The following is a 142,945-nucleotide window of genomic DNA, read 5'->3' as shown; positions in this document are numbered from 1 at the left end:
TTGAGACCCCCTGTTATAGTCAATGTAAGATTGTATTATAGAGCTCTACAGCAATAAAATTCACAGCATAGATTCAACACCCAATGAAGGCCTCAATTTAATAAGTAATAAATTATTCAATACTGGAAGCACTTTCCAAATAATTTAATTGCAAAAATTCCAATAGGTGTTAGGGGTGACTTCTGTAGATAAATAATTTTGAATTTTTTGCTAATAATATTGAATCATTTGCAAAGCTTATTAAATCAAGGGCTATGCATCAAACCATGCTGAGATTCTTTGATAGATTGTGCTAGCATGTCATTAGGTCGTTATTAGCACTCTTATCACTATAGCAGTCTGTTGTGGTTTTAGTGTTTGCAGTGTTCCTTTAAATAGTAACATCAGTGGAATTGGGGGGGAATCCATTTGCCAGATAATTTGGGCACAATTTAATAAAATAATAGCTATCCACAAGCTATCTGCTTCTGTTCCCACCTTATCAGTCACAAATACCTTGTGCAATATTTATTTGCTTATATCTGTATTTCTTTCCATATGCTTAGTTTACTTTAGGCCTCTTGAACTTGCGTAACTTTGCTTGCTGTGTGGGACTCATCCATTGTAATGGAGGTATTGTGAGAACTAATCAGTCTCCTGTTCACTTTTCTGTAAATCTGTTCTGTGGTGGAATCTCGGTAAAAATAAATTTAGTAGGCCGAGATTACCACGTGGCATGTGTACGTGCATATGCTGACGTATCGATCAGTTGGTTGCACGAGGCAAGATACGATCAGTAGTGTACGGAGCATGTGCAAGAATACAGGATGTAGTATTCCCCCTCCTCCATTGTGCTGGACAAGCCATGCGGTCAAACAGGAAGTTAATTCTTATTTGTGTTGATTGGTTAAGAGAATGTGCGGGTGGAGCTTAATATGGGAGGAGTTATGTGCCTATATAAGGAGCCTGCACTATTGTCGGGGCTCAGAACTTGCTGTATTTTGGTGACGTTAGTCCCTCTGAGTCCCGATCGGTGATCCAATAAAGAATCTCTTCCTTCCTGAAGAAACCTGTGTCCATCTCTCTGTGCTTGGCTTCCGTCAGTTTCTCCGGTATCATTTGGTGCATTGGCCGGGAAGCTCATCGTTCAACGGTAGCTGAGAGGCAGAGGCGTGAGACGGTCTATCTTTGCCCACGTTCTCTACGGCTGCACCCCTGAACTTCTGCGTGGACCTCCCTTCGTCTCGGCGCCACTGGTCTGTTGTCCAGGAGATCATCGGCCTCTACGTGAGAAGTGCTGGGGTGTCCCCGTCGATGAGTGTGAACTCAGGTTCAGGAACGAGGAGGTAAGACAACTGCTGTTTTAGACGGCAGGACCCACTAGGGGTATACCGATTGTGCGGTAGGCCCAAAGGGGTTTTGAATCTGTGTATCTGCCCCCTCTGTCAGAGGGAAGGAGCGAAGGCGCACCGCTCGATCGAACGCTCTTTAGTCAGACCGTTTGATTTTGTTAGTCAGGCGGGGTCCTGGTGTAAATAGCCCTAGCCGGACACCGGTGTCTTGTCTAGACTAGCGTTCTAGGGTGTATATTACGTTCGCTAGGTTGGAGGGACCGGGAGACTAAGCGGCGCCTGTGTAAATTCGGTTCGCTAGCTCTCAACCTATCTGGGCTAAGTGGGAAGGCGTGTAAATTTGGAACCCACTAGACTTTTGATAGTGCGACTAAGAGGCGCCTGTGTAAATTCGGTTCTCTAGCTCGCTATATATGTGGTGATTGGGCAGTGTGGCTAACCAAAACGGGTGTATATAGTTTTAGGTAGTCCATCAAGGTACTGGCCAATAGTTTAGTTGGGAATTGTAAATGTGTTAACGATTGTTTAGTAAAGTGTATATCTTGTTAGATAGCGCAAGCTCAGCCGTCTAGCGAGAGTGTTAATAGTGTGTTGCTGTATTATAGTGCACGGTACCATAACCCTGTATATTTACTGACACTGTATATAAGTACTAATCATTGTCGTCCATTGCATGTTTAACACCATAACCACTAATAATTGTATTGTGACCTTAACTTGTGCTTTGACCTATGCTAACCGTACTGTAACCGCTATTTGTAAAAGACGATGTTACTGGGGTGTGTTATAGACGGGTAATTCGTATATAGAGAATTATAGCGTGGGTGACTGTATAGTTACGCCAAAGGGCATAATATTGATTATATAGTGACTGGTGTAACAGCTGTGTGTGTACGGGAATTCCCTGAGTGTTCATTGTGTTATTGTGTACGTTTCACTTGGTAACCGTACCACGTGGTGCTGTTGCCAGAGGAAACGGGTGTGACTGTTGAATAGTACGCGTGTATAGTATTCGTTGTCGACGACGTTCCATTGTTAAGTATGGGTGCGTCGCAGTCAACGATCCCGGATCCCTTAGGTTGTATGGTGAAGAATTTTAAAAAGGGATTTAAAACTTGTGATTTTGGGGTTAAAATGTCTCCTGTACGTTTGGTCACTTTGTGTACTAGGGAGTGGCCTACTTTGGTTGCGGCATGGCCGCCACGTGGCAGTTTGGATCCAACTCTGGTACAGCGCTTACACGTGGCTGTATCAGGTAGGCCTGAACTTTACGGCCAGTTTCCTTATGTTGATTGTTGGAGACAGGCCGTAAATGACTCGCCAAAATGGCTCCGGACGTGCCACGAGGAGCAATGTCGCCTCATGGTAGCTAGGACTTGTTCGTCCACTAGTGTTAGGCCCATTTTGGACACGCCCCCTGAGTCCGAGATCCCTTTGCCGCCCCCTTACTTTCCGTTAAGAGGAAGTGGCGCAAACGCAGGAAGTCCTGCAACCCTCCCCTCATTACCCCCATCCACTTCCGCTTCCTCCTCCAGTACAGGATCCACCCCCCCTCGTACTAAATCTCCCCTTCCGGAATCAGAACCAACCCCCATTAAAAACGAATATCCTGATTTGGCGCCACTTCAGACTTCCGGTCAAGCTTCATCTAGCTCGACTCGAAGTGTTTTATTTACAACCTTTTCCCAAAACCAAGCTCCCACATCCCCATACCCTATTTCTCCCCGACTGGAACCTATGACTGACGCCCCTCCACGTAGCCCCATACAGACCCGACAGTTGACCGGTGCCCAACAATTAAGACACTATCAGATGCCTCTTCGTCTGAATCCTGGGCCAGCCTATATCGATGCCGCAGGCCAAATGGCACATGCTGACCCAGTCTTTGTATACGTCCCATTCACGACAACCGATCTTTTAAACTGGAAGACCCACAATTCCTCGTATACTGAGAAACCACAAGCTATGACTGATCTGTTCACCTCAATAGTACAGACACATAACCCGACATGGGCTGATTGCCAGCAGTTATTAATGACTTTATTTAACAATGAGGAAAGGACAAGAATAAATCAAGCAGCCATTAAAGCACTAGAGGATAAAGCCCGTACTTTAAACCAAGCCAATCCATCAGCATGGGCCGCAACACATTATCCCAACACCGATCCCGATTGGAACGTAAATGGTGCTGATATGGCTCACTCAGAGCCTATAGAGACGCTATAATTGCTGGCATGAAAGCCGGAGGAAAGAAAGCCATTAACATGTCGAAGACAGTTGAGGTGATTCAGAAAAGCGATGAAGCGCCCAGTGTCTTTTATGACCGATTATTGGAGGCATACCGCTTGTATACCCCCTTTAATCCGGAAGACGCAGATAATTCCCGAATGGTGAACTCCGCCTTTGTCAGCCAAGCTTACGGAGATATTAAGCGCAAGCTACAAAAATTAGAAGGGTTTGCAGGTATGTCAATCACCCAACTAATGGAGGTAGCGAATAAGGTTTATATGAATAGGGAAACAGAAAGCAAGAAGGAGGAAGAGCGCAAGATGCGTAAAAAGGCTGATATGCTAGCGGTAGCGATCGCAGGCGTAGATAGACGGGGCCCAGATAGAGGCGATAGTAGATGGAGTAGGGAGCCTTTGAGTAGGAATCAGTGCGCGTATTGCAAGGAAGAAGGGCATTGGAGGAACGAATGTCCGCAAAGAGAGCAGTACGAGAGAGACCTACCCAGGGCAGGCTACGGAAACTTTAGAGGCAGAGCGAGAGGTAGAGGAGGCCCCGGAGGGAGTAATGGTTATAGAGGGAGTAATGGGAACAGAGGAAGTGTTAGGGAAGACAGGTATATTCCAGCAGCGCAAAGGTCCCGCGATAGAGAAGGCAGGGACTTCGTAGGATTGGCTGACACGGTCATGGAGGACTATTGATACCGACCGGGCTCCATCCCCCTTGGTCGAGCGGAGCCTATGGTCGATGTATCAATAGGGGGGGAAAGGAGTGCGTTCATGATCGACACTGGTGCTGAACATTCAGTGGTGACTAATCTAGTTGCTCCTCCATCTGGAAGGACTATTACTGTGATAGGAGCAACTGGAAGAAGTGCTGAAAAACCGGTTCTTAAAAATCGACTCTGTACATTGGGAGGCCACGTAGTAAAACATCAATTCCTTTATATGCCTGAATGTCCAGTCCAATTGCTGGGACGTGATATGCTATCAAAATTACAAGCGCAGATTACGTTCCTACCAAATGGAACAACATCTTTAAAGTTTAATGGACCTTCAGGTATCATGACATTATCCGTATCAAAGGAAGAAGAGTGGCGACTTTATACAGCGTTGACTAGCCAAAACCCTAGGAGTGATGAGACATTATTTAATATACCAGGAGTTTGGGCAGAGAACAACCCACCAGGACTGGCCCGCAATATTCCACCTATAAAAATTGAACTAAAACTTGGGGTTTATCCAGTGAGCCTAAGACAATACCACATCCCGCAGAAGGCTAAGAAGAACATCCAATCCTATCTGGATAAGTTCATACGGTATGGTATCCTAAAATTCTGTACTTCCCCCTGGAACACCCCATTGCTGCCTGTTCAAAAGCCCGGTACAGATGAGTATCGACCTGTGCAGGACTTGAGAGCAGTCAATGATGCGGTTGTTAGTATACATCCAGTTGTACCCAATCCATATAACCTGCTTGCTTTAATTCCGGGCGGGGCTACCTACTTTACAGTCTTAGACCTCAAAGATGCCTTCTTTTGCCTCCGAATTGCCGCAGAAAGTCAATGTATTTTCGCTTTCCAATGGAAGAACGCTGTAACGGGCTCAAAACGCCAGATGACTTGGACAAGACTGCCCCAAGGGTTTAAAAATTCACCTACCCTATTTGGTTCAGCCCTAAGTCAAGATCTACTGGATTTCGAGTCCATCCCAGGAGAGTGTGTATTGTTACAATATGTAGATGACTTGTTGATAGCAGCAGTTACAAAAGAAATCTGTCAGCAAGCAACGCACGATCTACTACACATTCTCTGGAAGGCAGGATACAAGGTGTCTAGAAAGAAGGCTCAGTTGTGTTTGCCAACTGTCAAATATCTGGGATTCCATATCTCTGAAGGTCAAAGAATTATGGGGCCAGAGAGAAAAGAAGCTGTCTGCCAAATACCAATACCCAAGAATAGAAGACAAGTGCGAGAATTCTTGGGGGCAGCAGGCTTCTGTAGGATATGGATTCCCAGCTATGCGATACTGGCAAAACCTCTGTACGCAGCTATCAAAGGTACAGAGCACGACCCCTTCTTATGGACCCAAGAACAGCAAACGGCATTTGAAGATGTGAAGAAGGCTTTGATGAGTGCCCCAGCATTAGGTCTACCTGATCACACACGACCATTCTACCTGTATGTACACGAGCAAAGAAGAATGGCTGTGGGAGTATTGACACAGTACTTGGGATCATGGCAAAGACCTGTTGCCTACATGTCTAAGCAATTGGATGCAGTGGCCAGCGGACTTCCACCTTGTCTAAGAGCCGTAGCTGCAGCCGCCCTGCTAGTAGCTGAAGCCGATAAACTCACTCTGGGTCAAGAACTCTATGTACGAGTCCCACATGCAGTACAGACGTTGTTGGGTTACAAAGGAAATCATTGGTTTAGTAACAGCCGTATGACCAAGTATCAAGCAATGTTGTGTAAAAACCCAAGAGTGCATTTAGAGACTGTAAACACCTTAAATCCAGCTACCCTTTTGCCACAACCTACTGAAAGTCAACATGATTGTTTGGAAGTAATGGATGAAGTATTCTCAAGTAGACCAGATCTTCGTGATTTTCCCATCCAGAACCCCGATGTTCAATATTATACCGACGGCAGTAGTTACGTGAAAGAAGGGATCCGCTATGCAGGATATGCAGTAACAACAATAGACAAGGTGATAGAAGCTCGGCCACTGGCGAAAGGAACATCAGCACAAAAGGCCGAATTAATAGCACTAACACGAGCGTTACAATTGGCTGAAGGTTTAAGAGTGAATATCTATACGGACTCTAAGTATGCGTTTTTAACCACTCATGCCCACGGAGCTTTGTATAAAGAAAGAGGACTACTGAATTCAGAAGGCAAAGAAATCAAATACGCAGCTGAAATCCTACAACTATTGGAAGCAGTGTGGGAGCCGAAAGAAGTCGGTATCATACATTGTCGAGCGCATCTGAGAGGAGATGGTGATGTAACCAAGGGAAACCGGATGGCAGATAGTGCAGCTAAGCGTGCTGCTGAATCAGGAAGACGGGAGTATGTGGGGCATATAGCTGCTCTTATACCAACTCCACTGTCCCAATGGACTCCAGTTTATACAGCTCAAGAAGAGGAGTGGTTAAAGACTGAACCAGGAAAGTATTTGGAGAACAAGTGGTATCAGCTAGAAGATGGAAGAATAGTCATACCAGCATCACTAGCGGTAGATATTGTCCAAAATTATCACAACGGGACACATTCTGGGAGAGACAGTACTGAAGAATCTCTCAGAAAACATTTCTACATACCAAGATTGTCCAACTTGACTCAGGCCATTGTACGAAGATGTGTAACGTGTGCTAAAAATAATGCAAGACAAGGACCAGTAAAGCCACCAGGAGTCCAGTTTATGGGGGGACTCCCCATGTCCGATCTACAAATAGACTTTACAGTGATGCCTAAATCGGGTGGACATCGTTACCTGTTGGTAATTGTGTGCACCTATTCAGGCTGGGTAGAAGCATGTCCTACTCGTACAGAGAAATCAGGAGAAGTTGTAAGATTCCTGCTACGAGAAATAATACCCCGATATGGACTACCCTGTTCTATAGGATCGGACAATGGTCCAGCTTTTGTTCATCAGTGCCTACAACAACTGACTCATATGCTTGGTATAAAGTGGAGGCTTCATACTGCATATAGACCCCAGAGTTCTGGTAAGGTAGAGAGAATGAATAGAACTATAAAGAACCAGTTGGCTAAAATGTGTCAGGAAACCCAACTTAAGTGGAACGTTCTCTTACCCATAGCTCTATTGCGAATCCGCAGTACCCCTACCAGAAGGATGGGCCTCTCTCCTTTTGAAATTATGTATGGGCGACCACCTCCCGTACTTGGTAACTTAAGGGGGGATTTGAGTCAGTTGGGAGAAGGAATTACCCGGCAGCAGGTTGTAGAGTTGGGTAAGACTATGGAGGAGGTACAGAAATGGGTACAAGATAGATTACCTGTGAATATTTATCCCCCTGTTCATAGTTATCATCCAGGAGATCAAGTGTGGATTAAAGAGTGGAATAATGTACCGTTAGGGCCCAAGTGGAGAGGTCCTTATGTTGTTCTTTTGTCTACCCCTACAGCGATAAAAGTAGCCGAAGTGACTCCGTGGATACATCACTCCAGGGTTAAGCCAGCAGCAGTCGATTCTTGGCAAGTTACAGCAGATTCAGAGAATCCCTGCAAGATCCGGTTAAAACGCACTACTCAGTCGGAGTAACGAGGAATCGTGTGGATTACAAATTTTATTGTTACAGGGATTTGGTGCGTGAGTGAGAAGGCCATAATAAAGCCTGTCCGCTTACCAACACATAGTATATAAGCCAGGAAAGTCTCGAAGGGACACCTGTGAAGACGAGCAGAACTCCATTCCCTGCAGCCCTCACATCCTGGAAGCTGAGGCGCCTTCGCACGGACGAAGACTGAGGATGACGGCGAAAGATGTGCTTTTGATAGTGTTTATTTATATGTGTTTTTATATTCAGGAAGGTAGAGGTACCGACACTCCTAGCTGTGAGGTATGCATTAAGACTACGAGAACAGGTAACCATATTTCCCAAACCCTAATTTGGCATTCACAATACGAGTGTAAAGGAGATGTATCGAGATGTAGATACCTAAATATAGACTATAGTGTGTGCCATTTAGGAGTAGGAGAACCTAAGTGCTTCAGTCCAGAGTATCAACCTCGTACAATTTGGTTGACTCTCAGGAATGGAGATCCTCAGGGGACCCTAATTAATAAGACGGTGTTAGAATCCGTACATTCTTCGGGTGTCCTACTATTTGATGCGTGTAAAGCGATATCGAGTGGTAGAAAGCCGTGGAATGTATGTGGGGATCTTAGATGGGAGAGGACGTATGGGTCTAATGATAAATATATTTGTCCCAGTAGTAAAAATAAATATGTGAGTCCTAGATGCCCAAATAAAGACTATAACTTTTGTCCATATTGGTCTTGTGTGGGGTGGGCGACTTGGGGACAGACAGTAGATAAAGACATGATAGTGACTAAGTTGCCGACTAGCCCATATTGTAAGTCTATGGAATGTAATCCCATCCATATACTTATAAATAACCCCGATAAGTTCTTAGACAAATATGGCAATTTATTTGGGTTTCAAATATACGGGACGGGTTTAGATCCTGGGACATTATTGTTTATAGGGATAGAGACTGATACGGTATCCTCCCAAACTCATCAAGTATACCATTCCTTTTATGAAGAGATGAGTATAGATAATAAGATCCCCCATAATGCTAAAAATCTGTTCATCGATTTAGCCGAAAGTATTGCCGGTAGTCTTAATGTTACCAACTGCTATGTGTGTGGAGGTACTAACATGGGAGACCAATGGCCTTGGGAAGCAAAGGAGGTAATGTCCGGTTCTGAGGCAGTTGACCAATTAATATCTACACAAGCCGATTATCATATGAGTGTTAGAGGTAAATCTGAGTGGAGATTAAAGACCTCCATCATAGGTTATGTTTGCATAGCAAGGAAAGGAATAATGTATAATACTTCTGTAGGAGAATTAACTTGTCTAGGGCAAAAAGCTTATGATGATGATACAAAGAATACAACTTGGTGGTCGGCTTCAAATGTCTCAGAACCATCAAACCCGTTTGCTAGATACGCCAATTTAAAGGATGTGTGGTTTGATTTATCCATCACATCTACCTGGAGAGCCCCAGCAAATTTGTACTGGATCTGTGGTAAGAAAGCCTATTCGGAGTTGCCACAGGACTGGGAAGGGGCATGTATGTTGGGTATGCTCAAACCATCCTTCTTCTTGTTACCGATTGAAACAGGTGAGACTTTAGGTGTTAAAGTGTATGATGTGAATCATAGGAAGAAAAGGGGACCCATAGAGATAGGCACCTGGGAAGATAATGAATGGCCTCCCCAGCGTATCATAGATTATTATGGGCCAGCCACGTGGGCTGAGGATGGTACCTTTGGTTACAGAACCCCTATTTATATGCTCAACCGTATTATAAGATTACAGGCGGTGGTTGAGATTATCACTAACGAAACATCACAAGCGCTCAATCTTCTAGCGAAGCATAACACCAGGATGAGGACAGCAGTCTACCAAAATAGATTAGCCTTGGATTACCTTTTGGCAGTAGAGGGAGGTGTATGTGGGAAGTTTAACCTGAGCAATTGCTGTCTTCAAATAGATGACGAAGGGCAAGCAATAGCTGAGCTTACTAGCCATATGGTTAAACTAGCGCATGTGCCTACTCAGGTATGGAAAGGGTATAATCCAAGTAGTTGGTTTGGTAGCTGGTATGAGTGGTTTGGAGGGCTTAAGGCAGTGGTAGGTGGAGTCCTACTGATTTTAATGTTGTGTCTAGTCCTGCCGTGTCTTATACCCCTAGTAGTTAGGTCTGTGCAAAGCCTGATAGGAAATATAGCAGAGAGGAAGGCTGCTGCACAGATAATGGCGATTTATAAGTATAAGGCTTTAGATCAGGGAGAACCAATGCAGGAAGATGAGTGTTAAAAGATTCACATCATAAGATAAGTCTGGTCTGGTTCAAGGTAACTTGCGGTGTATGCAAACCAAGGTTAAGTGATGCCTCAAGTAATTGTAAAATATCAAGAGGCATCAAAGGGGGGAATGTGGTGGAATCTCGGTAAAAATAAATTTAGTAGGCCGAGATTACCACGTGGCATGTGTACGTGCATATGCTGACGTATCGATCAGTTGGTTGCACGAGGCAAGATACGATCAGTAGTGTACGGAGCATGTGCAAGAATACAGGATGTAGTATTCCCCCTCCTCCATTGTGCTGGACAAGCCATGCGGTCAAACAGGAAGTTAATTCTTATTTGTGTTGATTGGTTAAGAGAATGTGCGGGTGGAGCTTAATATGGGAGGAGTTATGTGCCTATATAAGGAGCCTGCACTATTGTCCGGGGCTCAGAACTTGCTGTATTTTGGTGACGTTAGTCCCTCTGAGTCCCGATCGGTGATCCAATAAAGAATCTCTTCCTTCCTGAAGAAACCTGTGTCCATCTCTCTGTGCTTGGCTTCCGTCAGTTTCTCCGGTATCAGTTCCATTTTGTCACAAAATGCAGCAGGGCCCTTACAAGGGATGTGCTTTTGTATGCCATCGTTTAAATTCCACTTCCATGCCTCACAAGATATTTACAGCAAATCATTACAGGAGAAAACAGAGAGAGGAAGTAAAACATTTTTAACTTTACCCACTCCCTTGCTAAACATGAGGGAGGCAGGGAACCACAGTGTCCTAAAAATGAATTAGTGAATGTGCATATACTTCCTGATTCGGTGCCGGCGAACCGCCTAATTCACCAGACAGCTTCTACTTCATAACACTTGTATTATTTGGATACTACCCACTCAAATGGCGCATCCTTATATAAGTTAAATACATGTTCGCCCTTGAAGTGAGGTCACTTCAAGTGCATACAGTAAGTTTCTCTTGACATTTTGATATTGACCTTGGCTTGTATTGACTTTGTGTATTTCTGGAATCCTGACCCAGGCTTGTTTATTCATATATCTGTATTTCTCTTTACCTGACTTTTGCCTTTACTGATAGTGTTGTCGCGAACCCGAAATTTTTGGTTCGCGAACGGCGAACGCGAACTTCCGCAAATGTTCGCGAACCGGCGAACCGCGCGAACCGCCATTGACTTCAATGGGCAGGCGAATTTTAAAAACAACAGGGACTCTTTCTGGCCACAATAGTGATGGAAAAGTTGTTTCAAGGGGACTAACAGCTGGACTGTGGCATGCCAGAGGGGGATCCATGGCAAAACTCCCATGGAAAATTGCACAGTTGATGCAGAGTCTGCTTTTAATCCATAAAGGGCAGAAATCACCTAACATTGACACCTGTCCTCAAAGCCCAGCCCTGATACACATTGACACAGAGCAGAATAGAGACTGTTCCCCCTACATCGGGTCACTTGGCAGATATGGATTGACACCTGTCCTCAAAACCCCTGATACACACTGACACAGAGCAGAATAGGGACTGTTCCCCCTACATAGGGTCACTTGGCAGATATGGATTGACACCTGTCCTCAAAACCCCTGATACACACTGACACAGAGCAGAATAGGGACTGTTCCCCCTACATAGGGTCACTTGGCAGATATGGATTGACACCTGTCCTCAAAACCCCTGATACACACTGACACAGAGCAGAATAGGGACTGTTCCCCCTACATAGGGTCACTTGGCAGATATGGATTGACACCTGTCCTCAAAACCCCTGATACACACTGACACAGAGCAGAATAGGGACTGTTCCCCCTACATAGGGTCACTTGGCAGATATGGATTGACACCTGTCCTCAAAACCCCTGATACACACTGACACAGAGCAGAATAGGGACTGTTCCCCCTACATAGGGTCACTTGGCAGATATGGATTGACACCTATCCTAATGATCCCTAATACACACTGACACAGAGCAGAATAGAGACTGTTCCCCCTACATAGGGTCACTTGGCAGATATGGATTGACACCTGTCCTCAAAACCCCTGATACACACTGACACAGAGCAGAATAGGGACTGTTCCCCCTACATAGGGTCACTTGGCAGATATGGATTGACACCTATCCTAATGATCCCTGATACACACTGACACAGAGCAGAATAGGGACTGTTCCCCCTACATAGGGTCACTTGGCAGATATGGATTGACACCTATCCTAATGATCCCTGATACACACTGACACAGAGCAGAATAGAGACTGTTCCCCCTACATAGGGTCACTTGGCAGATATGGATTGACACCTGTCCTCAAAACCCCTGATACACACTGACACAGAGCAGAATAGAGACTGTTCCCCCTACATAGGGTCACTTGGCAGATATGGATTGACACCTGTCCTCAAAACCCCTGATACACACTGACACAGAGCAGAATAGGGACTGTTCCCCCTACATAGGGTCACTTGGCAGATATGGATTGACACCTATCCTAATGATCCCTGATACACACTGACACAGAGCAGAATAGGGACTGTTCCCCCTACATAGGGTCACTTGGCAGATATGGATTGACACCTGTCCTCAAAACCCCTGATACACACTGACACAGAGCAGAATAGGGACTGTTCCCCCTACATAGGGTCACTTGGCAGATATGGATTGACACCTATCCTAATGATCCCTGATACACACTGACACAGAGCAGAATAGAGACTGTTCCCCCTACATAGGGTCACTTGGCAGATATGGATTGACACCTATCCTAATGATCCCTGATACACACTGACACAGAGCAGAATAGGGACTGTTCCCCCTACATAGGGTCACTTGGCAGATATGGATTGACACCTATCCTAATGATCCCTGATACACACTGACACAGAGCAGAATAGAGACTGTTCCCCCTACATAGGGTCACTTGGCAGATATGGATTGACACCTGTCCTCAAAACCCCTGATACACACTGACACAGAGCAAAATAGAGACTGTTCCCTGTCCACAGAGACCATGATACACACTGACACAGAGCAGAATAGAGACTGTTCCCCCTACATAGGGTCACTTGGCAGATATGGATTGACACCTGTCCTCAAAACCCCTGATACACACTGACACAGAGCAGAATAGAGACTGTTCCCTGTCCACAGAGACCATGATACACACTGACACAGAGCAGAATAGAGACTGTTCACCGTCCACAGAGACCATGATACACACTGACACAGAGCAGAATAGAGACTGTTCCCCCTACATAGGGTCACTTGGCAGGTATGGATTGACACCTGTCCTCAAAGCCCCTGATACACACTGGGGGGAGCTACTGTCCTCCCCAACCTCTGCGCGGTGGGTGGGGGCCATAAATCACAATGGGGTGACCTACTGTCCTCCCCCCTTCGGCCCCCACCCCTGCGCGGTGGGTGGGGGGCATAAATCACAATGGGGGGGCCTACTTTCCTCCCCCCCAACCCCCATCCCTGCGCGGTGGGTGGGGGGCATAAATCACAATGGGACGGACCTACTGATAGGAGTGGAGTATTGTTCATATCAGTTTAATACCTTCCGCGTCTCCTATCAGTGGACGTGTAAATGGCAGAGATTTTTAATTGTTGAATCACCTCCCCTTTTTAGGCCAAGGTGGGAAGATGCTTAGACCACTGGTATATTGGTGCCATCTTGGAGGATTTTAATTTTTGGTTTGGTTTTTGAAGCCACAGTGCTGCACCAGTGGGCCTAAAAATTAGGCATGTACACATGCCTGAAAAATTTGGTATTGTTGCAGCCGCTGCTGTAGCAGCGGCCAGAAAAATTGATGTTTGTTTCACAGGCAGAAAGTGCCCTAAAACATGGCGGCTTGAACCCTAGTTGGTGGCGGATAAGTCACGCAAGTCAAACGTCATTCAGAGCTAAAATACAGCAGCGTGTGGACCATTTTTAGCCCAAGGCAGCTCATGGTGGATCCCGAAGGGCTGTGGCGATGCATAGGACTTAAAAAGGTCCGCATGTCCTCCATCAACAACACGTCTTTAAAGCGTCCTGTCCTTGCCGGCGTGGTCGTGGGAGGAGGAGGAGGAGGATGACTTCCACCTCTCCCCTTGTTAGATTCCCGTTGTGCTGTGACATCACCCTTATACGCTGTGTAAAGCATACTTTTTAATTTATTTTGCAAATGCTGCATCCTTTCCGACTTGTTGTAATTGGGTAACATTTCCGCCACTTTCTGCTTATACCGGGGGTCTAGTAGCGTGGACACCCAGTACAGGTCGTTCTCCTTCAGCCTTTTTATACGAGGGTCCCTCTCGAGGCAGGACAGCATGAAAGACCCCATTTGCACAAGGTTGGATGCCGAGCTACTCATTTCCCGTTCCTCCTCCTCACTGATGTCATTGAAGATATGTTCTTCCCCCCAGCCACGTACAACACCACGGGTACCAGATAGGTGACAACGAGCACCCTGGGATGCCTGTTGTGTTTGGTCTTGCTCCTCCTCCTCCTCCTCAAAGCTACAATCCTCCTCTGATTCCTCTTCCTCACAATCCTCTTCCAGCGTTGCCGCAGGTCCAGCAAGCGATGCTGATAAGGCTGTTTCTGGTGGTGATGGTGACCACAACTCTTCCTCTTCACGCTCATCTACAGCCTGATCCAGCACTCTTCGCAGGGCACGCTCCATGAAGAAAACAAATGGTATGATGTCGCTGATGGTGCCTTCGTTGCGACTGACTAGGTTTGTCACCTCCTCAAAAGGACGCATGAGCCTACAGGCATTGCGCATGAGCGTCCAGTAACGTGGCAAAAAAATTCCCAGCTCCCCAGAGGCTGTCCTAGCACCCCGGTCATACAAATATTCATTAACAGCTTTTTCTTGTTGGAGCAGGCGGTCGAACATTAGGAGTGTTGAATTCCAACGTGTAGGGCTGTCGCAAATCAAGCGCCTCACTGGCATGTTGTTTCGCCGCTGGATATCGGCAAAGTGAGCCATGGCCGTGTAGGAACGCCTGAAATGGCCACACACCTTCCTGGCCTGCTTCAGGACGTCCTGTAAGCCTGTGTACTTATGCACAAAGCGTTGTACGATCAGATTACACACATGTGCCATGCACGGCACATGTGTCAACTTGCCCAACTTCAATGCCGCTATCAAATTTTTCCGTTGTCACACACCACTTTGCCGATATCCAGTTGCTGCGGAGTCAGCCACTTTTCCACCTGTGCGTTCAGGGCGGACAGGAGTGCTTGTCCGGTGTGACTCTCTGCTTTCAAGCAAGTCAAACCCAAGACGGCGTGACACTGCCGTATCCGGGATGTGGAATAGTACCTGGGGAGCTGGGGGGGTGCCGTTGCTGTGGAGCAAGAAGCAGCGGCACAAGAGGACTCAGCCGAGGAGGTTATGGAAGAGGATGGAGTAGGAGGAGTAGAGGAGGTGGCAGCAGGACTGCCTGCAATTTGTGGCGGTGTCACCAACTCCTCTGCAATGCCACGCATTCCTTGCTTGTCAGCCGTCAGCAGGTTTACCCAATGCGCAGTGTAGGTGATATACCTGGCCTGACCATGCTTTGCAGACCAGGTATCAGTGGTCAGATGGACCCTTGCCCCAACACTGTGTGCCAGACATGCCATGACTTCCTTTTGCACAATCGAGTACAAGTTGGGGATTGCCTTTTGTGAAAAGAAATTCCGGCCGGGTACCTTCCACTGCGGTGTCCCAATAGCTACAAATTTTTTGAATGCCTCAGACTCAACCAGATTGTATGGTAAAAGCTGGCGGGCTAATAGTTCGGACAAGCCAGCTGTCAGACGCTGGGCAAGGGGGTGACTTGGTGACATTGGCTTCTTACGCTCAAACATGTCCTTGACAGACACATGACTGTGGGCAGATGAGCGGGAACTGCTCAAGGCGGGAGACGGAGTGGCGGATGGTTGAGAGGGGGCAAGAAGGACAGCAGTGGTTGACGTGGCTGAAGATGCTGGACCATGAGGAGAATGGCGGCTTAGAGTAGGCGTGCTGCTTGTACTCATGTGTTGATCCCATAGGCGTTTGTGATGTGAGATCATGTGCCTACGCAAAGCAGTTGTACCTAGGTGGGTGTTGGACCTCCCACGACTCAGTTTCCTTTGGCACAGGTTGCAAATGGCATCGCTGTAGTCAGAGGCAGACACACAAAAAAAATGCCACACTGCTGAGCTCTGCAATGACGGCATTCTGGTGGTGGACACAGCATGCGTTGATTGGCGTGCTGTCGGGCTGACCCCGGGTGCCGATGCATGCTGTCTGACTGTGCCCCTAGCTCCTTGCGACGACCCCCCCCTGCTTCCAACTCGTCTCCTCCTCCTCTCTGTCTCCCCATCTGAACTTTCGCCCTGTTCTTCTTCTTGCCGAGCGGGCACCCACGTGACATCCATGGACGCATCGTCATCATCAACCGCTTCGCTTGTATCTGACAACTCAGAAAAGGAAGCAGCAGCGGGTACAACATCATCATCATCACACCGTACCTCCATGTGTTTAATGCTGCCTGCCTGAGACATATCCCTGTTATCTACATCCTCTAGCAATAATGGTTGCGCATCACTCATTTCTTCAAACAGGTGTGTGAATAACTCCTCTGACATACCAAGTAAAGCGGCTGTGGTGCTAGTTTTGGTGGTGGCGGCAGGCGGGTGAGTGCTATCTTGAGAGGTGCCTGAAGCTAAGCTGGAGGAGGATGGTGCGTCAAGGTTCCGAGCGGAGGCTGTACAAGATTGGGTGTCCTGTGTTAGCCAGTCAACTAAGTCCTCAGAACTTTTCAAGTTCAGGGTACGTGGCTTCTGAAAACTGGGCATTATTCTAGGGCAAAAGGGAATCACAGCACCACGACCACGACGGCCCCTGCGGGGTGGCCTGCCTCTGCCTGTCATTTTTTTGGGGATTAGTGGTACTATGCGTGCAAGCTACTGTGAGACCAGATATGATTGGCAATGTGCACTGGAACAGTTCTGCAGAGCACACGCTGAAGGAAGGACTGACAGAGCCGCTTGAAGACAAGTAACTGCTATTCAATCTATAACAGTGAAAAACAAATTTTGGTTTTAAAAGCACGCTATAGAGACACCAGATATGATTGGCAATGTGCACTGGAACAGTTCTGCAGAGCACACACTGTAGGCCTGAGACACCCGCTTGAAGACAAGTAACTGCTATTCAATCTATAACAGTGAAAAACAAATTTTGGTTTTAAAAGCACGCTATAGAGACACCAGATATGATTGGCAATGTGCACTGGAACAGTTCTGCAGAGCACACACTGTAGGCCTGAGACACCCGCTTGAAGACAAGTAACTGCTATTCAATCTATAACAGTGAAAAACAAATTTTGGTTTTAAAAGCACGCTATAGAGACACCAAGTATGATTGGCAACTGTCAAAGCACGCTGGAACAGGTCTACAGAGCACACGCTGAAGTAGGCCTGACACCCAGACGCTTGCAGACAACTAACTGATCTTCTATTACAGTGAAAAAAAAATGATTTCTTTAAAATCTAAAGCTTAAGCTATTGTTAAAACAGATATGAGTGGTGGCACTGACTGTGCAAATGGGCAAGGCATCCAACCTGACACAGAAGCTGGCAGGCAGGCAACTGCTCTTCTATTACAGTGAAAACTAATTATTTATTTTAAATGTAAAGCTTAACCAATTGTTAAAACAGATATGAGTGGTGGCACTGGGCAAGTAGGCACAGTATCCAATGTGAACCTCACACAGAAGCTGGCAGGCGGGCAACTGCTCTTCTATTACAGTGGAAACAAAATTTTGGTTGTAAAAGCACGCTATAGAGACACAAGATTTGAGTGGCAACTGTCAAAGTACGCTGGCAGGGTTGTGCAGGGCACACGCTGAAGGAAGGCCTGACAGAGCCGCTTGAAGGACACTGACTGTCTGCTATTAGCTTACACTGGAAACCTTTTTTCTTTGTAAAAGCACGCTAAAGAGACACCAGATATGATTGGCAACTGTCAAAGCACGCTGGCACAGGTCTGCAGAGCACACTCTGAAGTAGGCCTGACACCCAGACGCTTGCAGACAACTAACTGCTCTTCTATTACAGTGAAAAAAAAATATTTATTTCAAATGTAAAGCTTAACCAATTGTTAAAACAGATATGAGTGGTGGCACTGGGCAAGTAGGCACAGTATCCAATGTGAACCTCACACAGAAGCTGGCAGGCAGGCAACTATTACAGTGCAGGCAGCTATTACAGTAGAAACAAAATTTTGGTTGTAAAAGCACGCTATAGAGACACCAGATATGAGTGGCAACTGTCAAAGCACGCTGGCACAGGTCTGCAGAGCACACGCTGAAGTAGGCCTGACACCCAGACGCTTGCAGACAACTAACTGCTCTTCTATTACAGTGAAAAAAAATATTTATTTTAAATGTAAAGCTTAACCAATTGTTAAAACAGATATGAGTGGTGGCACTCGGCAAGTAGGCACAGTATCTGTAGCGGTACTTACCCTCTCCAGGGGCCGGCCGGGGTCCTCTCTTCTCGCCGCGCGCGGTCCTGCTCCTGCACGAGCCGCGCGCGGCTCAGCCAACGAGATGATCAGTCAGGCGGGCAGTGACCGTGAGAAGCGGTCACGTGTCCCGCCCGACACTAAGAGCGCGCCGCGCGTCTCGGGCGCGCTCTTAAAGGGACAGTGGGAGACTAAATTAGAATCAGTCTCCCATTGGCCCCTGTCAGGCCACATTCCCCATACACTCACATTTTGGGGGCGTGGATATGACAGGGGCCAATCAAAGTGAACCTTAGGGTATTTATACTCACCTGTTTCCCTTGCTCCTTGCCCTATCGTGGTTTCCGTTCAGTTTCCCTTTAGTGCTTGTATCGTTCAGTTGGTTTTTTGGTGCTTGACCTTGGCTTTGTTCCTGACTCCGCTCTCTCTTTATCCTTGCTTGCTTATCCGCTATTTTGTCCTCTGTGTACCAGTCCTCGGCTTGTTCTACGTTACGCTGTCTCTCTGTTCCCTTGACCTCGGCTTGTTCTAGACTCTGTCTTGCTTTTTCTCGTCAAGTCCGGCCATTCTAAGGTCCGGTAAGACGAACCCTGGTTTCTTGTCTCCTGACTATCTGTACTATTCCTGCGTGTTGGGGTATATTACCGTGACATTACGATAGGGCCATGGACCCCGCAGGTTTAGGTCAACAGATGGCCACTCATGAGGCTAGATTCGCAGAACAGGATCACCGTATGGATCAAATGGCTCAAGCCATCCAGACACTGTTATCCAGATCAGCTCCGGTACCTGTACCTACGCCTCCTGTAAACCCTATACCGGACACAGCTAATATGCCTAATGCTTCTGCACATCTAACCCCGCCACCTAGGTATGGAGGGGACGCTAAGACATGTAGGGGATTCCTTAATCAAGTGGAATTCCACTTTGAAATGTACCCACGTTCATTTCCCACTGATAGATCTAAGGTGGGTTTTCTTATGCACCAGCTTACGGATAAGGCACTAGAATGGGCAAATCCTATTTGGGAGGCTAATGGGCCTATGGTACACGACTTCAATAGCTTCCTCACAGCGTTCCGTAGAACATTTGACACGACTAAAAGGTCAAAAAATGCCGCCAGGGCATTAATGAGAATAAAGCAAGGATCTAAATCTGTAGCCGATTATGCTATTCAGTTCCGTACCCTTGCCTCACAGGTAGATTGGACTAATAATGGGCTTACTACCGCGTTTATGGAAGGTCTGTCTGATACTATATTGGATGAGGTAGCAGCTAAGGACCTCCCTGTACCCCTGGAGGACCTGATTGACTATCTTATCGATATAGATAACAGGATCCGTGACAGGTTATATACATTTTATATACATTTTGTTCCCTTTAACTCCCCTAGAGCTGAGACTCCCGAGGGATCTAAGGGTTCTGAGGAGGAACCTATGCAGTTAGGGGTTGCCAAACTTACTGACGCTGAAAAGCTTTATAGGAGAAAGGAGGGACTTTGTCTTTATTGTGGTAGGAGGGGTCATATGAGACAAGACTGTCCCGTGCGTCCGGGAAACTATCGCACCTAAGACCGTATAGAGGACTGGCCTTGGGTGTGACATCACAGTCCTCACATTTGCCTCTTAATAAACTACTTCTTCCTGTTTCCCTGCACCTTGATAATAACTGCATAGCAGGGAATATACTAGCCCTGGTTGATTCCGGAGCGGCCGAAAACTTTATTGATTCCAGTTTTGTCAAGGAGAATAACATACCCACCAGAGAGAAGGAGACACCCTTGGCCGTTGAGGCCATAGATGGTAGACCATTATGCTCTCCAGTTATCACACATGAAACTGTTCCACTACATATGTCTACAGGGGTGTTACACTCTGAGACCATTCGGTTTCAGATCATTACTTCTCCTTCCTCTCACCTCGTGTTAGGGTATCCTTGGTTACGTACTCATAATCCCACCATTGATTGGGAGTAAGGACAAATAGTTTCTTGGAGTGATTCTTGCCAAGAGTCTTGTATTGTTAAAGTCACCCCTTTGAATTCTACTAATATTCCTCCCGTGCCTACGGTCATACCCTCTCAGTACCTGTCTCTTAAATCTGTTTTTGATAAAAGGGAGGCTGAAAGATTGCCACCTCACAGGCCTTACGATTGTGCAATTAATTTGTTACCTGGTACTATGCCTCCCAAAGGGAGAATATATCCTTTATCTCCTCAGGAGAATCTGGTTATGGAGGAATATATTAAGGAATCTCTAGAGAAGGGATTTATAAGAAGATCCTCTTCCCCGGCAGGGGCGGGTTTCTTCTTTGTATCTAAGAAAGATGGCGAATTAAGGCCTTGTATTGACTATAGGGGCCTAAATAAAATCACCGTCAAAAATGCGTACCCCATACCTTTGATCACAGAACTATTTGATAGGCTTAAACAGGCCACAGTTTTTACTAAATTGGACCTTAGGGGTGCTTACAATCTCATACGTATCAAAAAGGATCACGAGTGGAAGACCGCTTTCAATACCAGGAGTGGCCACTACGAGTACACTGTGATGCCCTTTGGTCTTTGTAACGCCCCAGCAGTTTTTCAGGAATTTATTAATGATGTCCTACGTCAATTTATACATACATTCGTTATAGTATACTTGGACGACATATTGATTTATTCTACTGATTTACAGACTCATCACATGCATGTTAAATTAGTGTTGAGAACTCTTCTGGTTAACGGTCTCTATTGCAAACTCGAAAAATGTTCATTTGATCAATCTGAAGTCCAATTCTTGGGTTATATAATCTCGGCCAAGGGTTTTCGTATGGATCCCAAGAAACTGTCTGCCATTATGGAATGGCCTCTACCCCAGGGGTTGAAAGCCATTCAGCGTTTTCTGGGGTTCTCTAATTATTATAGGCGTTTTATTAAAGGGTTTTCTGCCATTGTTGCTCCTATAACCAGAATGACCAAGAAGGATGGTAATACTCATGTCTGGAAACCAGAAGCACTCGAGGCCTTTGAATTCTTGAAGGCTACATTTGCCTCTGCTCCTGTTTTACAGCATCCTGTCCCTTCGCTGCCCTTTATTCTTGAAGTTGATGCTTCTGAGATAGGGGTAGGTGCTATCTTGTCTCAAAGAGATTCACCTGAAAAGCCGTTACACCCTTGTGGCTTCTTTTCCAGACAGATGTCCAAAGCAGAGAGGAATTATGATGTAGGCAATCGTGAACTCCTTGCTATCATTTTGGCGCTCAAGGAATGGAGACATCTGCTAGAGGGTACTAGGGATCCCATCCTCATTTTAACGGATCACAAAAACCTCTCTTACCTTAGTGAAGCAAAAAGATTGTCTTCCAGGCAGGCCAGGTGGTCTCTGTTTTTGTCTCGTTTTAATTACATAATCACTTACAGACCGGGTGACCGTAATACTAAAGCTGACGCTCTGTCCAGACAATTCGAGACTACTGACAAACTCGAGGTCGATGTTACCCCTGTCATTCCGCCTGACAGAATAATAGCGACTACTGTTCTTTCCATTTCGTCTTCTCTCTTACAAGCTATTCAGGCTAAACAACACTTGGCTCCTGGGGAGAGGCCTGCTGATAAGCTATTCGTTGATATACCGGAGAGACGAGACATCTTGTCATTATATCATGACACTAGAACTGCTGGACACCCTGGTATTTCTAAGACATTCTCAGCAGTTTCTAGATATTTCTGGTGGGCTTCCTTGCGCAAGGACGTCACCGATTACGTTAATGCCTGTAGCACTTGTGCCAGTATGAAGTCCTCCCACAGAGTTCCTTGTGGGTTGTTACATCCGTTGCCCATACCCGAGAGACCGTGGTCCAATATATCCATGGATTTCATTGTTGAATTACCTCCCTCTAATGGTAAAACTGTCATCCTAATGATTGTGGATCGTTTTTCTAAGATGGCTCATTTTGTGTCTCTTGTCAAATTACCATCATCCAGGGAACTTGCCTCTATCTTTGCCAGGGAGGTGTTTCGGTTGCATGGTATTCCCACTTCGATCGTGTCCGATAGGGGTAGCCAGTTTATCTCCAGATTCTGGAGAACGTTTTGTACAGAGATGGGTATCTCCCTCTCGTTTTCCTCAGCCTACCACCCCCAGTCTAATGGAGCTGCTGAACGTGCCAACCAATCTCTAGAGCAGTATCTTCGTTGTTTCGTGTCCCACCATCAGAACAATTGGGCTGACCTTCTTCCTTGGGCTGAGTTTGCTCGTAATAATGCTGCTCATGAATCCTCCGCTAACAGCCCTTTTTACGTTGTTTATGGCCGGCATCCCGTGGTTCTTCCAGCTGCATTCTCCTTACAGGGCATGCCAGCTCTGGACGAACATTTGGCTAGTCTACGTAATACTTGGGAGCAGGTTCAGTGTTCTTTGGTGGCCTCAGCTGCTCGTCAGAAGGTTCAGGCAGACAAGCATCGCAGGGCGGCTCCATCCTATGCTGTGGGAGACCGGGTTTGGCTTTCTACTCGCAATATTCGTCTTCGTGTGCCTTCTATGAAGTTGGCCCCTCGTTTTATTGGTCCTTTTCGTATCTTGCATGTGGTTAATCCTGTCTCGTATGCATTGGATCTTCCAAAAAATTTACGCATTCCTAACGTGTTTCATACCTCCTTGTTAAAACCCCTCCTGTGCAACCGTTATACTCGGCATGTCCCTCCTCCTCCTCCGGTTTCTGTGGAGGGCCATGAGGAGTTTGAAGTGGCGGCTGTAATTGACTCTCGTTTGCTTCGGGGTCGCCTCCAATATCTGGTACATTGGAAGGGCTATGGGCCTGAGGAACGCAGTTGGATTTCCGCTGACGCTGTTCACGCTCCTCGCCTTGTGCGTTCTTTCCACGCTCGTTTTCCTGCCAGGCCTGCTCCTCCCCGCCCGGTGGGCGTGTCTTCAGGGGGGGGTACTGTAGCGGTACTTACCCTCTCCAGGGGCCGGCCGGGGTCCTCTCTTCTCGCCGCGCGCGGTCCTGCTCCTGCACGAGCCGCGCGCGGCTCAGCCAACGAGATGATCAGTCAGGCGGGCAGTGACCGCGAGAAGCGGTCACGTGTCCCGCCCGACACTAAGAGCGCGCCGCGCGTCTCGGGCGCGCTCTTAAAGGGACAGTGGGAGACTAAATTAGAATCAGTCTCCCATTGGCCCCTGTCAGGCCACATTCCCCATACACTCACATTTTGGGGGCGTGGATATGACAGGGGCCAATCAAAGTGAACCTTAGGGTATTTATACTCACCTGTTTCCCTTGCTCCTTGCCCTATCGTGGTTTCCGTTCAGTTTCCCTTTAGTGCTTGTATCGTTCAGTTGGTTTTTTGGTGCTTGACCTTGGCTTTGTTCCTGACTCCGCTCTCTCTTTATCCTTGCTTGCTTATCCGCTATTTTGTCCTCTGTGTACCAGTCCTCGGCTTGTTCTACGTTACGCTGTCTCTCTGTTCCCTTGACCTCGGCTTGTTCTAGACTCTGTCTTGCTTTTTCTCGTCAAGTCCGGCCATTCTAAGGTCCGGTAAGACGAACCCTGGTTTCTTGTCTCCTGACTATCTGTACTATTCCTGCGTGTTGGGGTATATTACCGTGACAGTATCCAATGTGAACCTCACACAGAAGCTGGCAGGCAGGCAACTGCTCTTCTATTACAGTGGAAACAAACTTTTGGTTGTAAAAGCACGCTATAGAGACAACAGATATGAGTGGCAACTGTCAAAGTACGCTGGCAGGGTTGTGCAGGGCACACGCTGAAGGAAGGCCTGACAGAGCCGCTTGAAGGACACTGACTGTCTGCTATTAGCTTACACTGGAAACCTTTTTTCTTTATAAAAGCACGCTAAAGAGACACCAGATATGATTGGCAACTGTCAAAGCACGCTGGCACAGGTCTGCAGAGCACACGCTGAAGTAGGCCTGACACCCAGACGCTTGCAGACAACTAACTGCTCTTCTATTACAGTGAAAAAAAAATATTTATTTTAAATGTAAAGCTTAACCAATTGTTAAAACAGATATGAGTGGTGGCACTGGGCAAGTAGGCACAGTATCCAATGTGAACCTCACACAGAAGCTGGCAGGCAGGCAACTGCTCTTCTATTACAGTGGAAACAAAATTTTGGTTGTAAAAGCACGCTATAGAGACACCAGATATGAGTGGCAACTGTCAAAGCACACTGGCACAGGTCTGCAGAGCACACGCTGAAGTAGGCCTGACACCCAGACGCTTGCAGACAACTAACTGCTCTTCTATTACAGTGAAAAAAAAATATTTATTTTAAATGTAAAGCTTAACCATTTGTTAAAACAGATATGAGTGGTGGCACTGGGCAAGTAGGCACAGTATCCAATGTGAACCTCACACAGAAGCTGGCAGGCAGGCAACTGCTCTTCTATTACAGTGGAAACAAAATTTTGGTTGTAAAAGCACGCTATAGAGACACCAGATATGAGTGGCAACTGTCAAAGCACGCTGGCACAGGTCTGCAGAGCACACGCTGAAGTAGGCCTGACACCCAGACGCTTGCAGACAACTAACTGATCTTCTATTACAGTGAAAAAAAATATTTATTTTAAATGTAAAGCTTAACCAATTGTTAAAACAGATATCAGTGGTGGCACTGGGCAAGTAGGCACAGTATCCAATGTGAACCTCACACAGAAGCTGGCAGGCAGGCAACTGCTCTTCTATTACAGTTGAAATTAAATTTTGGTTGTAAAAGCACGCTATAGAGACACAAGATATGAGTGGCAACTGTCAAAGCACGCTGGCAGGGTTGTGCAGGGCACACGCTGAAGGAAGGCCTGACAGAGCCGCTTGAAGGACACTGACTGTCTGCTATTAGCTTACACTGGAAACCTTTTTTCTTTGTAAAAGCACGCTAAAGAGACACCAGATATGATTGGCAACTGTCAAAGCACGCTGGCACAGGTCTGCAGAGCACACGCTGAAGTAGGCCTGACACCCAGACGCTTGCAGACAACTAACTGCTCTTCTATTACAGTGAAAAAAAAATATTTATTTTAAATGTAAAGCTTAACCAATTGTTAAAACAGATATGAGTGGTGGCACTGGGCAAGTAGGCACAGTATCCAATGTGAACCTCACACAGAAGCTGGCAGGCAGGCAACTGCTCTTCTATTACAGTGGAAACAAAATTTTGGTTGTAAAAGCACGCTATAGAGACACCAGATATGAGTGGCAACTGTCAAAGCACACTGGCACAGGTCTGCAGAGCACACGCTGAAGTAGGCCTGACACCCAGACGCTTGCAGACAACTAACTGCTCTTCTATTACAGTGAAAAAAAATATTTATTTTAAATGTAAAGCTTAACCAATTGTTAAAACAGATATGAGTGGTGGCACTGGGCAAGTAGGCACAGTATCCAATGTGAACCTCACACAGAAGCTGGCAGGCAGGCAACTGCTCTTCTATTACAGTGGAAACAAAATTTTGGTTGTAAAAGCACGCTATAGAGACACCAGATATGAGTGGCAACTGTCAAAGCACGCTGGCACAGGTCTGCAGAGCACACGCTGAAGTAGGCCTGACACCCAGACGCTTGCAGACAACTAACTGATCTTCTATTACAGTGAAAAAAAAATATTTATTTTAAATGTAAAGCTTAACCAATTGTTAAAACAGATATGAGTGGTGGCACTGGGCAAGTAGGCACAGTATCCAATGTGAACCTCACACAGAAGCTGGCAGGCAGGCAACTGCTCTTCTATTACAGTGGAAATAAAATTTTGGTTGTAAAAGCACGCTATAGAGACACAAGATATAAGTGGCAACTGTCAAAGCACGCTGGCAGGGTTGTGCAGGGCACACGCTGAAGGAAGGCCTGACAGAGCCGCTTGAAGGACACTGACTGTCTGCTATTAGCTTACACTGGAAACCTTTTTTCTTTGTAAAAGCACGCTAAAGAGACACCAGATATGATTGCCAACTGTCAAAGCACGCTGGCACAGGTCTGCAGAGCACACGCTGAAGTAGGCCTGACACCCAGACGCTTGCAGACAACTAACTGCTCTTCTATTACAGTGAAAAAAATATATTTATTTTAAATGTAAAGCTTAACCAATTGTTAAAACAGATATGAGTGGTGGCACTGGGCAAGTAGGCACAGTATCCAATGTGAACCTCACACAGAAGCTGGCAGGCAGGCAACTGCTCTTCTATTACAGTGGAAACAAAATTTTGGTTGTAAAAGCACGCTATAGAGACACCAGATATGAGTGGCAACTGTCAAAGCACACTGGCACAGGTCTGCAGAGCACACGCTGAAGTAGGCCTGACACCCAGACGCTTGCAGACAACTAACTGCTCTTCTATTACAGTGAAAAAAAAATATTTATTTTAAATGTAAAGCTTAACCAATTGTTAAAACAGATATGAGTGGTGGCACTGGGCAAGTAGGCACAGTATCCAATGTGAACCTCACACAGAAGCTGACAGGCAGGCAACTGCTCTTCTATTACAGTGGAAACAAAATTTTGGTTGTAAAAGCACGCTATAGAGACACAAGATATGAGTGGCAACTGTCAAAGCACGCTGGCACAGGTCTGCAGAGCACACGCTGAAGTAGGCCTGACACCCAGACGCTTGCAGACAACTAACTGCTCTTCTATTACAGTGAAAAAAAATATTTATTTTAAATGTAAAGCTTAACCAATTGTTAAAACAGATATGAGTGGTGGCACTGGGCAAGTAGGCACAGTATCCAATGTGAACCTCACACAGAAGCTGGCAGACAGGCAACTGCTCTTCTATTACAGTGGAAACAAAATTTTGGTTGTAAAAGCACGCTATAGAGACAACAGATATGAGTGGCAACTGTCAAAGTACGCTGGCAGGGTTGTGCAGGGCACACGCTGAAGGAAGGCCTGACAGAGCCGCTTGAAGGACACTGACTGTCTGCTATTAGCTTACACTGGAAACCTTTTTTCTTTGTAAAAGCACGCTAAAGAGACACCAGATATGATTGGCAACTGTCAAAGCACGCTGGCACAGGTCTGCAGAGCACACGCTGAAGTAGGCCTGACACCCAGATGCTTGCAGACAACTAACTGATCTTCTATTACAGTGAAAAAAATGATTTCTTTAAAATCTAAAGCTTAAGCTATTGTTAAAACAGATATGAGTGGTGGCACTGACTGTGCAAATGGGCAAGGCATCCAACCTGACACAGAAGCTGGCAGGCAGGCAACTGCTCTTCTATTACAGTGAAAAAAAAATATTTATTTTAAATCTAAAGCTTAACCAATTGTTAAAACAGATATGAGTGGTGGCACTGGGCAAGTGGGCACAGTATCCAATGTGAACATCACACAGAAGCTGGCAGGCAGGCAACTGCTCTTCTATTACAGTGAAAAAAATATATTTATTTTAAATGTAAAGCTTAACCTATTGTTAAAACAGATATGAGTGGTGGCACTGGGCAAGTAGGCACAGTATCCAATGTGAACCTCACACAGAAGCTGGCAGGCAGGCACCTGCAATTACATTACACAGGAAAAAAAAAAAAAAAGCAGCCTGATGTTATAGCCCTAAAAAGGGCTTTTTGGGGTGCTGTCCTTACAGCAGAGATCAGATGAGTCCTTCAGGATTGTAGTGGACACTGAATACCCTAGCCTAGCTATCAATTTCCCTATCTAATCAGCAGCAGCAACTTTCCCTCCTCTCACTAAGCATGCATCTTCCGAATGAATCGAAAATGGATTCTGGGAGGGAGGTTGGAGGGTGTGGAAGGGAGGGAGTGCTGCTGATTGGCTGGAATGTGTCTGCTGACCGAGAGGCACAGGGTCAAAGTTTGCCCAATGATGATGAATAGGGGGCGGATCGAACTGCGCATGTGTCCGCCCGCCGCGGCGAACGCGAACACGCTAATTTCGCCGGGAACTGTTCGCCGTGGGAAAGGTTGGTACATCACTATTTACTGACTTTGTCTCTAACTTAAAGAACATGTATTCCTGACCCTATAGTGTTAAAGACACCATATAGCCCCCCCTGGCTTCCCCTTGCCATCCTAAATATAGTAATATATAAATATAGTCATACCGTTATTGCAGTCTGCTGCTGCTGGCTCTGCCCCTGAATTGCCTGTTTGGCTGACATCATCAGTAGTGGTGAACTGAGCCAATCACAATGCTTTCCCATAGAAAAGCATTGTAATGGCTGAGCTTGTCAAGGAGGCAATCGGGGGCAGAGCCTGCACAAGCCAAACACAGCCCTGGTCAATCAGCATTTCCTCATAAAGATGCATTGAATCAATGGACCCCAGGAAGCACCTCTTCCGAACTGAGGAGTGGCCAGCATTCGCATTCTTACAGTCAGTGAGAGACAAGAGTGAATTGAAGATTATGCTAGCTTTAGTGGACTAATAATCTTAATTTTAATAATGACAGGAGGCGAGTATTTAGCATATCTCTCTTTACTAACTCCATACAGCAGTAAAGAAACACATAGAAAAAAGAACCAATCACAGGAGAGCAGGATGTACACAAGGCAATGTGACCTTATCATTTCCTCTTTCATAAAGCGACAACAAGCAGAAGTGAATATAAAACAAACAATAAAACTACTAATAACTCCAAGTTCCCATGTGCGAAGGAGCAAACTTCCAAAGAATTCTATTCGAACAATGAAAAAGAGTTCAGGGTTGTGACAAATCCGAAGGATAAAATCTCCAATAGTTTCACATGAACTGCCAATTATCTTCAAAGACGAATCATACTGAAAGGAGAATGTGTGACAGGTTTAGACATAGTCACGAACATGTAACTCCAATTAAAGTACCACCTAACATCCCATTGGAGAATATAGTAACTATAATCTGATAACTGAGTAATTGTAATGAGAACTCTAATGAGGAGTCCATATTAATGGAAGTACGAACATATCATATAAGCACCAATGTGAGAGGCAAACCAACCTTAGCACCTGATATCTGCACAGCAAACAAATAGAAAGGGTGGGCAGCGAAGCAGGAGGGGGTGGGGGGGGGGGAAATACTCGCCTCCTGTCATTATTAAAATTAAGATTATTAGTACACTAAAGCTAACATAATCTTCAATTTTACCACATGACAGGAGGCTTCGTATTTTGCATTTTTAACGCTAAGAAAAGAGTATAGAACTAAATAAGAGTCCTACGGTGTGCCGAGAGACCCAGTATTCGGCGTTGTGGGGAGGTCTTCCCCGTTGAGCGCCCACGTATACACCATCTAACGGGAAATTATACAAGACCAAGTCTGACCGTTTGTCAGCAGAATGTTTAGTCCCATAGAGTGAAAGGAGAACGACCTCCACAACTCATAAGCTGCAGTTCCGTCTCCATCCTCACATAAGGGATCAAGGTGCAGGACCGAACCAGACAGGCTGGGAATGTCCAGATGGGTCGTCGCATCCCTGGGTTCCCAGATTCCCAAGAGGTCCCCGGCAGCCTGCGATCGTCCGCTGACCTGCCAAGAAACCCCCAAAGTGGGTCCAGGTCCCCAGGTAGCCGACCCTCCTGGGATAGAAGATGTGAGTACCCTACGGCTCCGTGAGGAATTGTTTGCCACGAATGTAGCAGGAGAAGATCCTCGCCTGCTCGAGAATTACTGTAGACCTTGTAAGCATGAGAAGCATAAGTCCTCCGGGGAGGTCAGGTCGCACTGAGCACGATCACCATTGGGCCTTGACTTATACTGTGACGAGTGGTAATATCCAAATCAGTCGGCCCCTATGAGATGTGTCTCCCCCGGGAGACGGGTTGATCTTCTGTGAAGAAGACGGGTATCGAAGGAGCCTACGTGTTGTTTGATAAACGTGAGTTGGTCCATCCCGGTGGATGTGAAACCTGACCGCCTAATCTGTGGTTACCTGCAGTAGGGTGCAGTCGATCTAGTACTTCTTTATCAATCCATGTATTGTGAAGTATAGGCCCAAGAAGTCTAGGTATACAACGTACAGGGTCACGGTGGTGCCGCGGAGAGTCCTACGAATATTCCCAAGTTGTGGAATAGTCTACAAATCCTCTGAACAAATAGTCTTCTACAAGAGGTTACTGTCAGGGTACCTGTGGTCTCTACCTCCGAAAGAGGTAGAGACTTAGCTGTTCCTTCATCCAGACGGCCTGATGGCTCTCTTCCCCACGGTCTATCCGGTCATGCAAGGCCGGCCGCGAGGGAGTGACTGCCTTTTACAGCATCTAGGCAGGAAGTTGTCATCAGGACACTCCTCCGGAACGACCTGTCACTCAATTGCTGCAGGATCAATCAGGACGCCTCGGAGGCGTGGTTACTGCTCTGAACAGGGTATTTAACAGAGCTTCTTTCATTAGCTCATTGCCCTGTCGTGGTTCTAGCTTGTTCTAGTCACTCAGTGCTTGTGTATTCTATTATCCCTTTTGGTTTTGACCCGGCTTGTTTACCTTACTCTGCTTATCTCTGTTACCCTTGATTCGGCTTGTCTCTCGCTTACCTGTCTTCTGTTACCCTCGACCTCGGCTTGTCTTTGACCATTCTATACTGTACTACTTACGTTAGTCCGGCCATTCTAAGGTCCGGTATACGTATCTGGCTACTGTTTGTACTCTGCGTGTTGGATCCCTGTCCCGATCCAGACATTACGACAGGGCCAATGGATCCTGCAAGTACAAACAGTCAGCTGGCTTCTCCTGATCCTAGGTTTGAAGCCATGGATCACAGAATGGATCAGATGGCGCTTGCGCTACAGGCTCTATTATCTCGTGCCAATAACCCACCAGAGGAGATACGTAATACCCCTGTTTCTCCTGTCGGTTCAGGTCTAGAGGTAGCCACAGTGGGTGCTTCTTCTCGCATTACCCCCCCAGTACGCTATGGTGGGGCTCCTGAGAAGTGTCGTGGTTTCTTAAACCAAATTAGTATCCACTTTGAATTGCAACCTCGCTCTTATCCTACAGATAGGGCAAAGGTAGGATTTATTATCACCCTACTTATTGAGAAAGCTCTGAGATGGGCCAACCCATTATGGGAGAACGATAACCCATTAGTTTATAACTATAACGCCTTTGTAACTGCTTTTAGAAGAACATTTGACCCTCCAGGTAGAAAGGTTAATGCAGCCAGATTACTGTTGCGTCTGAAACAGGAGAACCAAACACTGGTGGATTATGCACTAGAGTTCAGGTCTCTGGCGTCAGAAGTCAAGTGGAATGAGCAGGCGTATATGGATGTATTTTTGAATGGCTTATCTGAAGTAATCCTTGATGAGGTTGCTACCAGAGAACTCCCTGAGAATTTAGAGGATTTAATTTCGTTCATCTCTCGTATAGATGAACGTTTAAGAGAGAGACAGAACACTCGAGAGAGGAACCGGAGACCTTCTTTTAGGTTAGCCCCCGCTTTTCCAAGTCCTGACTCCACGGTATCTTTGCTTCCTGAACCTATGCAGATAGGGTATACCCGCCTCTCTGAGGAGGAAAGACAGTACAGGAGAAGAGAGGGTTTGTGTATGTATTGTGGAGCTAAGGGTCATTTACTCTCAAACTGTTCTAACCGCCCGGGAAACGCTCGCACCTAAGACTCTCTAGAGGACAGGCCTTGGGTGTTTCTATTTTGTCCTCTACTCCTAATTATAAAGATCACAGGCTTCTGCTACCAGTTTCCTTAACTTGCGGGAGGGAAGTAGTAAGGGCTATGGCTTTGATAGATTCCGGTGCTGCTGAGAATTTTATCGACCAAGCCTTTGCTAGTAAAAACAATTTCCCATCTCAGCTAAGGGAGACACCCTTGGCCGTTGAGGCCATAGATGGTAGACCACTACTAGACCCTGTTATCTTTCGTGAGACCATACCCATTGAGTTAAATGTTGGTATCCTACACGTGGAGAATTTATCTCTTCTGCTCATTTCGTCTCCTTCCGTTCCCATAGTTCTGGGGTACCCATGGTTGAAAGAACATAACCCTATTATCGATTGGGAGTTAGGGGAGATACTCTCGTGGGGCCAGGGCTGCCAGGATCGGTGTTTGTGCAAGGTTTCTCCATTAGCTAATATTAACATACAGGAGAATCCTACTCAGTCCACAGAGAGACAAATACCAGACCTTTACCTAGACTTAAGTGCAGTGTTTGACAAGAAGAATGCCGATTCTTTGCCGCCACACAGGTCATTTGACTGTAAAATTAAGCTTCTACCCGGGACTATGCCTCCGAGGGGCCATGTATATCCTTTGTCTGTTCAGGAAAACTCGGTTCTAGAGGAGTATATTCAGGAGAATTTAGAAAAGGGATTTATCAGGAGGTCTTCTTCTCCGGCCGGGGCGGGGTTCTTTTTCATTAAGAAGAAGGATGGCACGCTGAGACCTTGTATCGATTACCGAGGCTTGAATAAAATAACTGTCAGAAATGCCTATCCTATCCCACTGATTACCGAGTTATTTGATCGTCTTAAGGGATCCAAAATCTTCACCAAGTTAGATCTCAGAGGGGCTTACAATTTGGTGAGAATCCAGCAAGGTCACGAGTGGATGACGGCATTCAATACCCGGTATGGTCATTACGAATACACTGTTATGCCATTTGGACTATGCAATGCTCCTGCAGTATTTCAAGATTTGATTAATGAGGTACTTAGGGAGTTTCAGCATGATTGTGTCATTGTTTACCTGGACGACATACTAATACACTCTAAGGAGATTGAGACTCACCATAGACAGGTCAGAAAGGTGTTACACAAACTTCTGCAACATGGCCTATACTGCAAATTGGAGAAGTGCAGTTTTGATCAGTCTCAGGTAGACTTTCTTGGGTACGTGATTTCTGGGGAAGGTTTTAAAATGGATCCTGGTAAACTCCAATCTATTTTAGACTGGCCTTTGCCCAAAGGACTCAAGGCTATCCAAAGGTTTATTGGTTTTTCCAACTACTATAGGCGCTTCATTAAGGGTTACTCCTCTATCATTGCGCCTATTACCAATATGACCAAACAAGGGGCTGACACTAAGTTCTGGTCTGAGGAAGCTCTTGGTGCTTTTAAGACTCTCAAGGAACTTTTTGCCTCAGCTCCCATTCTAGTTCATCCTGATACGACTCTGCCTTTCTTGCTCGAGGTCGATGCTTCTGAGACAGGAGTTGGGGCTGTTCTGTCTCAAAGGTTAGGGGTGGATAAACCGTTACACCCTTGTGGTTTCTTCTCTAAAAAAATTTCTGGGCCTGAGAGCAGATATGACATCGGGGAGAGGGAACTGTTAGCGGTCATTAAAGCTTTAAAGGAGTGGAGACATTTACTGGAAGGGACACTACACCCTGTTACTATTCTAACGGATCATAAGAACTTGTCTTATATTGGGGAGGCGAAGCGCTTGTCCGCCAGGCAGGCTCGCTGGGCCTTGTTCCTCACTCACTTTAATTATGTACTTACGTATAGACCTGGTTCTAAGAACTCTAAAGCCGATGCATTGTCTCGTCAATATGAACCATCCACTATAACTGAACCACTTCTGTCCTCCATAGTTCCTAAGGGGAATATCATCGCGAACACGAATCTCAGGATTCACTCTCCATTGCTTTCTGAGATCATGAAGTTTCAGCATTTGGCACCCAAACAGACCCCTGGGGATCGACACTTCGTTCCTGCCGCTCTCCAACTGGAGGTGCTACGCTGTCTCCATAACAGCAAGGTGGCTGGGCATCCTGGCATCCGCAAGACTTATGCGCTGGTCTCTAAAGATTTTTGGTGGCCTGACTTACGCAAGGATATTAAAGAATTCATCGGGGCATGTGAAGTTTGTACCAAGACCAAGCTACCCCATTCGCTTCCATGCGGATTTCTGCACCCTTTAGAGGTTCCTGAAAAGCCTTGGTCCTGCCTGGCAATGGACTTCATTGTTGTTTTGCCTATCTCTAAAAAGCAGACTGTCATCCTCACTGTGGTAGACAGATTTACTTCGCCCGAATTAGCGGAGATATTCGCCAGGGAGATTTTCCGTTTGCATGGGATACCTTCCCAGATTGTCTCTGACAGAGGCTCCCAATTTGTTTCCCGTTTTTGGAGATCATTCTGCTCCCAACTAGGCATCAAATTGAATTTCTCCTCTGCCTATCATCCTCAGTCCAATGGAGCTGCTGAACGCACTAACCAAAAAGTGGAACAATATTTACGTTGTTTCGTTTCAGAACACCAGAACGATTGGGTCGGTTTGATTCCTTGGGCGGAGTTTGCACATAACAATCTCATTTGTGATTCTACGCATTCTAGCCCTTTTTTCTTGAATTATGGCTTTCATCCTTCTATCCTTCCTTCGGAGTCTTCTTCTCAAGGGATACCGTCGGTGGATGTTCATGTTGCCAATTTAAGAAAGTTGTGGGATCAAACTCGACAAATCCTTCTGCACAATTCTACGCTGGCTAAAAAACACGCTGACAAACGTAGAAGGGCAGCACCGGTGTTTGTTCCAGGCGATAGAGTATGGTTAAGTACTAGAAACATTCGGTTAAAAGTGCCGTCCATGAAGTTTGCTCCTCGATATATTGGACCTTACAGGGTACTGTCTCAAATTAACCCAGTTGCGTATCGTTTAGCGTTGCCTAATGCCTTACGCATTCCTAATTCATTTCATGTTTCCTTGCTAAAACCATTAATATGTAACAGGTTCTCCTCCACGATCGCCCCTCCCCGCTCAGTTCAGGTGGAGGGTCAGGAGGAGTATGAGGTCAATTCCATCGTTGATTCTCGAATCTCCCGGGGGAAACTGCAATATCTGGTCGATTGGAAGGGTTATGGTCCTGAGGAGAGAAGTTGGGTACCTCAGGAGGAGGTGCATGCTCCCCGTCTCCGCAGGGCGTTTCACTCTCGATTCCCTTCTCGCCCTGGTGTATTCCGCCCGGTGGGCGTATCTGAGAGGGGGGGTACTGTCAGGGTACCTGTGGTCTCTACCTCCGAAAGAGGTAGAGACTTAGCTGTTCCTTCATCCAGACGGCCTGATGGCTCTCTTCCCCACGGTCTATCCGGTCATGCAAGGCCGGCCGCGAGGGAGTGACTGCCTTTTACAGCATCTCAATCTCAGCACTCAATTGCTGCAGGACCAATCAGGACGCCTCGGAGGCGTGGTTACTGCTCTGAACAGGGTATTTAACAGAGCTTCTTTCATTAGCTCATTGCCCTGTCGTGGTTCTAGCTTGTTCTAGTCACTCAGTGCTTGTGTATTCTATTATCCCTTTTGGTTTTGACCCGGCTTGTTTACCTTACTCTGCTTATCTCTGTTACCCTTGATTCGGCTTGTCTCTCGCTTACCTGTCTTCTGTTACCCTCGACCTCGGCTTGTCTTTGACCATTCTATACTGTACTACTTACGTTAGTCCGGCCATTCTAAGGTCCGGTATACGTATCTGGCTACTGTTTGTACTCTGCGTGTTGGATCCCTGTCCCGATCCTGACAGTTACAGCTGGTTCTCGGATGAACGTGGGTGTTGACGAGTTTTCAGTTCCCTGGAGTGATCTGAATGAGGTTCTCCTGGAAGAGAGTGTCTTGTCTTCCCCGCCTGTATTCATTACTTCTTTCGGTAGTTTATCAGGGCCCACCAGGCTCCGAGCTACTGGATCTGGAAGGAGAGGATGTACCCTGAAAACTGGGTAAGGTGGTCGAGCGGGAAGCAAGAAGACCATCCTGACGTGTCTTTAGGTCCTGAAGGCAAGTCGGTTGACTACGTGAAAGTGGTCTTCCCCAGGATTGAGTGCCTTTCACCTACCCTGTGAATGTAGTAGGAGGTATATTGATGGTATCTGTGTGTACCGTGTTCTTTGTCTGCTTATCTAGAGCACCATTGGTTGACTCTCGCTCTATATGGGTAATAGAACTAGCGATAGCGGATCTCGGGATGTTGCCAACCGGTTCTAAAGAATCCCTTGTAAAGGTAATCGCATAACACCTCCTTCCTAGGGGTTTGGGCCCTTATGAAAGCCGTGGGACCCTTGCGTGTCTTATAAGTTCCTTTCGGAACTTTGTGCCTTGTGCCTGGGGTTCCGACTATCTTGGTGCCCAGTACCGCCAACCATCCGTCAGTGCGGAGGAGTGCTGCTATGGGCATCCTATTGGAGAGGCCAACACTGTGGGTTTCCTGCGAGGAGCAGAAACTGTTTTTTGAGTCCATATACCCAAGTTGTATGCCCATTCTTGGACTATGTTTGGCGGCGTCCACCATCGCCCATGGTAAGGTCATGAATCCTGAAAGACCTCCTCCGTTGGTCACTATAGTCGTCTGAGCCGTTCTGACCGGCATGGAAGGGCATGGGTTTGTCCGACCGTCAGCGGATATGGACATTCTAAGCAAGAGGCTGCAAAGCCACGAGTGCATAACGTTGTCAAGTAGGTTTATCATAGTAAGGGATACCCCTGTGTAAGGCACAAACCAGTATTCAGGCACAGGATGCAGGGCAAACAGATATGACAGTAGGCAGTGTTCACGGAAACCCTTGCGGGTCTATTCCGAATCGTGGCCAAATAAAACAGACTGGGACTCACCCAGTACATAGAGGTTGCCCTAGCATTGCCTCCCCTTAGCAGCACCGTGCAGCGCATGTATAGTGGGGGCTTACCCCGGGTGCACAGTGCTGGCCATCGCCCTGATAGGGAGTGTCAGTCACCTCTTCCATTATTAAATTCACCTCAAGGGGAATATATATCGTTAAGTAGGTGGCTCGGAACTCCTGTTCAGCGGTTGTAACCGCATGCCTCTGTTCGGCATTTTAGTGCAGTGCACGCCTAGCCGGGCCCGTGGGCCTTTAACTGCAGGCCGCCGAATAGGTACAGGGCATAAACCCGTACCGTATCATGATTCATTATCAATGGAGGTATTCCTTCAGCTGTAGGTAGAGGCTGTTGCCGTAAGACTTCCTTCGGTCGGGTAGTGTGACTCGCCTATCGTAGGGGTCTCACCCCAAGATCACCGGGTCTGAACCTGTAAGTGCTGGTCCCAGATCCGAAGTTCAGATTTTCAATCCTCGGAATCGCTCTTGAGAGGGGTAGGAGTAGAAGCAGCAGTGCTGTAGGGGGCTCACCCCGGTTGCACAGGGTATGAACCCATCAGTGCTGGCCATCAGCCTGATAGAGAGTGTCCTACAGCTCTATCAATAATTAATGCACCGCCATGGGGGATATTCTGGCTGAAACTTGCGACTCTGTCCCCTTTTTTGCCGAATAGATTGGCTTATACCTAGTCAGAGATCACCTCAGGTGCGCAGGGTATGTACAGCGTACAGCGTCCAGCGTGGGTCGCGGCCAAATAAAACAGACTGGATTAGAGCACAATCCGTTTCATGCACCATGCAGACCCCAGCAGGGTGTAGTAGTGTGCAATTTATTGTGTGCAATTTATTGTCTCAAAGTAGCAAAACAACCCCAGCAGAGTGTGTGATATGCAGTAGTGTGCACTTATTGTGTGCAATTTATTGTCTCAAAGTATCAAAACAACCCCAGCAGGGTGTGTGATATGGGGTACCCCAGCAGGGTATCTGTTGTAGTGTAAATAAATGACAGTAAGGTGTAATAACCCCGGCAGGGTATTCTGTATCTGTCACTTAGTGTTTGTCAAATTGTCCCAGCAGGGCAAACCACAATATTGGGATTTGTATAACTGGCCTCACCCAGGATTAGTGATGTCGCGAACATAAAATTTTCGGTTCGCGAACGGCGGACGCGAAAGTCCGCAAATGTTCGCGAACCGGCGAACCGTGCGAACCGCCTTAGCCTTCATTAGGCAGGCGAATTTTAAAACCCACAATAGTGGTTGAAGGGGGGAGGAGACCTACTCTCCTCCCCCCCGGCCCCCACCCCTGGGTTCGGGTGGGGGCCATAATGATAATGAGGGGGGGACCTACTGTCCTCCGCCCCCCGGCCCCCACCCCTGTGCGGCGGGTGGGGGCCATAATGATAATGAGGGGGGGGCTACTGTCCCCCCCCCGGCCCCCACCCCTGGGCGGCGGGTGGGGGCCATAAAGATAATGAGGGGGGGACCTACTGTCCTCCCCCTCTCCGGCCCCCACCCCTGTGCGGTGGGTGGGGGCCCTAAAATTAACAATAGGGGGGGACCTATTGTCCCCCCCGGCCCCCACCCCTGAGCGGTGGGTGGGGGCCCTAAAATTAACAATAAGGGGGGGACCTATTGTCCCCCCCGGCCCCCACCCCTGAGCGGTGGGTGGGGGCCCTAAAATTAACAATAAGGGGGGGACCTATTGTCCCCCCCCGGCCCCCACCCCTGAGCGGTGGGTGGGGGCCCTAAAATTAACAATAGGGGGGGACCTATTGTCCCCCCCCGGCCCCCACCCCTGAGCGGTGGGTGGGGGCCCTAAAATTAACAATAAGGGGGGGACCTATTGTCCCCCCCACCCCCACCCCTGAGCGGTGGGTGGGGGCCCTAAAATTAACAATAAGGGGGGGGACCTATTGAGCCACGAGAGCAGCAAGGCTAACTGACAGCCCAGGTATATGTTACTCTCGAGCGCCGAAATCGTGGTGGGCGAGAGTAGCAAAACGGCCGCCCATAATCTCGCGAGACGCAAGATTAAAGATGGCCGCCAAGGGTAAAGGAGGGGGAGCATGGTCCCTGGAGTCTCGGTAGACGCAGGATCAAAGATGGCCGCCGCGTCATGCTCGGTTGCCCCACAGACTGCCCTGCACCAAGGTAGTGGATGTTGGAAAGTATCCAGCACATTACCGGGTGCACGGTATAGGGCAGCCTGAGAGAGAGGGCAGTGAGTCCGGCCGTCCTCTTGAGGGTTGTAGGAGGAAGGGGTCGAACGGATAGGCCGGAAGAAGGGGTTAATGCCCGGGAGCCGACGGTAACCGCGGGAGGGAAGGGGTTAAGCCCCAGCCAGACCCAGAATCCCCATGAGAAGGAGGAAAGTGGGAAAATAGGGTCCACACAGGGCCGGCCTTAGGGGTGTGCGAGCTGTGCGGCCGCACAGGGCGCCATGGTGCAGAGGGCGCCCTGCGGCCGCATAGCTCACACGGCATGTCTGTTAGCCGCAATGCTAACAAGACATTTGCCTTGGGCGGCATTTTCCAGGGAGCGGCAAAAAAAGCCGCCCCCAAATGCCCAAGGCAAATGTCTTGTTAGCCTTGCGGCTAACAGACATGCCTGGCTGCTGGGCGATCGGGCGGGCGGGCGGCCGGCGAGGGAGCACTTCCCCTGAGCTGTTTGCTCAGCTCCCTCGCCGGCCGCAGAGTGAGGCTGGGAGGCGGAGCCGGAATATGACGTCATATTCCGGCTCCCAGCCTCACTCTGCGGCGCGCGAGGGAGCTGAGCAAACAGCTCAGGGGAAGTGCTCAATCGCCGGCCGGCCGCCCGACCACCCAGCCCAGCAGCCACTGGACCACCAGGGAGGAAGAGACCCCCCCCAGCATTCCCAAAGGTAAGGAGGCTGGGGGGGTGTCTAAATAAATTGTAAAAAATGTGTTAATGTGGGTGAGTGTGTGTGTGTGTGTGTATGTTAGTGTGTGTATGTTAGTGTGTGTCTGTGTCTGTTAGTGTGTGTGTGTGTGTATGTTAGTGTGTGTGTGTGTCTGTTAGTGTGTGTGTGTGTATGTTAGTGTGTGTCTGTGTATGTTAGTGTGTGTCTGTGTCTGTTAGTGTGTGTCTGTGTATGTTAGTGTGTGTGTGTATGTTAGTGTGTGTGTGTGTCTGTTAGTGTGTGTCTGTGTATGTTAGTGTGTGTCTGTGTATGTTAGTGTGTGTCTGTGTCTGTTAGTGTGTGTCTGTGTATGTTAGTGTGTGTCTGTATGTTAGTGTGTGTCTGTGTATGTTCGTGTGTCTGTGTCTGTTAGTGTGTCTGTGTCTGTTAGTGTGTGTCTGTGAGTGTGTTTGTCTGTTAGTGAGTGTGTGTGTCTGACTGTGTGTGTGTGGCTGTCTGCCTGTGTGTGTGTGACTGTTTGCCTATGTTTGTGTGTGTGTGAGACTGTCTGTCTGTGTGTGTGTGGCTGTCTGACAGTGTGTGTTTGTCTGTGTGTGTTTGACTGTTTGTCTGTGTGTGTGTGACTGTGTGTGTGTGTGTGGCTGTTTGCCTCTGTGTGTTTGGCTGTCTGCCTGTGTATTTGTGTGTGGCTGTGTGTGTGGCTGTCTGCCTGTGTGTGTGTGTTTGTGTGTGACTGCCTATGTGTGACTGTCTGGGCAGACTAGATGGGCCGAATGGTTCTTATCTGCCGTCACATTCTATGTCTGTGTGTGTGTTTGTGTGTGGCTGTCTGCCTGCCTGTGTGTGTGACAGGGTGTGTGGGAAGGGGTAAGGAGTGGGGGAGGGGGGGGCGCTGTGAAGATTTTTTGCACAGGGCGCCCAAATGCCTAAGGCCGGCCCTGGGTCCACAGATGCTTCAGGTTTAGAAGGCCAGGAAAATCGCCAGAAAAGTCATGATACATATGGTATAAAGTACATCTACCATAACTACACATAAAACCTATCAAGTCAATAATAAAATTTGCAACTAACACCTATTAAATCCATGTTATAAAATACATATGACATCTATTAAATACATATAAAGTACATATAATACTTATCAAAACAAAGGATGAAATGCCTATAAAACTGATAAATTACAAGTGATATTAATCACAACTAAAGGTTATGAAATAAGTATAACATTAAATCTACATAATATCTATGAAATAACATTGAAAAAACACAGCTGCACATAGTACAGAAGCACAGCAAGAACATACAGCAAAGTATATAAAAATATATAATACAGAAACAACCTCAAAGAGGCAATAGAAACATTAAGTAATGGAGGAGAGTAATACTCTGACCTGTCTGCTTGATGGAGCAGTAAAGAAAGAGGAAATGATAAGGTCACATTGCCTTATGTACATCCTGCTCTCCTGTGATTGGTTCTTTTTTCTATGTGTTTCTTTACTGCTGTATGGAGTTAGTAAAGAGAGATATGCTAAATATGAAGTCTCCTGTCATGTGGTAAAATTGACTCTAACCATTTCATTGTCAGCATTACATTAGAAATGCAGAGATTGATAAAGATTGCTATAACAGTTTTGAAGCGGCACTGTCATGCCGAATCCCATTTTTTTTTTAACCCCCATCCCGCCTCCACTACATCCAATTGACCCCCTAGTCATCCCCAAATGCCCTTAAGCCCCCCACATTGCCTATTTGTTATTCTTTATTTTCTTCCCCGATCTTTATTCAGGGCGCCGCCATCTTTGTGTGGGTAGATGAAGTCCCTGTGGGACACGTCATCTGCCCACACTAGATAGCCTGTGAGATTCCCGCACACACCAAGTGAAACACCTGGACATGCGAACGGGAATTTCACCTATTCATTCATTCATCAGACAGACGAATGAATGAATAGAAAAAAATCAGACGAACAAACAAACACCGAATATCAGTGTTCTTATGTTTGTTTCGGGTAATTACAAGGAGGAAGCTACCGGCATGCAGCTCCCTCCTTGTAATATGTAAAGACAGAAGCGGCAGGGAGCAGTGCTCCCCACCACTTCATAAGCCCCCCAGGTCCCCCTCTCACTCTATGGGGGTCAATATGACACCCATAATAGCATAAGGGAGATTAAAATCTCCCCAATGCCCCTACTCGCTATACCGCGAGTAGGGGCATGTCCACTAAACAGTGAGCAGCCTGTGGCTGCTCACTGTAAAAAAGCATGGTAATAAGGGGGGGGAGACCTACTGTCCTCCCCCCCCTGGGCGGCGGGTGGGGGCCATAATGGTAATGAGGGGGGGACCTACTGTCCTCTCCCCGGCCCCCACCCCTGGGCAGCTGGTGGGGGCCATAATGGTAATGAGGGGGGGGACCTACTGTCCTCCCCCCCGGCCCCCACCCCTGGGCGGCAGGTGGGGGCCATAATGGTAATGAGGAGGGGGGACCTACTGTCCTCCCCCCTGGCCCCCACCCCTGGGCGGCGGATGGGGGCCATAATGGTAATAAGGGGGGGGACCTACTGTCCTCCCCCCCCGGCCCCAAACCCATGGGCGGCGGGTGGGGGCCATAATGATAATGGGGGGGACCTACTGTCCTCCCCCCGCGCCCCCACCCCTGGGCGGCGGGTGGGGGCACTAAGTCAATTCTCCCCCCCCCATCAAGGTGACTAGGGGTCCCCAAGCCCCTAGTCACCCACCCCCCACACAAATAAAAATGCCCCTGCCTACCCCCCTCAACCTAAAAAATAGTGAGGGGGGAATAAAATTGCTAACCTGTAAAGTAAAATTAAACTTACCATTCGACGTCTTCTTTTTTCTAAAATCTTCATTTTTCAGCCCCCAAAAAAGGCCAAATAATCCAAAGGCCAAAAAATCATACCCGTCGAACTAAAAATAAAATAAAAAACCCGAGCGCAAAAAAAAAAACCTGACGTTAAAGAAAAAACCCGAGCGCAAAAAAAATAATCCATCTTCACCCATGGAGGGCTCCGCGCAGACTGAGCTCCGCAGGGCGGGGCAAGGCTTATAAAGCCTTGCCCCGCCCTGCAATTAGGCTAAGAACACTCTGATTGGTGGGTTTAAGCCAATCAGAGTGCTCTTTATCATTTTACACAGCGTGGGAAAATTCCAAAGAACTTTCCCATGCTGTGTAAAATGACACAGAGCACTGTGATTGGATGGATTTCAAGCCATCCAATCACAGTGCTCTGTGTCATTTTACAAGCGTGGGAAAGTTCTTTGGAATTTTCCCACGCTTGTAAATACATACACACACCAACACACAGACTGCTGAATACACACACAGACTGACTGCTAAATACATATACACAGTCCGCTGAATACACACACACACACAGACTGCTGAGTACACACAGACTGCTGAATACATACACACAAACACAAACACACAGACTGGGGGGCTGCTGTGTGTGGGGGGGGATTGATTTGCTGCCCCTCCCCTCCCCCCCCCGGTGACCTATGGCCGCGTGCCCACAGAGAGGGCCCGGTGTGCCACAGGTTCGCCATCACTGCTCTATGAGATGCATTCATTGAATATTAACATCCCCATGCAATGTGTGAGGACATCGAATGACAAGAACTGATCCTGACTTGGTTCTCACAGGGGAAGCACCATCGAGTAGCTACATGCATTTCCAAAATAGCAATGTTTTACATTGTGGGACCAAAACAGCAGGACCACTGTGCCATTGAGATTAAGTGGTCTGGGTGTTTATAGTGATCCTTTAAGTTCCCCCTATTTCATAAAATTGCCAAGTGTGTGTGCGTGTGTTGAGAGAGAGAGAGAGAGAGAGAGAGAGAGAGAGAGAGAAATACACTTTTACAATTTAATGCAATTTGATTGCCATAAGGAAACCTTCGTATAGAGTTTCCTCCCTTGGCTTAGATATTTAATTAAAATGAAAAAATGCAATAGACAAGTCTAGATGTTTTTGTTAGGCATGCGTAATTAGTAATCCTCAGACATACTCAGAATTACCATTTATTATTAACCTTGCCCAACACAATTTAGTGCAAATTTTAATTGAATTAATTCATGCAATTAGAAATTAAAAGCATCAGTATTTCTAATTGTTTTAATTTATCATTTGTACATGGTGTGATTATAAACATTCAACAATAAAAAAAAAAGTATAAATAATCAATACAAAATATTACACCAATGTAAATGGCTATAATAGCAGATGTGTATGCTCAAACAGTTATTCTTTCAGTATCTGTATTTAACTTGCTTAATGTGTTACCCATTTTATAGTGACATGGAATATTTATAAATAAATTACATTAATTAGAATAATTGCTTTGAAACATTTGCTGAAGAAATGTGGACGATATGTTGTGCTTCCTTTACAAATGTCCTCTTTTACTGGAGAGGTTGTCTCATTGTCCTGGAATGTCATTTTCTGAAAGAAATATAATAAACATGACATGTATCTCCATGTTCTCTGATAGGCGGTGACAAGCAGGCAGAGTGGGTACCTAGCAATTACAGGCTAATCACATTTGATTAATTACCACATATATTCAGAAGAGCTGCTAAATCCTAATTGCACAGGAGTTTCCTTAATGAAACATAAACGTGTTTTTTGGTGAAATAACAATAATTTTATACAGATTGCATTATATTATATACCATGTATCTGAGATTAGAATGTTTTTTCTCTGTACAGCAAAGGCCATTCATGTGACAAGCAGCGCTTTTATTCTGCCATCTGTGCAGGAGTGACCATTGCAACACCTAGTAATTAAAGGGACACTATAGGCACCCAGACCACTTCATTGAAGAGGTCTGGGTGCACTGTCCCTGTCAGTTTAACCCTGCAAGGGACATCGGCGCTGGATTCAGGTATGTGAATTGAGGCTTTTTAACCCTTTGTGCACTGTGGGTGTGGTGTGGTTGCCTGAGCGAGGAGGGCACTATAGAATACTATAGTGCTAGGAATTCAATTTTGTATTCCTAGTCTCTAGTTTCCCTTTGAGTATGCTCTACATATTGCTTTTATATTCCACTTTTCACACATTAATTTGACTTTTGAAAGCTAGCTGCCTGTTTTAACCATTTTCTTTTGTCATTTTTAACAGAACATATGTTCATTAGTAGAGTATATGTTCAACTTGGTATGAAATAGATAGCAGATCCTTTAAGGTCAGGTGAAATGGCTATTTTAGAGAAAAATCTCAAGTTGGCTATTAATAATGGTGTGTTGCTTGCAAAATCATATATAGCAGTAAACCTCTTGGTGTCACTTTTAAACCTGGCCTCACCTTTGCGCCTCATGTCCAGTCTGTTGCTAAAACCTGTTGATTCCAACTTAAACATATTGCCCACATACGCCCCTTCATTACGCAAGATGCTGCCAAGGAGCTTGTTCAAGATGCTGCCAAGGAGCTCCTGCATCAATTACTGTAATTCTCTCCTAATTGGTCTCCCCAGAAGCCGCACCGCCCCCCTACAATCTGTGGTGAATGCTGCTGCCAGGCTGATCTTTCTCTCCTGTCACTCCTCTCACACCTCAACCCTCTCTCGATCCTTACATTGGCTTTCTGTCACCTACAGGTGTCAATTTAAAATACTAACCATTACCTTTTAAGCTCTAACCAACTCTAGCCCCTCTCACATTTCTTCACTGATTCATAGGTATGCCCCCTCTCAGTCTCTCCGCTCTACCGGCGACCGTCTCCTGTCTGCTGCTCGCACCTTTTCTGCAAATTCACGCCTGCAAGACTTCTCACGGATGGCTCCTTTCCTTTGGAACAGCCTGGCTACCCCTGTCAGACTCTCCTCTAGTCTTCAATCCTTAAAAAAGTCCCTCAAAACCCATCTTCTCAGGATTGCTTATGGCCCCGAAGAGTAACTTCTATCTCTCAAACCTTCCTCTTACTCTCTCCTAAAGGGCCACACTCCACTCTCACTTCCAGTTCTGCTACTTTCCCACCATGTCTATTTGCTGTCCCCCTCAGTACCCTTCCTATTGTGTTTTTATACCCACCTCCTCTAGACTGTAAGCTTGTTTCCTCAACTAACTATTGTTCCTGTTACATTTTGTTATTGTCTCATTTGGTAAATTCCCCTTTTATTGTAAAGCACTGCAGAATAAGCTGGTGCTATATAAATACCAATTATAATAATAAAAATAATAAACCAACGTAGTCCCAACTAATTCGAATGGTTAAAATATGATACACTGTATAATGAATCATATAGTCACAAAGATCCAACTTGGATATGACTCATAATACCAAGCTTGTTTTTTTCAGAATTGGAATTGATACGGAACTACCAGCAGGTCCTAGTAGTGGACAAAAAAAGGGGGAGAGGGGAAGCAAAAGCCATGAAGAGGTCTGGCAGGCCGCTTACTAGCCAGGGGAACCCACATCAGTAGTCCTTGAACTGTGAAGTATGGGTTAATAGAAATGTGTTGGGGGTCATGCAGATACCCTTTTATTATTTAATATCTACATTAAGTGTGGGTAGGGTGGCTTCTTATGCAAACATGAAGGTCTGTTGGACTCTCTTTGAATTGCAGAGACTTCTCCTACTAACATATGTGCCAAGGGATCAAAAGTTTCCCAATCGATTCTTTACCAGCTTCTCTCAGAGTGCTTAGTCTCCCTTGTTATTATTCTACTTCTATTAATCTGGTAAATACTCACTCCTTATTTGCTTCCTTATCCCTCACATCAGGTGAATCATAGGGAAGGATCCAGAAAAAATAAAATAAAAAACCTTTCCTAATCCATTGCTGACATAAGAAATACAGAATCATGCACCAGGTTAGCCACGTAGAATGGTATCCAGAAGATTACTGCTCATTTCTATTTGAACATGAGTGGAACTGAAGGTAAATGGACATTCCAATAAATCTTGACTGGACAAGAGTTTATATGATTATAAACCCTGTGTCCATATTCCCTCAATGCACTATCTATATATTTTAGACTTTTGCTTAGAGGCAAAATTTGTTTTGACCCTACCACGTTTTTAGAAACTAAAATAAATGTAGTTATGGCAGAATTTAATGCATGTGACTTTTTGGCAGAATTTCATTCATCAAAAAACATTAGGAGAACGAATCAGAAGATGCAAAAGGGCTAAAAAATGGGCCAATTAGTGTACTGCAAGATATTTACATAATGTCAATTTTGTGTATATTATAATAGGCTTATTTTCCTGCCATTTGGTTCAGAGATCAAGTGAGAAAAATAAACTAACAGAAGAAAAAAGAAGAGGAGCAGTAATATATATTTATATACTTTATATACTTATTAAATATTAATATATACATATAGATTTATTTATTTTTTACTGCTCATCCTTTTTTCCCATCAATCATTTCTTTTTTTGGCATTATGGACGGAAGCTTAGAATTACAGTTCATAATTAAACGAATCTCAAAGTTTAATATATTTAATTTACAAACTAAAAGTCACATTGTAGGTATTGTGCCCCTTAAAGCAGATATTCATTTTATAAAATTAATACTGTTTTATTAATCAATCAGTTATTTGGTCATTTATTTTCCAGCAGAAATAAAAATGTAAACCTGTCTTTTGTTTGTTTGTTTTTTAATCCTCCTGAACTGAGTTTCTTTTATTTAACACAAATGTATTTGTCAATCTGTATTCTACTGCACTGTTTGAGATCTGTCAAAAGTGAGAAGGCCTGCATATTCAGCAGTTCATTTGCTGTTTTCAGCCTTTGAATTTTGAATGTTTTATAAAGGAGATATGTAACATAACTTAAATATTAATGAAAACAGGCTGTATTCTCATTTCAAGGCAAATAAGAAAAGAAAATTAAGGGCTGCAAAAAAAAGTGTATTCAGGAAGTGCATAAAATGGAAACCACAACAGAAGGAACAAATATCTGAAAGTTTAAACTCACAGCAAAATGTCAAAGCGGATGTTCTATAAATACGACTATTACATAAACTATGATGTTGAGAACATCAAGGTGCTCATATTCAGGAGTGTCATATGAAACACCCGTTTTAGTGAAACTACCATGTATTGGATAAACATTGTCACTACTCCGATTGTTGGAGCCACCTTTCTCCCTCATTTCTTTATTTATCTCTTTATTCAACAATTTTGGAGATACCTAGTTAAATGTTTGGGTATGGCACAGGCACATAGGCCACGAAAGAATAAATTTGAATCAACATTTCAAACGATCACCATCTGTTACAAAAACTTTTCAAATGGTCTATCGACAAAAATTCACATAAACTTAAATGGTGACTTCTGTAGCAAAGTTATTTGAAAGGGTTTTCTAATAGATTGTGATTTGAAATGCTGATCTAAGCAAATTAAATCAAGGCGATAATTGATAGTTGGGACTGTTATGTCAACAAAATATAATGTATCCAGACAAAATAAGCCAAAAACATGGTAGACAAATTTAAAAATGGTAAAAGTGTAAAATAAATCTGAATGCTGTTTCCCTGTGCTCTCTGAACCCCAAGCCTTATATTCTATTTAAATATGGTACAGCATTTGACTTCAGTAAACATACCCAGGGTTATTCACTAAAGTGAGAACTGCTGAGAATTCCAAGTGATTCTAAAATTTTACACAAAAATAGCCAAACTGAAAACAGAACTAATGTGGAGAATTTTTCTAATTTTACTATTTTGACCTACAATTTGAAATACATTTGAATTCTTGGCAGTTCTCACTTTATTGAATAACCCTGAAAGCTGTTATCTAAGATCTGAAAGACGTTTAAATTATAACAGTTGTTAAAGTACATTTTTCAACTTATTTTTTTCAACTTAGTCCAAATGTAACATTTCTACTAGCAGCTCAGTGGTAAATAAAGATTCGGTGGTACCTACTTCCCAACTCCAGCTTACTGAAAAAGAGAGGCAAGGAAAGCTGGAAATGGTGTAATTAACATCACTGGTTCTGCCTGTAGTTGTGGGACCTTTTAGGAAGAGGGCAGGTTTGTCTGTAGAATTGACAAGCCAGCCAGTGCATGAATGCATGCAAGGCTACCTGCTAACCAAGCTGGCCAGCCCACTGGGGGCAGACCATGCAGGGAGCACTGTTTCAGTGCTCTTTGTAGGGTCCTAGTGGCCTGAACATAGCACTTGTTGGCCAGTTCCCTGGCACCCGAAAATCAGAATACCAGGACGCTGGGAACTAAGTTGGGATGGTAGTACATGGCTCGAAAATCGCACCAGTCCTGACTAATTTCGCATAATTGGGAGGTCTGGTGGTAGACTATGTTAAAAATGTAAAACAGAAATTAGTTCTACTCTCAAACATCTCTTGCTGCACTAGTGGTTGTCTATTTATTAGTATAAATGCATAAACAAGACAAAGAAAATCTACCTGCAAACTAACCCAAATCCCTATGAACACTTAAATAACAGTTTCTCCAAACATATAATTTTGTTTAGCTAATTTTAGGCTTTGTGATCACTGCTGAACTTACATTCCCAGCAGACCAAATTTGCAGACTTTCAGTTGTATATCAATGGTGTACTCTTTTTATTTTGTGACACATAACTGCCAAAAAACACTGAACTGGTTGACATTTACACAATTTGGACATATAAACAAATTTTATTATAGATAGTTTTCTAAAGCCACATTAGTGTGGCAGGATTTTCTCTTTTTTTTTAATATTATATCCATATTGAATGATGAGCTATCTATAGTATCAAAAGAAAACTCTATCTATCCTTAAAAAAATATTTCTATAATATTTGCAATTGTCTTAATAATATATAGGGAAATTACAGTTGAGCAAATGTATGTGGAGAATGCCAAAATTGCTTTAATCATGAAGCAACAAAAGCCTCAGCATCCCAATAAAATTGTATTTAATTGCAATAAAAGTAAAATATCTATATTTCTATGTACTCTATAAAAGTAAAATATCTATATTTCTATGTACTCTTCAACACACAGTATGATGTCAATCTAAATGCCTTAGCTTTTATATAAGATATATTATCAATTTTCACCTGAATGACCCCAGTACCTGAAACAAGGTAAAAAAAACAACATAGGAATAATGAATTATAGGCAAATGATAAATACATAGATAAGTATATTGTGTATTAGATAGACTGGAGGACTGGGCACTCAAATGGCAGATGAAATTTAATGTTGAAAAATGCAAAGTTATGCACTTCGGCGTAAAGAATACACAAGCAACGTATACCCTTAATGGAAGCGAATTAGGGATAACAACACACGAAAAGGACTTGGGAATTGTTATAGACAACAAACTATGCAACAATGTGCAATGTCAATCAGCAGTGGCCAAGGCCAGTAAGGTATTGTCATGCATGAAAAAGGGCATTCATTCTCGGGACGAGAATATAATTTTGCCTCTCTATAAATCACTGGTAAGACCACATATTGAATATGCTGTGCAATTTTGGGCACCTGTTCTAAAGAAGGATATCATGGCACTAGAAAAAGTGCAGAGGCGGGCTACAAAATTAATAAAAGGAATGGAACATATCAGCTATGAAGAAAGGTTAACAAATTTAAACCTATTTAGTTTAGAAAAACGTCGCCTGAGAGGGGATATGATAACATTATACAAATATATTCGGGGCCAATACAAACCATTGTGTGGAAATCTATTCACAAACCGGACTTTACATAGGACACGAGGCCATGCGTTTAGACTGGAAGAAAGAAGATTTCGTCTAAGGCAAAGGAAAGGTTTTTTTACTGTAAGAACAATCAGGATGTGGAATTCTCTGCCTGAAGAAGTGGTTTTATCAGAGTCCATACAGATGTTCAAACAGCTACTAGATGCATACTTGCAAAGACAGAATATTCAAGGATATAATCTTTCAATGTAGGGTAATAACTGCTTGATTCAAGGATAAATCTGACTGCCATTCTGGGGTCAAGAAGGAATTTTTTGTCCTAGCTTGTTGCAAAATTGTGCTTCAAACTGGGTTTTTTTTTTTTTTTTTTTTTTTTTTTCTTTTGGATCAACAGCAAAAAACAGGTGTGAGGAAGGCTGAACTTGATGGACGCAAGTCTCTTTTCAGCTATCTAACTATGTAACTATGTAACTATGGCACTTTACATTACCACATTTAAAAACTATTTATCCATATTTCTGAATATAGATCCTAATAAATTTCTTAAAATGTATAAAATAAAAATAGAATTACAGACTGAATTGCATACCATGAGATATTTGATGTGTAGGCCGACACTTCAGTGTGATAGAATCAAATTGTTCTTTTACATCATTAACTTCCCTTTTCATTTGTTGGTGTTCCTTGACGTCTTTGGATACAGCCACAAAAGCATCTATCATAACAATAAAACAGTTTATCAAATTTAGGCATAGCATGTATTAACCAAACATGTGAACACATGCATATATCATTACACATAATTTGACATATATTTGACTTGAAATATGAGTAAGAGTTAGATAAAATTAAAAAAAACAGCTCGTACTAATATACTATTTGTAGCCGAGCTCCTAGATCCTGGCTGGATATCTTTGCTGGAATTCCCTCTTAGCTAGAAGAAGAGCCTCTTAGTGTTTATAGCCCCTTTCCACAGTCATCAGACGACATCTAATGCTGGGGAGAATAACCAGTTTTATTGTGCACAATGCAGCCTTTTATATACAGACCACCAGCATGGGGTCTTCATTCAAGACATAGCTGGTCCCGCCCTAGCGGCTCTCGCTAAACTAATCATCTCCCGGACACAGAGAGTACAATACAATCAAACCCCATAAACATTACCAATACATCCCCGAATGAGGGGGGGGGGGACCTACTGTCCTCCACCCCCCCGGCCCCCACCCCTGGGTGGCTAGTGGGGGCCATAAAGATAATAAGGGGGGACCTACTGTCCTCCCCCTCTCTGGCCCCCACCCCTGTGTGGCGGGTGGGGGCCCTAAAAAAAACAATAAGGGGGGACCTACTGTCCCCCCCAGCCCCCACCCCAGAGCGGTGGGTGGGGGCCCTAAAAAAAACAATTAGGGGGGACCTACTGTCCCCCCCGACATTAGGTCCCCCCCCCTTATTAGTATTTAGGGCCCCCAACAACCGCTCAGGGGTGGGGGCTGGGGAGGGACAGTAGCTCCCCCCCTTATTGTTTTTTTTAGGGCCCCCACCCACCGCTCAGGGGTGGGGGTAGGGGGGGGCAGTAGGTCCCCCCCATTGTGATTTATGGCCCCCACCCACCGCGCAGGGGTGGGGGCCGGAGGGGAGGACAGTAGGTCCCCCCTCTTTATTTTTATGGCCCCCACCCACCGCTCAGGGGTGGGGGCCGGGGGGGGGGGGACAGTAGGTCCCCCCTTTTTGTTTTTTTTAGGGCCCCCACCCACCGCTCAGGGGTAGGGGCCGGGGGGGAACAGTAGGTCCCCCCATTGTGATTTATGGCCCCCACCCACCGCGCAGGGGTGGGGGCCGGGGGGAGGACAGTAGGTCCCCCCCCTCATTATTTTTATGGCCCCCACCCACCGCGCAGGGGTGGGGCCGGGGGAAGGACAGTAGGTCCCCCCTCATTATTTTTATGGCCCCCACCCAACGCTCATGGGAGGAGGCGGGGGGGAGGACAGTAGGTCCCCCCCATTGTGATTTATGGCAACCACCCACCGCGCAGGGGTGGGGGCTGGGGGGGAGGACAGTAGGTCCCCCCCATATTGTTTTTTTTAGGGCCCCCACCCACCGCTCAGGGGTGGGGGCCGGGGGGGAGAGTAGGTCCCCCCCTTATTGTTTTTTTTAGGGCCCCCACCCACCGCTCAGGGTTGGGGGCCGGGGGGGGGGGCAGTAGGTCCTCCCCCTCATTATTTTAATCCCCTATATGACAATGTTTGATATTTAGTTAATATTCCCCTGTAACAATGTTTTGCATTTAGTGAATATTCCCCTATATAACAATGTTTTGCATTTAGTGAATATAGAGGAATATTCACTAAATGCCAAACATTGTTATATAGGGGAATATTCACTAAATGCCAAACATTGTTATCTAGGGGAATATTCACTAAATGCAAAACATTGTTATATAGGGGAATATTCACTAAATGCCAAACATTGTTATATAGGGGAATATTCACTAAATGCAAAACATTGTTATATAGGGGAATATTCACTAAATGCCAAACATTGTTATACAGGGGAATATTCACTAAATACCAAACATTGTTATATAGGGGAATATTCACTAAATGCCAAACATTGTTATATTCCCCGTAGAATTGTTATATTCCCCGTAGAATTGTATCACACCTAGGACAAAAAGTTAGCGTCTTACCGGGCCTCAGAATAGCCAGACTTAATGTACCAAAGAATAGTCAGGATACTTGCCGAGGCCAGGGACACAGAATGGGACGCAACGATAAGGGAAAGCCAAAAATCAGGAATACCAGAATACAGGGAAGTCAAACAAAGCCCTTAACAATTTTGATTGGCCGAAATCAGCCTTTGACCCCAGAACATGCTCGCACATCTCCCGCGTGACGTCACAGGTACGGCGACGTCATCATCAACGTGGGCGGACGTGGAGCTATAATTTGGCATCCATCAACATGTTGCAGGAGTCAGATATGCAGACGCATGGCCGCTGAGCGCAAATATCGCAAGGTGAGGAGGAATACGTTACCTTACCCCGCCACCTGAAGACTGCCCACCATGCGGGCAGGACCGGGCTTTAAGGAAACTCGGCATGGAAAGAACGAATCTTGCGGCCAGCATGAATGTTAAAGGCCAGAACCCAAGAACGCTCGGCAGGCCCATACCCCCTCTAATCAACGAAATACTGCAAAGTGCCCCGAGAAAATCTGGACTCAGTTGTGGAGGAGGCCTCTTACTCTTCCTGACCAGGAACAATCAACGGAGGAGGGGGGACACTTTGGACAGTATAACTATTGCAAAAAAGTGGTTTGAGCAAAGAAACATTGAAAGCATTAGGAATCTGCAAGGAGGCAGGGAAAGCCAGAGAATATGAAACAGGATTAATTCTACGAAGGACACGAAATGGACCAAGGAATCTGCCAGGAAACTTCATGCTAGGAACCTTAAGTTTGACGTTGCATGATGATAACCACACCCTTTCACCCACCTGGTAAACAGCATGAAATTTAAAACGATCAGCCGCAGTTTTGAGAGCGGAATGAACCTTGGTCCACGTATCACGAATAGAAGCAAGGGATCCAAAGCAGGGATAGCCGTGACAGAGAAAACAGCTGGCAGCACAGAAGGATGATGACCGTTATTAACAAAGAAAGGACTATGACCAGAAGAGTCATGATTAGCATTGCTTCTAGCACACTCGGCCCAGGGTAGTAATTTGGACCAATTATCTTGAGTGCCATTAACCAAACAACTTAAATATAATTCCAAAGACTGGTTAGCCCTCTCACCCGGGCTATAATTTGGCGTCCATCAACATGTTGCAGGAGTCAGATATGCAGACGCACAGCACAAATACCATAAGGTGAGGAGGAATACGTTACAGAAACAGGCATCCATGTCTAAACACAACCACAGTTATAACAGATCTGTGGCTACAGTAGCAGCATGCAATGCCCTGATTATATCCAGAAAATATTAACACATAATTCACTAAAGTGGGATTTCAGAGTGAATTTAAAGTGAATTTAAAATAATAGGCGAAAAAATAGCAGTACTGAAAAAATTCTCTGTTTCGAGTCCAGCTACTTTGGACTTAAGTTTGACATGCACTTTGGCATTTCTAAAAGGGAATAACCCTATATGTTTCTCACTTACTTTAAAACTAATTCTCTGACATTTCTAATATCCGTGGAAAGTCCAGTATGACTCATGGTGTCTGGTGTTATCTATACTAGCCATTCATGCACACAGGGCCGGCATTAGGTGTTCAGGCGCCTTGTGTGAGCCAATCTTGTGGCGCCCCCCGCCATCTTTGTTTGACCCCCTCTAGACAATTTCAGGCACTGTCACCTGCACCCCCTTCATCAGCCCCCTGTCCCCCTTCATCAGTACCCTGCCCCCCTTTATCACCAGTCCCCAGCACCGTTTTATCACCAGCCCCCTGCCCCACAGGCACAGTTACAGTCAGACACAGTTAAACAGGCAGCCGGTCACACACAGAGTACAGTCTCACACACACACATACACACACAGGCAGACAGTCAGACACTGTTACAGACAGTCACACAGAGTACAGTCACACACACACACATACACACAAAGGCAGACAGTCACACACAGAGTACAGTCTCACTCACACACACACACACACAGGAAGACAGTCAGACACTGTTACAGTCACACACAGAGTACAGTCTCACACACACACACACACACAGGCAGACAGTCACACACATAGTACAGTCTCACACACACACAGCCAGAAAGTCACACACAGAGTACTTTCATTCACACACACACACACACACACACACACACACACACACACACACACACACACACAATTACCTATTTCCCTTATGGCTGTAAGGGAGGAGTGGAAGCAGGGATTCTTTTCTGTGCAGTACCTGGAGCTTCAGTGCCTTTTAGTCCTGCCTCCTCCATGTGGTAAGCCCCGCTCCCTTTACTTTCATAGTCCCTGGTGGAAAATAATAAATCCTCCACCCAGGGATTTGCTTTAGCTCCCCCTGCACTCACCCGGCCATGTGCGAGCTGTGTCTTCCACATGGTGTCCCCTGCTCCATGGTGCCCTGTGCGGCCGCACAGCTTCAAAGCCCCTGAGGCCGGTCCTGCATGCACACATAGTTATTCTTGTATACTTCATTTTCTCAATTTATCTGGGCACATTAGAATACTTTAAATATTTTTGTTTACTGTGAGATTAACCTACTCATATTTCCAAAATAGCTAAAGGTCAGATCTTATCCCCTTAACCTTCCTTGTTCATAACCACTATTTTAAGATGTAGAAAGACAATTATATCATTGTGGATGCAATGATATAGGTAAACCCAGGAGCTAATTCCACTTAAAAAGGCTTGAGTCACCAGTATGGATATGCAGTGTGAATACCAAGCAACTGTTATATATATGGTGTGTATACCTTTAAATCTGTCAAAAAACAGGATAGGGTTATGACACACCAATTGCTTATATTTAGTGAAAAAGAAAAAAAGTCTTTGTACACAAAGGAACAGTATAAGGAACTGTTCCCTATATTAGTGTGAAATTAGTGCAACATAAAGCATATATCTGGTGTATATCCCTTTAAATCTGTATATGTCAAAAACAATATGCTCATGAAGATAAAACTTCAAAGTATATGGGTGACTGTATTCTATATGGAAAATTAATTACTGGAATCCAATAGGTTAAAATTGATATAGAATTTATTAGAAGGAAAATAATAATAATAGTAATAACTGTGTCAAACCATAATTGCTTATACAGAATGACAACGAGGAATTAAAAATATATATATCGAAAAATATAAAAAAAAAATATCAATTGGGGACGGTTTGCAAGAATATTACCAGCAAGTCTGTGTTGGTATTTCAGAAAAAATCCTTAGGACCGATAAGGATGGCTGTGGATACGATGTTGCTAAAAGATGTATCATTTGCTGCCGGCTGCTTGTGAGGTTGGCGTGCGTCCCAGACCTCACTCTGGGTGATGCACGCTGCAAGCCGGTCGGTCGGTCCTCAGATCTCGGAGTGCTCTGTGCTCGATGGAAGAGAGCACAATAGCCAGCTGTGTGTATTCTGCGTCCGTACCCCGCTCGATTTCTGTCTTACGCGTTTCGTGGGTGTCAGGCCCACTTCCTCAGAGACAAGATGACAGTTCTTCGATATGGCATAGTTTATATACAGTCCCAATCAGTTACAATTAATTGCATTGGTGTGATAATTGCTTCAAAGGAAATATGCATATAATCTTATGTATATAATATAAGGTGAACACAAAAAATGTAAACCATTCATAAACAAGAAGATCTAAGACATTTAGAACATTAAATGATATCTGTGGGAAATGTCTGAACTATAGATAAAGTATATATTGTTATATAAAATGTATATAAAGTATGAGATTACACATGAGAAAAACACACATTTAGTACATGACTATAATACTATAATACTTATTACGTATAGGAAAATAAAATATGTAAAGAATGAATTAGATTAATTAATTGAATTAAATTAGAATACATATAATCCATAAAGCACATAAAATATATTTTAATAAATTTTAAACTTTAAATTTCCTTTGAAGCAATTATCACACCAATGCAATTAATTGTAACTGATTGGGACTGTATATAAACTATGCCATATCGAAGAACTGTCATCTTGTCTCTGAGGAAGTGGGCCTGACACCCACGAAACGCGTAAGACAGAAATCGAGCGGGGTACGGACGCAGAATACACACAGCTGGCTATTGTGCTCTCTTCCATCGAGCACAGAGCACTCCGAGATCTGAGGACCGACCGACCGGCTTGCAGCGTGCATCACCCAGAGTGAGGTCTGGGACGCACGCCAACCTCACAAGCAGCCGGCAGCAAATGATACATCTTTTAGCAACATCGTATCCACAGCCATCCTGATCGGTCCTAAGGATTTTTTCTGAAATACCAACACAGACTTGCTGGTAATATTCTTGCAAACCGTCCCCAATTGATATTTTTTTTTATATTTTTCGATATATATATTTTTAATTCCTCGTTGTCATTCTGTATAAGCAATTATGGTTTGACACAGTTATTACTATTATTATTATTTTCCTTCTAATAAATTCTATATCAATTTTAACCTATTGGATTCCAGTAATTAATTTTCCATATAGAATACAGTCACCCATATACTTTGAAGTTTTATCTTCATGAGCATATTGTTTTTGACATATACAGATTTAAAGGGATATACACCAGATATATGCTTTATGTTGCACTAATTTCACACTAATATAGGGAACAGTTCCTTATACTGTTCCTTTGTGTACAAAGACTTTTTTTCTTTTTCACTAAATATAAGCAATTGGTGTGTCATAACCCTATCCTGTTTTTTGACAGATTTAAAGGTATACACACCATATATATAACAGTTGCTTGGTATTCACACTGCATATCCATACTGGTGACTCAAGCCTTTTTAAGTGGAATTAGCTCCTGGGTTTACCTATATCATTGCATCCACAATGATATAATTGTCTTTCTACATTTTGGGACAGATTTTTGGTGAAATTTCTGCCTACACCCAGTTCTGAGCACTCCATTCCAAGTCAGACTCCCTCATCCCTGAGTGTTGCTTTAGGCATACCAGACCAACCTACTTTTACACTATTTTAAGATGTTTGTAGCTTTTAGAACAGGCCCCGTTGGATGTCTAGGTCTTTGTGTGAGAGATGGAGATCATTTTGAGTTCTTACTGAGGAATCGGTTAGTAAAGAGGTTATGTGCTTAAGCAAAAGGTTGACTGAAATCAATGTTCCAGAGTCTCAGTGATATTTGGAGTCAGTTACAGATGCACGTTAAGAACACAGCTGAATGGTATAATTGTCACCATACAGGAAACATGACAGCTGGCAACGAGTATTTGTGATCGGGTCATTCAACGACTCTCATTGGTACCTTACCTTACACTAGACACACATTTCAACTATGTTGTGCAGCAAATAGCATAGGAGTTGATAAACAAAGGGCAGCTAATCATATTCTAAATAAAATCTCTAAGTATAGTCCAATTAAGACATAGGAATATAATATTACTGATCTAAATATAGGTAATTGGATCAAATCTGGCACAATTAAAATAAAAGATCTACTAGAGTCGAACAAAATAAGGCCCTTTTCACACCTTCAGTTAAGTCTTGTCCTAAAGAGAGATATTCTCTTATATCTAAGAACACAAAAATATTTGGCTAATCATCTCCTCCATGACGATGCTAGGATAAATAAAAACTTAAATGACCTATTTCAAAATAATACAAAACGTTAACTGATATCTACTTGGTATTAAATACTGTGAGAGGAAGAAATAGAATCTAAACCAAAAGCCTGGAAAAACTGGGAACAAGAAAACAGGTCCCCCATCAAGTTAAAGTAGTGGTATAGATCAATTCAAGAAGTTAAAAAATCGTTGCACTGTCTAAATATTATAGAGCTTCACTACAAAATTCTCCATCAATGGCATAGGGTACCAAAAATCTTAAATAAAATTAACCCTGAAAATACCAAACTATGCTGCAGGTGTAATTGTGTAGAAGGAAGCTCTAAACACATCTGGTAGGGATGTAAGCTTTTAAGACCTATATGGAATAAGGCACTTAGAGTTATATCAGACTTAGTGGGAGAAGATTTGGATGATATTTTTTTGGTTGCTCTTTTCCATTTTAATATAAGAAAATTCTCAACTCAAAAAAGATATCTAATAATTCAACTTATGATGGCCATAAAAATCGAAATCTCAAGATATTGGCAACAGAAAAAAAAATCCATCTTAGACTCAGGTGCTAACTAAGCTTAAACACCAATATGATATGGAAAGAGATATATCTTTTCAATATGATAACCATTTAAAATTTGATAAAAATGGTTACCTTGGTTAGACAACCTGATATAACTCTAACCCAAACAATCTAGACCCGTTCTCTGTTATGATAATCCACATACAGAAATATTATTCAAGTCCTCCCTATAGTTATGTAACCTAAAAAGATATGGAGTAATCTCAGAATAGGCCCACTCAATCCGCTCAGTCTTTTAAAATGTGTTATATGCGTGTGATGTATATTCAACAGTTCATATATCTCTCTTCTGGCAAGCAATGTACATGACTAACCTTATACGGTTTTTAACCGTGTTCTTGTCTGTGACGTACTTCATATAAAATTTGCAAAAAGAATAATAAAAAAATAAATAAACAACAAGGGGCAATTCATCAGCTAAACCCCGGGCTTAACCAACCTATTAATAGATGTGGTGACAAAAGCCTCATGGCAAATACCTGTACGTTAAAAATTAGATACTGCTGTGGCTCTGTGAAGATTGATCATACAAAAAGAGTATACAGAAGTTCCACAGAAAGAAATAAAAGAAAGACAAGTCATGTTCAACTTTTATGTTAAAGTGGATAACCCACAAACATATTTCTGCTAAAAAAGGACCATTACACCAGGGCCGGATGAAGATCCAATTGGGGCTGGTGCTGACGATGATGGGTCTAATTACAGAATCATTTTTTTTTAAAATATACAAGTGAAAGTTTACTGTTTATGCAGTGTCACAAAAGGAGCCATTTTCACTTTTAACCCCTTAAGGACCAAACTTCTGGAATAAAAGGGAATCATGACATGCCACACATGTCATGTGTCCTTAAGGGGTTAAACAGTATTGCCTATGGAGATCTAATCTTGATAATTAGCCTTTTTTATTTTTTATTCTTTATTTTTGTTGTGCATTGTTAAAACAAAATAACATCGGGCATGGCATTACATGAAGATATTTTAAGGTACAATTATCATGGTGCTTGCTAGCCAGCATAACTGCACATTTTCATTTTTTTTTAAAGTAAAGAATAAAGCAAAGTGGATCAAATCAAGATAATTAACGTAAGGTAATGGTAGTAGCAGGTAGGACAGAGACTTAAGCCAATAGGAGATATGAACAAGAGGTGTTATGTGACATCAGTATACAGTGCTCCAAGACATGGTGTCAGTAGTAGGTGTTGTTGGACTCCATTGTGAGATCAGCCCATGCCCTGCCTTGGCTGTGTATAGACACTCCGCCGGAATCCTGGCAGTAGGCCCAGAGGCCCGCTCGAGTAGAGGTGTGGGAACATCGTGCGGCAGTCGGGTAAGACCTTTGGGAGTTTCATAGCCCAGTGCGTAACAGGAGTCAGTCCTTTCAGGTGTGTCACTTGCCCCACCACAGATTTTAGTTGCTGTCCATGCTAGAGAGGTGCTGAGTTCTAGATGTATGGCCACCTGTCTGGAACGCCTTCCGATGTGGGGGTCTCAGGCTCCTCCACAGCTGTGCCCAGAAGGACCCGAAGTGGTCTCTCTGGAGATGTAAAACATCGCCCGTCTCCTGAAAGAAGGTGTGGGAGCACGTGGCAACCACCATCTTATGCTTGCTGGATCGAGTGATATGTTCAGCCAGACTGCCGCACGCCCTGATCAGTATAAGGGAGCCTGCAAAGGATGAACCGGGAGGACCCCCACCGGTCCAAAGAGGGGGGGGTGGGGAGGCCCAGCGCCACTGTGAGCAAAGGGTCCAGCTTTCTGCAAACAGACAGGATAGCGGGACGGCGGGGTAAAAGGTTGGGCCACTGATGTGAATCCCATAACCAGACCTGTTCAAAAGGACAAACTTGCCCAATGCGGCGTGTCTGCATAAATAATTAGATGGTCAGCCTGGCGTGAATGCCCATCGGGCTGACTGCCAATCATGCAGGATGACCAACGTAGGGCATAGTATGCAGAGAGAACTTGGCATACATGTGTCTAGTGATTTCTAAAGACTGTCCCCTAGCACTCACTTGTCCACTACTCTCCTAACCTTCTTACTAGCAGGCAGAAGCTCCTGTTATACAGTCTGGGACAGAGAAAAATTGTATGTAGTGAGTGTAGAAGAAAGGGAACATGCCACAGTGTTAGAGAGATTGAAGCAGTAACAGCATTTGCATAGTGCCCAAAGTTAGCCTTACCTTAGCTAATTTCATGTCAGCCAGTCCACACTAGTTCTGTTCCCCTACATCCCTCTTAAGTTTCCATACTTAAGCAAGAGCATCTGAAGAGTAGTAAATCAATGGGCCTATTCCATAGGTATGGGCCTGGAACTGCAGCTCCATCAGCCCCTATGTAAATCCGGCCCTGCATTACACAAATTATGAAGCTATAGTCTAAAGACAATGCAGAACTGCAAGCAAAGGTTTATATATATATATATATATATGGCAAATCTCTCACAATGGAAGTAGATACAGGAGCAGCAGTCTCTGGCATCAAGAATGCTGGTTGGAACAGACTTGGACTAAAACACCTGATTGTTCCAGCAGCTGTCACCATGCAAATGTATTCAAATGAGATAATAACATTGTGACATTTAATGATATAACTAAACCCTATTTTAACTAAAAGAGGACTGTCATTGTTCTGTAGATCCAGGGCTGGCCTTAGGGGCGTGCGAGCTGTGCGGCCGCACAGGGCGCCCTGGAGCAGGGGGCGCCATGTGGCCGACACAGCTCGCACATGGCCGGGTGAGTGCAGGGGGAGCTAAAGCAAGTGGAGGATTCATTATTTTCCACTGGGGACTATGAAAGTAAAGGGGGCGGAGCTTACCAAACAGGGTGGGGCTTACCACATGGAGGAGGCGGGGCTAAAAGGCACTGAAGCTCCAGGTACTCCACTGAACAGAATCCCTGCTTCCACTCCTCCCTTCCAGCCATAAGAGCAGTGGCGTACATACCAGGGTCGCAGGGGTCGCGGCTGCGACCGGGCCCGGCCCACCAGGGGGCCCGGCCGCCCTGCGACCCGGTATGTACCCACTGTGGCCAGCCTCTTCCCCTGGGGGGCCCAGGAGCCGGCCACCTCAGGGCCCCCAGAGGCTGGCCGTGGTATCACCGGGCTGGCGGGCGCGCGAGGGAGCACTTTCCCCTGAGTCATCTTCCGGCTCCGGTATCAGTACGCGGCACGCGAGGGAGCTGAAGAGGGAGCACTCAGGGGAAAGTGCTCCCTCGCGCGCCCGCCAGCCAGCCAGATAACCCGCCCAGCAGCACCACCACCACCACTGGACCCCAGGGAATCCCCTCAGCACTTCTAAAGGTAGGGAGGCTGGGGGGATTAAATTTTAAAAAAAAGTGTGTGTGTGAGTGTTAGTGTGTGTGTGTGTGTGTTAGTAAGTGTTAGTGAGTGTGTGTGTATGTTAGTGAGTGTGTGTGTGTGTGTTAGTAAGTGTTAGTGAGTGTGTGTGTGTGTTAGTGAGTGTGTGTGTGTGTGAGTGTGTGTGTGTGTGTGTGTGTGTGTGTGAGTGTTAGTGAGTGTGTGTGTGAGTGTTAGTGAGTGTGTGTGAGTGTTAGTGAGTGTGTGTGTGTGAGTGTTAGTGAGTGTGTGTGTTAATGAGTGAGTGTGTGTGTTAGTGAGTGAGTGTGTGTGCGTTAGTGAGTGTGTGTCTGTTAGTGTTAGAGTGTGTGTCTGTTAGTGTTAGAGTGTGTGTGTGTTAGTGTGTGTGTTAGAGAGTGTGTGTGTCTGTTAGTTTTAGTGAGTGTGTGTGTGTGTTAGTGAGTGTGTTAGTGTTAGAGTGTGTGTGTGTTAGTGTGAGTGTGAGTGTATGTGTGTCTGTGAGTGTTAGTGAGTGTGTGTGTGAGTGTTAGTGAGTGTGTGTGAGTGTTAGTGAGTGTGTGTGTGTGAGTGTTAGTGAGTGTGTGTGTTAATGAGTGAGTGTGTGTGTTAGTGAGTGAGTGTGTGTGCGTTAGTGAGTGTGTGTCTGTTAGTGTTAGAGTGTGTGTCTGTTAGTGTTAGAGTGTGTGTGTGTTAGTGTGTGTGTTAGTGTTAGTGTGTGTGTTAGAGAGTGTGTGTGTCTGTAAGTTTTAGTGAGTGTGTGTGTGTGTGTTAGTGAGTGTGTGTGTGTGTTAGTGTTAGAGTGTGTGTGTGTCTGTTAGTGTTAGAGTGTGTGTTAGTGTAAGTGTGTCAGTGAGTGTGTTACTGTGTGTCTGTTAGTGAGTGTGTGTTTTGTAAGTGAGTGAGTGTGTATGTCTGTCACTGAGTGTGTGTGTCTGTTAGCTAGTGTGTATGCGTCTGTTCACGAGAGTGTGTATGTCTTAAGCACTTACCTTTCTCCAGCGCCGGACACCCTTGGCGCTGGGGATCTCTCCGCCACTCAGCTCCGAATGCGCATGCAAACCGCCCATAGGAAAGCATTACTCAATGCTTTCCTATGGACGTTCAGCGTCTTCTCACTGTGATTTTCACAGTGAGAATCGCAGAAGCTCCTCTAGCGGCTGTCAATGAGACAGCCACTAGAGGCTGGATTAACCCTCAGTGAAACATAGCAGTTTTTCTGAAACTGCTATGTTTTCAGCTGCAGGGTTAAAACTAGAGGGACCTGGCACCCAGATCACTTCATTGAGCTGACGTGATCTGGGTGTCCGTAGTGGTCCTTTAAGTGTATGTCTATCTGCATGCACTGGCGTACATACCGCGGTCGCAGGGGTGGCAGCCCTGTGACCCCTCTGACCAGGTGCCCACCGCCAGTTCGCGCAGAGTAAGCGCGCCGGGGGGGGGGGCACGATTCAGTTTTTGCACCGGGGCCCCATGGGTTGTGTGTACGCCACTGCATAAGAGAAACAGGTAATTGTGTGTGTGACTGAAGTGTGTGTGTGTGTGACAGTACTCTGTGTGTGTGAGACTGTACTCTGTGTGTGACTGTCTGCCTGTGTGTGTGTGTGTGTGAGACTGTACTCTGTGTGCGACTGTAACAGTGTCTGACTGTCTGACTGAGTATGTGTGTGACTGTACTCTGTGTGTGACTGTCTGCCTGTGTGTGTGTGTGTGTGTGTGACTGTACATGTGTGTTTGTGTGTGTGTGTGTGTGTGTGTGTGTGTGACTGTACTCTGTGTGTGACTGTCTGTAACAGTGTCTGCGTGTGTGTGTGTGTGAGACTGTACTCTGTGTGTGACTGTCTGCCTGTGTGTGTGTGTGAGACTGTACTCTGTGTGCGACTGTAACAGTGTCTGACTGTCTGACTGAGTATGTGTGTGACTGTACTCTGTGTGTGACTGTCTGCCTGTGTGTGTGTGTGTGTGTGACTGTACATGTGTGTTTGTGTGTGTGTGTGTGTGTGTGTGACTGTACTCTGTGTGTGACTGTCTGTAACAGTGTCTGCGTGTGTGTGTGTGTGAGACTGTACTCTGTGTGTGACTGTCTGTAACAGTGTCTGACTGTCTGCCTGTGTGTGTGTGTGAGAGAGACTGTACTCTGTTTGTGACCGTCTGCCTGTGTAACTGTGTCTGACTGTAACTGTACCTGACTGTCTGCCTTTTTGTGTGACCGTAATCCTATATCAAAGCTTTGGGCATGTCAATGTTTCTATATTAGAGGGGCAAAGGTTTAAAAATAATATCCGGAAGTATTACTTTACTGAGAGGGTAGTAGATGCATGGAATAGCCTTCCAGCTGAAGTGGTGGAGGTTAACACAGTAAAGGAGTTTAAGCATGTGTGGGATAGGCATAAGGCTATAAGATAAGGCCAGGGACTAATGAAAGTATTAAGAAAATTGGGCAGACTAGATGGGCCGAATGGTTCTTATCTGCCGTCACATTCTATGTTTCTATGTTTCTATATTACCACTACAGTTACCTCTTAATAACCTGATAACCCACAATAACAGTTCGACTAACACTAAATCAAAAATTATAACATTGTATCTGATGGGAAATGAGCGTACTTTTGGATTATATCCGTAACAATAACTATATATTTACTAAAGTGGGAATTGTTGGGAATTCAAAGTGTATTTGAAATACTTGCCCAAATAGTCAAAACGGCAAATTTTCCAGTAAGATAAATTTCACTGTTTTCTTGCTGGTTAATTTTTTTTTTGTATAATAAATGAATGCTGGCTAACATGGCATCATACAATTTTCTATTAGCATATTGTATAAAACAAATATGTGAAAACATTGCTATCACAGTTATTTAGTAAAATGTAGATTGCTGGGAATTCAGAGTGAATATTATGGCCAAAGTACAAGAACTAGAAGCCTAGCTGATTGTGAGAATTTTTCCAGATTGATTAGTTTGACTTTTCATTTGAAATTCACTTTGAACTCCCATTAATTTTCACTTTAGTGAATAACCCAGTACATTTCATCGCAAGACCATTTCCGTCAGCTGTATTAAGCCTTTGAAGTCTATACTTCTAAGTTTCAATTGGACAAGAAATATGAACTAATTATTAAATAGAGTATTTTTTATTCTCTTACATTTGCCTAAATATAATATTTTTTGATTATCTTTTCAAATGATTTAATATTTTTGCTAAGTTGTAAAAAAGTTTTTTCAGCATATTAACATATAAAAAATATATCATATATAACAAAATATAATATATCAAAATATGAAAATATTTTTCTAAATCTTTAATTATTTGAAAAAAATATTCAAAAATACTAAATTGAGGCCAAAATTAGTAAGCTAAGCTACTGAAAATTTAGTGTCACGCATCAGCAGAAAAAAAGCTTGTTATCCAACAAAAGCGACAGCACCAAAACAACTACATCAAGATATTGCAATTTTGGTGATTTCAGAGTCCCTTTACTGTAGTGGTTATGGTGCTTGAAGAGTTCCTTTCATTTATTTTCACAATACACCCTGGCATGTTCATATTGTTTCATGTACATTTCCTTCTATTGTATTTCAATGCATTGCACTGTCCACTTTAAATCACATAAGATACTGTATGGCGTTCTAAACCTCTCCCTGCTTTGCAGTATACTTCTTTTTCAGCATTTTTTCCACAATGTAGGAGTCAAAGGTTATCATAGAGGGTATGGCCAATTCAATTCAACAATTAAAATGCTTGTAAAATTCAAATGTATACATGGTTCTACTTCCCAGCCGAAGCTCCAAAAACTGAAAACTCAATTTACATTACATTAAGTGGATCTGGCTTTGGCCTTTAATTTAATAGAAAGCCCTCTGCTGTTGCACCAATAATTCAACTTCATTTTCTTTTTTTCAATGTCATTGCATTGTTCTGTTTGTTCTGTAGTTTCCTAATTTCTGTGACAGTTAAGACAAGATTAAAATTACGTGGTTCCCCTAGATGTACCAAAACTTTAGTTTTTTTCCTCTATGTGAAATTTAAAAATATATCTGAAGCATTGTTCTCTCTTTTTATATATAAATATTTTATCTGTTGATATTTTATGCAAACTTTGCAATTAAAACGTATTTGGCATTTTAATGTATTCAGCCCTCCTAGTTTTGTTTGTTACACAGTGCACAGATGGAGTTTGATTTCTCTTTGTAAATCTCTTTCCAAACAAACATCCGTTTCTTCAAAAGAACCTCATGAAATTATTTAATGGTGCTGCACCTCTTCCACCAGAATAACATTACTATAAAAGTCTTTCTAATCTTCAAACACTTTCTAATTCAGACGGTGTGAACTAAGAGATAATATTTAATGATTGACTGGAGCTTGAAGTAATAGTATGTGAGGTACGTGATTTGACTGCTGGAGGTTTCACAGGAAACAAGGTGATTTATTTAAAGGAACACTATAGTCACCTAAATTACTTTAGCTAAATAAAGCAGTTTTAGTGTATAGATCATTCCCCTGCAATTTCACTGCTCAATTCACTGTCATTTAGGAGTTAAATCACTTTGTTTCTGTTTATGCAGCCCTAGCCACATCTCCCCTGGCTATGATTGACAGAGCCCGTATGAAAAACTGGTTTCACTTTCAAACAGATGTAATTTACCTTAAATAATTGTATCTCCATATCTAAATTGAACTTTAATCACATACAGGAGGCTCTTGCATGGTCTAGCAAGCTATTAACATAGCAGGGGATAAGAAAATCTTAATTAAACAGAATTTGCAATAAAGAAAGCCTAAATAGGGCTCTCTTTACAGGAAGTGTTTATGGAAGGCTGTGCAAGTCACATGCAGGGAGGTGTGACTAGGGTTCATAAACAAAGGGAATTAACTCTTAAATGGCAGAGGATTGAGCAGTGAGGCTGCAGGGGCATGTTCTATACACCAAAACTGCTTCATTAAGCTAAAGTTATTCAGGTGACTATAGTGTCCCTTTAATTTATTTAAATTTGATCTATTTAAATATTGATAATTGAAAATAAGTGTATTTGTCACTAAGAGTTTGAAAACAATCTCCTTTGTTCCCATAGAATGAGAGAGAAGTCTTCATCCCCACACTTTCTTTTATTGTAAGATTCTTTTTTAAAGGGATACTCTGAGCACCAAAACACAATAGTTTATTGAACCAGTTTTAGTGTTTAGATGATGGCTGTCCAATGCACGGCCCACAGGTTGCATGCAGCCGACAGTGGAATTTTATGTGGCCCAACTGTGGGTTCTGACACAACAAGAGGCCTTTGATCTCCTCTGCCATCTTTGCTGTGTGTCTTCACGGACCAGTGGGGAGATAAACAATCTCTCTCACTAGCCCACAGGCACTTTTCTGCAGCAGTCAGCAGTGTAGAATGAGGTGGGAAGAGGAGCCGGGAAGGTGAACAAACACATACATGTAAAAAAAAAACAGTCAATTGCTAGATAGGTAGAAATAAAGGATTCCAATATCAATGGTGCTCTCACCACTCAGCCTTGCACAATGCATTTCAACTTCAAGTCTTCTTCTAGCCAGTTGTGCCAATGTATATCATCCAATTACTTATGTCAGGGGCATAACAATATGGAGATAACCTTGTGTATACATTTTTGATTGACTCTTACCACTTTTGGTATTCCCATCCCCTGCCCATTACATAGATGAGAGGTAGTCAACCTTAGATGTTGAGGACTGCATCTCCCCTGTAGCTTTGCCAGCATTATGGCTGTAAGAGAGTTATGGGAGATTTAGTCCAGGATAACTGCAGTGCCAAAAGTGGCCTTCCTCTGACATAGTCTATGGAATTTGTGAAGGGAGAGATCCAGGTGCGCAATATCTGGTTACTAGTTTAAATTATACGCAAATTTATGCTTACAGTGGCACTGATCTATCTGTTCTGCACCTTCTTTCAACTCTGCTGTAATATAAAAATATGTCATATATTGGTGTCATCAGTCCCAACTAAAGCAATCTGGAGAAGGCCATACATATTTAAACCTTATAAAGGACACATAGCAGGGATTAGTGGCATATGGTGGCATAGGTTATTTTAGATAAAAGCTCAGTCCAATTTTCACACAGTGACCTTTCCAAGGAACTTGGCCTTCCAAAGGTTGCCTAATTCTACCTAACATTCTTTAATTAGAATTGTTAAATATATACCATTTTATGTGACAGAACAGATTTATCTAATTTTTAGTTTTCAGAAAACCTAAATATTCCCCAGAGTGTCATACAAACACACATACACACAGTCAGACAGACAGAGTCCCACATACATATATACACAGTAATACAGACACAGTGCTGTAGACACATAGTCCTACAGACACATGTACAAAGTCATACATAAACACTAGTGATGTCCCGAACTGTTGGCGAATAGTTCCTGGCGAACATCGCTTGTTCGCGTTCGCCACGGATGGCGAACACATGCGCTGTTCGGTCCGCCCCCTATTCGTCATTATTGAGTAAACTTTGACCCTGCCTGTACCTCACAGTCAGCAGACACATTCCAGCCAATCAGCAGCAGACCCTCCCTCCCAGACCCTCCCACCTCCTGGACAGCATCCATTTTACATTCATTGTGAAGCTGCATTCTTAGTGAGAGTAGGGACAGTGTAGCTGCTGCTGATTTTATAGGGAAATTGATAGCTAGGCTAGTGTATTCAGTGTCCACTACAGTCCTGAAGGACTCATCTGATCTCTGCTGTAAGGACAGCACCCCCAAAAAGCCCTTTTTAGGGCTAGAACACATTTTTTTGTGTAATGTAATTGCAGTTGCCTGTGTGTCAGGCTCACAGCATATACTGTGCCCACTTGCCCAGTGCCTCCGCTCACTCACTGGTGTCACAATAGCTTGCATTTAAAAAAAAACAAAAAAACTTTTTTGACTGTAATATAATAGCAGTCAGTTTCCTTTACTAGTGTGTGTTTCAGGGCCTGCCCAGTGCCACCACTCACTCACTGGTGTCACAATAGCTTGCATTTAACAAAAAAAAAACTTTTTGGACTGTAATATAATAGCAGTCAGCTTCCTTCACGAGTGTGCATTTCAGGGCCTGCCAGGGCACAGTGTCACACCAGTGCAACTCATATCTGGTGTAACAGTAGTGTACATTTTAAAAAAAAATAAAAAAATTTGACTGTAATAGATTGAATAGCAGTTAGTTGTCTGCCAGCGTGTGTGTCAGGCTCACAGCGTATACTGTGCCCACTCGCCCAGTGCCACCACTCACTCACTGGTGTCACGATAGCTTGCATTTAACAAAAAAAAAACTTTTTGGACTGTAATATAATAGCAGTCAGTTTCCTTCACAAGTGTGCGTTTCAGGGCCTGCCAGGGCACAGTGTCAACCAGTGCCACTAATATCTGTTGTCACAGTAGCTTGCACGCATAGTACCACTAATCGAAAAAAAAATGACAGGCAGAGGCAGGCCACCCCGCAGGGGCCGTCATGGTCGTGGTGCTGTAATTCCCTTTGGCCCTAGAATAATGCCCAGTGTTCAGAGGCCACGTACCCTGAACTTGAAAAGTTCTGAGGACATAGTTGACTGGCTAACACAGGACACCCAATCTTCTACAGCTTCCGCTCGTAACCTCGACGCACCATCCGCCTCCAGCTTAGCTTCGGGCACCTCTCAAGTTACCACTCGCCCGCCTGCCGCCACCACCAACACTAGCACAACAGCCGCTTCACTTGGTATGTCAGAGGAGTTATTTACACATCAGTTGGAAGAAATGAGCGATGCGCAACCATTATTGCCAGAGGATGTAGATAACAGGGATATGTCTCAGTCAGGCAGCATATGGGATCAACACATGAGTACCAGCAGCACACAAACTCAAAGCCGCCATCCTCCTCCTGGTCCAGCATCTTCAGCCACGTTAACCACTGCTGTCCTCCTTGCCCCCTCTCAACCATCCACCCCTCCGTCTCTCGCCTTGAGCAGTTCCTGCTCATCTGCCCACAGTCAGGTGTCTGTCAAGGACATGTTTGAGCGTTTTGCCCGGTGTCTGACAGCTGGATTGACTGAACTGAAAAAAGTTTTCCAGTCTAAGCTAATAGCAGTCAGTGTCCTTAAAGCGGGTGTGTCAGGCCTTCAGCGTGTGCTCTGCAGACCTCTGCCAGTGCACATTGCCACTCATATCTGGTGTCACAATAGCGTGCATTTAAAACCAAAAAACTTTCTTCACTGTTATAGATTGAATAGCAGTTAGTTGTCTTCAAGCGGGTGTCAGGCCTACAGCGTGTACTCTGCAGACCTCTGCCATTGCACATTGCACATATCTGGTCTCACAGTAGCTTGCACGCATAGTACCACTAATCCCCCAAAAAATTACAGGCAGAGGCAGGCCACCACGCAGGGGCCATCGTGGTCGTGGTGCTGTGATTCCCTTTGGCCCTAGAATAATGCCCAGTTTTCAGAGGCCACGTACCCTGAACTTGAAAAGTTCTGAGGACATAGTTGACTGGCTAACACAGGACACCCAATCTTCTACAGCTTCCGCTCAGAACCTTGACGCACCATCCTCCTCCAGCTTAGCTTCAGTCACCTCTCAAGATACCACTCACCCGCCTGCCGCCACCACCAAAACTAGCACCACAGCCGCTTTACTTGGTATGTCAGAGGAGTTATTCACACATCGGTTTGAAGAAATGAGTGATGCGCAACCATTATTGCCAGAGGATGTAGATAACAGGGATATGTCTCAGGCAGGCAGCATTACACACATGGACGTACGGTGTGATGATGATGTTGTACCCGCTGCTGCTTCCTTTGCTGAGTTGTCAGATACAAGTGAGCGGTTGATGATGACGATGCTTCCGTGGATGTCACGTGGGTGCCCGCTAGAAGAGAAGAAGAACTGCGGAAAGTTCAGATGGGGAGACAGAGAGGAGGAGGAGGAGACGAGTTGGAAGCAGGGGGAGGTCGTCGCAAGGAGCTAGTGGCACAGTCAGACAGCATGCATCGGCACCCGGGGTCAGCCAGACAGCACGCCAATCAACGCATGCTGTTGCCACCACCAGAATGCCGTCATTGCAGAGCTCAGCAGTGTGGCGTTTCTTTTGTGTGTCTGCCTCTGACAACAGCGATGCCATTTGCAACCTGTGCCAAAAGAAACTGAGCCGTGGGAAGTCCAACACCCACCTAGGTACAACTGCTTTGCGTATGCACATGATCTCACATCACAAACGCCTATGGGATCAACACATGAGTACAAGCAGCACGCCTACTCTAAGCCGCCATCCTCCTCCTGGTCCAGCATCTTCAGCCACGTCAACCACTGCTGTCCTCCTTGCACCCTCTCAACCATCCGCCACTCCGTCTCCCGCCTTGAGCAGTTCCCGCTCATCTGCCCACAGTCATGTGTCTGTCAAGGACATGTTTGAGCGTAAGAAGCCAATGTCAGAAAGTCACCCCCTTGCCCAGCGTCTGACAGCTGGCTTGTCCGAACTATTAGCCCGCCAGCTTTTACCATACAAGCTGGTGGAGTCTGAGGCGTTCAAAATTTTTTTAGCTATTGGGACACCGCAGTGGAAGGTACCCGGCCGAAATTTCTTTGCACAAAAGGCAATCCCCAACCAGTACTCGATGGAATGCGTGGCTCTGCAGAGGAGTTGGTGACACCGCCACGACTTGCAGGCAGGCCTGCTGCCACCTCCTCTACTCCTCCTACTCCATCCTCTTCCATAACCTCCTCGGCTGAGTCCTCTTCTGCTGCTGCATCTTGCTCCACATCAACGGCACCCCCCTAGCTCCCCAGGTACTGTTCCACATCCCGGATACAGCAGTGTCACGCCGTCTTGGGGTTGACTTGCCTAAAAGCAGAGAGTCACACCGGACCAGCACTCCTGTCCGCCCTGAATGCACAGGTGGATCAGTGGCTGACTCCGCACCAACTGGAGATCGGCAAAGTGGTTTGTGACAACGGAAGAAATTTGTTGGCGGCATTGCATGTGGGCAAGTTTAACCCCTTAAGGACACATGACATGTGTGACATGTCATGATTCCCTTTTATTCCAGAAGTTTGGTCCTTAAGGGGTTAAACATGTGCCGTGCATGGCACATGTGTGTAATCTGATCGTACAACGCTTTGTGCATAAGTACCCAGGCTTACAGGACGTCCTTAAGCAGGCCAGGAAGGTGTGTGGCCATTTCAGGCATTCCTACACGGCTATGGCGTACTTTTCCGATATCCAGCGTCAAAACAACATGCCAGTGAGGCGCTTGATTTGCGACAGCCCGACACGTTGGAATTCAACACTCCTAATGTTCGACCGCCTGCTCCAACAAGAAAAAGCCGTTAACAAGTATTTGTATGACCGGGGTGCTAGGTGTCAGGGTACCTGAGGTCTCTACCTCTAAAAGAGGTAGAGACTTAGTAGTTTATCCGTCCAAACGAGCTGTTTCCTTCGTTCCTCGCGGTTCATCCAGTCACTTAAACACCGACCGCGAGGAATCCACGTCCTTTTCTAGCGGGACGCTCAATACGTGACGTCATGACGCTATCACGAGCGACCTGCCACTCAAGTGTCCGATATCCAATCGGTACTTGTCAGAGGCGTGTCTACCATCCGGAGCCAGGGTATTTAAGCTTACTTCTCACTTCAGCTCATTGCCCTGTCGTGGTTCTAGCTTGTCTAGTCACTCAGTGCTCTGGTATTCTAGTTTGCTCTATTGGTTTTGACTCGGCTTGTTGTACTACCCTGCTTATCTCTGTTATCCCTTGACCCGGCTTGTCTCTCGCTTATCTGTCTTCTCGTTCCCTCGACCTCGGCTTGTCTCTGACTATTCTCTATTACTCTCGGTACGTTAGTCCGGCCATTCTAAGGCCCGGTATACGTACCTTTCCACTCTTTGTACTCTGCGTGTTGGATCCCTGTCCCGATCCTGACATTACGACAGGGCCAATGGATCCTGCAGGTACAAACAGTCAGCTTGGTTCTTCTGATCCCAGGTTTGACGCCATGGAGCATAGGATGGATCAGATGGCTCTAGCACTACAGGCACTTTTGTCTCGTGCTAGTAACCCACCTGAGGAGACACGTACTCCTTCTATTTCTCCTGCAGTCTCAGGTCTAGAGGTAGCCACTGTAGGTGCTTCTTCCCGTATTACCCCACCAGTACGTTATGGCGGGGCACCGGAGAAGTGTCGTGGCTTTCTGAACCAGATTAGCATCCATTTCGAATTACAACCCCGCTCTTATCCTACAGATAGAGCGAAGGTTGGATTTGTTATTACTTTACTCATTGAGAAAGCTCTGAGATGGGCCAATCCTTTGTGGGAGAATGATAATCCACTAGTCTATAATTATAATGCCTTTGTAGCTGCGTTTAGAAGAACTTTTGACCCTCCTGGTAGAAAGGTCAATGCAGCTAGATTACTGTTGCGCCTTAGACAGGACGATCGAACACTTGTGGATTATGCACTAGAGTTCAGGTCCTTGGCGGCAGAAGTTAAGTGGAACGAACAGGCTTATATAGATGTGTTTCTGAATGGGTTATCAGATGTAATTCTTGACGAGGTCGCTACTAGAGAACTCCCTGAGAATTTGGAGGATTTAATTTCTTTTATATCTCGTATTGATGAACGCCTAAGAGAGAGGCAGAACACTCGAGATAGGACCCGTAGACCCTCCTTTAAACTAGCGCCTACTTTTCAAAATTCTGAGTTCGAGGACTTACGTATTTCTGAACCTATGCAGATAGGCAGTACTCATCTCACAGAGAGGGAGAGACAGTACAGAAGAAGGGAGGGTTTATGTATGTATTGTGGAGTCAGAGGTCATTTACGCCTAAATTGTCCTAATCGTTCGGGAAACGCTCGCACCTAAGTTTCTCTAGAGGACAGGCCTTGGGTGTTTCTACTTTGTCCTCTATTCACAACTACAAAGAGTTCAGGCTTCTGTTACCCGTTTCTTTAAAGTGGGAAAAGGGAGTAGTTAAGACTATGGCACTAATCGATTCTGGAGCTGCTGAGAGCTTTATAGATCAGGGTTTTGCTGCCAAGCATGCTATTCCATCCCAGTTAAAAGAGACACCACTGGCTGTTGAGGCCATCGATGGTAGACCGTTACTTGAGCCTGTTATTTTCCGTGAGACCATACCGATTAACTTAACTGCTGGCATCCTACATAGAGAGGACATATCCTTACTGCTCATTTCTTCTCCGTCTATTCCCATAGTCCTGGGGTACTCCTGGTTGAGGAGACATAACCCTATTATTAATTGGGAGTCAGGGGAGATAGTTTCATGGGGACAGAATTGTCAAGAGAAATGCTTGCGGAAGGTCTCACCTCTCTGCTTAACCAACACCTCGGCTAACTCTGACAATCCTACAGAGACACAAATCCCGTCTCAGTATCTAGATTTAAAGGCAGTATTTGACAAAAAGAAAGCCGATACCTTACCCCCACACAGGTCCTTTGATTGCAAAATTAACCTACTCCCTGGTACCATGCCGCCCAGAGGTCATGTATACCCGTTATCTACGAAAGAGAACTCAGTTCTAGAGGAGTATATTCACGAAAATTTAGACAAGGGATTCATTAGGAGGTCCTCCTCTCCTGCCGGGGCTGGATTTTTTTTTGTTAAAAAGAAGGATGGTTCTTTAAGACCTTGTATTGATTATCGAGGCCTAAATAAGATAACCATTAAAAATGCCTACCCGATTCCCTTGATCACCGAACTCTTCGATCGTTTGAAGGGCTCTACAATTTTCACCAAGTTAGATCTCAGAGGGGCATATAACTTGGTGAGAATCCAGCAGGGACATGAGTGGATGACGGCATTCAATACTCGATATGGCCACTATGAATATACAGTTATGCCTTTTGGGTTATGCAATGCACCAGCTGTATTCCAGGATCTGATAAATGAGGTTCTTAGGGAATTTCAGCAAGATTGCGTCATTGTATACCTAGATGATATACTCATACATTCTAGTGAGATTGAGATTCATCACAAGCAAGTCAGGAGGGTTTTGCACAAGCTTCTCCAGCATGGCTTGTACTGCAAGTTGGAGAAATGTAGCTTTGATCAAACCCAGGTAACCTTTCTCGGCTATGTGATCTCTGGGGAGGGATTTAAGATGGATCCGGATAAGCTCCAGTCCATTCTAGAGTGGCCTTTACCCAAAGGTCTTAAAGCCGTACAGAGATTTATTGGTTTTTCTAATTATTATAGGCGCTTTATTAAGGGTTATTCTTCAATTATCGCACCTATCACCAATATGACCAAACAGGGGGCTGATACTAAGAATTGGACTACTGAAGCTCTTCTTGCGTTCAAAACTCTCAAGGAGCTTTTCGCTTCCGCTCCAATTTTAGTTCACCCCGACACTTCCCTGCCTTTTCTACTTGAGGTAGACGCATCAGAGACTGGTTTAGGTGCTGTCCTATCTCAAAGGTTGGGTGTTGATAAACCATTACATCCATGTGGATTTTTCTCTAAAAAATTGTCTGGTACAGAGAGCAGATATGACATTGGTGACAGAGAATTACTAGCGGTTATCAAGGCGTTGAAAGAGTGGAGACATTTATTAGAAGGTACATTACATCCTGTTACCATTCTAACGGACCACAAAAATTTGTCTTATATCGGAGAGGCCAAGCGTTTGTCCTCCAGGCAGGCTCGTTGGTCGTTATTTCTTACCCATTTCAATTACGTTCTGACTTACAGACCTGGGTCAAAAAATTCTAAAGCCGATGCACTATCTCGCCAATATGAGCCTTCTGCTTCAGTTGAACCACTTTTGTCCTCCATTGTACCCAAATGCAATATTATTGCTAATACCAGTCTCAAAATCCACTCTCCGCTACTTGACCAGATCTTGAAGTCACAACATCTGGCACCCGGTAACACTCCTGAGGGAAGAAACTTTGTCCCTCCTGAACTCCAACTGGAGCTCTTACAATGTTTTCACGAAAGTAAAGTAGCTGGCCATCCTGGTATTCGCAAGACATACTCTCTGATATCCAAGGATTTCTGGTGGTCTTCACTACGAAGAGATATTGAGGAGTTCGTCGCAGCCTGTGAGACTTGTGCCAAGACTAAACAACCTCATACATCTCCTTGTGGTCTGTTACACCCCTTGGACATTCCTGAGAAACCTTGGTCCTGTTTGTCCATAGACTTTATCGTAGATTTGCCTGCTTCCAAGAGACAGACTGTTATTCTCACGGTGGTGGATAGATTTACTAAGATGGCCCATTTCGTGCCATTACCTAAACTTCTGACTTCTCCTGAATTGGCAGAGATTTTTGCGAGAGAAGTTTTTCGCCTACATGGGATCCCTTCGGAGATTGTTTCTGATAGAGGTTCTCAATTTGTCTCACGTTTCTGGAGATCCTTTTGTTCTCAAATGGGTATCAAATTGAACTTCTCCTCTGCCTATCACCCTCAGTCTAACGGAGCTGCTGAACGTACCAATCAAAAGATCGAGCAGTATCTACGTTGCTTTGTTTCCGAACACCAGGACGATTGGGTCGGTTTGATTCCTTGGGCGGAGTTCGCACACAATAACCTTGTTTGTGATTCAACTCGCTCTAGCCCTTTCTTCATGAACTATGGCTTTCATCCTTCAATTTTTCCTTCGGTTTCCTCTTCTCAGGGGATACCGTCGGTTGATGATCATGTCGCCAACCTGAAGAAATTATGGGATCAGACTCGGCAAATTCTGTTACATAATTCCTCGTTGTTCAAGAAACACGCTGACAAGCATAGAAGAGCGGCTCCTGTTTTTGTTCCTGGGGATAGGGTGTGGCTGATGTCAGGGTACCTGAGGTCTCTACCTCTAAAAGAGGTAGAGACTTAGTAGTTTATCCGTCCAAACGAGCTGTTTCCTTCGTTCCTCGCGGTTCATCCAGTCACTTAAACACCGACCGCGAGGAATCCACGTCCTTTTCTAGCGGGACGCTCAATACGTGACGTCATGACGCTATCACGAGCGACCTGCCACTCAAGTGTCCGATATCCAATCGGTACTTGCCAGAGGCGTGTCTACCATCCGGAGCCAGGGTATTTAAGCTTACTTCTCACTTCAGCTCATTGCCCTGTCGTGGTTCTAGCTTGTCTAGTCACTCAGTGCTCTGGTATTCTAGTTTGCTCTATTGGTTTTGACTCGGCTTGTTGTTCTACCCTGCTTATCTCTGTTATCCCTTGACCCGGCTTGTCTCTCGCTTATCTGTCTTCTCGTTCCCTCGACCTCGGCTTGTCTCTGACTATTCTCTATTACTCTCGGTACGTTAGTCCGGCCATTCTAAGGCCCGGTATACGTACCTTTCCACTCTTTGTACTCTGCGTGTTGGATCCCTGTCCCGATCCTGACATTACGACAGGGCCAATGGATCCTGCAGGTACAAACAGTCAGCTTGGTTCTTCTGATCCCAGGTTTGACGCCATGGAGCATAGGATGGATCAGATGGCTCTAGCACTACAGGCACTTTTGTCTCGTGCTAGTAACCCACCTGAGGAGACACGTACTCCTTCTATTTCTCCTGCAGTCTCAGGTCTAGAGGTAGCCACTGTAGGTGCTTCTTCCCGTATTACCCCACCAGTACGTTATGGCGGGGCACCGGAGAAGTGTCGTGGCTTTCTGAACCAGATTAGCATCCATTTCGAATTACAACCCCGCTCTTATCCTACAGATAGAGCGAAGGTTGGATTTGTTATTACTTTACTCATTGAGAAAGCTCTGAGATGGGCCAACCCTTTGTGGGAGAATGATAATCCACTAGTCTATAATTATAATGCCTTTGTAGCTGCGTTTAGAAGAACTTTTGACCCCCCTGGTAGAAAGGTCAATGCAGCTAGATTACTGTTGCGCCTTAGACAGGACGATCGAACACTTGTGGATTATGCACTAGAGTTCAGGTCCTTGGCGGCAGAAGTTAAGTGGAACGAACAGGCTTATATAGATGTGTTTCTGAATGGGTTATCAGATGTAATTCTTGACGAGGTCGCTACTAGAGAACTCCCTGAGAATTTGGAGGATTTAATTTCTTTTATATCTCGTATTGATGAACGCCTAAGAGAGAGGCAGAACACTCGAGATAGGACCCGTAGACCCTCCTTTAAACTAGCGCCTACTTTTCAAAATTCTGAGTTCGAGGACTTACGTATTTCTGAACCTATGCAGATAGGCAGTACTCATCTCACAGAGAGGGAGAGACAGTACAGAAGAAGGGAGGGTTTATGTATGTATTGTGGAGTCAGAGGTCATTTACGCCTAAATTGTCCTAATCGTTCGGGAAACGCTCGCACCTAAGTTTCTCTAGAGGACAGGCCTTGGGTGTTTCTACTTTGTCCTCTATTCACAACTACAAAGAGTTCAGGCTTCTGTTACCCGTTTCTTTAAAGTGGGAAAAGGGAGTAGTTAAGACTATGGCACTAATCGATTCTGGAGCTGCTGAGAGCTTTATAGATCAGGGTTTTGCTGCCAAGCATGCTATTCCATCCCAGTTAAAAGAGACACCACTGGCTGTTGAGGCCATCGATGGTAGACCGTTACTTGAGCCTGTTATTTTCCGTGAGACCATACCGATTAACTTAACTGCTGGCATCCTACATAGAGAGGACATATCCTTACTGCTCATTTCTTCTCCGTCTATTCCCATAGTCCTGGGGTACTCCTGGTTGAGGAGACATAACCCTATTATTAATTGGGAGTCAGGGGAGATAGTTTCATGGGGACAGAATTGTCAAGAGAAATGCTTGCGGAAGGTCTCACCTCTCTGCTTAACCAACACCTCGGCTAACTCTGACAATCCTACAGAGACACAAATCCCGTCTCAGTATCTAGATTTAAAGGCAGTATTTGACAAAAAGAAAGCCGATACCTTACCCCCACACAGGCCCTTTGATTGCAAAATTAACCTACTCCCTGGTACCATGCCGCCCAGAGGTCATGTATACCCGTTATCTACGAAAGAGAACTCAGTTCTAGAGGAGTATATTCACGAAAATTTAGACAAGGGATTCATTAGGAGGTCCTCCTCTCCTGCCGGGGCTGGATTTTTTTTTGTTAAAAAGAAGGATGGTTCTTTAAGACCTTGTATTGATTATCGAGGCCTAAATAAGATAACCATTAAAAATGCCTACCCGATTCCCTTGATCACCGAACTCTTCGATCGTTTGAAGGGCTCTACAATTTTCACCAAGTTAGATCTCAGAAGTATTTACGTACCTGAGACTTAAATATTTCCTGCAGAAACACCTTAGCAAAGATCTTGGAAAAGCGTATATGATGATAAAAAACATTTTCTCAAACCAGAATGTACCAAAAGTCCTAGCTAAAGCAATAGTAGCTATAAGAAACTTGAATGAAGTGGTTAGCTTCCCTCAGAAAACTAAATGGGAGAGTGATCTGAAATGTCCGTTAGATCAGGATGAGTGGTGTAAAGCCATAAATATTACTCGTCGACAGGTCCAATGCTTAAATCTATTAGAATCTTACTATAAGGTCATCTATAGATGGTATCTAGTCCCCAGTAAGCTGTCCCAGATGTACCCAGGGGTATCTTCTAAATGTTGGAGATGCGATAAAGAAGTAGGCTCATTTATCCATATCTGGTGGAGTTGTTCAAAAATCCAGAGCTCTATAAAGAGAATGCTAAGATTCATAAAAGAGATAACCGGAATAGAGTTAGAAATGAAACCTGAGATAGTCTTGCTACACATGCACTGGCCAAAGATGGTCTATAGTATCAGATGCTTTGTTATTCACTGCTTTATTGCATTCAAAATTGTCTTAGCACGGAATTGGAAATCAAACCAAACGATCAATTGGGATACGATTAAGGACCAAATCCGTCTTCAGACAATGATGGAGAGAGATCTGAGCATCCCATATTTGAATGCCCCCAAAAGGAGAGACCTATGGCAAGGGTGGCTCAACAAAACTGAAAATCAGCCATAAAGCATATTAGGATTTACCTGAGCTCAGAAAGAATTAGAGCTATGAGTTAATGATATATCCCCTCTCAATGCCTGACCCGGCAGATAACACTGTATTGTGTTTGTATTTTGTATTTTGTATTATGTAAATGTGTTAAATGTGCTAATTATGTTAAAACAGTATTGGACTTATGTAGTCATAGTGTTAAATGTATGTGTGTAAGAAATTAAATAAAAGAATTTATACTAAAAAAAAAAAAAGTTAGATCTCAGAGGGGCATATAACTTGGTGAGAATCCAGCAGGGACATGAGTGGATGACGGCATTCAATACTCGATATGGCCACTATGAATATACAGTTATGCCTTTTGGGTTATGCAATGCACCAGCTGTATTCCAGGATCTGATAAATGAGGTTCTTAGGGAATTTCAGCAAGATTGCGTCATTGTATACCTAGATGATATACTCATACATTCTAGTGAGATTGAGACTCATCACAAGCAAGTCAGGAGGGTTTTGCACAAGCTTCTCCAGCATGGCTTGTACTGCAAGTTGGAGAAATGTAGCTTTGATCAAACCCGGGTAACCTTTCTCGGCTATGTGATCTCTGGGGAAGGATTTAAGATGGATCCGGATAAGCTCCAGTCCATTCTAGAGTGGCCTTTACCCAAAGGTCTTAAAGCCGTACAGAGATTTATTGGTTTTTCTAATTATTATAGGCGCTTTATTAAGGGTTATTCTTCAATTATCGCACCTATCACCAATATGACCAAACAGGGGGCTGATACTAAGAATTGGACTACTGAAGCTCTTCTTGCGTTCAAAACTCTCAAGGAGCTTTTCGCTTCCGCTCCAATTTTAGTTCACCCCGACACTTCCCTGCCTTTTCTACTTGAGGTAGACGCATCAGAGACTGGTTTAGGTGCTGTCCTATCTCAAAGGTTGGGTGTTGATAAACCATTACATCCATGTGGATTTTTCTCTAAAAAATTGTCTGGTACAGAGAGCAGATATGACATTGGTGACAGAGAATTACTAGCGGTTATCAAGGCGTTGAAAGAGTGGAGACATTTATTAGAAGGTACATTACATCCTGTTACCATTCTAACGGACCACAAAAATTTGTCTTATATCGGAGAGGCCAAGCGTTTGTCCTCCAGGCAGGCTCGTTGGTCGTTATTTCTTACCCATTTCAATTACGTTCTGACTTACAGACCTGGGTCAAAAAATTCTAAAGCCGATGCACTATCTCGCCAATATGAGCCTTCTGCTTCAGTTGAACCACTTTTGTCCTCCATTGTACCCAAATGCAATATTATTGCTAATACCAGTCTCAAAATCCACTCTCCGCTACTTGACCAGATCTTGAAGTCACAACATCTGGCACCTGGTAACACTCCTGAGGGAAGAAACTTTGTCCCTCCTGAACTCCAACTGGAGCTCTTACAATGTTTTCACGAAAGTAAAGTAGCTGGCCATCCTGGTATTCGCAAGACATACTCTCTGATATCCAAGGATTTCTGGTGGCCTTCACTACGAAGAGATATTGAGGAGTTCGTCGCAGCCTGTGAGACTTGTGCCAAGACTAAACAACCTCATACATCTCCTTGTGGCCTGTTACACCCCTTGGACATTCCTGAGAAACCTTGGTCCTGTTTGTCCATAGACTTTATCGTAGATTTGCCTGCTTCCAAGAGACAGACTGTTATTCTCACGGTGGTGGATAGATTTACTAAGATGGCCCATTTCGTGCCATTACCTAAACTTCCGACTTCTCCTGAATTGGCAGAGATTTTTGCGAGAGAAGTTTTTCGCCTACATGGGATCCCTTCGGAGATTGTTTCTGATAGAGGTTCTCAATTTGTCTCACGTTTCTGGAGATCCTTTTGTTCTCAAATGGGTATCAAATTGAACTTCTCCTCTGCCTATCACCCTCAGTCTAACGGAGCTGCTGAACGTACCAATCAAAAGATCGAGCAGTATCTACGTTGCTTTGTTTCCGAACACCAGGACGATTGGGTCGGTTTGATTCCTTGGGCGGAGTTCGCACACAATAACCTTGTTTGTGATTCAACTCGCTCTAGCCCTTTCTTCATGAACTATGGCTTTCATCCTTCAATTTTTCCTTCGGTTTCCTCTTCTCAGGGGATACCGTCGGTTGATGATCATGTCGCCAACCTGAAAAAATTATGGGATCAGACTCGACAAATTCTGTTACATAATTCCTCGTTGTTCAAGAAACACGCTGACAAGCATAGAAGAGCGGCTCCTGTTTTTGTTCCTGGGGATAGGGTGTGGCTGAGTACTAAGAATATTCGCCTAAAAGTTCCATCTATGAAATTTGCTCCTCGCTACATAGGTCCTTACAGGGTTCTCACTCGTATCAACCCGGTTGCGTATCGCCTTGCTCTGCCACCTGCCTTACGCATTCCTAACTCTTTTCATGTCTCCTTGTTGAAACCTCTTATTTGCAACAAATTCTCCTCTAAGGTTTCCTCACCCCGTCCTGTTCAGGTGGAGGGTCGGGAGGAGTACGAGGTCAGCTCCATCATTGATTCCAGAATTTCAAGGGGAAAATTGCAATATCTGGTCAACTGGAGGGGATATGGTCCTGAGGAGAGAAGTTGGGTACCTCAGGAGGACGTTCATGCTTCTCGCCTTCGCAGAGCATTTCACCTCCGCTTCCCATCTCGTCCCGGTTCCTTCCGCCCGGTGGGCGTATCTGAGAGGGGGGGTACTGTCAGGGTACCTGAGGTCTCTACCTCTAAAAGAGGTAGAGACTTAGTAGTTTATCCGTCCAAACGAGCTGTTTCCTTCGTTCCTCGCGGTTCATCCAGTCACTTAAACACCGACCGCGAGGAATCCACGTCCTTTTCTAGCGGGACGCTCAATACGTGACGTCATGACGCTATCACGAGCGACCTGCCACTCAAGTGTCCGATATCCAATCGGTACTTGCCAGAGGCGTGTCTACCATCCGGAGCCAGGGTATTTAAGCTTACTTCTCACTTCAGCTCATTGCCCTGTCGTGGTTCTAGCTTGTCTAGTCACTCAGTGCTCTGGTATTCTAGTTTGCTCTATTGGTTTTGACTCGGCTTGTTGTTCTACCCTGCTTATCTCTGTTATCCCTTGACCCGGCTTGTCTCTCGCTTATCTGTCTTCTCGTTCCCTCGACCTCGGCTTGTCTCTGACTATTCTCTATTACTCTCGGTACGTTAGTCCGGCCATTCTAAGGCCCGGTATACGTACCTTTCCACTCTTTGTACTCTGCGTGTTGGATCCCTGTCCCGATCCTGACAGCTGAGTACTAAGAATATTCGCCTAAAAGTTCCATCTATGAAATTTGCTCCTCGCTACATAGGTCCTTACAGGGTTCTCACTCGTATCAACCCGGTTGCGTATCGCCTTGCTCTGCCACCTGCCTTACGCATTCCTAACTCTTTTCATGTCTCCTTGTTGAAACCTCTTATTTGCAACAAATTCTCCTCTAAGGTTTCCTCACCCCGTCCTGTTCAGGTGGAGGGTCGGGAGGAGTACGAGGTCAGCTCCATCATTGATTCCAGAATTTCAAGGGGAAAATTGCAATATCTGGTCAACTGGAGGGGATATGGTCCTGAGGAGAGAAGTTGGGTACCTCAGGAGGACGTTCATGCTTCTCGCCTTCGCAGAGCATTTCACCTCCGCTTCCCATCTCGTCCCGGTTCCTTCCGCCCGGTGGGCGTATCTGAGAGGGGGGGTACTGTCAGGGTACCTGAGGTCTCTACCTCTAAAAGAGGTAGAGACTTAGTAGTTTATCCGTCCAAACGAGCTGTTTCCTTCGTTCCTCGCGGTTCATCCAGTCACTTAAACACCGACCGCGAGGAATCCACGTCCTTTTCTAGCGGGACGCTCAATACGTGACGTCATGACGCTATCACGAGCGACCTGCCACTCAAGTGTCCGATATCCAATCGGTACTTGTCAGAGGCGTGTCTACCATCCGGAGCCAGGGTATTTAAGCTTACTTCTCACTTCAGCTCATTGCCCTGTCGTGGTTCTAGCTTGTCTAGTCACTCAGTGCTCTGGTATTCTAGTTTGCTCTATTGGTTTTGACTCGGCTTGTTGTACTACCCTGCTTATCTCTGTTATCCCTTGACCCGGCTTGTCTCTCGCTTATCTGTCTTCTCGTTCCCTCGACCTCGGCCTGTCTCTGACTATTCTCTATTACTCTCGGTACGTTAGTCCGGCCATTCTAAGGCCCGGTATACGTACCTTTCCACTCTTTGTACTCTGCGTGTTGGATCCCTGTCCCGATCCTGACACTAGGACAGCCTCTGCGGAGCTGGGAATTTTTTTGCCACGTTACTGGACGCTCATGCGCAGTAACTTCCCCTGCCGGTTTATGCAGGGCCGGCACTATCCGAGCGCCGGCCCCGCTGTATTCCATGTCGGGCCGGTGGGGAGATCAAAGATCTCCCTCACCGGCCCACATGCTATCCAATGCGGCCGCCGGCGGGGAGAGAGAGGGAGGGAGACAGCCTGCACGGAGTTAGGACCCGGCGGAGCTCTAACTTGCAGCTCCTCCGGGTTCCTCTCGCGAGATCCGGAGCGTTGCCATGGCAACGACCGGATCTCGAGAGAGTGAGCTCTAGCCCGCAGGCTAGAGTTCACTGACCACGAGGACCACCAGGGAACACTGCCACTCTGCCTCCCAGTCCCAGGTACCAGTCCCCCCCTCCCAGGCTAAAGGTAAGAAGGGAGGGGGGGACATAATGCCTGTTATTTTATTTGTTTACCCCCCCCCCACACACAAAATCCATTCTAACATTTATACATCACTCACACCCATCACACTCAGCACTCTCACACCCATCACTCACACCCATCACACCCATCACTCACACCCATCACACTCAGCACTCTCACACCCATCACACTCAGCACTCTCACACCCATCACACTCAGCACTCTCACACCCAGCACTCTCACCCCCAGCACTCTCACCCACAGCACTCTCACCCACAGCACTCTCACCCACAGCATACACAGCACTCTCACACCCATCATACACAGCACTCTCACCCACATCATACACAGCACTCACACCCATCACACTCAGCACGCACACATACTGCACCCCTCACATACACACAGAACCCCCCCAACACACTGCACCACACACATACACAATAGTTCCAAACACACACATATATATACATACACACACACACACACACAGCACCCCTCACACATACTGCACCCCTAAACACATTACATTCCAGACACACACTAGATCCCTTACCCAACTCTGGATCATCTACACACATATAAACACTAGATCCCTATATACACTCTGAATACGTTATAAACACACACTCACTAGATCTCCTACACATTCTGGGTCCTTCAAACACACACTAGACTCCTATACACATACACACACACACACACACACACACTACACTCTTAACATACACACTCTGAATCCCCTATACACACACACACACACACACACACACTAGATTCCTTGTAAGCAAACACATACTACACCCCTAAACACACACTTTCTACAAACACTACATCACCTATACACACACTCTATAGCCTGTTTGCACACATGCTGCATCCCCTTTACATACATTCTCTACAGCCCCTAGCCACATATGCATCACATTACACCACAGGCACAACATGTCTAAAACTAACCTTATTACATAATACCACACCACAATCAGCTCACTCTACACACACGCAATACCACAAGCAGACTCCAAACACATGCACAATACTCTTTCCTGGCATTTTTGTCTCCTGGTATCCAGTTATAGAGACACCAGAGACAAGTTGCAAGGAAACACAGTGCAAGCATGTTATTAAATTTGCTTGCACTGTGCAGAACAAATACAGGTTTTTTTTTCTCATGCTAGAGCTCTTCAGCAGAGCTCTGCGCATGGTCTGCCCTGGAAGAGCATTGAACCAACATGCTCACTTTGAGAGGGGGCGTGCTTGTCATTAGTGATGACAAAACACACCTCCTCTGACCCGCCCCCTTCTTAGTGGGCCGCTGGGATAAAAAAATGCCCGGGCCGAATTTTTCTCCCAGTCCGGCCCTGCAGATCATGTGACACTTAGATTGCACACAGGTGGACATCATTTCACTAATTATGTGACTTCTGAAGGTAATTGGTTGCTCCAGAGCTTTTTATGGGCTTCATAACAAAGGGGGTGAATACATACGCACATGCCAATTTTCTGCTTTCTATTTCTAAAAAATAGTTTTATGTATATATTTTTCTCATGTCACTTCACCAACTTAGACTGTTATGTTCTGATCCATCACATAAAATTCAGATTAATAAAACATTGATCTTAAGGCTGTAATGTAACAAAATGGGTAAAAAGTCAAGGGGGTGAATACTTTGCAAGGCACTGTATACAGACACATGTGCATATATTCAAAAACACACATACACACAAACTCTTACAGACATGCATTCACACATTCGTACAGACACACATACTCAGTCATAGAGACACATTCATTCAGAAACATACATATACTCATACAGACACACACTCATACATACACCTTATGGTACAGATACACATACACACACTCAAAAAACATGCACACGCATGTACATGCACATACACACCCTCATACAGACAAGCATACACACACACACACAGTCACAGTCATACAGACACAATTACTGACACAGATGGCAGCTTAATGAAATGCTGGGCTATGCATTGCCAGTACTTCTGTAGTGCACACACATATGATATGAGATAGGCCTATCACTTACTTGCTAGAAGGGCCACATGTGGTGGCGTGAGGGAGTAGCAACTGGCAATAGTTCAACAAAAACAGCTCCCTCATAGCCCACTCTGTAGTGACGTCATTCATCGCTACAGTGGGAGAAGCCAGGAGCTGTGTGTAAAACTCTTTGTGTCTCAGATCAGAGGTGCGACAGGGGCAGACAGCAAGTCAGATGCCTAGTGTTGCAAGGCATAAGGTGACAGCCTGGTGGCATAGAGTATATAGAATATGTTACCTGTCTCGGTATTGCTGCTTGTTGTGGTAGAAATATCTTTCTCAGTGCTTTGCTGCAAGGTCTCGTCATTAATTTTCTCTTGCAATGAACATACAACTTCCGTAACTTGATTAAAAGAACGAGGCTAAAATGTAAAAGACAATTTGAGATTATTTTACAAAAAACAAATATTTTGAACAAGATTTTACCTTGCAAGAACAGACCTTGGATTGAAAGTTGTAAAACTGTGCATTAACACAACTCAGCTAGCACAGCAAGTTGAAATTATAAAATAACATGTTTTGCACAAAGCCACATTAGCATCTATAGTATTCTGTTGGACACTTTAAAAAGAAAACCACAGACAGAACACTGTTACAATTAATACTTCAGGGAACGAAACATACCCACCAGTCTATCACGTCCTGTGGCATGAGTTATTTTTTAAACAATATTAATCTCCCTGACAGTAAGATTGCCTTGCTTTGTGACAAGCTCATTAAAGCTGTAGCCCAGTACAGGTATTTCTCTCAACTAATGATGGATAATTGAGGAAGGAACGATGAGGAGGTAATGGAGAGAAACTTTCAAATATGTCTTAGAACATTTACAAACCTTTGGTCCTCAAGAACTTAAAATAGTGCATCTCACACAAAATATAAATAATGATCCAGAATACACAACGATTTAACTCTAGCACTTTTGTCTTTGTTTAAAAGTTCATAGAAAGGTATATACAAAATATAGAATTTTAACAAATTAAGGCCTCGATATAATTCTATAGGCAAAAAAAAAAAAAACCAGTAGGTAATCATCAACTGTTTTTGGTAATTTTTTTGCCTGTTTCTAATTCGTTTTTAATTTCGGTAGGAACTAATGCCAGATGAAATTCCAAACTCGATAAACAGATCAGCACTCCAAGATAAAACCACTGTTATATGTGCATCAAAGCACATTTATCTGCCTTTTTAATGACTAGAAACGAAAAAAAAAAAAGCTCATGGAAGTCAACATTACCAAATAATGAGCAACCAGTGGCAACTAAATAAAATGTAAGGGTGGCCTGGAACATGTCGTACCCCACCCTTCCCCCCATAAGTGGCCATTGGGTGAGGGATGAAAATTAAATAATTAGGGGTAGACAGGCCACTGTCCAGCTCACTGCCCCACCAATGGCTAATATTGCCACTTCCATAAATTGATTATGATACTGCTAACCCACTACTATCAAATAGAGCTGATATTGCTTGCTCCTTAAAAAGTGAGGGTAACCAGTATCCGTGTTTACACTGTGACAGAGTATTGGGGATAGTGGTCAGGGGTGTATATCTGGCACCCAGACTTTTGCACAGCCACTATCCTGATATGTGGGTAAGCACATGCAGCCCCAGGGAAAGTTAAGTTTAAATGTAGTTTTTTTTCCCCTCTGTATTCAGAAGAGCAGGGTGGGCCGATTCTACACCCACTGTCAGAGTGGTTGTGCATGAGTCCAGCCCAGGTTTTCTAAGGAGTTCTGACCCACTGCCTAACGAGGTCATTAGCCTCACCTGTAGGGACTGTGAGCAGCTATATAACTGCAGTTAAAGCAGGGTGGAGTGAGGGAAGTGTTTTGAGAAGAAAGAAAGTGTTTTGTGGAGAAAGAAGGTTTGCTGTTTATTGTATCCTGTTACTTCTTAACAACAGAAAATAAACAGGCCAGAGGCCTTTTTGAAACTGGACTTTGTCTTGACCTGGTTTTCTTACCCTAGAGGGATGTGCAGTTGACAAAAGATCCTGGACAAACACACACAGGAAAGTAAGCTTGTCACAACACGTAAAATTGAAAATGGGAAACTAGAGACATTCCTAACTGCTCTATAACCTGTTAATGCTTTTTCATTATTGGAAATACACATACAATTAAAGTAAATGTGGGTGAGAAAGATAATTTAATTTATTTAACCCATTAAGGACAAATACTATTTTCAACATAAGACAGAGCAAGTTTGTCACTCTGTTCACTCCACCATAATTTTCCAATTTCTTGTTCCACTTACAGATAATATACACCCGAAATCCAACACAATACACCAGTCGGAAGGAAGGAGGTCGGGCCTAATGAGTGTCAAGGACGCAGTCTTGGATGAAACACAGAGGATCCACAGGTGCATCACAAAGATGGCACCCAAAGATGAACTGCTAAGGAAATGTCTGAGACAATAACAGATAGACGATGCTGAAAATGAGGAGGTTCCATGGCAAGACAAACCTCTCCATGGGGTTTAACACCAGCAGATAGTGGATGTGGCTCGCATTACAACATCCTACAAGTGGTTGGAAAAGGCAGGAGTGAAAGAGAGCATTGAGGCCTGAGGCATTAATCCTAGCAGTGCAGGAACAATCACTCAGCACCACACCAGGCAAGACTGAGCAGGCCACACCAGGCCTCTGAGACAATCTAGCACAAAGTAGACGGGTGCAAGATGTTAGCAAGAACAGCATAGTAGAGACAAAAAGGAATTGGGGGCACACCCAGATGCATTCTGCAGGAATGGTGCTGCCGTAGTGACCAAAATTCATATATAATACAGATTGAGGAACAGCGCACATATAAAAATACATTTGACATTTTTAAAGGCTACTTAAAATCACCATTTTCAGCATTTTGCAGGAATGATGCTGCCGTAGTACTCTTTAGCCTATTTAGCACTAGCACGATTTAATTTTTCTCCCACGTTGGAATTATTGTAGGATCCACCAATATTGGTACTATGAAGTAGGGGTGGGCTTCATGTGTGCACTGCTCCTTAATCTGTATTAAGCAGGAACTGTATACACTGAGAACAGGGGAGGACTGGCAGCCTTAGGCCTGGGGGGCAAAACCAGTCAAGTGGCCCATTGCGCCACCAAATCAGTTCACCATCCATGCCCACCTTTTTCTGGTTTTATAACGGATATTGATGTTATGCTAATCAGTAGCTCTTTGCCATACCCGCTCCTTCACGGCTCTGACTTTCAATGTTGTCAGAGCACAGGCTGAGAATCTCTGAGCCTGTGCTCTGACTCACTAACTGAGCACCGGAACCACGAGGGAGAGGATATGATCTGACTGCACCTACTGCTGGTGCGCACCAGTGGACCACCAGCGAATCGTTTAAATTAAATATGCTGGTGTACCCAACTTGTGAGCTGTGTTGTCTGCCGGGCGCCTCTGTTGTCAGGGCACCCTGCGTGACCGCACAGCTTGCCCACCCCAACGGCTGGCCCTGCTGACACACACTGATGTTACTACTTAGACATCCCTCAATATTAATACAGACATCAGAGTAAACACCAATAAACTGTGGAAACAGAGCTGATCCCCCCAAATTTATAAAGGTTTGCTTAGAGGATTTATTGTAAGATTAAATCATGCCTCCTCCTCTCTCTCTCCCATGTGCTGCTCTGTAGGCTGGGAGGAAGTGAAGAGTAATCACAGTCTCCCAGCACAACGCCACCTGTGGCTGCATGGGGAACAGCTGTTTAATGTAATGCTTGCAGGACGGCCAGCTGCCGCAGAACCTCTTTGTTTCCGTCTCTGCAAAGGGCTCCAGGCACTGCTTGTTGTGAGTGTGAGCCACTGTAAATTAGGGGCAGAGGGCAGAGGGCACTTGCACTGCGGTCAAGACGGGTCTGGGCAGAAGGAGAGTGCAGTGCAATCAGTGAATTCCCCTCCTGTGGGTCACCAGTAGACTGGTGCACCTGCCCAGGATCAGAGCCGGTGCAAGGATTTTTGCCGCCCTAGACAAAATATAAATTTGCCGCCCCCCCCATGTGACATCACAATGCCCCACCCATATGATCTGCCATATGAACTAACGCCAGTGCTGCACAGTGTGTGTTTACATTAAAAAGCCTGCAGGGACCAGCTATAGACACCACAACCACTTCATTAAGCTATAGTGTCCCTTTAATGTGAGGTAAATTATAGATTAGTGTCACTAATAATATACTAGATTGCCTACTTACAATTAGATGAGGATGATGATGGGCTGCAGTTTGGCTCCACTGGTCTGGTGTAGAACAGGACCTCTGGAGGCTGTTTGCAACTGTGGTCACAAAATTCAACGTTCTGGGAGAATTGGAAGCAGCTCCATTTTTTGGGGGCCTCTTACACAGCTCAAGGTCTGGGCCCCAGGGCCTGACGGTGAGTATGCCCATAAGGCCCACTCATAAGTCCACTTATATGTTCCACCCACCCATGAACTCGCTCACAGGGAGTGGAGTGTGTAGGGGATGTGTTATGTGTTATCTAATATGTGTGCTTATGGTATGTAGTTTATAGGGATACCAGTTTGTGCAGGTGATGCAGTGTGTTTGTGTGTAGTGGAAGCAGTGTGTATTTGTGTATAAGGGATGTATTATGTGTTTCTGGCTGTGTGTGAGGGATGCATTGTGTGAATCTGTGTTTGTATGCATAAGGGATGCAAGGTGTGTGTCTGTATGTGTGTGCATTGAGTGTAAGAGATTTTCTGTGTGTATGTAAGAAAACAGTGTGTGTGTTTGCATGTGTGTGTAAGGGTTTGCATTGTATGTTTCTGTGTATGTGTGCAAATGATGCATTGTCTTTGTGTGTAAGGGTTGCATTGTGTGTGTGTGTGTAATGGATGCATTGCGTGTTTCTCTGTGTGTAAGGGAAGCATGTTCTGTTTCTGTGTATGTATAGGGATGCATTGTGTGTTTCTGTGTATGTATAGGGATGCATTGTGTGTTTCTGTGTATGTATAGGGATGCATTGTGTGTGTGTGTGTGTGTGTGTGTGCGCGTAGTGTTAAAGAGCTCCCTGTCTTGCCCCCTGTCCTATAGAGCTGTCCCTTCTGTCCCTTAGAGGTCTCTCCTCTCCCCCACCCTCCCCTAGCGGTCTCTTCTCACACTCACCCACCCTCCCTGTGCTCTTCTCATCCCCCCTCCACCCTCCCTGTGTTCTTCTCACTCCTCCCTCTGTGTGTTCTCACCCCCCCCTGTGTTCTTCTTACCCCCTCCTCCCTGTGTTCTTCTTACTCCCCCCCCTTGTTCTTCTTACCCCCTTCTTCTTATTACTCCCCCCTTCTTCTTATTACTCCCCCCTTCTTCTTACCCCCCTTCTTCTTCTTAACCCTCCTACTTCTTCTTACCCCCTCTTCTTCTTCTTACCCCCTCCTTCTTCTTCTTACCCCCCTCTTCTTCTTACCCCCTTCTTCTAATTACTCCCCACTCTTGTTCTTACTCCCCCTTCTTCTTCTTACCCCCCTCTTTTTCTTATCTCCCCTCCTTCTTACTTCCCCCTTCTTCTTACTCCCCCCTCTTATTATCCCCCCTCCCCTCTTCTTACTCCCTCTCTTCCATCTTCTTACTCCCTCTCTTCCCTCTTCTTACTCCCCCCTCCCCTCTTACTCCCCCCTCTTCTTACTCCCCCCTTCTTCTTACTCTCCCTCCCTCCCCCTTTCTTACTCTCCCCCCCTCTTCTTACTCTCCCCCCTCCCCTCTTCTTACTCTCCCCCTCCCCTCTTTTTACTCTCCCCCCCTCCCCTCTTCTTACTCTCCCCCCCTCCCCTCTTCTTACTCTCCCCCCTCCCCTCTTCTTACTCCCCCCCCCTACTCTCTCCCTCCCCTACTTCTTACCCCCTCCCCTGTAGGTGGCCGAGCTGCACTCCAGTCCGCGGTCCCGGCCGGAGTGAAAGGAAGGTGCTCAGTGTGCACCTTCCTGTCAGTCCGGCCGGGTACAGGAAACAGAAACTCCTGTTCCGCGCGGAACAGGAGTTTCTGTTTCCTGTACCCGGCCGGACTGACAGGAAGTGCACACTCAGTGTGCACCTTCCCATCACTCCGGCCTGGACCGCGGACCGGAGTGCAGCTCGGCCACCTACAGGGGAGGGGAGGGAAAAGCAGCTGCAGCCGCCTGAGCGCTCTTTACAGAGCGCTCGACGGCTGCAGCATTTAAAGGGCCGGCCCGCCGCGGCTGGTCCTAAAAGAATTTCGGGCGGCCTGGGGGGCAATTGCCTCCCTGCCCCCCGGCCCAGCCCGCCCCTGACTGAGAAGCACAACCAAGTTGCTGGAATTGGGTACTGAAATATCTGCATAGTATATGGGCAGGACCAAAGGGTAGTTGAGAATGACAGGGCTTCTGTGGGACTTTCAGATCCAAACAAACAAGCAAGTACTACCAACCTGATATTTTGGTGATAAACAAGAAATAGAATACTACAGTGGTGGGGGGTGTAGCAATACCAAGTTACTCTAACATCAGGAAAAAGGAACATGAGACAATAGACAAATACCAAGGACTGAAAGAAGAGCTAGAAAGGATGTGGAAAGTGAAGACAGTAGCAGTCCCAGATGAGAGCGATGTGACTCCCAAGTTATGGCTTTAACAGATTCCGGGTGTAACATCTGAGATTGCTGTCCAGAGGTGTGCAGTTCTAGGAACAGCTAAGACACTGCATAGAACCCTCAGATTAGGACCCAAGAATGAGAAATATATATCACACAGTAGGTGAGAAAATAATTTTATATATATATATGTATTAAAAAAAAAAAATTAAATGTTTATATATAACATTTAAACCATTTAATTTAATTTTTTTAATTAAAACATTGAAAAATACAATTTATTTTATTTATTTTTTAATTCTTTATTTTTAAGACAGGAAATGAAGCAACACTACACAATGCAGCTCTCAGTGTATAAAGATATAAGTATATATCTGCTGTAGTATTGGGGAAAAGAGTAAGAAAGGAATGAAGAACTAAATCAAACAAAGCAGCAAAATAAAATAACCAATGCATACACAAATTAGAATCAAATGAAATGCCAGGACTCATTAGATGCCAGGCAGATAGGGGGTGGAAACCAGTCTCCTACCCGCAACACCACCAAAAAAGTCGAGCAATAAAGGGGTTGCATCTGAGAAAACCGTCAGTAAATGAAAAGGAGAACCACAGATGTACATATATAATCTGTCGTTATCAGATCCTTATATATTGGAAATTATCTGAGCAAGCTTTATTTCTCAAGATTTAATACAGTGTAGTAACAGAGAAGGAATTGTGAAGGCACATATGCAACTACAAGCATTGTGAAGATTAAACATATGGTAAGTATACTCCATTAAACATACAACATATGCTGAGAAGGGGAGAAATGGAGATGAGAGGGTTAAAAAAAAGGAACAGAAGGGGGATGGGCAGGAGGTAGGGAAGGCGTAGACAAGAAAGTCAGAGGTCAAAAGGGATGAGGTGGAGATGTTATGAAATTTCATGGGTTTGAGGGGGCTCCTGAGATCCCATGTCCCTCTGCATGTCTGATGCTTCCATTGTTAGTGCATTTGTATAAATGCCATGCCCTCCATATCTCCTTATAGTGAGCAGAATGTCCCCATAGCATAGCCGTACTTTCTTTATGCTTATGGATCTCCTTGACCCTCTGAAGCTATGCCCGGAATGAGGGGGAATTTGGTCTTTGCCACAGAGTTGAGACTAGAAAGCGTGCCACTGTTTTGACATTGACTTTTTGTGTTTGGTAAACGGGGGTTTAGCGTGACTCAGAAGGATGTCTGGGATGTATGCGCACGCTTTTATCGGCCACTCCTGCCATAGTGTTGTGCAATTTCTTTCAGTTGGGATCCAAGGCAGGGTATTCCCAAAATATGTGTATGAGTGCGGCCCCAGGACCACGGCACCTCCAGCAAATATCGGAAACCTTAGGAAGGAACCGGTGCAGCTTTAGCGGGGTGTCGAACATTGCATTAGAATCTTGTATTTTATCTCTGGTATCTTAGGCTTTGAGAACCCAGGTGAGTCAATGATATAATCTTCTGCCACATCTGATCAGAAAAGAACATCTATAGTCACCAAAACAACTTTTACCCAGTATTGGGTATAGACCATGCCTTTGAAGTTTCACTGCTAAATTCTTTGCTATTTAGGAGTTAAATCACTTTTTATGCAGCCCTAGCCACACTTTCAATGGCTGTGACTGACGTTAAAAGTTTTTATGTCCTGCTCTGCAAATTGAACTTTAATTTCATACAGGAGGCTCCTGCAGGGTCTAGCAAGCTATTAACAGTGTAGGACATAATATATTCTACATTAAACAGAATTTGAAATAAAGCAAGTGCAAACATTAGATGACTCTTTTCAGGAAGTGTTTAGGAAGGCTGTAATTCACATGCAGGGAGGTGTGATTAGCGCTGTATAAAGAAAGTGATTTAACTCCTAAGTGATAAAATGGATTTAGTGACTATAGTGTAACTTTAAACTTATATGGTACAGGTTGGTCCGCTGACAGACGCAGCTGTTATAGGGTGGAGATGGCACGATGTAAGGGCTCCGCTTGAGGGCAAATCTCCTCAAACGGTAGGAGCAGTCTTTGCAGAGACCACAAATAATAAATTGTAGTGTAGAAATGTTTGAGCTGGTGGAGCTTGGAAGTTTGAATCATAGTGGGTTCTCTATCTAGGAGAAGATCTTGTAGAGCAGGGGTTCCCAACCCAGTCCTCAAATACCCCCTTATCAGTTCAGGATTACCCTGTAGTCCAGGCTTCCCCAAACTCCGGCCCTCCTGATGTTGCTGAGCTACAACTCCCATGATTCTATGAACTAAATAGGCTGCGAATCATGGTGTGGTGGAATCTCGGTAAAAATAAATTTAGTAGGCCGAGATTACCACGTGGCATGTGTACGTGCATATGCTGACGTATCGATCAGTTGGTTGCACGAGGCAAGATACGATCAGTAGTGTACGGAGCATGTGCAAGAATACAGGATGTAGTATTCCCCTCCTCCATTGTGCTGGACAGGCCATGCGGTCAAGCAGGAAGTTAATTCTTATTTGTATTGATTGATCAAGAGAATGTGCGGGTGGAGCTTAATATGGGAGGAGTTATGTGCCTATATAAGGAGCCTGCACTATTGTCCGGGGCTCAGAACTTGCTGTATTTTGGTGACATTAGTCCCTCTGAGTCCCGATCGGTGATCCAATAAAGAATCTCTTCCTTCCTGAAGAAACCTGTGTCCATCTCTCTGTGCTTGGCTTCCGTCAGTTTCTCCGGTATCATTTGGTGCATTGGCCGGGAAGCTCATCGTTCAACGGTAGCTGAGAGGCAGAGGCGTGAGACGGTCTATCTTTGCCCACGTTCTCTACGGCTGCACCCCTGAACTTCTGCGTGGACCTCCCTTCGTCTCGGCGCCACTGGTCTGTTGTCCAGGAGATCATCGGCCTCTACGTAAGAAGTGCTGGGGTGTCCCCGTCGATGAGTGTGAACTCAGGTTCAGGAACGAGGAGGTAAGACAACTGCTGTTTTAGACGGCAGACCCACTAGGGGTATACCGATTGTGCGGTAGGCCCATAAGGGGTTATTTGTGTATGGAATCTGCCCCCTCTGTCGGAGGGAAGGAGCGAAGGCGCACCGCTCAATCGAACGCTCTTTAGTCAGACCGTTTGATTTGGTTAGTCAGGCGGGGTCCTGTGTAAATAGCCCTAGCCGGACACCGGTGTCTTGTCTAGACTAGCGTTCTAGGGTGTATATTACGTTCGCTAGGTCGGAGGGACCGGGAGACTAAGCGGCGCCTGTGTAAATTCGGTTCGCTAGCTCTCAACCTATCTTGGCTAAGTGGGAAGGCGTGTAAATTTGGAACCCACTAGATTTTTGATAGTAATCGACTAAGAGGCGCCTGTGTAAATTCGGTCCTCTAGCTCGCTATATGTGGTGCTTGGGCAGTGTGGCTAACCAAAACGGGTGTACATAGTTTTAGGTAGTCCATTCAAGGTACTGGCCAATAGTTTAGTTGGGAATTGTAAATGTGTTAAAGATTGTTTAGTAAAGTGTATATCTTGTTAGATTGCGCAAGCTCAGCCGTCTAGCGAGAGTGTTAATAGTGTGTTGCTGTATCATAGTGCACGGTACCATAACCCTGTATATTTACTGACACTGTATATAAGTACTAATCACTGTCGTCTATTGCATGTTTAACACCATAACCACTAATAATTGTATTGTGACCTTAAATTGTGCTTTGACCCATGCTAACCGTACTGTAACCGCTATTTGTAAAAGACGATGTTACTGGGGTGTGTTATAGACGGGTAATTCATATATAGAGAATTACAGCGTGGGTGACTGTATAGTTTCGCCAAAGGGCATAATATTGATTATTTAGTGACTGGTGTAACAGCTGTGCGTGTACGGGAATTCCCTGAGTGTTTATTGTGTTATTGTGTACGTTTCACTTGGTAACCGTACCACGTGGTGCTGTTGCCAGAGGAAACGGGTGTGACTGTTGAAAAGTACGTGTGCATAGTATTCGTTGTCAACGACGTTCCATTGATAAGTATGGGCGCGTCGGAGTCAACGATTCCGGATCCCTTAGGTTGTATGGTGAAGCATTTTAAAAAGGGATTCAAAACATGTGATTTTGGGGTTAAAATGTCTCCTGTACGTTTGGTCACTTTGTGTACTAGGGAGTGGCCTACTTTGGTTGCGGCATGGCCGCCACGTGGCAGTTTGGATCCAACTCTGATACAGCGCGTACACGTGGCTGTGTCGGGTAGGCCTGAACTTTACGGGCAGTTTCCTTATATTGATTGTTGGAGACAGGCCGTAAATGACTCGCCAAAATGGATTCAGACATGCCACGAGGAGCAATGTCGCCTCATGGTGGCTAGGACTTGTTTGTCCACTAGGACTGGTGTTAGGCCCATTTTGGACACGCCCCCTGAGTCCGAGATTCCTTTGCCGCCCCCTTACTTTCCTTTAAGAGGAAGTGACGCGAATGCAGGAAGTCCTGCACCCCTTTCCCCATTGCCCCCATCCGCTTCCTCCTCCAGTACAGAATCCACCCCCTCTCGTACTAAATCTCCCCTTCCGGGACCAGAACCAACCCCCATTAGATCTGAATATCCTGATTTGGCGCCACTTCAGACTTCCGTTCAAGCTTCTTCTAGCTCGGCTCGAAGTGTTCTATTTACTAACTTTTCCCAAAACCAAGCTCCCACATCCTCATGCTTTATTACCCCCCGACCGGAACCTCTAACTGACGCCCCTTCACGTAGCCCTATACTAACCCGACAACTGACCGGTACCCAACAATTAAAACATTATCAGATGCCTCTTCGTCTGAATCCCAGGTCAGCCTATATTGATGCCGCAGGTCAAATGGCACATGCTGACCCAGTCTTCGTATATGTCCCGTTCACGACTACCGATCTCTTGAATTGGAAGACCCACAACTCCTCGTATACTGAGAATTCACAAGCTATGACCGATCTGTTCACCTCAATAGTTCAGACACATAACCCGACATGGGCTGATTGCCAGCAGTTATTAATGACTTTGTTTAATAATGAGGAAAGGACAAGGATTAATCAAGCGGCCATTAAAGCGCTAGAGGATAGAGCCCGTGCCTTGAATCAAGCCAATCCGGCAGCATGGGCCGCAACACATTATCCTAACACCGATCCCGACTGGAATGTAAATGGCGCAGATATGGTTCAACTCAGAGCCTATAGAGACGCTATAATTGCTGGCATGAAAGCCGGAGGGAAGAAATCCATTAATATGTCGAAGACAGTTGAGGTGATTCAGAAAAGTGATGAAGCGCCCAGTGTCTTTTATGACCGATTATTGGAGGCATACCGCTTGTATACCCCCTTTAATCCGGAAGACGCAGATAATTCCCGAATGGTGAACTCCGCCTTTGTCAGCCAAGCTTACGGAGATATTAAGCGCAAGCTACAGAAGTTAGAAGGGTTTGCAGGAATGTCTATCACCCAACTAATGGAGGTAGCGAATAAAGTGTATATGAATAGGGAAACAGAAAGTAAGAAAGAGGAAGAGCGCAAGATGCGTAAAAAGGCAGATATGCTAGCGGTAGCGATCGCAGGCGTAGATAGACGGGGCCCAGATAGAGGCGATAGTAGATGGAATAGGGAGCCTTTGAGTAGGAATCAGTGCGCGTATTGCAAGGAAGAAGGGCATTGGAGGAACGAGTGTCCACAAAGAGAGCAGTACGAGAGAGACCAACCCAGGGCAGGTTACGGAAACTTTAGAGGCAGAGCGAGAGGTAGAGGAGGCCCCGGAGGGAATAATGGTAATAGAGGGAGTAATGGGAACAGAGGAAGTGTTAGGGAAGATAGGTATTTTCCAGCAGCGCAAAGGTCCCGTGATAGAGAAGGTAGGGACTTTGTAGGATTGGCTGACACGGTCATGGAGGACTATTGATACCGACCGGGCTCCATCCCCCTTGGTCGAGCGGAGCCTATGGTCGATGTATCAATAGGGGGAAAACGGAGTGCGTTCATGATCGACACTGGTGCTGAACATTCGGTGGTGACTAATCTAGTTGCTCCTCCATCTGGAAGAACTATTACTGTAATAGGAGCAACTGGAAGAAGTGCTGAAAAACCGGTTCTTAAAAGTCGACTCTGTACATTGGGAGGCCACGTAGTAAAACATCAATTCCTTTATATGCCTGAATGTCCAGTCCAATTGCTGGGACGTGATATGCTATCCAAATTACAAGCGCAGATTACGTTCCTACCAAATGGAACAACATCCTTAAAGTTTAATGGACCTTCAGGTATTATGACATTATCCGTACCAAAGGAAGAAGAGTGGCGACTTTATACAGCGTTGACTAGCCAAAACCCTAGGAGTGATGAGTCCTTATTCAACATACCAGGAGTTTGGGCAGAGAACAACCCACCAGGACTGGCCCGGAATATTCCACCTATTAAAATCGAACTAAAACTTGGGGTTTATCCAGTAAGCCTAAGACAATATCACATCCCACAGAAGGCTAAGAAGAACATCCAATCTTATCTGGATAAGTTCATTCGGTATGGTATCCTAAAATTCTGTACTTCCCCCTGGAACACCCCATTGCTGCCTGTTCAAAAGCCCGGTACAGATGAGTATCGACCTGTGCAGGACTTGAGAGCAGTCAATGATGCGGTTGTTAGTATACATCCAGTTGTACCCAATCCATATAACCTGCTTGCTTTAATTCCGGGCAGGGCTACTTATTTTACAGTCTTAGACCTCAAAGATGCCTTCTTTTGCCTCCGAATTGCCGCAGAAAGTCAATGTATCTTCGCTTTCCAATGGGAAAACGCTGTAACGGGCTCAAAACGCCGAATGACCTGGACAAGACTGCCCCAAGGGTTTAAAAATTCACCTACCCTATTTGGTTCAGCTCTAAGTCAAGATTAATTGGATTTCGAGTCCATCCCAGGAGAGTGTATATTGTTACAATATGTAGATGACTTGTTGATAGCAGCAGTTACAAAGGAAATATGTCAGCAAGCAACGCACGATCTACAACACATTCTCTGGAAGGCAGGATACAAGGTGTCTAGAAAGAAGGCTCAGTTGTGTTTGCCAACTGTCAAATATCTGGGATTCCATATCTCTGAAGGTCAAAGAATTATGGGGCCAGAGAGAAAAGAAGCTGTGTGCCAAATACCGATACCCAAGAATAGAAGACAAGTGCGAGAATTCTTGGGGGCAGCAGGCTTCTGTAGGATATGGATTCCCAGCTACGCGATACTGGCAAAACCTCTGTATGCAGCTATCAAAGGTACAGAGCACGACCCCTTCTTATGGACTCAAGAACAGCAAACGGCATTTGAAGATGTGAAAAAGGCTTTGATGAGTGCCCCAGCATTAGGTCTACCTGATCACACACGACCATTCTACCTGTATGTACATGAGCAAAGAAGAATGGCTGTGGGAGTATTGACACAGTACTTGGGATCATGGCAAAGACCTGTTGCCTACATGTCTAAGCAACTGGATGCAGTGGCCAGCGGACTTCCACCTTGTCTAAGAGCCGTAGCTGCAGCCGCCCTGCTAGTAGCTGAAGCCGATAAAATCACTCTGGGTCAAGAACTTTATGTACGAGTCCCACATGCAGTACAGACGTTGTTGGATTACAAAGGAAATCATTGGTTTAGTAATAGCCGTATGACCAAGTATCAAGCAATGTTGTGTGAAAACCCAAGAGTGCATTTAGAGACTGTAAATACCTTAAATCCAGCTACCCTTTTGCCACAACCTACTGAAAGTCAACATGATTGTTTGGAAGTAATGGATGAAGTATTTTCAAGTAGACCAGATCTTCGTGATTTTCCCATCCAGAACCCCGATGTTCAATATTACACCGACGGCAGTAGTTATGTGAAAGAAGGGATCCGCTATGCAGGATATGCAGTAACAACGATAGACAAGGTGATAGAAGCTCGGCCACTGGCGAAAGGAACATCAGCACAAAAGGCAGAATTGATAGCACTGACACGAGCGTTACAATTGGCTGAAGGTTTAAGAGTGAACATCAACACGGACTCCAAGTATGCGTTTTTAACCACTCATGCCCACGGAGCTTTGTATAAAGAAAGAGGACTATTGAATTCAGAAGGCAAAGAAATCAAGTATGCAGCTGAAATCCTACAACTATTGGAAGCAGTGTGGGAGCCGAAAGAAGTCGGTATTATTCATTGTCGAGCGCATCTGAGAGGAGATGGTGATGTGACCAAAGGAAATCGGATGGCAGATAGTGCAGCTAAGCGTGCCGCTGAATCGGGAAGACAGGAGTATGTGGGGCATATAGCTGCTCTTATACCAACTCCACTGTCTCAATGGACTCCAGTTTATACAGCTCAAGAAGAGGAGTGGTTAAAGACTGAACCTGGAAAGTATTTGGAGAACAAATGGTATCAGTTAGAAGATGGAAGAATAGTCATTCCAGCATCACTAGCGGTAGAAATTGTCCAAAACTATCACAACGGGACACATTCTGGGAGAGACAGCACAGAAGAATCTCTCAGAAAACATTTCTACATACCAAGATTGTCCAACTTGGCCATTGTACGAAGATGTGTAACGTGTGCTAAAAATAATGCAAGGCAAGGACCAGTAAAGCCACCAGGAGTCCAGTTTATGGGGGGACTCCCCATGTCCGATTTACAAATAGACTATACAGTGATGCCTAAATCGGGTGGACATCGTTACCTGCTGGTAATTGTGTGTACCTATTCAGGCTGGGTAGAAGCATGTCCTACTCGTACAGAGAAAGCAGGAGAAGTTGTGAGATTCCTGTTACGAGAAATAATACCCCGATATGGACTACTCTGCTCTATAGGATCGGACAATGGTCCAGCTTTTGTTCATCAGTGCCTACAACAACTGACTCATATGCTTGGTATAAAGTGGAGGCTTCATACGGCATATAGACCCCAGAGTTCTGGTAAGTTAGAGAGAATGAATAGAACTATTAAGAATCAGTTGGCTAAAATGTGTCAGGAAACCCAACTTAAGTGGAACGTTCTCTTACCCATAGCTCTATTGCGAATCCGCAGTACACCTACCAGAAGGATGGGCCTCTCTCCTTTTGAAATCATGTATGGGCGACCACCTCCCGTACTTGGTAACTTAAGGGGGTATTTGAGTCAGTTGGGAGAAGGAATTACCCGGCAGCAGGTTGTAGAGTTGGGTAAGACTATGGAGGAGGTACAGAAATGGGTACAAGATAGATTACCTGTGAATATTTATCCCCCAGTTCATAGTTACCACCCAGGAGATCAAGTGTGGATTAAAGAGTGGAATAATGTACCGTTAGGGCCCAAGTGGAGAGGTCCTTATGTTGTTCTTTTGTCTACCCCTACAGCGATAAAAGTAGCCGAAGTGACTCCGTGGATACATCACTCCAGGGTTAAACCAGCAGCAGTCGATTCTTGGCAAGTTACAGCAGATCCAGAGAATCCCTGCAAGATCCGGTTAAAGCGCACGACTCAGTCGGAGTAACGAGGAACCTTGTGGATTACAAATTTTATTGTTTCAGAGATTTGGTAAAGTGAGTGTTTAGACGGCCATAATAAAGCCTGTCCGCTCACCAACGTGTGATTTAAAAGCCAGGAAAGTCTCGAAGGGACCCCTGTGAAGACGAGCAGAACTCCATTCCCTGCAGCCCTTACATCCTGGAAGCTGAGGTGCCTTCGCACGGACGAAGACTGAGGATGACGACGAAAGATGTGTTTATGATAATGTTTATTTATGTGTATTTTTATATTCAGGAAGGTAGAGGTACCGACACTCCTAGCTGTGAGGTATGCATTAAGACTACAAGAACAGGTAACCATATTTCCCAAACCCTAATTTGGCATTCACAATACGAGTGTAAAGGAGATGTATCAAGATGTAGATACCTAAATATAGAATATAGTGTGTGCCATTTAGGAGTAGGAGAACCTAAGTGCTTCAGTCCGGAGTATCAACCTCGTACAATTTGGTTGACTCTCAGGAATGGAGATCCTCAGGGGACCCTAATTAATAAGACGGTGTTAGAATCCGCACATTCTTCGGGTGTTCTGCTATTTGATGCGTGTAAGGCGATATCAAGTGGTAGAAAGCCGTGGAATGTATGTGGGGATCTTAGATGGGAGAGGACGTATGGGTCTAACGATAAATATATTTGTCCCAGTAGTAAAAATAAATATGTGAGTCCTAGATGCCCAAATAGAGATTATAACTTTTGCCCATATTGGTCTTGTGTGGGGTGGGCAACTTGGGGACAGACAGTAGACAAGGACATGATTGTGACTAAGTTGCCTACCAGTCCATATTGTAAGTCTATGGAATGCAATCCAGTCCATATACTTATAAATAACCCCGACAAGTTCTTAGATACATATGGTAATTTATTTGGGTTTCAAATATATGGGACGGGTTTAGATCCTGGGACAATATTGTTTATAGGGATAGAGACTGATACGGTAACCTCCCAAACTCATCAAGTATACCATTCCTTCTATGAAGAGATGAGCATAGATAATAAGATTCCCCATAATGCTAAAAACCTGTTTATTGATTTAGCTGAAAGTATTGCCGGTAGTCTTAATGTTACCAACTGCTATGTGTGTGGAGGTACTAACATGGGAGACCAATGGCCTTGGGAAGCAAATGAGGTAATGTCCGGTTCTGAGGCAGTTGACCAATTAATATCTACACAAGCCGATTATCATATGAGTGTTAGAGGTAAATCTGAGTGGAGATTAAAGACCTCCATCATAGGTTATGTTTGCATAGCAAGGAAAGGAATGATGTATAATACTTCTGTAGGAGAATTAACTTGTCTAGGGCAAAAAGCTTATGATGATGATACAAAGAATACAACTTGGTGGTCGGCTTCAAATGTCTCAGAACCATCTAACCCGTTTGCTAGATACGCCAATTTAAAGGATGTGTGGTTTGATTTATCCATCACATCTAACTGGAGAGCCCCAGCAAATTTGTACTGGATCTGTGGTAAGAAAGCCTATTCGGAGTTGCCACAGGACTGGGAAGGGGCATGTGTGTTGGGTATGCTCAAACCATCCTTCTTCTTGTTACCTATTGAAACAGGTGAGACTTTAGGTGTTAAAGTGTATGATGTGAATCATAGGAAGAAAAGGGGACCCATAGAGATAGGCGCCTGGGAAGATAATGAATGGCCTCCCCAGCGTATTATAGATTATTATGGGCCAGCCACGTGGGCAGAAGATGGTACCTTTGGTTATAGAACCCCTATTTATATGCTCAACCGTATTATACGATTACAGGCGGTGGTTGAGATCATTACTAACGAGACATCACAAGCGCTCAATCTTCTAGCGAAGCATAATACCAGGATGAGGACAGCAGTCTACCAAAATAGATTAGCCTTGGATTACCTTTTGGCAGTAGAGGGAGGTGTATGTGGGAAGTTTAACCTGAGCAATTGCTGTCTTCAAATAGATGACGAAGGGCAAGCAATAGCTGAGCTTACTAGCCATATGGTTAAACTAGCGCATGTGCCTACTCAGGTATGGAAAGGGTATAATCCAAGCAGTTGGTTTGGTAGCTGGTATGAGTGGTTTGGAGGGCTTAAGGCAGTGGGAGGGCTTAAGGCAGTGGTAGGTACTGATTTTAATGTTGTGTCTACTCCTGCCGTGTCTTATACCCTTAGTAGTTAGGTCTGTGCAAAGCCTGATAGAAAATATAGCAGAGAGGAAGGCTGCTGCACAGATAATGGCAATTTATAAATATAAGGCTCTAGATCAGGGAGAACCAATGCAGGAAGATGAGTGTTGAAGATTCACATCATAAGATAAGTCTGGTCTGGTTCAAGGTAACTTGTGGTGTATGCAAACTAAGGTTAAGTGATGCCTCAAGTAATTGTGAAATATCAAGAGGCATCAAAGGGGGGAATGTGGTGGAATCTCGGTAAAAATAAATTTAGTAGGCCGAGATTACCACGTGGCATGTGTACGTGCATATGCTGACGTATCGATCAGTTGGTGTCAGGGTACCTGAGGCCTCTACCTCTAAGGGAGGTAGAGACTTGGTGGTTTGCCCGTCCAGGCGAGCTGTTTCCTTCGTTCCTCGCGGTTCATCCAGTCACTTAAACACCGGCCGCGAGGAATCCACGTCCTTTTCTAGCGGGACGCTCAATACGTGACGTCATGACGCTATCACGAGCGACCTGTCACTCAAGTGTCCGATATCCAATCGGTACTTGTCAGAGGCGTGATTATCATCCAGAGCCAGGGTATTTAAGCTTACTTCTCACTTCAGCTCATTGCCCTGTCGTGGTTCTAGCTTGTCTAGTCACTCAGTGCTCTGGTATTCTAGTTTGCTCTATTTGGTTTTGACTCGGCTTGTTGTACTACCCTGCTTCTCTGTTATCCCTTGACCCGGCTTGTCTCTCGCTTATCTGTCTTCCCGTTCCCTCGACCTCGGCTTGTCTCTGACTATTCTCTATTACTCTCGGTACGTTAGTCCGGCCATTCTAAGGCCCGGTATACGTACCTTTCCACTCTTTGTACTCTGCGTGTTGGATCCCTGTCCCGATCCTGACATTACGACAGGGCCAATGGATCCTGCAGGTACAAACAGTCAGCTTGGTTCTTCGGATCCCAGGTTTGACGCCATGGAGCATAGGATGGATCAGATGGCTTTGGCACTAAAGGCACTTTTGTCTCGTGCTAGTAATCCACCTGAGGAGACACGTACTCCTTCTATCTCTCCTGCAGTCTCAGGTCTAGAGGTAGCCACTGTAGGTGTTTCTTCCCGTATTACCCCACCAGTACGTTATGGCGGGTCACCGGAGAAGTGTCGTGGCTTTCTGAACCAGATTAGCATCCATTTCGAATTACAACCCCGCTCTTATCCTACAGATAGAGCGAAGGTTGGATTTGTTATTACTTTACTCATTGAGAAAGCTCTGAGAAGGGCCAATCCTTTATGGGAGAATGATAATCCACTAGTCTATAATTATAATGCCTTTGTAGCTGCATTTAGAAGAACTTTTGACCCTCCTGGCAGAAAGGTCAATGCAGCTAGATTACTGTTGCGCCTTAGACAGGACAATCAAACACTTGTGGACTATGCACTAGAGTTCAGGTCCTTGGCGGCAGAAGTTAAGTGGAACGAACAGGCTTATATAGATGTGTTTCTGAATGGGTTATCAGATGTAATTCTTGACGAGGTCGCTACTAGAGAACTTCCTGAGAATTTGGAGGATTTAATTTCTTTTATATCTCGTATTGATGAACGCTTAAGAGAGAGGCAGAACACTCGAGATAGGACCCATAGACCCTCCTTTAAACTAGCGCCTACCTTTCAAAATTCTGAGTTCGAGGACTTACGTATTCCTGAACCTATGCAGATAGGCAGTACTCATCTCACAGAGAGGGAGAGACAGTACAGGAGAAGGGAGGGTTTATGTATGTATTGTGGAGTCAGAGGTCATTTACGCCTAAATTGTCCCAATCGGTCGGGAAACGCTCGCACCTAAGTTTCTCTAGAGGACAGGCCTTGGGTGTTTCTACTTTGTCCTCTATTCACAACTACAAAGAGCTCAGGCTTCTGTTACCCGTCTCTTTAAAGTGGGAAAAGGGAGTAGTTAAGACTATGGCACTAATCGATTCTGGAGCTGCTGAGAGCTTTATAGATCAGGGTTTTGCTGCCAAGCATGCTATTCCATCCCAGTTAAAAGAGACACCACTGGCTGTTGAGGCCATCGATGGTAGACCGTTACTTGAGCCTGTTATTTTCCATGAGACCATACCGATTAACTTAACTGTTGGCATCCTACATAAAGAGGACATATCCTTACTGCTCATTTCTTCTCCGTCTATTCCCATAGTCCTGGGGTACTCCTGGTTGAGGAGACACAACCCTATTATTAATTGGGAGTCAGGGGAGATAGTTTCGTGGGGACAGAATTGTCAAGAAAAATGCTTGCGGAAGGTCTTACCTCTCGGATTAACCAACACATCGGCTAACTCTGACAATCCTACAGAGACACAAATTCCGTCTCAGTATCTAGATTTAAAGGCAGTATTTGACAAAAAGAAAGCCGATACCTTACCCCCACACAGGTCCTTTGATTGCAAAATTAACCTACTCCCTGGTACCATGCCCCCCAGAGGTCATGTATACCCATTATCTACGAAAGAGAACTCAGTTCTAGAGGAGTATATTCACGAGAATTTAGACAAGGGATTCATCAGGAGGTCCTCCTCCCCTGCCGGGGCTGGATTTTTTTTTGTTAAAAAGAAGGATGGTTCTTTGAGACCTTGTATTGATTATCGAGGCTTAAATAAGATAACCATTAAAAATGCCTACCCGATTCCCTTGATCACCGAACTCTTCGATCGTTTGAAGGGCTCTACAATTTTCACCAAGTTAGACCTCAGAGGGGCATATAACTTGGTGAGAATCCAGCAGGGACATGAGTGGATGACGGCATTCAATACTCGCTATGGCCACTATGAATATACGGTTATGCCTTTTGGGTTATGCAATGCACCAGCTTTATTCCAAGATCTGATAAATGAGGTTCTTAGGGAATTTCAGCAAGATTGCGTCATTGTATACCTAGATGATATACTTATACATTCTAGTGAGATTGAGACTCATCACAAGCAAGTCAGGAGGGTTTTGCACAAGCTTCTTCAGCATGGCTTGTACTGCAAGTTGGAGAAATGTAGCTTTGATCAAACCCAGGTAACCTTTCTCGGCTATGTGATCTCTGGGGAGGGATTTAAGATGGATCCGGATAAACTCCAGTCCATTCTAGAGTGGCCTTTACCCAAAGGTCTTAAAGCCGTACAGAGATTTATTGGTTTTTCTAATTATTATAGGCGCTTTATTAAGGGCTATTCTTCAATTATCGCACCTATCACTAATATGACCAAACAGGGGGCTGATACTAAGAATTGGACTACTGAAGCTCTTCTTGCGTTCAAAACTCTCAAGGAGCTTTTCGCTTCCGCTCCAATTTTAGTTCACCCCGACACTTCCCTGCCTTTTCTACTTGAGGTAGACGCATCAGAGACTGGTTTAGGTGCTGTCCTATCTCAAAGGTTGGGTGTTGATAAACCATTACATCCATGTGGATTTTTCTCTAAAAAATTGTCCGGTACTGAGAGCAGATATGACATTGGTGACAGAGAATTACTAGCGGTTATCAAGGCTTTGAAAGAGTGGAGACATTTATTGGAAGGTACTTTACATCCTGTTACCATTCTAACAGACCACAAAAATTTGTCTTATATCGGAGAGGCCAAGCGTTTGTCCTCCAGGCAGGCTCGTTGGTCGTTGTTTCTTACCCATTTCAATTACGTTCTGACTTACAGACCTGGCTCAAAGAATTCTAAAGCCGATGCGCTATCTCGCCAATTTGAGCCTTCTGCTTCAGTTGAACCACTTGTGTCCTCCATTGTACCCAAATGCAATATTATTGCTAATACCAGTCTTAAAATTCATTCTCCGCTACTTGACCAGATCTTGAAGTCACAACATCTAGCTCCCGGAGACACTCCTGAGGGAAGAAACTTTGTTCCTCCTGAACTTCAACTGGAGCTCTTACAATGTTTTCACGAAAGTAAAATAGCTGGTCATCCTGGTATTCGCAAGACATACTCTCTGATATCCAAGGATTTCTGGTGGCCTTCACTTCGAAAAGATATTGAGGAGTTCGTCGCAGCTTGTGAGACTTGTGCCAAGACTAAACTACCTCATGCTTCTCCATGTGGCCTGTTACACCCCTTGGACATTCCTGAGAAACCTTGGTCCTGTTTGTCCATAGACTTTATCGTTGATTTACCTGCTTCCAAGAGACAGACTGTTATTCTCACGGTGGTGGATAGATTTACTAAGATGGCCCATTTCGTGCCATTACCTAAACTTCCGACTTCTCCTGAATTGGCGAAGATTTTTGCGAGAGAGGTTTTTCGCCTACATGGGATTCCTTCGGAGATTGTTTCTGATAGAGGTTCTCAATTTGTCTCACGTTTCTGGAGATCCTTTTGTTCTCAAATGGGTATCAAATTGAACTTCTCCTCTGCCTATCACCCTCAGTCTAACGGAGCTGCTGAACGTACTAATCAAAAGATCGAACAGTATCTGCGTTGCTTTGTTTCCGAACACCAGGACGATTGGGTCGGTCTGATTCCTTGGGCGGAGTTCGCACACAATAACCTTGTTTGTGATTCAACTCGCTCTAGCCCTTTCTTCATGAACTATGGCTTTCATCCTTCGATTTTTCCTTCGGTTTCCTCTTCTCAGGGGATACCGTCGGTTGATGATCATGTCGCCAACCTGAAGAAATTATGGGATCAGACTCGGCAAATTCTGTTACATAGTTCTTCGTTGTTCAAGAAACACGCTGACAAGCATAGAAGAGCGGCTCCTGTTTTTGTTCCTGGGGATAGGGTATGGTTGAGTACTAAGAATATTCGCCTAAAAGTTCCATCTATGAAATTTGCTCCTCGCTACATAGGTCCTTACAGGGTTCTCACTCGTATCAACCCGGTTGCGTATCGCCTTGCTCTGCCACCTGCCTTACGCATTCCTAACTCTTTTCATGTCTCCTTGTTGAAACCTCTTATTTGCAACAAATTCTCCTCTAAGGTCTCCTCGCCTCGTCCTGTTCAGGTGGAGGGCCGGGAGGAGTACGAGGTCAGCTCCATCATTGATTCCAGAATTTCAAGGGGAAAATTGCAATATCTGGTCAACTGGAGGGGATATGGTCCTGAGGAGAGGAGTTGGGTACCTCAGGAGGACGTTCATGCTTCTCGCCTTCGCAGAGCATTTCACCTCCGCTTCCCATCTCGCCCCGGTTCCTTCCGCCCGGTGGGCGTATCTGAGAGGGGGGGTACTGTCAGGGTACCTGAGGCCTCTACCTCTAAGGGAGGTAGAGACTTGGTGGTTTGCCCGTCCAGGCGAGCTGTTTCCTTCGTTCCTCGCGGTTCATCCAGTCACTTAAACACCGGCCGCGAGGAATCCACGTCCTTTTCTAGCGGGACGCTCAATACGTGACGTCATGATGCTATCACGAGCGACCTGTCACTCAAGTGTCCGATATCCAATCGGTACTTGTCAGAGGCGTGATTATCATCCAGAGCCAGGGTATTTAAGCTTACTTCTCACTTCAGCTCATTGCCCTGTCGTGGTTCTAGCTTGTCTAGTCACTCAGTGCTCTGGTATTCTAGTTTGCTCTATTTGGTTTTGACTCGGCTTGTTGTACTACCCTGCTTCTCTGTTATCCCTTGACCCGGCTTGTCTCTCGCTTATCTGTCTTCCCGTTCCCTCGACCTCGGCTTGTCTCTGACTATTCTCTATTACTCTCGGTACGTTAGTCCGGCCATTCTAAGGCCCGGTATACGTACCTTTCCACTCTTTGTACTCTGCGTGTTGGATCCCTGTCCCGATCCTGACAGTTGGTTGCACGAGGCAAGATACGATCAGTAGTGTACGGAGCATGTGCAAGAATACAGGATGTAGTATTCCCCTCCTCCATTGTGCTGGACAGGCCATGCGGTCAAGCAGGAAGTTAATTCTTATTTGTATTGATTGATCAAGAGAATGTGCGGGTGGAGCTTAATATGGGAGGAGTTATGTGCCTATATAAGGAGCCTGCACTATTGTCCGGGGCTCAGAACTTGCTGTATTTTGGTGACATTAGTCCCTCTGAGTCCCGATCGGTGATCCAATAAAGAATCTCTTCCTTCCTGAAGAAACCTGTGTCCATCTCTCTGTGCTTGGCTTCCGTCAGTTTCTCCGGTATCAATGGGAGTTGTAGTTCAGCAACATCTGGAGGGCCGGAGTTTGGGGAAACCTGCTATAGTCTACGTGTTTTTTTTCTTCCTTTTTTCTAAAAACACCTTAGACACAACTGGGTAATCCCTAAATCCTGGATTTAATGTCCCACATAATGATCCACAGAGATACGCAAAAGAATAACAAGAAATGCATGACAAACTGAAAAAAATTCTTTATAATTCCAGCCTAATTTTGCAAAATGCATTTCAGGGAAGAACACAGCTATAGGCTAATTATATGTACAAATCCAGATCTATCAACAACTGGAATAGAACCAAACATGTCCTTCCAGTAACAACAGTATAGAGTGGGCAGAAGATGTACACTTACATAGCAACTTACATAGCACCACTTTAGGGGTTTTTACCTGTTTATCTCAGCTCTAGCTGGAGTTAAAAGTCAGCAGGGTTGGAAAAATGTTTCAACAGGAAATAAACACATCCATTCTCTTTTATGATATGTTTATTACTTTGAAATTCAGCTTTTTATATGAAAAATGCAATCAATCAAAATCGTTCAGTAAATGTGCAAACTGCTGGAAATATAGTGCCATTGTAAAGCAATAAAGAAAAGCACAATAAAGTAATAAAGATATGCTCTCCTAAGTACTGTAGCCACTGAAGCCTATGAAGACAGCCGATGAAATGAAAATACAGCTTTGCCATCCTGAATGTAAAAAAAAAAAAAAAAAAAAGCAGTCATTGTTACAGTGTCTATCAAAAACACAAGAAAAAATATAAAAAAGCAGGATTCTCTCCACTGACTGATGATGATTACAGTCATCGTAGTGGAATGGAAGGATACATTTAAAAATGAAAATGCTAACAGTGTAGTGACATTAAATAATATGTTAATATAAACATTTTTGGCAAACAACTAAAAAATTTAAAACATTTATGGGAGGAACTCCGCCACACGTTTTTGAGAATACTGACTATATAGACCTGTATAACTAAAAAGCTGTAATAGATAAGCGATACGTGGAATGTGACATAGGCTGAGAAATAAAGTTGGACTTAGAGAACATAGACTTCAAATCTCAGAGCAGAATTTTATTGAGTCACATTTAAAAATAAAATCAGTTGTTGTTTTCTTTAGCAAATCTTTTTTATTTTCATTAGTTGAGTCAGACTTTTTAAATTTTAAATTTGGCATTTTTCGGGACCGAAGAAAAGTTAGACAAAAGTTGACTTCGGTGTTAAGTATAACATAATTTTTAACATGTATTTGTTTTATTGCCAATCTTACTATTATTAGGGTTTCTTATTTTCAATGGTGGGTGGCTAGGGGTTTGAGGACCCCTAGCCACCTGGATGGACAAGCGCTGCCTTTGTAGCCACTGGGCAGCAGTATTTTAAGCAGCAATGCTGGGTAGCGATAGTTTCATACTTCAGGCAGATTTGGCATCAATGGGCATGCCAGGTGGAGGAATAGGAAGGTTAAAAACCTCCTTTATTGTAATATGGGAGTCATATTGAAACTCATGGGATTTTTAAATGTATTTATTTATTTATTTTCTTTTTATGTGACGGATTGTTAGCAACAACTTGCCAGCCACCACATAACTGACTCTCACACTGTTTTTAAAAATTTTCTCACTGGCTGATAGCATTGCCAGTGGGCAAATGGAACTTAAAACTATTGTTCACGAGGGGCGGAGCCAGTGCCTGAACGAGAAAGTCACAGTTTACTGCAGCTCCGACAACCGACCCGATAATACGGCTAAAACAGAGGCTAAATCCACAACGGGGCCCCGAGAAAAAGCCCTGGACCATGGGTGAAAAAGCAGGAACCGAGCTCCGGATCCAGAGACATAGGCGCTTTCATGCGCCCGACCCAGCACCACGAGCCCGCCAAGATGGCGCCGGCAGAGGCCTTTACCTTGCAGTCCTCAGACGACGACAGCTTACCGGACTCCCTGCCTGCAAAGTCTAAGGTACAAACTAAGCCCCAGCAGCCACAAGACCTAGGCAACCTGGCACCATCCACGAAAGCCAATATAAAGGCTATGATGCTGGAAATCAGGGCGATGTTTGACGCCGATATGTCACTTGTTTGAGAGGATGTAAACACACTTACAGGCCGCATGGCCTCAGCAGAGGAGACACTCAGAAGCACTAGGGTGGCGCAAAACGGCCACAGACGCAACTTTGGGATCCCTACAGAAACAGTGTACTACACTGGCAGCCCAGCTAGCAGGTATGGAAGATAAAGCAAAAGCACGAAATATGCGTATTAGAGGGGTACCTGAAACGATCGATACCCCGGAATGGCCACACTACTGCAGAAGGCTGATAGCCACTTTGTAACTCCCAAAACAAGCTAAACAGGTTGGAATTGACTCCTACTTCCGACTCCCTAAGGCCACATAGGCACCACAGGATGCCCCAAGGGATATATTACTTAAATTGGTTCGGGACTCTGACAAGGGGGGCCTTATGGGAGCAGCACAGGGTTCCCCCACAATTACTTTTGAAGGAGCAAGCCTGACACTGTACTGAGACCTATCGAGACACACCCTCACACGGCGCAGAACCTTCCGCCACATTACGCAGCACCTACGAGAGAACTTTATCCCTTACAAATGGGGTCCCCACAGACTGATGGTGGACCATGACGGAAAGACACACCTCCTAATGAGCGCTTCAGCGGCACCAACTTTCTTCCAGTCAATAGGCATCTCAACGCCAGCGGTGAACACAGGTGCCTGTCCATCGTAGAATCTTGCAGAAGCCACCCCCTTTGCGCCCAGGGGAATGGTACTAAGGGCGACGGACAACTTGAACTGAGCGGACGCTCACCCCTACAACATTCCATGATGTACTTTGTAGTGGGGACTTAGGCACATTATATATACCAGTTTTATACGCATGTATGCATTACTTCTCGTTACGTTTTACATTTACTCCAGCGTTCGTGTTTACTTTACTTTAGCTCAACATTCACAGTTCAGATTAGGATATACTATCTCCACCCTGGCTCCGTAAGCGGACAGCCAGTGACACGACCTACGTTAGGAATACAGAATTTATTTTCCCAACACTATAGAATCTCTTTAATTGTATTAAACAAGTTACAGGCACATGTGTCTACATGATACCCTAAAACAGGGGTTCTCAACCCAGTCCTCAGGACCCCCTACCAGTCCAGGATTTGGGGATTACCTGGGTGTGTCTAAGGTGTTTAGAAAAAGAAAAAAAAACACCTTAGACTCTAAGGTGATTTTTTTCTCTTTTTCTAAACACCTTAGACACACTCAGGTAATCCCTAAACCCTGGACTGGTAGGGGGTCCTTGAAGACAAGGTTGAGAACCCCTGCCCTAAAAGTAATATGTACTGTGCGTAAATACATATGCTATTTGACACTCTAGAACCTGTAAGTACACTTGATTAACCTTCCTTATAGAATATTTTATGTTTAGCAAATCAGTTAAAACTATTTATCACTTTCTGTAAATGTATGTCTTTATCTGAGTAAATCACATGAATAAACAAAAATGTGCAATCTGAAAACATGTACAATTTTAAATAGCTTATAATGTGAAAAATATTGATAAAAAATATACCTCAGATGTCATATCTTGGTTCGATTCACTGATCACAGGTTTTTCAATTATAGAAGTATTTACCGGGGTCTTTGGAGGCCTTGGTGGAGGGTCGTGAACATGGCTTTCATATCTCCGCAGCATATAGTATTCTTCCTCATTAATTTCCTCTACGTTGGTCCTTGTTGGTGAGAAATACGTATCACCATAAAAGTTGCCAATCAAGCGAACAGTTAAATTGACACGGTGAACTGGGAGTTCCCATACCTCTTTAGGGTTGTCTAACAAGCTAACAAGCAGGTAAGAGTCTGTTATCTGCTCTTCAAGTTGTAGTACTGATGTTGCAGCTAAAATGTCTTCTGCCACAGTAAACAAATCCCTCACAGAGACTTTAACATTCACAGGTAACTGAAAATCTTTGCAGAGTTCTGATACGTAGTATTGTCTTTTATCATGCACCACTTCCATAAAGCCACCTTCCACATATAGTGGAATAGTAGACTTTACACAGCATTTGTTTTCCATTTTTGCACAGACTAGTGCATCTACTATAGTTGTTTTACCATCAGATTTTACTTTACAAGATTGGAAATGTTTTGCCTGAAACTGATCTCCAACATTTACTGAAGAGAATTCTTCGTGGGATGACTGAAATGCCTTTGTTGCCACAACATGAATATTATCTGTTTCTCTGTTCGCTATATTTAAATCGTAGACAGTTGGGAAAAATCGGGGTCTCCTTTTAAACCTCCCCTTGTAAGACGATGGTATCAAAAAATGTTTATTTGCTGTATCACTTCTTAATTCTGAAGCAATGACACGATCCGCTTGATATTTTGCATGAATTATAATCTTTTTCCCATGTTGTAATAACCTGTAAGCAGTGTGACTCCTTAATGGGCCTTCTATAATTTCGGCAATCATGGGAAATTCTTTGGAGGTCCTTTCAAAGATTTCATGTGTTGTTAAAATTTGAATAAAATATTCTACATCAAACTTTTGGGTGATATCCAGGACTTCTATATCAAGATCCGTTAAAAGATTAATAATGTCTTTCCCAACTGGAAAAAAATAAACATTGTCAAATGAACAATCTAACTATGACATATTTTTTTGCACAAGATATATTCAATATGTTTAAACATTTGAAATGTATATTGTTTACATTTCTATACATTTTTCAAGCCAAACATTTCACAAAAAAACAAGATTAAATTGAGTCACCTCTCTCAAAATTTGCACCATACATCACTATACTGTTAGCATAATGTGAATGCCAGAATATCATTGATAGGTAAAGAGCCGGTAACTCTCAGACTAGCAGTACTGGTCTCTATTACAGTAAGTGCAGCAATGCAGTGTAGTGGCAATGTCTTGCACCTTTATATGAATGGAAATTGGAGGCACGGGCAAGGGGGTAGGTGTGGAAGCACCCCCTACCGCAGGTTTTGTTACGATAAAAACTATTAGTCTGGTGATGGATAATGATATAATTAAAATAATTTGTACAGTACCCTTTCCACTTCCCTTTTTACTGAGGCGGAGATACAGCTGAATGGCTGAGCAACTAATCATGGAAAATTTAGAAAACAGAATTGCACAGTCTACTCTAACACAATTTTTGACATCAGGATAAGTATCTTATTTATTTTTAAAACATTAAATGGAATATATGATTTATGTTCATGATCACACACACATATATATATATATATAAAACATTTTTTAATATAATATCAATCTGAATATAACTAATATATCAATCCGTTATGGCAAGATCACTTGATTTCAGTGTAGGATTACTCTCATCCTCCCTTCAATAATAAATGTCAGACAGACGCTCAATCAAATATCGAAATTGTCTGGTAAGGGTTTTGTTTCATCTCCACACATGTCCATCGTGAACACAAAGAGATCAGATATATCATCAGAGATATTAAAAGAACAGAAATAATAAGGTTCTAATAATAATGCCATATTATATATCATATATGTCATATTCATATTAATGGAAGAACATTTCAAAAATAAATATACATTTCTGTCTGTACATTTACTGATGATTTAGAATGTATAGATTAAAAATAACCTTCTCAGCCAGACAGTTTGATCATGTTGACCAGTTTAAATACCTACAGTGAGCACGTTCTACTGGCGAAACTTCACAGCCCTCAACTTTCCAAGACATACTTATTGATCTATGTTCTTAAAACGTATTCTTACAACTCAGGATTTCGAGGTGAACGTGCCATGCATACATTTTCACACCCTTTGGATAGTTCTACATTTTGTAATGTTACAACCAAGAATACAAATTAATCAAAACAGCTTTTTAGCAATAAAATCACAACATACCAAATACTTTGGTGGAGCAACATATTCTTTATGATTCAAAAAGTAATTAAATGGACACTCCAGAACCCTAAGCTTTCTGAAATGCAATATGTGTAAAGAGTACGTCCTTTTTTTTGACATTTTACAATAAGTTCAGATTTAAATGAAAAAAATTACTTTTATAAATTAACCTTGTTACAACCCCTTGTGATCATGCTATTTCTTGATAGTTTAGCTCAGAGAAGATAAACTCAAAAGGCAACAATTCCCCAGAGCACCTGCCTTGCAAATACTTCTAGTTGAGCTGCATTGGGAAGTCTGTGATTGGACAGTCACATAAAGTCTGGGCTAGGAAAAAGGGCAGGGCTTACAAAGGCAGCAGACAAGAGATCTGCAGCTTTTGCAAGCTGGTTTTAGATATAGTCCCAATAAAAATGCATCATTAAATGTATATTTAATTATGCATATATTTTATATATTCAATTATAAAAAAAAAATCTGTATTTGGATGAACACACAAGAAACACAAAGCACAGTACAGGGTATCTACAATGGCAAAGTGTCAATTTCCTGACTGAAAACACATTATCAAAACCTATTTACGGTTCTGACCAAATGTGTGATACCCAACATACCCAAACACCCACATATTATCATAAGTGCTATATCCCTTTTAACTTTCTTGACATTTTAAAGCATATATTCTATATTAAATTGCAAAGTACAAAGTGCTCTAAAGAGTATTTGAAGATACAAGCATGATATGAATCTAAATTTGATTTGATGCAACTTCAGATTGAATATATAGCAATATAAAATAATTTAATATTAGGTTGGTACTTACACTCCAGCAGTGCTTGAATTTCATAAACTGGCTCTAGGGTCATCATTGCATTAGAAGCATTGGGAAATAGTTGTGTGAGTTCCAGTAGTTTTGTAAGATCTGTAAGAATTACAGTCCTTTTTCTACATTTTGGAATTTTCCAGTCCGTTATCTCCTTCAATGTGTATATTTTCTCATCTTTATATTCATAGAACTCTCCTTTGTATGACAAAGGTAATACAAAGCATTGACGTTCTCCATTTATAAACACTTCACAGTTAACTGACATGACTCCATTTGAATCCTCTACAGATTTGATAATGATTTCCTCGTTCTGGCAAACAGTTACTGTTCCCACATGTAAATTAGAACAGCTATAAAAGCCTGGATGTCCAAATCGCGTGTGACCAACATGTAGTGCTTTCACTATCTCTTCAATGGAATAATAAGAGGTTTTATCAGGAACAATTTTAAAAAAGCCTAAGAGGAATATTGAAAAAAAGTAAAAACAAATGTTAAGTTATATCCATATATATTCACTGAACCCCTGTCAATTTATACATCAAAACACACTGAAATTTGGTACTGGATTACTGGGTTGCATCACTTTGAGTTAACAATTATGAAAGCCCAAATAAGCAGGGCTACATCACTATATTCGGGTCTGGAGTTCCATAGGAATGAATGGTAATGTGGGTCCTTTGGTTTATTTGCAGTGGGAGCAGCGTTGCACACTTCCTTACTGTTGGATGTACACTGGAGAGCACTGGAGAGCATTCACCTAGGGCGCCGGCCTGCTGGGGGGCGCACCGGGATATTTCCTGGTGGGCTCCCCCTGTCTTGGGCTGCAGCACTGGGCAAGCAGCTCTTGAGTCACCCCCCACCCCCCCCCCCACCCTTAGCGCCGGGCTGATCCTCCAGGCTCCCGAAAATGGGGAAGCCAAGAGGAACCCTGTCACAAGAGGCCCGGCATACTAAACAGCGCGCTGGAGGAGTGAGGAGCTACCCCACACTGGAGGCAGGGAGGCTATGTGAGCCTCAAAAAATTAAATTGTGTGAGTCTGTGAGTGTTTGACTGTCAGTGAGTGTGTGTCTGTCAGTGAGTGTCTGCATGTGTGTGTGTGTGTGTGTCTGTCAGTGAGTTAATGTATGTATGTTAGTGTCTGTCTGTGTGTGTGTGTGTCTGCCAGTGAGTGTGTGAGTGTTTGACTGTCAGTGTGTGTGTGTGTGTGTGTGTGTGTGTCTGTCAGTGAGTGTCTGCCTGTGTGTGTGTGTCTGTCAGTGAGTGAGTATATGTCAGTGAGTGTCTGTGTGTGTGTATGTGTGTGTGTGTCAGTGAGTGAGTGTATGTCTGTCAGTGAGTGTCTGTGTGTGTGTCTGTCAGTGAGTGAATGTATCTCAGTTAATGTATGTGTGTGTGTCTGTCAGTCAGTGAGTGAGTGTATGTCTGTCAGTGTGTGTGTATGTGTATATGTGTTTGTGTCTGTCAGTGAGTGAGTGTATGTCTGTCAGTGAGTGTCTGTGTGTGTGTGTGTGTGTGTCTGTCAGTGAGTGTATGTATGTCAGTGAGTGTCTGTATGTGTAAATGTGTGTGTGTGTCTGTATGTGTAAATGTGTGTGTGTGTCTGTCAGTGAGTGAGTGTATGTCTGTCAATGAGTGTATGTGTGTGTGTGTGTGTGTGTGTCTGTCAGTGAGTGTCTGTGTGTGTGTCTGTCAGTGAGTGTGTGAGTGTTTGACTGTCAGTGTGTGTGTGTGTGTGTGTGTGTCTTTCAGTGAGTGAGCGTATGGCTATCAGTGAGTTTCTGTAGGTGTCAGTGAGTGAATATATGTGTGTCAGTGAGTGAGCATATGTCTGTCAGTGAGTGCATGTCTGTATGTGTCTGTCAGTGAGTGTGTGTGTCTGCCAGTGTGTGTCTGTCAGTGAGTGAGTGACATGAGGTGGCAGCAAAATGGATCTTTGCCTAGGGCAGCAGAAATCTTTGCATCAGCCCTGCGTGCCAGCCAGGGACCCACACTTACTGCCATGCAAGTCACAAGGCAATGGAGCACCCCCCCTATTAAATCCTGTATTATCTCTCACGGTAATGACCTAGACTCCACACACCATTTAGTCTTGTCCCAGGCCTACTCTGTGATTTATGTACAGCTAAGAATAAGTTGTTTGACCCTGGAAGAGACGGAGAGATAAATCTACTGTACTGACTGCTTTGCTCTCAGTCCTGCTCTCGCTAACAGACACAAGATAATAATAGAAGGGAGACTGAGTTTGTAATGTAAATATAAATATAAATAGCATAAATTGTTAGAAATGTAGAGAATATTGTAAACAGAAAGTGTGAAAGTTGATAGTCAGGGATAGATTCAGAATAGGGAGAGACTGTGACAGGCTCTAAGGCACTGACATTGAGAAAAACTGTTAGAGATTTCGAAGGACTGGGGGGCGGGAGAGAGAGAGAGAGAGAAAGAGAGAAAATATGAGGGACATAAGGAAAGAAACAAAAGTGACAGAAGGTTGCACAAGCAGACAAATAGACACACAGAGGGATGGGGGCCAAATAGATACACAGAAGAGCTAAGGGGGACAAAGAAACACACGGAGGACTGGGGGGCAAAGAGACACACAGAGGGGCTGTCAGGGACAAAGAGATACACAGAGGAGCTGGGCAGATAGAAAGACACACAGAGGGGCTGGGGGCAATGACAAACAGAGAGGACTGGGGGAACAAAAGGGCGCACAGAGGGATTTGGGGGCAAAGAGACAAACAGAGGGCTGGGGCAAAGAGGCACACAGAAGGGCTGGTGGGACAAAGAGGCACACAGAGGAGCTGGGACAACATAGTAGTTTCACATTTTATGTTTTTAATTTTTTTTTTATAAACTGTTTTTTAGAATCAAAGTTACCAGTTTTTGTTTTGGGGGTTGCAAGTAGTTGGTCTTGACTTGGGCACAAAATAACCTAGCACCGGCCTGGCGGTACATGTCAAAGTAACATCCACATGAATTCCATAACCCAAGGTTCCCCAGCAGAACAGTGCCCAGAACATAACACTGACTCCACAGGCCTAACTTATTCCCATAGTGCATCCAGGTAAACGATGCACACCCACCCAGCCATCCACTTGAGCTAAAAGAAAACATGATTCATCAGACCAGGCAGCCTACTTCCATTGCTCCATGATCCAGTTCCAATGCTCACGTCTCCATTGGAAGCCTTTTTGGTGGTGTACAAGGTTTATTGTGGGCACTCTAACTGGTCTGCAGCCCCATACTCAGCAAGCTCTGATGCGCTATGTGTTCTGACACCTGCAGTTTTCAGCCATTTGAGTTACAGTAGCTGTTCTCTGTGATTGGATCAAATGGGCTGGCCATCGCTTCCCACATGGTTTTAATGAGCCTTGAGTGCCCACGACCCTTTGCCTTCCATGCTCCACTTTTGGTAAGTACTAGCCCACGGATACCAGGAACAACCCACAAAACTTGCTATTTTGAAGATGCTTTAACCCAGTTATCTAGTCATTATTATTTGGCCCTTGTCAAAGTCACTCCGATGTTTTCACTTACCAATTATTCCTGGTTACAGCACATGAAATCCAAGAAATGACTGTGTGTCCCCCCCCCCCCCCCCCTGCCTAATATATTCCACCCCTTGCTGCATGTGTCTATGTTAAACACTGCATTCTCTTACTATTAGTTAACTTTTGCTGGCTTGTCAAGCAACTACTATTAATCACGGTTATATAATGCCTGTAAAAGAGTTTTGTTCACCAATCTTGCATTCTCTGTAAAGCCGCTATAGACACGTATTGAAATTACTTTTACTTGCTATTCTGCTTTTACTACAAAAAGAGGAAAAAATATTTACTGGCATCTACTACATATTTTGCTATTGACTTTTTTTATAACTAAATCAAGAATTGAATATATTCTACCCCTTAACATGTGCCACTGCAACTATATGATTGATGTTATTCACTTCACCTGCCAGTGGTTTTAATGTTGTGGCTGATCAGTGTACATTTATGTACTAGATATGCATCTAAGGTTTTCAACAAATGTTAATGCTAATATTTTTTGTGGTTTGGTTTAGTTTTGAAGGGATTAAATGATCTTGATGCGTCGTCTCTCCTATTATACCCTGTCTATATTCCATTATACATCAATTTACATATCAATAGTTAGGAATTTAAAATCTTTTAAACTCAATGGAATGGAATGTGATTGCACCACTTGGTTTGATTGTTTTGTTTTGTTTGTGGGCATAGTCAATAAATATTTAGCAGCTCATCTTTTCTGTGAGTTTACAACATTTTTATAAAGCAATGTAAGTCCAAACAAACATGTTGCTTAACATTAGGTTGCAGTGGTACCTGCGTGATTAAAATATTATACTTGATATTAGATATCAAATAAGCATTTAGCAATTGAGTGATGTAACTTCTTCATGTAACAAAATATATCATTAAAGGAACACTGCAAGCACCATAACAACTACAGTTTGCTAAAGAGACTACGATGTCAGCATTGCCCTGGTGCCGCACCATTAATCTGTTTCAGACAAATTAGCTCATTCCTGCATCGCAGTGCTTAAAGGGACACTATAGTCACCTGAACAACTTCAGCTTAATGAGGTTGTTCAGGTGAGATCTATAGTTACCTGCAGCCTTTCTCATGTAAACACTGTATTTACTGAGAAAATACAGTGTTTACATTGAAAGCTAGGAACACCTCCAGTTGCAGTCACTCAGAGTGAACCAGAGGGACTTCGGAGTTGATGAAGGCATTATATGCCTCTATCCACTCAGATCTGCTGTCAGCAGAGAACATGGCAGCACTGTGCACAGCATCCTGTGATTCAGTATCTTCCCCAACTGCATGCAGACACTGAACTTTGCTCATAGAGATTCATTGATTCAATTCATCTCTATGAGGAGATGCTGATTGGCCAGGGCTGTGTTTGAATCATCTGCCTCTTTGTCAGTCTCAGCCAATCATATGGGGAAGCATTGTGATTGGATCAGGCTACAACTTCTGATGATGTCAGCAGACGGTTTTTGTTTTTTTTAGGCAAACAGCATGCAGAGTTACAGCTTCTGGCTTGAATACAGTAAGATTTTTACTATATTTATGGAGGCATGAGGGGCCCAGAGGGGCTAGATGGTGGTGTTAACACTATAGGGTCAGGAATACATGTAGTTGCACTGGTGACTATAGTGTCCCTTTAAATCAAAAGAGAAAATGGATGTCTCTGCTCAGAAACATCCAGCTCTGCAACAATAGTAAAACAGCTAGGGAGTGGTGCCCAATGTACCACATCTATGATGTAAAATGGTTCAAAAACAGTTTACCTCCTTACAATGAGTGCCATAACTACTACAGTGTGCTATAATGGTTATGGTGCTTTGAGTGTTTTTTTTTAACTTAAGTATAACGGTAAGAGAGACAGCACATGAGACAGCTTTGATACTACAGATGCCCTATGCCTGACTAAGGATTATGGCACATGGAATTCAGAAACCTAGGTTAACAAGGCTTACTATCAAATCCCCATCAGGGTCATGCATTACATTATCCAAAAAACAGCAACGTTAATACCAAAAAAGCTGGATATTTTTTTGCACGTTTCAATTTTTGGGGCTAAGACAGTGTTTCCCAAACCAGTCCTCAAGACACACAACAGTCCAGGTTGTCCGTATTTCCATCAGAATAAAACAGGGAAATACATAAATCCTGGATTTTTTAGTGGGCTAAGAGAAAAATGTATTGAACCCAGATTTATTGTTTATGTTTAATATCTACACATGTAAATATGTAAAAAAAAAATGTAAGTATTGTGATGGATTATATTGTAATAATATATTCAAGAAAGGTTATTTACACAGTACCTGGAAAATTAAGAGGCAGTTCCACAGTATCGGCGTATTCACTGCTATGAATATGTGCTCTGACTTTTTGGACTTTGTATCCAGTGACCGTGATGACTTCTCCAGTTGATATGGAGCATTCGTTGTCAGTGACTTCAAATAAGGGAGATAGAATGTTAAAATAAATGATTATAAATGTGATCTGATTGGTTCAATACTGGTGTTATTACTGTTGGTATCGGTTATCTGATGGATTACATATTTTGCATGTAGCATAATAATTCTTAGCATTGCTATGCATGTTGCTTTATAGCAATGTATTAGTATGTAGTACTTTTTACACACCTCATAACTCACTTCATGCCCTAAAATGGTTTGTAAATAAACTAAAAAATATATTCCATATTCATGAAAAATATATACCATATTGTCTGCCCTGGTATTCTATTTTTATCTATTTTTAAACAAGAAACGCAAACTCTGGATATCCGAGACAAAGATTAACTAGATGTGCATTGCATCCTTTTTACTACAAGAGACAACATAAAATATGTGGAAAAAAACATAATTAAATGGAAAAAAAAAGTTTAATACTATAAATGAACTTATATTTAGAATCTAGTTTAAAACACAGACTTGATACGTGAAAAAATAAGTTGTTCTGCCCTGTAAGCTAAAAGCTGCTATACACATTTGCCATTACCTGTTCAAACATTTACCCCATAACAAAGATAATCCATGCAATAAGAAATGGGGCGAGAACAACTCACTGAAAACCTCATCACCACATAGATAAAACATGTAGACACATCTTCTTATTCGAGTGTTCCTCTGCCAAAAACATAATTTCCTGATCAATCATGGCAGCATTTACATGTAGGTCAGCTCATCCCCTCACAGCAGAAAGGACAGGAAATAGAACTCTAAAATTGGAATAAATACATCCTCCTCTTTCCCACCAGGTAGTCTTTATCATGTCCCTCACAGCAGTTTGGAAGGAGTCTGCTTAAGTAGGCCTAGATTTTTCTTTTATGCTCAAGAGGCAATACTTCTGTAGCCCTGCAAGGGTTCAGCCTCTAAGCCCTGAACACCCAGCAACAGCACTATTGTAAGAGTGGCCAACCTGAACAATCTCTCCCTCAGGGGATAAAAATGGCCCATTGCATATGTTTTAGACCAAACCAAGTGTTTGCTTCAATATCAGCCCCTGTCCAAATATGTAAAGTGAAATGATGCGTGCACGCTGAAGAAATCACACTGACACCAAATGTTCAGTTAAAATGAAAACTTCCAAGTATATTGTCAGGGGGGCGGCGTAGGCCCTTAAAAAGGCAAAAGAAAGCAACGTGTGCAAATACAGAAAGTAAACTTTTTATGTGGTTATGTGTTAGGTGTTTTAGTAAGTAAACATTTAATTGGTTAGATATTAAGTGTTTTATCTTGATGGACTTCCTCCAGGGTGTTGATGTCATCATCATCTTAGGTGTAGCTCCGGATGGAGAAGCCATCTTACTACACGAGGGTCTTGGTCGATGGGAGGAGGTGCTCTAGCAGCCATTTTGAGGAATGAATGAGCACAGGTACACATAGTAAATAGACATTTTACTCACATTAATTTCTATCCATCACACATACATGCCAGGGTTCAGTCTCTAATCCCTGAAGACCCAGCAACAGCACATCTCTATGAGTCGCCAGCCTGGGTAACCCCTTTAGTGACCCAATTCTTTCACCTCAAAATATGACAGTGGTCCATGGCATACATGAAGCCATGCCAGGATTCAGCCTGTTATCCCTGAAGACCCAGCAAACAGAACATCTGTAAGAGTTGCCAGCCTGGGTACCTCCTTCTGCAACCTGGGGTCTGACCTATCTTTCTCCCTGAGGGGATGACAGCGGTCCACTGCATACATGAGGTCCAACCGAGTCTAAGCCTCTTTTCCCTGAAGACCCAGTGACCCGCACTTCTATAAGGTGATTATCTGGGTATGCCACTTTTATGTATGCCACAATATCCGAGGTCTGTTTTAAACCTTCTCCCATGGGTGAGGACAAATGGCATATGGGGTACAGATGGAAGCCAATAGTTTAAACAGTTTAGTCTGTCAGTTGTTCAAATCCACATTTGCCACTGAAACACAGGCCTGCAGCTGTTCAGGTAAGTGTATTAGTAATTTAGATTAAAGACTAGTGTCGGCACCTGGGTTTCTGTCCTTTCAGTCCCTCCCCATTGTTTGCATTAGGTCACATTTAGGAGGTTTCTGTGGTGAGCATTTAGGTATGTTGATACATGAAAGGATGCATTGTGCAAGAGTGCTGATCATGGATATCATGGCTGTATAAAGTCTTCCTTAATTCCACCACTTTCAATGGACTGCAGGTGTTACTGAACCTGTCTAGGTGCCTCTCCAAAGAGAGGAGACCTGATTTCCAAAATGGAACATGCTAATGTCCAATAGAGTTAATGTTTTTTGTGTGCACACCTATGTATTTACACATTAGACCATCCTACAAAAGTATTTCTATCATCTCCTCTCTGATCAAGATATTACATTTTTTTTTAAAGTTTGGTGGCAGTGTTTAATCTTAATATATACTGCTGACTTCAGGTACACAGCTTAGTAGATCTTGCTGATTGCAGATGCACAACTTAGTAAGTCTCGCTAGTTGCAGGAGCACAGCGTGGGCTATTTATTGCTCCCATGAGTAGGTAACTCGGAACCTGAATTAACTTTGATTTTAAAGCTGTTAGCTTTTAGCTTTTTGTTTTCACCTGGTCATAACTTCAGCAATTATTTTTAATTTCTGCAAGAGTCTACTCTGAAAAATTCACTACCCCTGGTCTGGTTTATATTTTGTATTTAGATTTCAGCTCAATGATCTGGAGCTGGTTTACAATATTCTTTAGAACTGAGTAAACTTCCTTAAAGCATAATCTTTAAATTGGAGAATGTGCTATTTGTTATATTCAGTATTCTGCTGCTTTATCCCTTTGGGATCTTGAGTTTGGCAATCCCTTTAATGTATGTCAATGGTGGCATTCATTTGGTTCTTAAGGGGTTAGAGATCAGAATTTCCCACATATTCCCCTGTTCTAAAGGGGAACATTATAATTTCCTTTCTGCAATGAAGGGTATTATTTTAGGCTCATATGGTCCATATAACTTTGATGCTGGGTATTGCAAGTATTTTAATTGACATTGGAAGGTCTCTTCAGTCACCAGACCATTCTACCTGGGTTACTATTTCAGGTAAAATTCACCTGCTACCAGAACAATAAGGAAAATCGCTGAACATGAAGTCCCATTACTGACCTCTGTTTTGATATTCAGGGAGATTCTTCTGGGCGTACTACTATCTGATACGTGCGATAGTGAGGTTCCTAGCGCTTGTTAGATCCGGCAGCTGGAACTTCCCAAACCAGAGCCTCTTCTATCTGGTAGTAACTAGGTATAGGTTAGGAAAGGGTACAGGAAAGCAGTATCCTCAACCTCGTATGGAAAATATGAGGACAAAAAAAACAGAATATAGCATAGTATATTCTATATGTGGTCAGCTAAAATAAGAAAAATGCCACATACAATTTTTTGGTGCTTATGTTCAGCTCCAGATATATGCGCCTGGGCGGTATCATCCCCACCTGTGGATATGTCGCTCAGCTATATTCCCCTCTTATATTAAGGTCCACACTACCTTTATTAATTTTACTCTTTTATCTTTCAGTTTGTTTTTTTGTTTTCAATCTTATACTTTTTTATTAACTACCACAATTTCCTTCCCCTACTACATTTCCCATGCTCCCCTTTGTCCTTTCCCCAGTATGTTGCTCCTTTTTTTTCTTCTTTTTTCTCCTCCCCTCCCACCCTCTGATAGTTTTACTAACTCCTTTGGGCTAGGAGGATAGCCCCACCCCATCTCCATGACAACAAAGACAATGTCATGTGATCAGCAGCCATCTTGGTAAACCACCTTTGGAGTGCTCTTGCAGCCACAAACTCGCTAGTTTAGAGTGTTTTTCACATAAGCCCACTTCCTCACACTTCACGGCTCCTTCCTCACCCATGGGCTGAAGTTTTTTTAATATTCCAGCCGTGCTGACCATTGTCTTTTGACTGGCAGCGGTCATATTGGTGTACCCTATGGTCCTTCTTCGGCTGCCATCTTGGTGTACCTTTATAAACACACTATCCCCTTTGTTTTTCTTCTTTTTTTTCTTTTTAATGTATGTTACTTTAAAATGTATTAATTTTCTAATTGCACAATTGCAATGTTATAATCTCCTTCACTGATTTGTAGTACCTTGTATTTTAAAATTGTAAAATAGTTTGTAGCTGACTACCTGTAAGTCACATGACCTGTGACATCACCTGACCCTCTTATTCTTAATTGTGGAGGCTATTTAAACTTCATGTACTGTAACACTTTGAAAAAGCCCCTTTGGGTGAAACGCGTTAGTGTTTTTATGTTATAGGTTTTATTATCTTTGTTTTAAATAAAACTAGTTTTTTACCTTATCTGGACGTTCCTGATTTTATCCTTGAAGATTTTATCCGGAGGAACCCCAGTTTTTAGCTTAGGAAACCACCTACAGCCACACTGCTCTCCTTTTGTGAGTAAACCTCTTTTTATTTTTTACTTTTATAACAACAAAACAGAGAGCACTATTTTTCTGTTCTTATTTTCATTTTATGTACTTGATGAATATCTGTGACACTGCAATTTGGTGGGAAATACCGTGAACGCTCGACCCTGACGCTTGATCCTGACCTACCATCTACAAGGAACCAAGCTGAGCGACATATCCATAGTCGGGGATCATACTGCCCAGGCGCATATATCTGGAGCTGAACATAAGCTCCAGAAAATTGTAAGTGGCATTTTTCTTATTTTACCTCACCACTTATAGAATATACTACACTATGTTAATTTTTTTTGTCCTCATATTTTCGATACTTGAGGAAACTCAGAAGGTGCTGCTTCCCTGTACCCTTTCCTATTCTACTATCTGAACTCTGCAGCCAATATGTGGCTTTAAGCTGTTGAGTCATCCTGCATAATATAATATTGTTTGTGATAAGCATCTGGCTGATATGTTGCACATGGTCTTTGGAGCTAGATCTGTATAAGTGATGGTCACTCCTAACATTGCATTGTGAAATGCTAGTGGGTTATATGTTTGGACTAGTTTGCAGAAAAAACTAGCTGCAGAATGATCTTATTATGACCATAGGCTCTGCCGTAAGTACTTCATCACTATCTGAAGATAAGGTCAGTGTAAGTATGCGGTTGTTTGTTCTCATAAGGATAACTGAATTTCTTCTACTATCCTGCTTATTATGTGTCTGTTACCATAATGGATCCTTACCACCTTTTAATCAGTATCCTTCCTAATACATATCTCCTACTTATATTTACAACAGTCTCAAATCATTTTGATTCTACTGTTTGACATAATTTGTATTATTTACAATATTTTTGACTTTGAATGTAGGTACTGATGTGGTTAGCCTAAATTGCCTACTTATAATTTAGTAGTTGCCACAGTTTCTATGGTTCATGCAGCTATTTTGTAACTAGTCTGAGTTACGTGATTATTATTGCCTTTGCCTAAGTAATATCTTTTTGTGTTATTGGTTTCTACCTCTCCTGCAACTGATCATTACTGTATCAAACAATTCGTTGACAGTGTGAGGTATTGTTGAGAGTCTAATTTTTGCAATATATAGTCATTATTGAGTGTTTTAATAACAGACTCTCTTATTTCTCTAAGATTTATGCAGCTCAATATTTTTATAACTATTAGCTATATTTGAACTCTGTACCTCACTCTATATATACTGCTTGGGTATTCCCCATGAGTAAATGCTGCCATGATTTATCAGGAATAAGGAAAATAGTTTCATACTTACCGTAATTTTCTTTTCCTGATCATTATTCATGGCAGGATTACGTTCCCACCCATATACTATAAATTGTGAAGATAGTTACAAAGACTGCCTGATAGTAAATATTTATACCAATTTCAGAGTTCTATTTCCTGTCTGCTGTGAGAGGAGGCGCTAAACCATGAGTAAATGCTGCCATGAATAATGATCAGGTAAAGAATACGGTAAGTATGAAACAATTTTCCTTGTTTAAAGGGAAACTGCACCTTTTGTGGAATTTACATAGTTGCATAAAACATTGAAAACCACCTATAACTTGTATTGCCTTGATGCAGCATCATAATCCAGTTCACACAATTCATCATCAAAGTCAGAATCAGATCACATGTTAGAAATGAGGAGGAGAAATAGAAACATTGTTAAATTTCTCTTCTTCTCTGTATTCTTTATATATGCTGCCTTCCAGGTGCAAGGGACAGAGCCTCATATCAATGACTGACAGGAAGATAAGAAGGTGGCACCCAGTTGTAGGATAAAGAGTTGCAGATTTCTACGTTCATTTTATTTTTTTATATCTCACAAACATATATGCTAAAAATAGGGATAAGAAAATATCATATATAAATCTACCCATGGGTCTTCTTCCTATCAAGACCACTTGAAGACTTGAAGATATTTTGCACATCGCTAAACTTGTAAACACTTGTGGGCAGACTACTTTGGAGATGGTTGATGTGTTGGCGTTTGTTGCCCATATTGCTTTCTCTCGCTGGATGCCCAGTGGAGAATATTGATGTACATTGACATAATGTAGTATATTCTGCTTCTAGTATATATATATATATATATATATATATATATATATATATATATATATATTTGTGTTTTTTTTCTCTTTATTGTTTTTCTTCCCTGTACTCTGGCTCATTGCCCTCAAAATACAAAATGTTGATAGTGAACTGTTTATACCTCCATAACTTAAATGCAGACCTAATACATTTAAAAAGTTGACAGTTTCCGTGTAATCCAGTCCAGACGAGGCAAACCAGGAGCAAACATTACAAATGGAGTTGAGTAATAAAATCATTGTTTAATTTCTCCTCTTCTCTCTTTGCTATCTCTATGCTGTCTCCCAGGTGTGAAGGTCAACACTTATACCAATTGCAGAATAAAAAGGTGTGGATGTCTACATTTCAGTTTATTTTTCACACCTTACACATGCATACTTGCTAATTATAGGAATAAGTAAACACACTATTAAAATGCTAGACTTATTTAAACATCACATTTTGTTCACATGTTCTGTGTCAACACTTTGTGCAGAATATGCTGTCACTATATAAATAATAAGCTTGCATTCATACTGTTTCCAAACCATTATAAAGCATTGTGAAGCATGCTCAGATCACATCTCTCCTAATTAACATCTGAACATTCAGTACAGGTGGCAGCCCAAAAAATAAGAAAAAAAGAAAACCGTTGATGTGGTAAAATTGGTAAAAGTTCCTATTTAACAGACAATCGTATATATTTATCATCTTTGTGTTGTTCTCAAAATGCTTTATTAACCCCATAGTGACCAGACCACTTTTCCATTTTCTTACCGTTTGGCTGTTTTTACATTTCTGCTGTATTTGTGTTTAGCTGTACTTCCTCTTACTCACTTACTGTACCCACACATATTATATACAGTTTTTCTCGCCATTAAATGGTCTATCTGAAGATACCATTATTTTCATCATATCATATAATTTACTATAAAAACAATTGTAAAATATGATGTACAAATGTAAAAAAAATAAACTTTTTCGAACTTTGACCTCCAAAATCTGTTACACATCTACAACCATCAAAAAACACCGATGCTAAATAGTTTCTAAATTTTGTCCTGAGTTTAGAAATACCTAATCGTAACATGTTCTTGGCTTTTTTGGAAAGTTATAGGGCAATAAGTACAAGTAGCACTTTGCTATTTCCAAACCATTTTTTTCTCCAAAAATTAATGCATTATATTGTAACACTGATATTTGTCAGGAACCCCTGAATAACCCTTCACATGTATATATTTTTTAAAACAAGACAACCTACAGTATTAAACCAGGGGTATTTTGACTCTTTTCATGTAACCATTTTACCACCAATCTATGCCAAATTTAAAAATAAAAATAATTGGTGAATTTTTTTGACACACACATAGCAATTTAAGAATACATGTACTGAGAACTTTAAGGGTTACTGCCAATAAACACCCCAATATGTGTTCAGCAACATCTCCTGAGTACAGTGATACCACCCATGTATAGGTGTGTTGGGTTCTCTGGGTGGTTGGAGGGTGCTCATTCCAGTTTACCAACTTGGAATTTTCACAGCTGGTCATCATGCACCCATGTCCTATTTGGGACATTTTTTAAGCCGGCCAATGTAATTTACACTCATCAAACCATACAATTTTGACACAAAAATATAGCCACAGCGGCAAATATAAGTCGGTAGACAACTCTCTTAGCAGCATGAGGTGTGACATTAATGAACATTGCACATTTTCTTTTGGTAGCTGTCTAGGCAATAGTTCCTAGCTGTCATGTTTATAACATCAATTGTTCCTAGGCAAATGCAGCACTCTTGATTCAAATGTGTCTAAGGGCACTTCTGTATGCAGGAGGAATTGTTAACCCGCTTGGGTCATCATGAAGTAATACAGACTGTAGTGACTAGTCCTGTTAGTACACCTTTAACTTTTAAACAAGCATATTGTGTATCATTTAATTACAATGACAGATACCTGTATGTAGGAGGGATTGCCCCTTTGTTAGGCAAAAGATGCTGTGCCAACTAGGTATATAAGGAAACACGGTCCACTAAACTTGTATATGACATGTAGTGTAGGCATATCAAAGAGCATATCTGTCTACAGATGGGGTTGTCCGCTCATTAGGGTCAACGTGGATCTTGATGTATTATAACTACTAGACAAGTACTAACATATGGTATAAGCTTTGCGGCAAACACATCAGTGCCTAATAGGGTTTATCGATTCGTTTTGAGGTGTTGTTGGACAATCCAGGCCATGTTGTTGAGGCCTATATAGGCCCCTATCACTAAGAGTGCTACGCTTAGAGGCTATTTTGGATTAGAAACATGGTGGTTAGGCTAGTGTGCTAGGAGCTGAAGCGAGGTCGTTCGCACTAGGTGTACTCGGTCTGGTCTGTCTGGTACAGAGTGATTTTCTATATTGTCAAATGGTGGTATTTTAACACTTTCCATGCACTAATTCTACCACCAGTCTTTGTCAAACTTTTGTGTAGTTTGTTTTTTTGTGTTATTTTTCTCTCGCATTGTACTTTATGCATGGATTCTCAGTTCCTGTTATGTGTTACTGACAAAGAACACCCCAATATGTGTTCAGAAACCTCTCACAAGTACAACAGTTTGCACATTGAAATTTGCCAGATTGGTTTGCTGGGCATATGTTGTCTTTGAGACCGTATGGCAGCCCAGGAATGAAAATTAACCCATCATGGCATACTATTTGTAAAAGTAGACAACCCATGGTATTCAAAATGGGGTATGTCCAGTCCTTTTTAGTAGTCACTTAGTCACAAACCCTGGCCAAAATGAGCATTTTTTATTAGTTTTCTTTCGCATTTTTCACACATAAACTGCAATTTCACCGATGATATTATCAATATAATACATTTAACTGCTCTAAAACACTCATTTAAGTAACCTTGAGTACAGGTTTTATGGTACCCTATGTGTAACCGGTATGTGAAACATACTCTCGTGTAGATAAGTCAGAAAGTAATAAAGGATAAATAACTATAAAAATAAAGTATATACAAATGTTTCAACCCTAACCAAGGGAACATAGATACATAGTACATATCGTCATTAGCTAAATATTAACTCAATTATATAGCAAAATATTGTCAGTGTAATTTTGAAGCATTATACGATATGGACTACTTCCATCATGGAGTTATGGCAAATAACTGTACTATATTAATGCATTCTGTAAAACATAGCTCAATCATATATTATCTTCTAGGTAAAAAACAATATAATGAGTTCCAACGTGTATATCCAGAAAGCCTCACATCAGAGTAACAGGTTATCACGATCACGATTATAATTAAAGCATTTTATAAGCATTTTATAGAATAATATGCATATATATGATTTCATTAAGTGTATTTTGAGATATATGTGTATATATGTATAATATATTATAAAATGCTTTAATTATTTTATAATATATTACACATATATAATATATATATATATATATGTATATATATATATAAGCAGCCTGGGGGACTGCCTGACAGCCCTGCTGGCAACTGCTAGAGTCCTATTGCGGCGATGTGATCATGGAGTCCTATTGCGGCTGCTGTACGGGGACTCCGGCAGTCCCCCCTCCGCCCCCTCCCCTCCCCCCCTCCCCCCCCCCCGTGATCGCCGGTCCATGTAAGTCCAGGGCTCCTATTTGCCACGGACTAGGACGAGCCGGGAATATGACATCACATTCCGGCTCCCGGCTTCATGCTGAGCTGAGCAGTGAGAACTCACAAATCAGTGCTCCCTCACTGCCCCCCTGGACCTCAACCGGCCGTCTTCCCTGAGGTTAACAAAGAAAATGCATTGTTTGCCTCGCGGGAATTTCCTGGAAGTCTTATTTTTGCCCCACCGTGCACATGGTCCCATGCCCAAAACAGTTCCATACACTCAACGACAAAACACTGCTGGACAATTTAAGATGGCCGCCGCCACATATTTGACTCTGTTCCAGTTAAAAGTCCAAGGGGCAGAAACAGTACTTTTGAACATGGGTTATCACAGGGCCCATAGTCCCAGGGTAGGAGGCTGGCAAACAGGCTCCTCCAAAAACCAGTGGCGAGGTTACTTTCGCCACAATGAAGTTCTCTAGAAAAAAAATGTCCAATTTAAAAAAAATGAGTGCCAAAAATGCAGTGTTAATGGGGATATGTGATTATTTAAAATAGATAATGGCATAACTCTTGATAAATTGGAGGATGGTCTAATAGCATCCCATGCCTTTAGAATGATTTTAGTAGTAGGAAACATGGCAGAAATTTCCAGGAGTTTATTTGAGGGTAACCATAGTATTTATCCAGTGAAAATGGGATTTCATTCATCTGGCTCCATCTCCAACCATCTTGGTTTGTTAGGATCTAAATTAAATTCAAAAGCAGAGGCAGCATTTGTTGCATGATAATATTTGCAAAAATCTGGAACTCCTAAACCACCATTTATTTTAAGATGCTGTAAAGTTGTAAGTTATACCCTAATTTATTTTTCCACATACATATGATCATAGCTGAATGAATCTCATTGAAACAGGTTACTTATAAATAGGAGAATAATAAGGAATTAATATAATATTTTGGGCAGGATGTTCATCTTCATAGATATCAGTCTGCCCAGCCATGAGAGCTCAACATCACACCCTCTCTACATTTCTTTTTGTAGGTCGGCCATGTTTTTCTCAAATTGTTTGTATGCATCTTGTTTTACTTTTCACATTAAATTATATCAAGGTAGTCAAAACATTTTTTCCATTCAAAAGGGTATTCTTCTTTTACTCAATCAAAATGTAAAACATTGAATATTAAATGATAGGGCTTGTGTTTTTGAAGGTTAAGCTTGTAATATGACACTTCTCCAACTCCTTTTGTAATAGATTTATTAAGTGATAATAGAATATCATCCACAAATAAACCTATTGTGTGGACTTTATTACCGATTGTAATGCCTTCCATATCAGATGTTTGTCTTATAAGTTCTGCTGGGGGTTATCTTGCCATAACAAATAATAATGGGGATAATGGAAAACCCTGTCTTGTTCCATTTGTAAGCAGAAAATGATCTATGAAGCAAATATTATCAAGCTGAAACATTTGCAGGTGGATTGCAATATAAAGCAAATAAGACTATATAATAAAAAAATAAATAAAAAGCCATTCTCAAACTGAATTGTTTAATGAAACATTCATTTTAGGGAATTCTTAGGGTCAGTACATGTGCAGTTTTAAAGGGAGCTGAGCATTAAAAGAATAAAAAATGCAGTGCTAAGGTTCTCTCACTAGCAAAGGCTGCAGAGAGTCTGCAATGTGTGGTGAGCTCAGCTACTGAAATGGTAGCATTGCAACCTTATACTACAGTATGAACATTACAAAGATTGCTAATGCACTGCAATGCTAATTAAGTTCATATTGTGTTATGAGATTTTTTTTAACTAAATTCTTCTTTTTTGAAAATCTCTCCTTTTTTGGAGATTGTTCAAATGCATGCGTGCTATCAAAAATGCAGTCTGTTCTTTTTAAATACACCACCAAGATAGCAAGCTTGAATTAATACATTTTTATTTTGCACAATTGTCTTAGTCCAGCAGTGAATGAATTAAAACTGGTATTAAAGAACACTGTTATACTATGGCATTCTTCTTTTATGGTGAGGTTTTCTGTCTAGAAATATATAATTTTCTATCCACCTTGTGTATCACATGGTCTAATGATACATTTCCTTGAGGCTCATTTTTGAAGAAGATATGATACTCAAATGTATGGGATCAGTTGTCGTTTTCTTTGTTCTTGTGCTTATTCACTATGTTTTTACATATAAATGTATGTTTTCTCCTGAAATCTGAGGAAGTCCCCAGGAAAGAGAAAACATTTGGCATAAACATGGTAGGAAGAGCGATCTCCATTATGGAGTTGCTTGAGTCATGGAGATAAGGCAGAGAAATATCTCTATATTATTTAACAGAAAAAAAACTGGGATTAAGATACATGTTAATGGTCCTATCATCTTCAAATGTCACACACTGCAACTAAATGTACAATATCTGTTTATCTTTTTAAACTAGGTAGGAAGGAACATAATACATCAAACAGCAGGTGCTGTTTGGAAGTGAAACACAAAAGAAGTTACACAATTAAAGTTCTCACAAACATGAGAAGCTAAAATATATAAATACATAAAATGGCACAGAATTGATAAGCAAATATAAACAGGGTGGCAAACTATACGTGTGATATTTTAGGAGAAAACAATGCAGTTACATAGAAAATGCTATTAAATTTGCCATTGTGCTCTAATCGAAATAAGTGGAATTATTGAGGAAACATTATTAAAATAGTTATTGATATTGCTTTACTTTTGAATGAGTGGCAGTTCATATTGCTACACATTTCTAATCTTTATGGTTTTATTTATGTCTATACATGTTGTTTTTGATTGTGCTTTTTATAATTTGCCTATTCTAATTAATAAATGCAGATGCCTAGTCTAGTTAATAAATGCAGATGCTGCAGGATATTTACCGTTGGTAAATATTAAATAGCATTTAACTACCGTCGATATACAATCAAACTGAATTTGCAGAAATTCTACAAATCAAAATCCGAGTGAATATAGCTGCATAAAGCTGTATAACTGCAGCTGCTATCTTATATTGTTGAAATCTATTGGAAATGACTGAGTATTTGTTCAAAAATTAGGACATTTTCCAATACATTCATTTTCTCCTGCTACTGTATTATCCTCTGTAATGCATTTCCCAAGCATCTTAGTAATATATGAGAAATCGCTAAACAGAGTGTTTATATCAAGACCTTCACAAACAAGAGCTATAAAATGTCTGAAATACCAACAAAACTGCATTCAACAATATAATGTTATGTGTTAAAAGCATTTGCTGTTGACGATATAGCTTTAACACACCATATACACATCATACACATCCAAAGAAGATATAGTGCAATTGTACAAGCTACATTGAAATAGCCTGGAAGCTGCTTTGTAGATGTTAATCATTGTTAGAGACGCTATAAAAGCATTTCCAGAAATGTAACATCTAACTAGACTTTACAAGGATAAAACTGATCTAATTAAATAACATTAAATCAGATTATCAGATGTCTATTATCACATTTGTATGAAACATTGAGAAAATAGCTGACCCTGAGAATGCTTTCTGTGTGAATGTACATTGTTGTGTGAAAGGTACGGGAAGGATTTTTCTATTATTATTTCTTTTAACTATAAAACGACATGTTTACAGTTCATATGTACCGTAAGTATTATATGTAATTATTTCCAAACCGTGCCATGTAAGTCTAAATTGAGAATTTTCTAGGTAAAATAACATACAATGTTTAATACCAGTCACAGATTCTGCAATTCTGTTTTTCTAAAATAAATGATAATGTGTTTTACAGGTAAACTAGATACAATTATTATGTTTAATATTTATATAGCACCGACTTAAATCACTTATAAACACAGAGTTTGACTGTATATACACACCAATAACTGTGGATTAACTTATATTCACTAATTTGTCTGAATAAAAAACATGTCAAGGTGTTAGTTACATTATTAAGAATTAAGCCCTCATTTGCATTTAACCATAACAATCTCTATTGCTATCACAAAGGTAAGCTCTTATGCCTGTCTTGTAAGTATAAGTGAAATTTATTTTATGGAGTTTTGCAGTGTATAAGGGCTTGATATACACATACCTATTTTTTTTTTATCCAGCACCTAAACACAAATGTGTAAGTAGAACGTAAAACTTTTTTTTTAATGAAAATATAGTAGAGAAAATGAGTACAACATTTTACAGAACACAGATAGCATTACACCTGTATATAGTTAGAAGGAGTGAACCTCATTCTTATCAATACATAGTTATTCAAAATTAATTGCTAACTCACAAATATCCAGTTCAGCTATTGTGGCCTAAAATTTGAAATTCACGTTTATTTTTCTAATAACTCAAACAGTTGTAAATAACCTTTTATATATATATATATATATATATATATATATATATATATATATATATATATATATATATATATATATATGGTTTACATTTGTTTTGACCAATGATTTTCCCTATACTAAGGGATCTCCACTCTGGGGTTGCTTGAGTAATGGAGATTATGCGGATAAATATCTCTATATTATATAACAGAAACAAAACACTGTTATTAAGATAGGGTCTATATACACATTAGAATTCACAGTGAATTTCACATTTATGGCCACAATACCTGAACTGTAAACATTCTCTAGGTCAGCTATGCTTCTAGTTTGGCTACTTTGGTTTAAAATTTGAGATTCACTTTGAAATTCTCACTTTAGTGAATAGGCCTTTATAACTATATGTGATGAATAATACAAATGCACTTCCACAACCAATAGCTCCTTGACAGCATATCATGACACTCTACCCAATTGGTAATGCGACCCAGTAAAAAGCACTTTCTCGAGAAGCCATAGCACATGTTCAACCTTCTGCTTTTTAATTCACTAAATTAATATTTCATAAGGCATCAGGATACATGCATTTCCCAATGCTGTGCAAGTCCTAGGACATGTGTAAAGAACTTTGTTCTCATGCATGAATTCATGGACTTCTGAGTATATGAGTCAGTAACACTTTACATGCAAATCTCAGGTGAAAAGAATTATCCTTCATAGGCAATTTCCCATAAACCATTTAGTGGTTCACATGCCCTACAACCAATAAATAAGCTCACATTAGACACGTGTAGATCTTTCAAACCTTTATGTATCCGAAAACAATTTTACATTTATATGAAAAACAATAAAGGATTTACTCTGTTCTGTATTTTCTAGAGTAAAAGTCAATTATTGTTATCAGCATTGGTTGTATATTTAGGAAAAAATATGATTTAAGACTAGCGTCCATAATTTAAGATTGAAGAATTTCATAGCCTTTGTTGTTATTTCTTAAGGCTTTTTATACTGCATTATAATGAAATGTTAATGTAAGGAAACATCGGATACAATATTAAAAGCAGACCATTTAAATTACCACTGTAAGACAGCTGGATACAGGTCAAAGAAAATATAACTAGATAAATGAAGTTCAATAAAAAATAATGAACAGTGTAGCCAAAAAGTAAAAAAAAAAAAAAAGATTTTCAGAGAGCCAAAGAAGCCATAACAATTGCTTGTCACAATTCATATAAACAATTGTCTATAAAATCAAGTTAATTGTAGTTTCAGGTTCCTATGTTGGGTGACCATTGACCAATGAACTGTAATAACCACATCCTGATAAACACACTCACTAGCTTAATCAGTAATTTTCTCATTTAAATTGGCTAGTATTTTTATTACATTTTAACTACTCCGCACCCCCTTTTATTTTTCCCATTTACTGTAATTAGGAGGCTATCATACAGTGTTATTAACTAAAGTGAGAATTGTCAGTAATCCAAAGTAAATTTCAAATTTAAGACCAAAATGGCCAATCTGGGTACATAGCTGACATGGAGAAATTTTGTAGCTCAGCTGCTTTGGCCTTAAATCTGAAATTCACTTTGCATTTACTTAGAATTTCTAGCAATTCTCACTTTAGTAAATAACCCTGTGAGAATTTAGTAATTAATGTAAATAAATAAATTAATAATTCCGAATAATAAAAACAAAATATAGAAAAAAAAACCTTGTAATTGAAACGCTCTAGTTAAATATGTACTAGTGTTTGTAGCTTAATGTAAAATATGCTATTTTATAATCACACAATTGCAGTTCGTTTTTAGATCTCACTGTTATTTGTTATTACCTCCATAATATCCAGATTGTATTTGTAGAACTCTTGGGAGGGTTTTGGGATCCAGGGATTCAATAAATTTCTTAAGTGTCGTTGTCATAATCCAGAGTGATGTACATGCAGCCTAGCAAAGGTTGTGTATACAAAGATCAGTGATACTCAATCTCTTTCTGAAGAGACACTCTTTGTGTAGCTTGAAACAATGAAACAGACAGGAAAACGCTTTCTTGGCCACAGACTGGTGTAAGGTTCCTGTAGATATCTAGAGAAACAAGCGAGCCTTATATAAGCAGCTGCAAAGGTGTTAACACACTCTCTTCATGATTGCTGATTATGTTGCTTTGTGGTAAAAATCCAATTGTATGTGACCTAAATCTTAGCAAACAGAGTTTGAGGTAGTATAATGTGCTGAATATCACTGTGTTTTGTTGAATGTATATCAGTGGAATAACAGTAATTAGAGTTTGGCGTCTTCAAGTCACAAATACATTATGTATTTGAAATAGAACTTAAAAAAAATTAGATTTTTTTTATATTAGTGCAAAAAAACTCATTAGGGGTGCACAGCTGTTTTCTATGTGTTTTAAGGGAAATTGTGTTACCTGTACCTGTGTCAGGATCCCACGGGCGGTTGCGAGGGGAGGCTTCAGTCCGCTTGCGGCACTCACCCTCCAGCTGTCCGCGGTCCCCTTCCCCGCGTACGCTCGGCGGGCGGCATCCTCCCAGCCTCGGATGCCGCCCGCGTCTTCCTCTCCGTCCCCCAGCGGCAGCATGCATGACGCTGTACGCTGGGAGACCGCCCATTTTTGTAAACGCCGGGGTCAGCCACCTGACCGGGCGTTAAAGGCACAGTGCCTCAATCACAGTGGGAGGTATAGATATCTCCCACGTGTGATTGTTAATTCTGATTGGAAATTATCCAATCAGAATTAATCAATGGGTTTAAATACTTAACTTTCCTGTCTCTCTCTGCCCTGTTGTGGTCTTTGCTTGCTAGTATTGCTACTGAACTTGTGTTTTTCTCTGGTTACGTACTCTCTGGCTTGTGTATCTGACTTTGCGACTTTCTCCTACCCTTTGACCTCGGCTTGTCTCTCGTTATTCTGTCTTCTGGTTCCCCTTACTCGGCTTGTTTCCTGACTATTCTTTGTGTGCTTAGCCCGGCCACTCTAAGGTCCGGTACTGCACCTTTTCTCTGTGTGTATGTTAGCGTGTTTGGTTCCAAGAATCGTGACATTACAACAGGGCCATAATGGAACCTGCTGACATTCCACAGTTATTGGTTTATCAGGAAGCTAGAATGGATGGTTTAGACCACCGTATGGACCAATTTGCTCAGGCTTTACCAACCATACTGGCTCGTACTGCTCACTTGCAGCCTGGTGTCCAAGAAGCAGTTACTACGACGCCAGAACCCGTTCCCGAGCCAGTACCTGTTCCTGCTCATGTAGTGCATATGACGCCACCAAAGCGTTATAGTGGTGATCTGGCATTATGTTGTGGTTTCCTCAACCAAATTGATATCCATTTGGTGATGAATCCTCATTCCTATCCCACTGATAGAACTAAGATTACTTTCCTTATTAACCATCTTTCCGGGAGAGCTTTAGCATGGGCTAATCCCATATGGGAGAATACGTCCCCCCTACATACTTTGCTGAGTTTTTGACAGCCTTTAAACGGACTTTCGATCTACCCGGTAGGGCTGCTTCTGCTGGCAAAGCTCTGCTTAGGGTGCGTCAAAGGAACAGATCCCTAGCGGATTACACTATTGAATTCCGCACTTTAGCAGCTGAAGTGGTTTGGTATAATGACGCTCTCGTAACAGCATTCCAGGAGGGTTTGGCCGCTTACATCCTGGATGAAATAGCATCCTGGGAATTGCCTGTCCTTCTGGATTATCTTATTAATTATATCATCCGTATTGATAATCGTATTAGAGAGAGACGTAGTCAGAGGCGTATGAATACACAGATGTTACCTGCTTTGCCCTATACTGCGCTACTAGCATTACCCCCTTCTAGCCAACCTCCCACTGAACCCATGCAAT

General features: G+C 43.4%; 1 protein-coding gene across 1 annotated transcript; it reads right to left on the bottom strand.

Moving 5' to 3' along the window:
• Positions 1-44,209: 44,209 nt before the first annotated feature.
• Positions 44,210-141,072, bottom strand: THEMIS (thymocyte selection associated). The gene is made up of 7 exons (XM_063441163.1): positions 140,908-141,072; positions 124,420-124,551; positions 118,558-119,016; positions 115,401-116,440; positions 87,740-87,863; positions 51,197-51,322; positions 44,210-44,433 (listed from the first exon to the last, which is right to left on the bottom strand). Exons 1-7 carry the CDS (start codon positions 140,993-140,995, stop codon positions 44,411-44,413), a joined length of 1,992 nt encoding a protein of 663 aa, XP_063297233.1. The 5' UTR covers positions 140,996-141,072; the 3' UTR covers positions 44,210-44,410.
• Positions 141,073-142,945: the final 1,873 nt, after the last annotated feature.

This window comes from Pelobates fuscus, chromosome 2 (assembly GCF_036172605.1).
Source record: "Pelobates fuscus isolate aPelFus1 chromosome 2, aPelFus1.pri, whole genome shotgun sequence".
Lineage (NCBI taxonomy): Eukaryota > Metazoa > Chordata > Amphibia > Anura > Pelobatidae > Pelobates > Pelobates fuscus.
This window is presented reverse-complemented; position numbering and strand designations above follow the sequence as displayed.

Bases quoted from the DNA above. Each gene is read 5' to 3' on its own strand.
- THEMIS (XM_063441163.1), bottom strand. From the start codon at position 140,995: ATGACAACGACACTTAAGAAATTTATTGAATCCCTGGATCCCAAAACC. The intron at 124,552-140,907 runs GTAATAACAAAT...CCTTATTTGAAG, and splicing joins ACAATCTGGATATTATGGAG to TCACTGACAACGAATGCTCC. The intron at 119,017-124,419 runs GTACTGTGTAAA...TATTCCTCTTAG, and splicing joins ACTGCCTCTTAATTTTCCAG to GCTTTTTTAAAATTGTTCCT.